The sequence below is a fragment of the Chenopodium album genome, chromosome 21, assembly GCF_948465745.1.
Source record: "Chenopodium album chromosome 21, dcCheAlbu1.1, whole genome shotgun sequence".
Classification (NCBI taxonomy): Eukaryota; Viridiplantae; Streptophyta; class Magnoliopsida; order Caryophyllales; family Amaranthaceae; genus Chenopodium; species Chenopodium album.
In genome coordinates, this window is record NC_137854.1 from 29,987,474 (window position 1) to 30,131,652 (window position 144,179).

The 144,179-nt window shown below is 35.9% G+C and overlaps 7 protein-coding genes across 8 annotated transcripts in view; 4 read left to right on the forward strand and 3 right to left on the reverse strand.

The window, feature by feature from the left end:
- Window positions 1-2,608, reverse strand: part of LOC145601107 (histone-lysine N-methyltransferase, H3 lysine-9 specific SUVH4-like) — a 13,468-nt gene extending 10,860 nt beyond the window's left edge. Inside the window, exons 1-4 of one of the 2 annotated variants that reach the window (XM_081657049.1) lie at window positions 2,227-2,608; window positions 1,441-1,902; window positions 1,264-1,308; window positions 1,118-1,177 (exon numbers count right to left, since the gene is read on the reverse strand). In XM_081657049.1, coding sequence (XP_081513175.1) covers window positions 1,118-1,177; window positions 1,264-1,308; window positions 1,441-1,893 — 558 coding nt within the window. In that variant the 5' untranslated portion in view covers window positions 1,894-1,902; window positions 2,227-2,608. Of the gene's footprint in view, window positions 1-1,117; window positions 1,178-1,263; window positions 1,309-1,440; window positions 1,903-2,187 lie in introns of both variants that reach the window. The other variant, XM_081657048.1, reaches the window with a different exon arrangement.
- An 8,926-nt stretch (window positions 2,609-11,534) lies between these two features.
- On the forward strand, window positions 11,535-18,248 carry LOC145602310 (uncharacterized). Its single transcript, XM_081658500.1, has 5 exons — window positions 11,535-11,670; window positions 13,347-13,762; window positions 15,550-15,666; window positions 15,745-15,872; window positions 17,097-18,248. The coding sequence occupies exons 2-5, from the start codon at window positions 13,421-13,423 to the stop codon at window positions 17,920-17,922; spliced, it is 1,413 nt and encodes a 470-aa protein (XP_081514626.1). The 5' UTR covers window positions 11,535-11,670; window positions 13,347-13,420; the 3' UTR covers window positions 17,923-18,248.
- Window positions 18,249-19,225: 977 nt separating this feature from the next.
- On the reverse strand, window positions 19,226-23,811 carry LOC145601840 (N-alpha-acetyltransferase MAK3-like). The gene is made up of 4 exons (XM_081657918.1): window positions 23,531-23,811; window positions 23,111-23,231; window positions 21,090-21,145; window positions 19,226-19,591 (listed from the first exon to the last, which is right to left on the reverse strand). The coding sequence occupies exons 1-4, from the start codon at window positions 23,717-23,719 to the stop codon at window positions 19,355-19,357; spliced, it is 603 nt and encodes a 200-aa protein (XP_081514044.1). The 5' UTR covers window positions 23,720-23,811; the 3' UTR covers window positions 19,226-19,354.
- An 18,673-nt stretch (window positions 23,812-42,484) lies between these two features.
- On the forward strand, window positions 42,485-45,628 carry LOC145600227 (cytochrome b-c1 complex subunit Rieske-4, mitochondrial-like). The gene is made up of 2 exons (XM_081656138.1): window positions 42,485-42,826; window positions 44,741-45,628. The coding sequence occupies exons 1-2, from the start codon at window positions 42,667-42,669 to the stop codon at window positions 45,382-45,384; spliced, it is 804 nt and encodes a 267-aa protein (XP_081512264.1). The 5' UTR covers window positions 42,485-42,666; the 3' UTR covers window positions 45,385-45,628.
- LOC145600226 (protein COFACTOR ASSEMBLY OF COMPLEX C SUBUNIT B CCB1, chloroplastic-like) lies at window positions 45,613-47,794 on the reverse strand. The gene is made up of 4 exons (XM_081656137.1): window positions 47,351-47,794; window positions 46,925-47,049; window positions 46,587-46,739; window positions 45,613-46,106 (listed from the first exon to the last, which is right to left on the reverse strand). The coding sequence occupies exons 1-4, from the start codon at window positions 47,693-47,695 to the stop codon at window positions 45,920-45,922; spliced, it is 810 nt and encodes a 269-aa protein (XP_081512263.1). The 5' UTR covers window positions 47,696-47,794; the 3' UTR covers window positions 45,613-45,919.
- Window positions 47,795-50,948: 3,154 nt separating this feature from the next.
- LOC145601853 (uncharacterized) lies at window positions 50,949-69,052 on the forward strand. The gene is made up of 15 exons (XM_081657931.1): window positions 50,949-51,451; window positions 52,584-52,678; window positions 52,764-52,877; window positions 53,028-53,132; window positions 53,255-53,326; window positions 54,759-54,871; window positions 57,211-57,345; window positions 64,889-64,957; window positions 65,474-65,561; window positions 65,663-65,734; window positions 65,836-65,933; window positions 68,013-68,130; window positions 68,209-68,268; window positions 68,372-68,482; window positions 68,710-69,052. Exons 1-15 carry the CDS (start codon window positions 51,316-51,318, stop codon window positions 68,815-68,817), a joined length of 1,494 nt encoding a protein of 497 aa, XP_081514057.1. The 5' UTR covers window positions 50,949-51,315; the 3' UTR covers window positions 68,818-69,052.
- Window positions 69,053-72,195: 3,143 nt separating this feature from the next.
- Window positions 72,196-89,142, forward strand: LOC145602510 (uncharacterized). Its single transcript, XM_081658703.1, has 15 exons — window positions 72,196-72,289; window positions 72,660-72,754; window positions 72,853-72,966; window positions 76,866-76,970; window positions 77,335-77,406; window positions 79,040-79,152; window positions 81,978-82,124; window positions 84,095-84,163; window positions 84,473-84,557; window positions 84,657-84,728; window positions 84,991-85,091; window positions 85,969-86,086; window positions 86,289-86,348; window positions 86,463-86,573; window positions 88,656-89,142. Exons 1-15 carry the CDS (start codon window positions 72,196-72,198, stop codon window positions 88,758-88,760), a joined length of 1,461 nt encoding a protein of 486 aa, XP_081514829.1. The 3' UTR covers window positions 88,761-89,142.
- Window positions 89,143-144,179: the final 55,037 nt, after the last annotated feature.

Here is a 144,179-nt window from a genome sequence, read left to right on the forward strand (position 1 = left end):
GAAGAGTAGCACAGTAAAAATTATATTGATAGTTCAGAAGATCATTTAGAACTCTTAATTCTAGTAGCAGGTTTGAGACAAACTGTTTTCAATAGAGGAAGTAGAAAATATTTCTCATAAAATTTATGTTCTCCACAATCTTCAGTATACCTATTTTGAAACAGTGGCATATCCAGAATCTAAGTTCAGAATATGCACAATCATGTGAACAATAACCCAAACCCGCCTTCATTATCCTGTACTCCGTATTTATTCTACATAACTACTTCCTTATCAGGTAGTATTTCCACACTTGGATCATTAAAAGGAAAGCCAATTATTGCCCAAAATTATATTCTTTAAAAGTTGATCTACAAACATAGATGTACAAACCCGTTGAAGAACGAAATAGCAATAGTTGTTACAAAAATCTAACAATATCATTAATAAGGAAATAAGTAAAGGGAAAGAAGGAGTTGCATATGGGTTAACTAGATTCAAACTCAAGATTACAAAAACCCCACCAATCACTCTAAAGACACTCATTTATCAGCAAGCTGCACTCACTTATTAACCCAAATTTCCCTTCAACTTGATTTATATAAGCAACCAGAATATGCAAGTGCATAGCCTTGGTGTTGACTGAATCCATTAATGTTTCGAAATGGACATGTATTACTATACAGGATACATAGGCATTTAGGATAGCATGCTGACATCAACTATATTTTCTATTTAAATGGGCAAATACAAAGCTTTTTTTCTTATTAAAGTTCTCACATACCCAAGATAATAATTCAAAAGAACACATAATTGCTAAACCACAACAAGGAAGCCTTTCGATGCCAAAATCAGCATTGCCAGCAAAATGACAGCTATAAAAATGTCACTTCTATATAACCCTATAAAGCCCCAACTCTGAACAATATACAAACAAGCAGAAACATTGACACACCTTCCTTTTACTTCACCATTACTATATAATAGCTAGAGAAAGATATATAGTACTTGTTTAAGTCATAAATAGATTACACAACATCAGGTGATTATAAGTGCAACTATGCTGTTAACTGTTAAGAGAAGATAAAAGAAATATTGAGGTAACACAACAACTTTGTCTTTATCAAATAAATCTTACCTTGGTAATTGCCTTAAGATCTGGACGTTTATGAGGTACTCTTCTGTCCTCGACACCCTTCTGATAACCCAAAAAAACATCAAAATCAGAAATATATATTACAAATAATAATGGAAAAAAAATGAACGTGAAGAAGTGACATCAACCTTCTTCTTTTCAGCTTCAAACAGCTTACATCTATTCTCCTCTTCCTACAATAAAAATAAACAACAACAATCACATACTTAAAATGCTAAAACAATAACGCCTTAATCCCATAAGTGGGGTCGGAAAACAGTACCACAATTTATTCACAAAAATACTTAAACATAAAACACACGCACCTGAATAAGATGCAGGTAATAATTGTTGAAAATTCTAAGAGTCTCCTTAACTTTGTAATGATCACTCTTCTCCACTTCAACTCCATTACCATCCTTTTGAACCTCCTCTAACTTCAACCCCAAATCCATCAACCCATTCCCCGGCTCGACATCGCGGCCAATCATACCCCTCATGATCTCCATCTCTGTTCCCTCATTCTCCCTTATCACTGCCGGCACCTTCGCCGACTTCCGACCACCACTACTCCGCTGATTCTTCCTCTTCTTAATCGGACTAACTTCCTCAATTTTCGCCAAAATTTTCTCATTGTACGACACTCGCTTTCCACGTGTCCTGTCACTTTTCCTCCTCCCATCATCCACCTTCTTCTCTTCCACTTCCACCTTCTTCTCCATCATCTCCACCTTCTTCTCTATCACCTCCACATTCTTCTCTACCTCCATTTCCGCCATTACAGTAACCTGTAATCAACAACAGTTTCAACAAAATTTGAGAAAAAATCAACATCATCTTAAAATCATAAAAAAAAACTCGCAATACATGAATCGATTACACAACAATTTCAAATAACAAAATGAAAAAATTCCAGCAACGTCAACAACAATACAACAGAATTCATGCAAAATGCAGTCATCAAAACAACAACAAAATCACAAAAATGAAAAACAAAAATATCAAAACCTGAAGAACTACATCAACATCAAACATTTATTCACAGAAAAATTAAAATTGAAACTGATTCTTACAAATTGCTGTAAAAGCAGGAAAAATGACGAGATTGTTACAAAAAGTAAGAAATGATTTAGGGTTTGATGAAGAATCGGAGAAAGTTAGGGGAAAAAAAGAGGAGAGAGAAAGGTAGGCGAAGAAGCAGAGGAAGAAAGAGAGAGAGAGTATGGAAAAGAGTGAAGAAGAGAGAGAGAAGTTGAAGAGGCGCGGAATTTTGAAGGAATTGCGAAAATTTGGCAAAACTGAAAACTCCCTCTTTTTATTTTGTTTATGTCTGAAATATTGCGCCTTCTTTCTACTTTCTACTTTCTACTTTCTACTTTCTCTCTCTATAATTTTGTTTTCTCTCTCTAAAAAATGTAAAAATAATAATGGATTGATTTTGTTGGTGATGTAGTGAAGTTGGGAAAGGAAGGTGGAGGAGTGCAGGTGGCAGAAACAGTGTATTTGTTTCTCTCTCTAAAATATTATTACTAGCAGTGTAAGAAGAGGAGAGAGAGAATGAGGAGGTTATTTTTATTACAGGGATCGAGGAAAAAGTGGGGTCGGATGGATGGATGGATGCTGCTTTGGTGTAAAAGCTGCGTTTTTTTAAAATTTCATAATATTGCGTTTTTGGTTTTTCTACTCCAGTTTCCACCCACTTCTTTTCATTTTTTTGGTTTTCCCCTTTTTTTTTTTTTAAATGTAAATATAATATAATATTCCCTTAGTCATTTACTGTGTTTTTTATTATTTATGCGAGTAAAAATTATGAAACTTGATACTCCCTCCGTCCCTAAATTACATTCCTCCTTTCTATTTTTGGTATTCCAAAATTACATTCCTCCTTTCTATTTTTGGTAAGTATTTTTTAGTAAATCAACTCTCTTTTTCTGTTTTACATTTAATGCTTTCTCACTCATCCCTACCTAATCTCACTCATAATCTTTGTGCCAAATTACAATGAATATGATTGGTTAAAAATTTTCAATTAGGAGCATGTGATTGGTCCCTTTTTTTTGCAAAGGATTGATGACATGTCATGAGTAATAACTAATCTATCTTTGTACTTCCCATTGCATTATCTAATTATTGTTATTTGTCTTATTCTTCCCTCCTTAATTCCCGTGTAAATTTCCAAACAAGAATGTAATTTAGGGACGGAGGGAGTATTAATAAAATATACTCCGTACTTGAATACAATGAATTGATTCTAACAACATTTGAATATATATTCACTTATAGATTAACGAGAATTCATAATTAAAGTTTTAAAAGTTTGACTCATACTCCAAATATTTCGAGAAAATATAAGTTTATCTCATTAACAAGTTCATGGTCAAAGTTTTTTGTTGTATATTGGTCTCATAACCAAAATGTCATGATAATTAGATAAAATGACAAAAATGTAAATAAATCAACAACTTTTTTGTCATAAGTGGGTCCCATTGTTTTTCATTTACTACCTACGTTACATATTAGTTGCAACTTTGGGCAATATTTGTGAGAGATAAAATATTCCAAAGTTGCAACTAATATGTAACAGAGGTAGTATTTACCAAATATTATGCTGACTAGACAAAATTGTTGATTTGTTATATTTTTGGCATTGATAAACAAAAATTTGTTTACCAAAGAGATAAATTGATACTTTCTCGTATATTTGTAATGGGGCAAGAAATAAATGACAGAGGGAGAATTATTCATATACTCTCACGGTATTTTTAAAAGTTTAACATTTTGACTGGCACATAATTTTTGGCTACTTAATTGCCCTGTTGCTAAATTTTCGGTCAAAATTTAATTACTTTGACTTTGAATTCCCGTTAATATATAAAAGACTATATAGTTATGTGAGAACTTTTTGAATTCATCTTATTTTAAAGTATCAAATTTTTTAAATTTTTACACGTATAGATTTAGAGATATGTATACTTAAAAACACATCTTGAATACTAAGTAAAGTCAAAAGGGACAAAATATTAAAATCGAAAGGAGTAGGAGGTAAGTTGGAGTTGGAGTTGGAGTATTAAAATTGTAAATAAATTAGTGGGGTTAATAATTTAGTGAAATAAAAATAAATCTAAAAGGAAAGAAATAATTGTTTTTTTTTAAATGATAGTGGGTTTCAATGTGAAATTGGGGACCACGAGCGGAAAAAGAAAAAGGGGGGTTGTATACACTTTTAAAAAAACCTGCATATGGTAAGTGTAAAAACTTTAATAAATAAATAAATAAATTAGTATTCCTTTTGTCTTTTAATATTTGCGTCATTTTGAAAATAGGAATATTTGCATTGGGTGTAGGTAAATATTTTTGTAAATAAGAATAATTGCGTTTGGAGTATGTGAAAAAAAATTCATAGATAGGAATAGTTGCATTAGAAGTAGGTAAATATTTTTGAATTAAGAATAGTTGCATTAGAAGTAGGTAAATATTTTTGAATTAAGAATAGTTGCATTAGAAGTAGGTAAATATTTTTGAATTAAGAATAGTTGCATTAGGAGTAGGTAAATAATTTTGTAAATAGAAATAGCTATATTGGGAGTATGCAAATATTTTAATAAAACAATCTACGTAACCATTAAAGGAGAATGTAAAACAGCAAACGCAACCTTCTTTCAGAAAACGGAGGAAGTATTACATAATACTCTCTCCGCTCTTAAGAGAATGTCACACTTACCCTTTTAACGATCACGTTTCAAATGTTTTTATTTTCAATACAAGTGCATAATTAATTACTTTCCCTCACGTACATTATTATATTCATTGTAATCCCCCTTTTTAGTATCGGAAGAATTTGTTACTACATGTGCCTATTTGTAACAAAATTATTTTTCGATAGTAAAATTGCTATTAGTATCGGAACGTATTTGATACTACAATCTCATTTGTATTGGATTAAAAAAAATTCCAACACAATAATGAAGTTTAATACTTAGTTTGTGTAAAAAGCCCAAGTGTCAAAAAACAATTATCCGATACAATTGGCTTTTAAAGTATCACAAATATTTTCTGATACAAAATTTTCTGATACTAAAAACCCGTTTTAGTAGTGCTTTAATGACATAATTGTAGGAGTTTATAGGTACTACGCAGCGGAAATAAACATGAATCATATTCATACTGTACCTAATCTAAGGATCTAATGCATAACACATAAAGAACAAATAATTGTACCTTTGAAGCGTGATTCCACGTGCGATCGAGCAAGAACAATGGGAGATAAAGAACCCCAAGCGTGATTCCTCTACTTGGTCCACGGGCACAAGTTAAACCTCCACTAATGCTAGTTAGTTGCAATTGAAACCTTCAATTGACCTTCTATGGAGAAGAGCGAGCAACGAACCACCATGAACCACCACGAACACCACATGCGCCACCTAGGGTGGCTGGCCGTACGGACGAGGGGAGGAGAGAGATAGCCGTGAGTTAGAGAGAGGATTAGGGTTTTAGCTTAGGATTGGTTGCCTTGATGTCAAAATTCACAGTGTGTGAATTATGACTGCTTACTACAAACCCTAGGCATGGATCTTATTTATAGATCACATCTCTAAATAAGAGCCCATGTCAAAAGCCCAAAACCCTTATCCAAAACACACTACTCTAGCCCAACACTCTACATGGTATGTCATAATCTCATGAGGCCCATTAATGGGTCTCTTACTTGTTTAACCCAATACCCTTGTTGTGTGACCTCATAGGATCCATTCTATAAGGCTTTGGGCTATTTAACTAACCCAAAGATCAATTATCATATCTAGCACCAGATATTGACGACCCTATAGAATGAACTTATTATCTCCATAATAGTGATCCTTGATATATCTAGTAATTGCACTTATCGAAGACATAATTCTTTCAATAATACTCATTTTCTAGAAATCTTTTTTAATAGATTAACATAAGCAATCTGTATACTTTGCATTCATTGTTTATTAAAATAAATATAATGTTTTGGTTGGGTGGTTTGTATTCACATGGATTATGTCAACTAAACATATGTAATTAAAGTTTCATTCTGATTTTAATTGCAACATCATTCCCCAACACCATTAATGCCTCAATAGTTGATATGGAGTAGTAATGACAAAAGATCATCATTTTCCACCAATTTATTTTCCTTTATAACCATGTAAAACCACCAAATTTGACCTTCTTTTGGGAATGGAAAGAGTAGCATTTATTTATTTTCTGATAATTAAATTATACTCCCCCTATTTTTGTTACAATCACAACACTTTTCTTTTACAATCGTTTCATAATAATTGCAACAATTTCTTTTACGTTTGTTTCATAATAATTGGTATTTTGTACTTTTCTTTTAAGTGCATTATTTCTCCTAGACACATATGTCAATGCAAATAATACGTACTCTTAGGCAAAATATAATTGTGAGTGTTAAACAGAGAGAGAAAGATAGAAATACATGTGATGAGGAGAGAGGTGAAGAGAAATAATTATTTTTAAAATGGAAAGAAAACACATGTGATGGGGAAATATACAAATTAAAGAGAGATGATGATTTAAAAAGAAAAGAAAACATTTGTTGTGCGTAGTGTGTAGAAACCATTCTTTGTTAATGTTGCACATAATATGATATAGATAGTATTAAATTATCAATTAGTCAATTATTGTTAAAGATATGAGATATGATCAATGTCAAAAAAATGCAGTCTGTTTGATATATTTTCCTTATTGATCATATTACTAGGAGAATAATATATTTAAGATTACTTATGTTAAGATATTTTCAGAATATATATTTTTATGATTTATGGTTATGGTTGTTAAGATATATTAGTCATAATATATCTTTAGTCTTTGTAAATAATTTTGTTACCTAGTTTATAGCCTAGAATTTTTTGTATTTAGGTATTGCCTATTTAGAAGCATAATTAGTGTGTTATGATAAGTCTTATATCTTGTAGTTCCTTCGTTTTTGTTTAGTTGCTACAGTTCATTTTTTTCATGGTCTCCTAGACAAAGTTTAAGGGGGAGTGAAAGAGATAAAAATAAAAGGGGGCCATGTGAGTAGGAGAGAGATAGAAAGAAAGAAATGTCATGTAATACCCTACTTCGTATTATTTTAATACTCTATCTATATACTCCTTCTATCTTTTTATTTGCATCACTTTTCTTATTGGGGTGTTTTTTTAAAAACATCACTTCTATTTTGGGTAACTTTATACTATATTTTATCATTTTTCTCTCTTACTTTAAACCCCACTCAACTTATTTTATCATCTATCTTTCTTCCATGGTCCCCACTAAAATAATAAATATATATATCCTCTCTCACATACTTTCTCTTTTATGGTTGTATGGAATATTTCAAGCACTATAACCCAAGCTTAACCCCACTGTGATCATACACTAAAGTATGGTAGCGTCCAAAGGGAAAGAAAAGAGAGCAAAAGAGTCGCCAACAAGTTTTAGGAACTTGTAAACCCAAAACGATCCAGGAGATCGTCAACTCCATAAGGTCAGGAGCCAAATAGGGTTCGGGGATGAGGGTACGAATCCAATCTACAAAAGAAAGGACCCGCCCTATAAAAATAGGCCTCTATTTTGTTCTGCTCGTATTCATGTGCGCTTTCTGACTAACATGCAAACATTATATTAATCCTAAACCTGTTTATCTATGTTGGTTGAATATTAATGCACAAATAAAACTATTATTGGCGATCACTTGTATTAAAATCACATAAGCCTAAACTAAATTATTAATTATCTTATTAAGCGTGATTTCAAATACAAATTCCCTTTAAACAAGCATAAAAGTTGTGATCAAGCAATAACAATAAAATAAATATTAAACAACATAATAATAATAATAATATAATCATAATCATAATAATAATAAAAATCATGAATCACCTAGCCAAGTTCAAAGTTGCCTTTCGCCCTAGACGTGAAAGGTTGATACTTTCTGAGGGTTTGGTTCCAAATCCAGTCTAAACTTTTTAACTCTTTCTTTTAATTCTTTGATTTAATTATTTGATTTAATATATCATTGAAGTTTACTAACGCGTGTATTTTGTTATTAGAAAGAGGTACGAGGCTTCGAAGTAAGTAATTAGCTTACTCCCTTTTTATATTTCAATGTAGAAAGTATGTTTAGATTTGATTAATTCATTGTATCATGTTATGATGTTTTATTGCTTTTGAGTATCATGTTTAGGGTGCCTTTTATTCTTTCTAATATCATGTTAGCATGTTAGCATCATGTTAGGCTTAAAGCTTTGATCTTTGATGTTTAGTGACATAGCATGTTAGCATCATGTCAGGCTTAAAGCTTTGATCTTTGATGTTTAGTGACATGTTAAAGTTTGTTATTAATTTTGTCAGTATCATGCCTAGGATCTTGCTATTGTTATTAAGCTTTATTCATGATGATTATGATTATTATTATTGTTATTATGATTATGTTGCTTGATATATATTATTGTTATTGCTTGATCACGCCTTTTATGCATATTTAAAGGGAATTTATACTTGAAATCACGCCTAGTAAGATAATTAATACTTTCGTTTAGGCTAATATGATTTTAATTCAAGTGATCGTCAATAATAGTTTTATTTGTGGATTAATATTCAACCAACATAGATTAAACAGATTAGGGTTAACATAATGATTGCATGTTAGTCAGAAAGCACACATGAATACGAGTAGAATAAAGTAGAGGCCTATTATGGGGCGGGTTCAATCTCTTTTAGATTGGATTCGTACCCTCATCCCCGAACACCAGTCTTGGTTCTAGACCTATTGGAGTTGACGATCTCCTGGATCATTAAGGGTTGTAACCTTTAATTTACCTCGTGAACGGTTTACAAGTTCTTAAAACTTGTTGGCGACTCTTTTGCTCTTGTTTCCTTCCCTTTAGACGCCACCATACTTAAGTGTATGATCACAGTGGGGTTCAAGTTTGGGGTAATGCTTGAAATATTCCCTACACTTATTTATTTTGAAATTAACGTTTGCATGTAGTGCTAGTTTAAAAGTAATGTGAGAGAAGAAAATCATTATAAATTATATTAAAAGGGGGTTAGTTCGAGGTAGGGGGTGCATAAATGAAATTCAAACATAGTATATTATGTTTTACTATTATATTCTACAAATTAATTATTAAGTTCTATTATCGTATTTTTTACACATGAACATGCAATTTTTTAAAATGAAACTTCAGAAGAATAAATCACAATTTTATTTTGTCTTAAATTATAGGAATTAGAATATTTATCCTTCTACTAATAATGAACACAAAGTCAGACTAAAAGGAACATGTATAATAAAAACTAGTCGAAATTAGGCAAATAACATTTTTAATTAACAAAATAATAATATTTATTGATAATTGATTCCATAAATCAAATTGATAATTTTTTCTATAATTCATTAATTACAATTTTAATGATATTATTCCTTCTACAAAAAAGCATGAATTTTATCTAAAATATACATTTACGATAGGTTAAATTTACTTACCAAAAATTTGTCGAATAATAGTTTTAATTAATGAAATATATTTAAATACTTCATAATTAATGTTTTAATTCCAAAATCAAATGATAATATGTCTTCAAAATTAGTAATTACACTTTTAATATTAATCCTTCCACAAATGAACATGAAGTTCATCTAAAATGAATATTTACAACAGATTAAATTTACTAGTCGAAATTCACCAAATAACAGTTTAATTCACAAATAAGTAATTTTAAAATTGGTAACTAGTGTTTCAATTCCAGCTACCCTATATTCAAACACAATAATGTAACCGCATTTAATAATCTTGTGGATTAAATTTGAAAAATTATTTTAAAAAACAACCAAATTACCTCCAATTAACTAACATGAATCACATAAATTCTATATTATAAAAAAGAGTAATGCTTTATGTAGGGCTACAAATGAGCATGAAATATATTTCCTTATTTGGTGTTAATTTAGGAATGCAAGACAAAATCACTCGCAAATCAGTGTAATTGATGAAGATATTTCAGTAATACTTTACTCTTTTAGCGTCTTATACATATACATATATACACATATGTATGTGTGTGTGTATATTATATATATATATACCATCAAACTCATCACAAATCACTAAAGAATAACAAACAAAATGTAGATATATATATTCAATTGCCAAAAGAAAAAAAAAAGAAGAAGAAAGAAAAAGAAAAAAGATAAACTTAGGGTTTGTACTTTTCTTTGAAAAATGAACAAATCAACTTACAATTTGATTTTACGTCTTTCTATTGGAGAAATTCCTTGCATGTGTATGATTTCATCTCTTATATTAGATAATGTGTTTGCTTTTTGTAGAGAATTCGAGCTTTTTGGTGAATAATTTTGATTAGAGATAAAATGAAAAGAGAGTATTTTGATTTAAGGAGAGAAAATTTAGCACTTCTAGGGGGGTTGTAGCGGCTATTACGTTTCAGTGTGAAAAGTGGATAGTGGGGGTATAAGTAGTACTTATATAGAATTAAAAGTGTTACACTCATTGGTTACAACTTACAAGTGGGTTTTTGTGCGTAAGTCTGTAGGTGTAATAAGCACAATGTGGTTGTTAGATAGTATAAGGCAAGATTAGTTGCACAAGATATTTCACAAAGGCTAAGAGTCGATTATACAAAATCTATTTACCTGTTTAGTACTCCATATCTCATTCAAGATGTATTTTATTCACCTACTTTCTGCTTATCTGAACTTACTTGAACATATCAGAACTTATTAAACCTTATTAAAACAAAAATTATTAGTTGTAATTCGAATTTAAAAAAACCCATACCAACATAACTTTTCTTGAACTAATATTATCTGAACTACTACTTTTTACTCTCCCCATTTCATAATAATCACAACACTTTGATTAGCACAGATATCAATGTACAACTTTAACCATTAATATTTGTTATTATATTTTAATAAAAAGTACTGTATAAGAAATAATATGATGAAAATATACTTTAAAGACCAATCCAAAATATTTCACATGATAACATATGTGTTTTTTTTTTATTTTTTATATATTAATAAAATGTATGATAAAAAAAAAAAAAGCATTGTGGCGATTATTATAAAACAAATAGAGTACAAAACTATATTTCTTTAGTGAAAATAAGGTAAAAGAAAAATATATCTTAATGAATCACAAGTTGCAATTTGTCCAAAGCGTGAGGGGAAAGGCTACACATACAATGGTTGTATGTGGTGGCCAACTTACAAACGTTGTTGACAAAAATTAATTGGTTTGCATTTTGGGCTCACTTTACCAATCTTGTTTATCCTTATCTTTTCCGTATTATTTTTTCCCTCCTTTTTTACGTGGCATACGTACAATAACCATAGCCCACAATCCCACGTGCAATACCATTGTATGTGTAGCGTCACTCAAGAAGAGCTAAGCCAGCAAGTGCATTACCGTGCGTGCACTCTCTTCCATCATTCTTTCTTTCTGGAAAAAAAAAAATCGAAATCAACGTCTCTACTTCAATAATTCTCACTGGTATTTCCCCATTTTTGTTCTTTACTTTCTCATGCAATTTCCATTTGTTTTGTAACTTTAATTTCTTTAAATTAATTAATTTTTTCTGCCCATTTAACTTTAATTACTTTTACTACGCAATTCATAACTTGTACTAAATTCTAGGGTTTGTAGCTCATCGTTTTCCCCCAAATTTCCTAGATTGTTGTTTCTAATTGATGTTTGTAGATTTCTAAGGAAATTTATACTCGACATTTCATAGAATATCCATAATATCTGAATTTAAAGTGATTACCTTATTGGACTTGCTATTAATGTTATTATGTTACATGGACTGTCATTTTGCTCCAATTCTTTGAGTTTCCCATGTAAGATATTCGACATTTTCAAATGGGTATTGGTTCTTTGTGCACATTATGTAGTTTATAGGCAAAATGATGTTGCACAGCTTGATATAGTAATGGGTATTGATTTATTGTTCGTTGGCCGGTTAATTGTAAGTTCTTGGTTTGTTTGTTTGTGGATTGTTTGAGTGTTATACAATACGTATTATTTGATCTCTTACGAAGTATTACATCGTACTCCCTCCGTCCCTAAATTACATTCCTCTTTCTCTCAATTATGTGAGGAATTAATGCTAGAAAGAGGAATGTAATTTATGGACGGAGGGTGTATTTCTTTTGAATTGTGTAAAGTTTCTAATATCTTGGGTAAACTTGCTACTCCCTATTATTTGTGAATTGTTATGAAATAGGACCTTTTGGGACTTTGAATTTGATTAAGGAAACAATGCAAAGCTAAATGAGAAAGCAATTAAAAGAACAAAATAAAATACACAAGATTTATATTGGTTCACTCAAATGAGCTACATCCACTTTGGGGAGATTGGAGCTTGTATTACTCTTCAATGGAGGAAGAATTACTATGGAGAAAGATGGTGTTCTTGGTGAGCTAAGTTTAGGTCTATGTCTCACTTGTGTTTCTCTCTCATCCTCTATAAAGACAAAACAAGAGTATATATAGTGCAAGAAGATCAACGGTCAAGATTACATCCCGAGCAAAAAGAAATCGAACCAAACCTACTCTAGAAATCAAAATAGCATCACTTCTGCCTTAAAACAAGGTTCGACCGAACCTCAGTCGAACTCCCCCTGCTCGGACAGCACTTCTTAAAACAGTCATAACTCCCTCTATTCTTCACCAAATCGAGTTTATGACTTGTCGTTGGAAAGCTCTTGAGACGAGCTACACCTCCAACTTGAATCATCTCAATATCACTTCTAGATCTTGAAATATGCTCATTTGAAGTCAGCCCTTTCCATGCTTCTTTGCTTAAAGCTCCAAACACCATAATACTAAAGCATATATCAACATGGAGCATTCAAGGCACACATATAAGATGAATCGATTGAATTTTTAAGTCTTACAAGCATTTCTGTGATAATTATGTGTCATGTAATAATTTTGTATAGTTCTGTGAATTTATATTACAATCTACTTTTTTTTTTTTTTTTTTGAAGCAACAATCTACTTTACAAATTTGCTATTGTTTCGTGTTTCCATGTGAGTTAGGGAAAGTGTGCTTGACAGCTTGACACCCTTGTTCATTATGTGAAGTGTATGAGTTAATCATATTATAAAATCTGACTGCCTTCTTTCCTCTGGATGTCCCAACCTTCCTAATGTTTCCTTTACAGCTTTGCCTGTATCGTTTCCAGAGGGTAAAAGCTGAACTAAGTCTTTTTTCGATAAAGAAGATAGTAGCTAAAGAATGCAGCTGGATAGTCTTGAGGATGTTTCTGCAACTTCTCAACATGTTGTTTCAGATAATACTAATTCATCTGACAAGGAACAGAATGCTAAAGCTGATGTTGAACATCAGATTGCTGGATACATATTCATGTGCAATGCTGCAACAAAATCAGATTGCTTCATCTACCGGGTTTTCGGTCTTCCAGCTTCAAGGAAGAAGTTTGTAGAGAAAATTAAACCCAATACTAAGTTGTTCTTGTTTGACGTTGATGTAAGGCTTCTTTATGGACTTTATTCTGCCACTTCAAGTGGAATGATGGCATTAGAGCCATGTGCTTTTGGGGGGAAATTTCCTGCACAGGTATTAAATAGCTTCATCTTTATTGCTTTTTTTTAAAAAAAATTTATTTATTATTTTTTTTATTATTATTTATTATTTTTTATTTTGTATTTTAATGATATTGGGATTTTATTGCCTATACAAATTTCGTTAGTGCATTCCAGCCTCCAGCGTAGGTTTATTTGTGTTTAAAACCACGTGTGCGGGTATTGTATAGACAATAGGATAGACATAATTTACAAAAATACGACAAATGAACCTTGTTAAGCATTCCTTATAGGAATTTCTAATTGTGCGTTAGATTTCTGATCTGGATCATCTGGTGGCCTAACATTATTTGCACTGTAAGCTCTATATGTATATGTATAAGAGTAGAAGAATTCCATGTATCAATTGCCTATTATTGTAGGATTAGTTAACTGAGTAAAATCTTGGATCACAACAGAAGAAGAGAGGGAATTTGATTCATTGCATTTGAAAATCTGTATGAACACAAGATAGTGTTGAATTATCTGGATTTTTTTTTGAAGTGGGGAGAGGGGGGGGGGGGGGGGGACACTGGGGGTTCATTTTGTTCTGCCATCGAGTATTTATATATTGACTCATGTAAGAAATTTATTTAAGGTTTCCGTAGATCTAGTCAGCCCCTGGCTTTAAGTATGCATTTCAACTTAGAAATCTATACTTATCTCATTCTTTTTGGATGGAAAGAGAATATTTTGGCAATTTGAGAACAGGCACTGCTGTGGTGATTGTATATTTCCGTAATTGGCTAGGTAATGAACCTTGAGGGAATATGTGCACCTTGTCTTGATCTGGTTTCCATGTGTGTATTCACTATTTGGTGCCAATGGTTAAGGGCTGGTTGATCTATTGCCTCATTTAGTGAAGTCAATCAATCAATTAAAGCCTTAATCCCATAATTGGGGTCGGCTACATGAACCAAAAGTGATTATTCCGTATAGTTATTCACACCTCCTCCATCCCTTATGATCAAATACCTCATTCCCATGCAAATCCATTTGCTTTGTATCCTTCCTAAATCCTTCCGACCAAGTCATTTTCAGTCTTCCTCTACCTCGTTTGAACTCTTCATGATCCCACTCTTCCACTATTCATACCGGTGCACTCTGGGTTCTTCGTTCTACATGCCCAAACTAACACGGATGATTTTCCCTTAGTTTGTCTGCAATATCTCATTTGGTGAAGTGCTACTTCAAATGCAAGTGCTTGGTTTAGCTCTCAAAAGGGGTATGATTGGGCGGTCATTTTAGCATTGGCTCTTAAAGTTATTTTTAAAAGGTTATACTTGATGGTGGATCACAAGGCTTGCTGCAAAACGGGTGCCTGTGATCAGAGCCAAGCAATTAGGGTGGATTTTTTTGCTGTTCTGTGATCAGAGCCAAGTAATTAGGGTAGATTTCTTGTTGTTCATGGATTTGCTTCTCTGCAATTGTCTGAAAGAAGTAATGAACAAAAGGAAGAGCATTAAGTGGCTTTTGACAGCCATAGTTTGATATATATTGTGCTAGCTGTAAACAAGCTCTAGTAAATTGCCAATGCAAGGAGTTCTGTAGAAGATGATTTTTTATATCAATTCTAATGTTATGAATCCGAGCAAATTTCTGTCAAAGTTGTCAACCTAATCAAAGCTGTTATTAGTTCAGAGAGCTATTGGACTAATCTAAGCTCACTTTGGCTAAATTTTTAATTTTAGTTTCTGATTCTTGTGATCATGTGCTGCATGCTCTGTATTTTACGTCTTACATTCTTTATGGCTGTCATTAATACCTCTAAAACTTTGATAGGTTAAGTTCTCAATTGCTAGGGAATGTTTGCCTTTGCCAGAGGTGGCTTTCAAAGATGTTATCAAAGAAAACTACTACAGCAAATTCAAATTCAAGCAAGAGCTTAATCATGAGCAAGTAAGTCTTTTGCTAAGATATCATTTGTTCACATTACAATGATATAGCTTTGACTTGGGTCATGTGATTGGACTATAGGTGAATAAACTGGTTTCACTATTACGGCCGATTACTGTGTCATCACCACAGAGGCCATCTCTAGAATTTTTGGATGGTGTGAGAACTGTGTATCAAAAGTACGTGGGACCAAGCCTGCAAGTTACCAGGTTTCTTTTCTCATAACCAGTACTTTTATCTATGGGAGGCCTCACAAATAGTAGATGTCTATTTTTTATTTTTACATTTTATTAACTTACCTAAAGTAGGTTAGAATGTTAGATAGATTTTGCTACCTTTTTATTTATTTATTTATTTTAAAATTTGAAATAGATATTTTGACTGAATAAAGGCCCTATTTGGTAATTAGCTGGTAGGGGTGGTAGCTAGTCAATGTAACTGGTACGGAGTATTAATTAGTTTTAACTAGCTGGTTTCATTAGATGCTTTTACTAACTCTTTATACCATCTAATTCACCAAACACCAAAATTGATTTTGCAAGAATTGTTCAAACAACTCTTATAAAAGCTTAGTTGAGCAGCTTACAGATCAACTTATTGAAATCCAAAAAGCTTTTTAAATCATTTAATTTTCTAACACAAAATAAGTTCTTTAAACCACTTAATTTTTATTCCAATGAAAAAATTGATTTTGTGGTCAAACCATCTAATTGCTTCCAAGAAGCTGAAACTTCATCAATCATCCTTTATAAAATGACCTAAAGTTGTTTTAAAAGCCTACAGTACTTTAACATATTAACTTGTACAATATAGAGATGGAGGAGGAAGATTTATGTCGATGACTACACAGAATAATCAAATTTGGTTCATGTTAGCCGACCCCACTTATGAGATTAAGGCTTTGATTGATTGATTGATTATCGATTACTTGGTATTAAAAATATATAATCTCTATTCCTCTGTCCCCATGTAAAACTCCCATCGGCTCCTACCATTCTTTCTTTGTCTGCGTGTTGAGTGCCATTCTAGTCCTCTACTCCTTTCTAGTAGCCGACTGAGTTACTTCGTTTCTCTAATCTCTACATAGTCTTGCCCCTATTAATTTCTCCGCTAATTTTGTTTTTAATTCTTAGACTGAACCATACTGTCATTTTTTTTTATTCATATTTCTTAAATACTCAGCATTGAACAAATGGGAGTCGTTAATTTTGATTACAGATGCCCATAATGATTTTCATGCTGATGCATTTGTAATAGTTCTAGCCATCTTTGTTTATTTGCAATGATTTGGAAAGTGGGCTATCTTGTTGGAATGTACCCAGATGAAAATGCGGCATATCTTCTGAAAATGTAGTGTTTATTGTTTGTTTTTGATGCTTTGGTCAATTTTACTATTGCTAATGTGCTATCTCATGGTTGTGCTTTATTGACAGGCATACGAACATGGACCATGAAAGAAGTGTCCCAGGAGTTCCACAAGCTGCCTATGCCAATAGTTATGGCCAAAACCCAGTGTCTCACTGCACCATATCTCCAGTATCACCTGCTGTGGCACCCTCTTCTACTTTACCCTCATCCTTACGAGCTTCTCAATGGGTTGCTATTGCTGCTGAATCCCTGCATGCAGAAGACCGAAATTCCAGTCTCACCCTAATCCCAAGCAATGCACCTGCTGTCAGCCCTGCCGCCCATGCACACATGTCATACAATGATTCTAATGACAGAGTAGTAGGCTATGGATATCAAAATCTAGCTTACAATGGTTCTCATCAAGCATCATCTGTGACCAGTGATCGAGAAGTCAACAATAGGCCCATCCATTCATATGATATGCACCCCCATTACATGAGTAGCCATTATACTCAAAATCAAGGTGATTCAGCTATACCTCGTACATGGGCATCAGGAAGCAGTGGTGTGAGTGTTGATAATGAACATATGTTTCACAACAGAAGTAACCATCCAGCCTCCATAAGTTACAGCAATTATCATACTCCGGTTGATCCTTCTTTGCCTCAACGACAATCATCAGTAAGTGGTGGAGTGGCTGCTAGAAATCCATACCTGCATTTCAATGACGCAAACTCTGAAACTTTGTCTGCGTATGGAAATCAAGGTTTCTACAACTCCCACCAAACAGTTGTTCCAGCTGTTCAGCAGGCCATTAACGTCCCTGCACATGCATCTGAAATGCACCGAGCCTATAGGGCTACTGCACCTCATGGCTATGTGAATCCAAACTACTATAGCTCAATTTAGAGTTCCAGCCTTGCCTGGACAGGTGCTGACCTAACAGCTGGCTTTGCGTTGCAGTTCCGAGGATATTCTGACTTAGTATATGTTGATAGAGATTGCAGAGATTGTGTATAATTGATATTCGCTAATGTGAATAAAAGTGTATGCGGTTCTATGCTGACAGAAGTTTTGGATAAAAACAATTGACAGAATTGCTGGCTTGACTTTTGTTGCTCAAGCATTTAGTTTTTAGTTGAAGTGAGTTGAGATATGTTGTAGTCAAATATAGTTTTAATACCTGGTTTTCATTTTAAAACCCTATATTCAGCGATTGTGGACTTTTATACTGCTGTGTAATATCTACTCATTGCATAAATTTTGAATACTTATATATACTCTGTTACACGACTTCTGTGCACGTATGATCTGCAAACTGGTGCAAGTGCTATGCAACCGGTGATGGGCTTCAGCAATATGTACAAGGATCCCAGCGGTTGATTGATGCAGGAGCTTATAAGTTTATCCGAGTATGTAGCAATACATATCATATCAGAAGCTTATAAGTTTATTGACCTGCCCATATGACAAAGATCTCAAAGTTAGACAAGTTTTGCTGCTGGTGTTTGATGTACCAATGGTAGATGTGGTTGCTCTATAATTGATAGGGTCGACTCCTTATAAATAGTTAGAAAACCTGAATGTGTTTTCACGAAATGCATCCCAAGTCCTAACCAATTGAGAGAAATGGTGACTAGTATTGATAAAGTCAGGTTCTTCCATCTCTTTCTTCATTTTCTGATCTAACTACCGACCACCCGAAATTTTAGTAATTGCCTGCAAGCTGCCAACCTTGTAATTTTGCAATTGCTATTCCCTGTAATATGCCCTTTTCCCCTGTAATATTATTTGAATTCCCCTGTAATATTATATGAATTCCCCTGTAATATTATACGAATTCTTATTCCCTGTGGTGATCAATTTAACAGCATTGCTGTGAATCATTGGTTTGTCAATGAAAGGATTACTCTTAAAGAACAATGGAAGCATTGGACAGGTTGATTCGATGATATTGTGGAAGAAGTTAAGTTGAGATTTCTTACCAAAAAACTGTGGAATACAAATGTATCTGAAAATGACAAGGACAGATTACAGACACATAAAAGGATAAACTTCCTAACAAGGGGGATATCCATTTCAACCAAAGTAAAGTTGCCTGTTTCTAATTGGCAGGGCTGCATCGGAGCTATTCTCTCACAGGAAAACATTCAGGTTTAAAAGAAATTGGAAAGAATCAACCATGCAGTTGCCTTTACTTTACGCAGAGAGGGAAAAATAATAATTTCTGATGAAATTAATTCAATTGGGATACATATAATTTCTTTTACTAAATAAATTATGATACTAGAAGCCTAATGTAGAATATTGTAGATTTGTAGATACCCTTTTCAACTATTGATCAAAATTTAGAGCAATTAGTGCTACAACCTTCAATTGGGATTTGATAATCATGCTCATCTTTGTAAGCCAATGTCTGCAAGGATGGTTGTAATTCTGGACGGGGAAACAGCAGTTTGAGTCGAAAAGCATCAACCCCATTCAAGTAGTATCTGAAAAGCCTTTTCGCTCTAATAAACCCAAGTCCGCCATATAATGCAAGAGCTCCTTTATTTGTAACTTCAGCCTCCAAAGTTACCTTCAAAATTTTATACAAATAATCATCAACTAGAAGTATCTTGGCAAGAGGCATAAATAACTTGGGAGACTTCTAAAGCAGAAATGCTAATATCAAATTTTCTATATCAGTCATCTCCAGCCCTAAGGGCCTAACATTGTAAAAATTAATACTCCCTCCATCCCCTTTTGATAGTCCCTTATGGGCATTATTCACGGGAATTAATAAACACAAATAAGAATAATAAAAGTACATTGAAAAAGTAAATTGACATTGGATATGTAAAAAAGTAGAGAGAGAAAGTAATAAAAGTACATGGGAAAACAAAATATACATGGGAAATTTAAATTTGCACAAGTATTGTTGCAAATTGAAGGGAATTTTGGTAAAAAAATTAATGTTAATAGTTGTTGGAAAAAGCAAATGGGGTGAACATTTTGGGACTAAAATTTGCCCATAAGGGACTATCAAAAGGGGACGGAGGGAGTATAACATTAAAACCTGGATCTTCATGTTTGTTATAATCAAATGCATAATACTTCAATGCCAATCTTGATTGCTTATTTAAAGTGAGGAATTCACAAGACCCAGTAATTACCAACGTAGCAAACTATTTCAGCGTCAAACCGTAAGGACAGAATGCATCAGTGGTTGAGGAAGGCTTGAAATGAAGAGCATGCAGCAAAAACAACAGCAACCGCCACAACAGCCCAATATAGGGTTTGTCATCTGAGGTTCGTTCCAAGAAGATGACTGGTCTATCCTAATTTTTTTATACTGCATCAACTATCAACATTGACTAGCTTCAACTAACTATCAAGGTGGTAAAAATAAAAACGGGTATTTTAGGAAACAAACATGAAGCTGAATTTTACAAAGCAGCCAGGATGCAACTCTGGGAATAAACAAAACATATTCCCTGAGAACCCCTTTTTCTTCTTGGTCTAAAACTGGCAGGGGTTCCCTGGTTTTTGTTTTTTTTTTTTCTCTGAATGCCGATGTTTGGCAGATATTTAATAAGCATGTAAGTAAAAAATATTTACAAGCAGGAAGCAAAATTCCAGCCCCAAAACAGAGAGAACAAGGTATAACAGCCACTACAGCTTTAAAGCATGACATCAAAAGCTAACAAAGTGGAGAAACATTGGTTGACAGAGGTACATATTGGCCCACCTCAAAGATGATCTACCAACACAAAAAATTAGTGGCAAATGCATTACTCATAAATCATGACTTAGTTTAGGTGGATGAAACAGAGCAGAGGGAGTTTAGGTGGATGAAACAGAGCAGAGGGCTTAATCCCTGGCCCTAATCCTAGCCTTATTTTGGGCTGTAAGATCTGATACAATCATACAAGATTCCAGAAATATGCCCAGAAGATCTTGACTAGTATTATAATTTCCCACCAAGTAAAACAAAGAGTACAATTAAGTGCTGGTTCAATTTAGCATTTGTTGGTTACACGTTCATGAGCCAGAGTAGAGAATGTTAATGCTGCAAATGAGAAATGATGTATTACCTCGTCACAACCAGATTCCATCATCACCTTGATTGATCTCGTAACTAGGTCAGTGGCTGTCAAACCAAATGATAAAATTACAATTAGTAGAAAAAGATCTTGATGCGTATACACACAAAAAATGAGTATTGGGTTTTCAACAACGACTACATCTAACATTTTCAAAATTCATTTAAGGGAAGGAGCCTGAAAATGGTAGCACAAATTTTAGTCCCACAGTCAAGTTGGAAGGTAGCAAGATAGTTGCTTGTCATGCTACCCTCATTCATGAAAACCTACGTTTGTTAAAAATGCAGTATTCTTCAACAAATAATACATTCATGCCTGACATGTCTTTCAATCACTATAATAAAATGAAAGACAAACATATCCAAAAGTTGTAAGACAATGTAACTCTTTTACACCCTAAACGTAGTGCCTAAAGAAATTCCAGATAAATTCATAGCCAGCCATCTTAAAGATACAATAATAGAATTTCACCAATATGACATTAACTTCTCTTTGGGTAATCATTAAAGACATCCCTACACAAGCTCCTCAGAAATTACAAAGGCATATTCTCCAAAATTCGTACACAGGTTCCTCGGACACAAATCTGTAAAACAGCATGCCATGGACCCAAGTCAACCATTGTTGGTGTATACGAGGTGCGAGAAAGGGTGGCAGCAGCAAGCATAGGGAAGGCATTCCTTTGCAACAGGACAAATTAATTAAGAAGAATTGAAGCAAGAAGGGCAACCAACTTTAGCAATGTTTATTTAGAGCAACTCCAATGGTTGTAGCTAGGGACTTGCTTGCAATTTCAATAATTCCCTAGCTACTAGCTTGACCATTGGAGCTAGAAAACTCAATTAGCTTGGCTAAGCAAATTAGCTTTGCCAAGCTAATTTGCTTGGGAATTAAACTTGACAAAATAAATTGCTCATTGCACCAATTAAGCTCATTCCTCTTTCCATGTATTTTCTATCCAACAACTACTATTAAGCTAATAGCTAGCCATTGGAGCAAAAAGTAGCTAAAATGATAATTAGCTTAAAAGCTTATGTGGCATGGCAAGCTAATTGTCACATTAGCTTGTCATTGGAGTTGATCTTATGGTTTTTCTAAATTAGTAAAGTAGTCACATGTACTCTCCCTAAGGTACCACTAGTATAAGTATTGTAGTATGAACTTGAAGGAAATCATCCAGAAATTTGTGATAAAACACTAAAGAGTTGCAACCTAAAGTTGCTAGGAGATTGGCAACTGTATCCCTGTTTTCGTATTAATCAATTGGTTGCCAACCTTCCACTTCCTTAATTGCTAGTTAATTACATTATAATTCGCTAGTCTATCACACAGCATTACTAATCCACATTTCAACAATATGATATTTATCTAAGCTTAATTTTTTGCTACACCAATACCCTCAAATGGCATGATGTGGAGGGAAATGGAAGGGGAAATTTTCCAATAAATTCTCTTTGGTTTGGCAACAGTCTACAGCATACAAATCATAATAAAAATCCCAGCACCAAGATTGTTATATTGCATAAAGAGGCTACATCCTTGTTCATGATCCAACACATGACATAAAGATTCACCACACATTCAACAAAAACAGAGTTGCATCAATTAAACTCAATTATGAGCAGTTCCCACTTGGCATTTACCCCTATTGCAATGTTTACAAATAATCAAAAGTTTCTACTTAAAGATACCTTCCCTAGCTTTGTTTCTGTCAATTTCCAATGAACCCTTAAAGTGTCATACTAACCTAAGAGTTCTAACTTTAAACTTTTACGGAAGCATGATTGTCAACTCTTGCCAAATTCAATATACTTTCAACCATCCAGACTCAATTTGAAATTTCAAGGTATTACAATAACTTTGTTCAATATCAATGTCAAAGCCTCTACCCCGATAAGATGAGGTCGGCTGCATGAGCCAAATACTATCGACAAAGAACCTCTTCCTACATTCAAAATCAAATAATGCAATAAAATTCAACATATAATTAAACAAGAACTAAATAAAAATACCAATGCCTTTGCCTCTGTAAGCTTTGATGACAACAAGCATAGCAATGTAGCCTCTAAAAGTATGACGATGTTCCCCCATTTTACACACCACTGTTCCCACACATCTTCCTCTATGAAACGCCTACAAATTCACAACCCACAAAAAATATGAAAAAATAAGCAACACCCACAACAAAATTTCAATTTCTAAGAAACATCCACAAAAAATAATCAAATTCTAAGCAACACCCACAAAAATTCATCAAGTTCTAAGCAACACTCACATAAAATAAGCAAATTCTAATCAACACCCACATAAATTAATCAAATTCTAAACAGCACCCACAAATTACAATCAAATTCTAAGCAACACACACAAAAATTAAAGGAAAAAAAATAAAAAAGAATTGATAAATAAAGAAAGGGGAAAAGGAGACAAACGAGAAAGCAGAGCTGAGGCCAAAGGTAGACGAAGTAGCGATAAGTGAAGATGGAGTAAGGTTCGCTGAGTTCTTGATCAACAAGGTGCATGATTAGAGGAAGATGATGTTCACCACCATAGTTTATGTATTCAATTTCTGATGGATCGAATTCTGCCTTTTCTACTTCTTCTTCGATTGATTTTTCCATTCTCTCTCCTCCGATGCTGCCGCCGGTACCTCGTTACCGGGGGAACACCTATTTTTGGGTTTGCTTTGGTCAGACAACAGTCCCACGGCTTTTATTTTGTTTTACAAATTTTTTTTCTTCTTTTTGTACTAGTAACTTTTAGGGTGGGGTCCGATAGCGCGGACTACGGAGTAAGTCCGGGATGACAATTCAATTTAAGGGTCAGTTCTCATATGTTCAAATTCAGTTCAATTCAGCTCAGCTCTGCTCAGCTCAATTCAGTTCATTTCAGCTCAATTTAGCTTTTAATTTCCTTCTTTTTATAAAATATTCAGTTCAGTCAATGAGATTAGACCCTAAATCCATAAATCCAATTTTGATTGCACCCGATGAATCCTTTTTTTTTTTTTTTTTTTAATTGACAAGAAGAAAAAGGATTTCATTAATGAAAGATAGCCAAACGGCACTTACAAACCATTCTTAGGAAATCTAAAATTTCAACAAAAGTACAAATCACCTTAGAATTAGTTACATCGCATATTCGATTAATGATTGCCTTAATAAAAAAACTTCATCCAAAGCCAATACAATCTGTGAGTTAGTACTAATTCGGCTTGAGATCCACGGATGAGTAGTTGTTTGGGTGAAAAAACTCATATGACCTTCTTTCGGAGACGATGAAACCCTAAATCTTCAAACTTTAGCTCACGAACAAACAAAGAAAATAACCCTAATTGAATAAACACCATCATAAAGATGGGATCCATTTATTGAAAGCAATTAAAAAGTTTTTTGGGGCTTACCACCGGTAAAAACTCATATGAGCTTCTAGATACTTTCGGAGACGATGAGTCCACTTGAAGGTTAAAAATTCCAACCAAATAATATTTAAAACGTATCCAACTATAACATATCAATTTCGAATAATAATCAAATTGTATTTGAATTATAATCCAGGTTAGATTTACATCCGAAATTCAACTCATACCCGACTCAAATAGTATTGCTCACAATTTTTAAATAGATAACTCTAATCTCACTATTTCAGCATGATATATAAGTTAGATCTTTTTTATCAATGAATTTTGATAATCTAGTGATTGAATTGTATATAATAGCTATAGTTGCTCATTGACAAATTGCTAACTCTCATGATAAGTCAGATATTTCTCATTTCTTCCCAAGTTTCCCTACTCACCACATTCCTCTATCCTCCCGTTAGTGAAGCATTGATCTTCACGTTACTCGCTGAACCCCATCACCACCACCACCATCAATCTTCTTGTTTGCTCGTCAAAACCCATCCCCGCCACACCACCGATCCTCTCGTTTACTCGCCGAAACCCATCATCACCACCATTGATGTTCTTCCGGCATGGAGGACATAGTCACCCCTACCCTTTAGGGTTGATCATTCCCTAAATTTCACCCTTTTTCATAGGTTGTCATTTAATTTAATGGAATAGCCGCCAAAGATGATGAAGTTGGTGGAAGCATCGGTGGAAAGGTGGGTGGAGATTAGAGAAGGCATAGTGAGGAAAAAACAATGGTAAAGAAAGCTTTAATGGTGAGAAACAACGGTGAGAAAGCATCAATAGTGGAAGTGTGTCGATGGAACATCCACCTTAACACATTAGACCAGCACTGTAGGTAGGGCACTAAAATAACAAAAATTTGATGTGTACATTTCATTGTTCCTTTAATTTATGAATTTTCTAATACATAAACAAAAAATGTTTATGAAAAAGATCAATGGGGGTTCCTCCCTATTTCACTGGTAATAAGCCTTTGAAAGTTCCGAGTCTTAACTTATGCTTTAAGAAATGAATATTTTTTGATAAAAACGTTTGAATAATGAATATAGTAGCTGCATTTTATGTTATCTTATATATTTGAATGTAATTATACTCGATCACCTGATATTGCTATATATCTATAGTAATACAAACCACTCATGCAACATGTCACCTCAATATTTCTTTTCTTTATTCCTTTCTAGCATACAAAAAAAAAAAAAAAAAAAAGAGGCTACCCTTAACTTAGTTCAACATGTATTAATGTTGTTTAGTTTAGTCCCCCACTTAATTTCCTCCACATGTATATTCAATTCCCACATCTTCCTTTCCTTTCTTTTTTTTTTTTGAAACCACGCTGCGAATATCATTAGAGAAGATCAATTTCCGCCAAAGTGATCAAGCTTTGGGGAAAAGGACCGAGAGAAACAAGTTCATTACAACCTCTAGTGTCCCACCATGCAACATGATGAGCTAGAGTATTACCCGCGCGCTTAATATGAGAAAAACGAAAATAATTAAACAACGATGCTAAGCTAGAAATATCATTATATAGCAAGAAAATAGGAGAGAAACCCTTGGCCTTTGATTTAATTGCATTAACCACCATCACAACATCTGACTCGAGGTGAACATCTGTGAAACACAACCTTCTCGCAAGCTGCAAGCCAAATCTACAAGCAACAGCTTCAGCAGCACCCACGTCCCACCCTGTACCCACCTAACGGACAACAGCAGTAAAAAGCAGATCCTGCTCACTTCTGATCTAATAACCACACCTAAGCCTGTTTTTGTGCCCATATGAGCATCATAATTCACCTTCACCATCCCAACATTTGGACAAGACCAAGAGCTAGGAGCACGACACACATTAATAGCAGCCCTTTGTGTCACTTTAGATGCATACTCATTACTCTCTCTAATGAAATTCATCCACCCTCTTTCCACCTCAACAGCATTAAACGGTTCTTGCTAAAAGATTCCTTTATTTCTAAAACACCACGCAGCCCACGCAAGAGTTGCCATGGACAATAGGTAGGGGTGTTCAAAAAAACCCGACCCGATTTCCCGATGACCCGGTAAATACCCGACGGAAAATTTAGGTGAAAAAACTGTTTTTTTGGGTCGGGTACCTGTAGACACCTAAAAATATAATGTCTCCCCAAAACCAAACCCGATGATGAACAACCTTTCACCGCCATTATTGGTCGGGTTAAGTATTTAATCTTAGAGTGCTTAAGTCCATATTTCAATTTCATAAACCAACCCAATTCCTAACCATTTCACCAAACTATAACTTATTTTCCTCATTTCGTGCCTTTAAACCCAAAATAATTCATTTCGTGTCCATTAAAATCATTCATTTCGTGTCCTTCTTATAAAAACGTTTAGACCAGTTTGTTTTGGTCCATAATCTTGGTCCAATGATTAAATATTTGGATGGGGCTTTAAAAGATCTTTCCAACGATGTATTATAAGCCCAAATCCGAGTTATAACGAATAAGTTATGGCCAAAATACTAACCTGAGTCTAAATTGAGCCTAAGCCCACCTTACCTACGACCCAATGATCATGTGGAGGGTCCAAAGGATTTAATCCCACTCCTAATCCAATTAAGATTAATTGGAAGCTTATATAAGTTTCTAAAAGATCATAATTATCCTTTTTGAAAAGATAAGATTAAAAAGTTTGAAATAGAATAAAACTCCTCTAGTAATTTAATTCAAATTGAAAGACGTTCAAAGATTGACAGATATTATTTTCGTTCCTCACTGTTTTTATCTGATTCTTATATGGTTGGATATCTCTTGAAATTATCTTTCCAATGATATATTATAATATTAATTTCGAGCTATAACGAAAAAGATATAAAAGAAATACGAAACTCTATCCAAAACTGACACCGTCCCACTATTTCGGCCATATCTTTTATTCTACAAAATATTTTAATCTGATTCTAATTGGGTTAGAAAGTAGACTTCAAGAGCTTTCCAACGACATCTTATTCATCTTATTCCGATTTCTGGATCAAAAGATATGATAAAAACAAAAACCGCAAAAACTGCTGTCTATCGCAAGAGTTTTATCCGATTCGAATTCTTATCTTTTCTTGATTCGACCCCTCTTTTTTTCCCTATGAATAGAGGTCATATCTCTCCTTTTTCAATCATCAACAAGCTTGATCACTAAATCATTCTCTCTTCCTCTCTTCTACACCAAAAATCATCCTCTCTCCCTACACCAAAAATCATTCTCTTGCTCTAGCGTAAACTCTAGCCACCCTATTCTCTCATTTTATATCCCTTAAGCACTCTAAGGAGTCCATACAAACCAAGACGTGAAAGGTAGAAATAATTGAGGGTTTGGACCAAATCAACTCTATTTTTTATTTAATTTAATTTCCATTTGATTTATTTTTTATTGAAGTTACTAACAGTTTATTCATGATGTAGCAATTCAAGGAAACGCGGAAAGTGAGTAATTAATCACTTAATTACTTATTTTATTTCTTATTGCTAATATCATGATTAGGATTATTATTTGATTTGACTAACGCTATTATTGTTATATTGCTTTCAATATTAATGTTTGTTCTATTATTTATTTATGATCACCATATTGCATGTTTAAAGGGAATATGTAATTGAAAATCACGCCTAATAAGATAATTTGGACAACCGGTTTAGGTTCCTTTAATCTTTTTATTAAATCAAGTGATCACGATATTTTAGAATTATATGTTGCATTAATATTAAACCAATTTAGCATAATATAGTTTGGAGCGAATTGAATTTTGTTTGCATGCCTTTGAGATCGCAGGAATACTTTTCATAATAAGAATCGAGTAGAGGCCAATACGGGCGAATGTGACTCCATGACTCACTTCATACCATCATCCCCGATCCTCTTTTCGTGGTTCCGAACCATATGGAGTTAGTAATCTCATGGATTATGAATGGGGTGTAACCTTCACGGGTCAATCGTTGTTGCCTTTCGTTGTCCCTTAATTGTGGTTGCCTTTAATGATCCGTGAACGGTTTACAAGTTCCTTAAAAACTTGTTGGCGGCTCCCTACTTTCCTTGTCCCTAATCGTGTCCCTAATCGTATATGTCAATTCCCACTTCCTATGAGTGCCAAGCATATTCACAACATGCTTACGTAGGCGCACTTCGAACGACGCCTACAGTACCCGACCCGGGAAAAGTGCCTTCTATCCGGGTCGGGACATGGGGCGCATCTTTTCATTTTCGGGTACCCGATTAAAAATAAATAAATTCGCTCCTAAGTCCTAAGCTAGTAAGCCCAGCCTATACCAATATTGAGAGGAAATTAGGGTTCTCTATTTCACAATCTTCCTCTCTCTCTCTCCGCCGCTCATTTCCTTTCTCTCTCCTATCTTGCTGTTCCTCTCTCTCCCTCTCTTCTTGCCTCTCTCTCTCCTATCTTGCTGTTCCTCTCTCTCTCTCTCTCTCTTCTTGCCTCTCTCTTCCTAGTTCCTACCTTCTTCTTCCTTGAGTTTTTTTAATGGTTTGTTCACAATTTTTTTAAAGGTTTGATTGAACCGCCTTTAATTCGGAATTTCACAATTAATTAGCTTGAATTGCTGCGTTTTGGAGAAGAAATCAAGGAAAAATTCACCGTTTCGAACACATCCTTAACAGGTTTCGATTTCTTATTGACTTTTTCGAACATAAACACTCGAAGCTTCGGAGAAGCTGAGCGAAAAATCGAAATCGGGTTTGAGGTTTCGACTTAATTTTTGGCTTAGATTCCTAGCAGAACAGGTTTTACAGAGAATAGGTTTTTTTTTTCTTTTTTTTGTTGTTGTAACAGTTAGCCACTAGAAATCTGGAATTTTTACAAAAAAAAAACAAATGCAACAGGTTATTGTTGGAAGGTTTTTGCTGTGTAATACTTCTTATTTTCTACTTTGAACTCTAGTATTTGGCTCTCTGCTTGTGGTGATGAGATTACCTTCATCAATTTTCATTGTAATACTTTCGATCTAAGGATAATTTGTTTTTTCACCAAATGCCCTTGAACTTTTCAAAAATTCACCAAATACCCTTAAGTTTTTCAAAATTCACAAAATACCACTAATATGTTAATATTCACACCGTGACCTTAAAATATCCTTGACGTTAAAGTTCCGTTAAAAATACAATTTAATTCACCAAATGCCCTATTTTTGTTAAATATTTACACAAAATACCCTTACTTTTGGAGGTACAACGTCTAATTTGAAATTTAAGGAAATTAACCGTTAGTTTTGAATCTCACTCTTTTTTTGCAAAAATACTCGATACATAGCATCCCTATTATTTGCTTAACCACAAATATTTTAACACCATGAGTTATCAATCTAAAATCTAAATCATCATCCTCAATGTATGAGTACTTTTGTGTAAGAGTTGCAAACATCCTTACACAAAAGTAAATCATCCTCCTCAATGTATGAATTATCAATCTTGAGGAGGATGATTTAGATTGAAAACTCATGATATTAAAAATTAGTGGTTAAGCAAATAAGAGGGATGCTTTGTATCCTGTATTTATGCAAAAAAAGGTTGAGAATCAAAACTAACGGCTAGTTTTCTTAAATTTCAAACTAGATGTTGTACTTCTAAAAATAAGGGTATTTTGTGTAATTATTTAATAAAGTTAGGGCATTTGGTGAATTAAATTTTGATGCTAACGGAACTTTAACGTCAAGGATATTTTGAGGTCACGGTATTGATTAGTAAAACTTCAGTGGTATTTGGTGAATTTTGAAAAACTTGAGGGTATTTTGTGAATTTTTGAAAAGTTCAAGGACATTTGGTGAAAAAACCGTTTATTTTATTTTATTGTTTTTGAAGCAATAATCTTTTAATATATCTATCGTCCTATTTTGTGTTAGAAAAAAAAAATTAAAAAAGTTATTGAAAAAAAAGAGATTTGGGTACCCTATGTCCCGACCCGAATAATTCGGGTACCCGGACCCGGGTACCCGAATTATTCGTGTCGGGACATGGGAAAAATTAACAAGTACCCGAAAGTCCGGGTACCCAGGTATTCGGGTACCCGAAAACCCGAGTACCCGGATTTGAACACCCTAACAACATGTCATCCCTTGATATATTCTTTGAGCACCACACTAACCTCTCTGCAAAGCTACTGCCAGGGGCAGCATTAACCTGATCATAAAGGGGGCTAGCAGCCCAGATGTCGATTGCCGCCTTGCATTCAAATGTGGTGTGAAGTATGGTTTCCTCAAGAGCTTGGCAGATACTACACGTTTTCTCAGCTACAATATGATGATAAAAGAGTCGTTCCTTGACATCAAGGAATCCTTTACACGCTCTCCACAAGAAGTGCTTCAATTTTGGGGGACATATTAGAGACCATATGAGCTTCCACACATCATCCAAGTCAGTTTCCTTCTCATTCAAAACTCTTATACATAACCAGTAACCTGACTTCACTGTGTACGCCCCGTCCTTTGAAGGCCACTAATACATTTTATCGAGAGGGGGGGTGGGAGGCAGCTTGGAGACATGGGAATCGAGAGGATCTTGGCAGCATCATCATCACAGAAGTTGTTTGATATTATATAAAGGTCCCACTCCCCACAGTATAGTCGATCAGATCACAGACCCTTAACCCCAAGTCACTTGTAGCGCACAGAGTAAGCACAATTGCAGAAGAGTTTCCGAGCAACCAAGCCTCACTCCAAACATTAATGGCACTTCCATTCCCCACTCTCCATTTAAGGCCCTCAAGCAACAATCCTCTAGCACCCCACATACTCCTCCAAGTGTAGCTTGGGACATAGCCACATGCAGCCTCGAGAACTTCACTTTTTTTTTTGAAATATTTAGCTTTTATAATTGAGTGAATAAGAGTTCCTGGATTATGGTGTAGTCTCCACACTTGTTTCACCAACAAAGGTTGGTTAAAATATTTTAGATCCCTAAACCCCAAACCACCAAGAGCTTTGGGGCAGCACAAGAGCTCCCATCGTTGCCAATGCATTTTGGTTGTAGTCTCCGTAGATCCCCACCAAAATCTTGCAAGCATAGCATGAATTTCATCAAGAAGTTTAAAATTGCTCATCATATAAGTTGGGATAGCCTGAGCCACCGCTTTAATAAGCACCTCCTTTCTAGTTTTTCCTTCCAACTCTGCAATTTTTTCCATAATCTTTCCTTTAATCCTGCATGCAAAAATTGCTTTTTTCGACCTCCCAATATAGTTGGCAACCCAAGGTATTTTTCATGCCTTTCAACTTCCCTAACTCCCAAAATGCTGATAATTTCCTGTCTCCTACTCGAGCATACCTTTTTGCTGAAAACAACTTCAGTCTTGCATAAATTGACATTTTGACCCGAAACTCTCTCATATTTGCTGATAATATCAGCTATAGCCGAGCATTCTTGCACATTTGCTCTAGCAAAAAGAATACTATCATCTGCAAAGAATAAGTGAGACACCCTGTAGACACCTAAAAATGTCTCCCCAAAACCAAACCCGATAATGAGCAACCTTTCACCGCCACTATTGGTCGGGTTCAGTATTTAATCCTGAGAGTGCTTAAAAATCATATTTAATTAAATTCATATTTTAAAACAGTCCATGGATTAGTCTTGAGTTTTGGTAAAAGCATAGTTTTAATTTCAGCCCAAAACCTCTTTCTCTTTTTATTGTTTTATTATTTTTGGCCCAAACCTTTCTTTTTACTTATTTTCTTATTTTAGCCCAATATTAATAAATCAGAAAATGGCCCGAAATTATCAATTGGCACTTAAATTGCTGAATGTAATTAGGGTTAAAAATGTATTTAGACGGAAAAGTGGGCTGGAAATTCCCGCGCCACGGCAGGAATCTATTGCGTCACGGGAAACACTCCCGTCTGACGGTGAGAATTCCCGTGACACGTGAAGGTTGCTGTGACACGGGAATTTCTGTGACCTTTCCGCGTAAACCCTAACGCGTTTTCTTCCCCCGTTTGCTAAAAACATCCCGCGTCACACAAAAATTGCATCGTGTCACGGGAATCATTCCCATCTGACGGTGGAACTTTTCGTATCACGGCACAGTTTACCGTGTCACGAGATACTTTTTTAGGGTTTTTTTTTTTTTTTTTTTATCTTTTTAGGGTTCCGTGTGTTCCCTCAACACATTTTTTCTATAAATACCCCCTCATTTCTGATGTACGGGGCATCAATTAACTCTCTCATTTTCTCTTCTATGCTCTAGCCTAAACACTTGCCTACCCTTCTCTCTTTCAAAATACCTTCCTTAAGCACTCCAAGGAGTCCGTACTTTACCCGAGGTTCTATCCTTAAACCACGGCGTGAAAGGTAGAACTGTTTGAGGGTTTGGCCCCAAACCAATTATATTCTATTTTAATTTAATTTAATTCCATTTTAGTTATTGTTTTACTAATTTTCTTTGAAGTTACTAACGCGTTTATTATTTTTATAGTAGCAAGCAAACAAAATCAAAGTAAGGAATCATGTTCCTTTTATTTCTATTATTTTTCTAACGATTTTTATATTGTTGGATTTATTGCTATATTGCTTCCAATATTAATGTTTTATTCTATTGTTATTATGATCACCATACTGCATGTTAAAGGGAATATTTAATTGAAAATCACGCCTAATAAGATAATTTGGACAACCGGTTTAGGTTCCTTTAATCTTGTTATTTAATCAAGTGATCACTAATATTTTAGAATTATATGTTGCATTAATATTCAACCAATTTAGCTTAATAATAGTTTGGAGCAAATTGAATATTTTGTTTGCATGCCTTTGAGATCGCAGGAATACTTTTCACTATAAGAATCGAATAGAGGCCAATGCGGGCGAATGTGACTCCATGACTCACTTCGTACCATCATCCCCGATCCTCCTTTCGTGGTTCCGAACCATATGGAAATAGTAATCTCATGGATTATGAATGGGGTGTAACCTTCATGAGTCAATCGTTGTTGCCTTTCGTTGTCCCTTTTCGTGGTTGCCTTAAATGATCCGTGAACGGTTTACAAGTTCCTTAAAAACTTGTTGGCGGCTCCCTACTTTCCTTGTCCCTAATCGTGTCCCTAATCGTATATGTCAATTCCCACTTCCTATGAGTGCCAAGCATATTCACAACATGATTTTAAGTAGGCGCACTTCAAACGACGCCTACACACCCTAGGAGCATTTCTGCAAATTCTAGCACCATGAATCAAATTACAATTGGCCACCTTTGAAATCAAAATCAAAAAAGCATCCGAACATAACAGAAATAAGTACGGAGAAATTGGATCACCCTAGCATAATCCTCTAGAGGGAACCATAGACCCCGAAATGTGCCCATTAATCTTAAAAGCGAAGGAAACGCTTTTAAGACAACACATTATACGATGAACCCAATTATTCGAGAACCCCAATTTAATTATTACCTGCTCCAAAAAGATCCACTCCACCCTATCATATGCCTTGCTCATATCAAGTTTTAGAGCAACATTCTCATCCTTCCCTTCACCACCTCTCTTTATAGCATGAAAAATTTCAAAAGCCACAATAACATTATCAGTAATGAGTCTCTGCTGAACAAAAGCACTCTGATTTGGAGAAATAATATCTCCGAGGAAATTTTTTAATTTATTCGCTAGCACCTTAGAGATGATTTTATAAATAACATTGCAACAACTAATCGGCCTAAATTCCAAAATTAGAGCAGGTTTGTCATATTTCGGAATAAGCACAATGCAAGTGTTATATAATATCAACTAAATCCACATTCCCATTCCACCAACTTTGGACATAATCTGACCCAACAACATGCCAAAATTTCTGAAAAAATAAAGCGTGCATACCGTCAGGGCCCAGAGCTTTGTGTGGATGCATTTGGAACATTATAATGCCTGTTTTACTTCTTCCCCCGTTGGTTCTCTCTCCAGGATTGAGTTCATCTCTGCTGTTACCAATGTGTCAAGTCCCTTCATAGCACCTTGAAAACCAGTGGGCGAGCTCGTTGCAAAGAGCTTAGAGAAGTAAGCCGCAATCAATTTCTCAATGTCTACTTTTTTATTCTTCCAAATCCCATTGTCGTCAAAGAGACCCGAAATTTTATTTCGAGCTTTGCGTTGACTAGCCCTGTGATGAAAATATTTTGTATTTTTATCCCAATCACGCAACTCATTTGCACGAGCACGAGCAAACCAATATGACTTTTCAAGTAAATATAGAGAATCGAGCTCTACCGAAAGGGAATGACATTTATGCTCCATCCATTGCACCCTCCTTAAGAGCCTTAAGTGCCTTCTCTGCCTTCTTGATCTTTTTTTCTATAGAGCCATAAGTCAACGCTGCCCAATTTGCTAACCTCTCACCACAAAAATCAATTCTTTGCCGCAAGCCCAAACCGCCCGAATCTGACTAAGCCCCACTCACAATTTCGCCACACCCCTCATTTGACAACCAGAAATTTTCAAACTTAAATGCCGAGCTCCACCATCATCATCGTGTCTCATCTCAGTTGATAAAACAATTGGTGCGTGGTCAGGTTTTAAAATTGGTTAGTGACGGACCTCAACATTGGGGAATAAAGTTGTAACACCCTAGAAATTCCTTTACTTTAAAAGTACCTATTTTACTCTTTAAAATAAGATTTCGGAATATCTAAGACATTACTGCCACCGTGAGAACGACTAAGACAATTATCAAAGACACATAGCGGAAGATTTAAATTAAAACCATTCAAAATGAGTCAACTTAAAAGTCAACCAAACAAAAATAAAGTTAAAACCAAAGTCAAACGAAGTCAAATAAAATCAACCTACAACTTGGAACCATTGAAGGCCCTTATCAAAACCAATTAAATTACGAAAACCTTTGCGTTAGTCTCATAAGCATAACATAATATAATATTTGAAAGCAATAAATCACATCTCAACTAATAGAAACTAGCATGATTCGCTCTTCACTCACGCCCCATCATGAATATGCTTCAACACCTGAAAAGATTATCTCCACTTGCCCCCACTACTCTCCATTAAAATGGATCATCGTAGGGCCAAGATAAAGACATAGCCAGACACTAAAAACACACACAATCAGCAAAGCTGAGTACATAAGCATATTTAAACACACTAACATGCAACTCCTAGCACCGCACATGTTGCCCTTGATATTTTGATGATAACACAAGTCAAACAAGGAATTTGATAAATGTTGTGAGTCTTGCAGTTTGTATATAAGTCATAGGATTCACTAAAGCTAAGGGAAACAAAGAGCTAAAAGTCCAAGAGATCAGCTGAAGAGTTCCTGGAAAGGAACTGGAGCTTCGGAGTAGAAGCTAAGGAAAGAAGACTCGGAGAAGAGACTTCTAAGAGAAGCATAAAGTCTGAAGTATTTTTCTATTTTAGATTTTATGTAAGTGAAAATTAATTAGGATTAATTCCCAGTGGAATACGTTTGAAAAAGATAACTATTGACTTGCTAAAAAATAGGAGAATTTGTTTGAAATAATCTTTCACTGATTTTATCTTTTAAACGCTAAGTTATTTTCTGAAAAATATATCATTGCAAAACTGATCTCCTAAACTTGTGCTACTGGTTGTTTTGATTAAGTCCTCCCCACTAACAAAGATACTGCTTCCTTAAGTAATAAACGTTCCCTGGTTTTTAGGACACGATTTAGAACTTTGGAAGTGGTATTGAGTAGTGGAGAGGATATGAAACGAAGGTGGTGCAAGTGGTGGAGATTATGGCGTTTTCTCCAAGCAACATTCTTCTATAAATATAACTTCACCCTTGCTCAAATACTTTTATCCATCTTTTGTTTAAAGAGTCAAGTGTCGCATTCCACTAAGTGTTTTTCTTAATTACTTTCATTAGAGTTTGTCATTGAGTTGTAATTTGGGAATTGGGAGTTTGAGTGAACTCTTAGAGAAGTTTGTTAAGAAAGAGAGAGAAGAGAATAGAGAAGAGAAGAGTAGCAAGTAGTGGGACTTGCTGCTGGGAACTTCGAGTTCATAGAGGAACTTGAAGATTGATTCTTTAGCTTGTAATAGGTTGTTTGCCCTATTATAGTGGAGAATCTTTCCTAAAATCCCAAGTGGTCGTGGTTTTTCCTCTTGTTAGGGCCAAGAGGTTTTCCACGTAAAATCTCTCTGTGTTCACTTTAAGTTCCTTTAGCTTAATAAGTTTTCAATTCCGCAAAAATTAGCTCAATTCTCTTAAACTACAATTCACCCCCCCTCTTGTAGTATTCTTCTAAAGTAACAACACATACTTACCTCATTGCACCTGTTTACAAGCACACACAACAAACAACAAGACTCTTTAACTGGACACTAAATAATTCATTTATCATTGATTACGCATCGAACGGGTTTCCACCTAAACCTTCCTCAATAAATTGAGGTTCACTGACACGGGAGCTAATCGTGCCAGCACACCTATGCCACACATTGGTGGCGGAATTCCAGCGCATAATAATAAAAAGGAATATACAGCGTCCTGTACTCCATTAGAAGTTATGGTTAAATATAAAACCCCATAACTCCCCCCATTGTTCATACTCAAGGTATATACGTTCCAAGAGTTTTGGTGGATAATCTCTTTCACTTTACGTTATTTACAGATTATTAAACTTGGTGATGACTCCCAAAGCATAATAATTCAATCAATAATAATTATTCAATCAAACAAACCTACCAATTTAATTCTTGAATAATTAGTGACCACATATAATTTAATGTTGAACCCTTTTCAAATCTACCTCAGTGTCAAAGACACCTTAAACTCATAAAGTGCCAACAATCCTATCCCTCGGTGTTAAAAACACCTTAAGTGCACAAAGGCACCAACATACTATTTATTCCTTGTGTACATAGACACTTATATAGCTCCTTCCTCATGCTTAATGCATCACTAAAAATTATATGGACTGTAATAAAATTCCTTTTCAATATTCCAAACCAAATTAAACAATTAATTTAATTAAACATGCTCTTTATCATGCCACAAATAAATATGTAGTCCATACACTCATGCCAAAATATAATTTCCAATCCATAAATCATCACAAATAATTCATGCTTCACCATTCAATCACCAACACCAATAATTCACAATTTAATACATAAACCTTAGCATGATACTACTTGTAATTGATTGAAACCAAACCTAGCATGATTCTACATCATCAAAATATGCTAAGCACGCGAACGTACCTCAATTAAGCCCATAAAGTGGCCGAAAATACTACAACAATTTCCAAATCAAGTCTCCTACATAAAGGGACAATAATACTAAATTAATTACCCTTGTATACACAATTTCCAGCAACTTAAACTCACTTTAAATCATTTAAAATAATCTGAAAATTATTTAAAAACCCCTAATTAAACTCCTTTTTAATAGGTAATCACACCCTTTTATTAAAATCACAATTATACTACTTTAAATAAAATTCCAGCATTTTAAACTAATCAAAAACCGCTTTAAAACTTCATCAAAGTACATCCTCATACTTAAATTATCCATAGAAAAATTAAATTATCTCTTACCCTTTAAACTCAAGGATAAAATTTTAAAAAAAATTCGTTAAAAACCAAAAACTGTCCGAAAATCATACTTAGAGGCTAAATTTGGCCACGAGAGGGTGGTGATCACTACCAAAGGTGGTGATGACTACCAAAGGTAGTGAGGCTTTCTTAAAACGTTGTTTCCACATGGAAAACACTACTTTTTTGTCAAAATCGGATGAGTTTAGAACCTGATCGAGATTAAAACGAGATTATTATTAACGAACGGGAATCTAAAAATTAAAATACGAATCTACGTGCTCAAAATAATCTGGAAATTAAGTTAAACTAATTAGTAGTTATAATCACCAAAATTTCAAAACATCATTACTATAAAAGCCCTAAATCAATTGTTCATAAAAACCCTAAAAATCAAGTCTTTAATAATTTTAAAACCCTAACTCATAATACTTTGTAAAATCTGAAATTAAACCTCTTTAATCATTAAAACACAATTATAAAACATATTAATCATATACTAATAATTAAAATCAAAATCCCAAAACATACTACTTAGAAATAAATTAAAACAAGAGGAGAGAGAAGGGGGGCCACCGTGGGTGTTTGGGCCGGTGGCTAGACCGGCGGCTGGGGTGATGTGGGTTGTCGGAAATTGGTCGGTCGGCGGTAGCAAGGTGGGCGGTTCGGTGGCAGCGACCCCACGCACGACAGGGAGTTCCTGCGTGAAACCAAGGAAAGAAAGGAAAAAAGAAAAAGGAAAAGAAAAGAAAAGAAAAAGAAAAGAAAAAGGAAAAATTATTTACCTTGACCATTTGACCTTTTGGGTGGCAAAATTTTGGGGATAAATGGAGTATTTATAGGGTAGTGTAGGTTAGGGTAGGTTTTGGGCTTATAAAAATAATAAACTTAGATGATAAAAGAGTTGGCCCAAATATAAAAATAGGATGGTTGGGTTTATAATGAAGATGGACTACATTTTGATTAAATACTTATTGGCCTAAATATAAATACTTGCTTTATAAATAATCCAATAATTAAAATAGTTTGACCCAAAATATATTTTATAAATAAATAAATAATTTATAAAATACATTAAAAATACGGGGTATTACAAAAGTACACCACCCCTCATCCACAAGAAACCGATCAAGCCACTCCCTAACAAAAGTTGTCATTGAATCTCCTCTTTCCCATGTAAAAGTACTCCCTTTATAGCCAAGGTCACGAAGTGCACACATATCAATCGCTTCCCGAACGCATCCATAAGTCTCTCACTCCTTTGAACACCACCTTCCTTTTCGGACAAGCTCAAAATTTCATTGAAGTCACCAAACATAACACATGAGAGGCCGTTAAGGCCTTTGAGTTGTGTCATAACGGACTAAGTGTGATGTTTATTTGCTTATTCCGGCCACCCATAAATGCCAATTGCCCTCCAAGTAGGTTTATTATTAGCATCCAACACATTAGCAAATATATGATGAATAGAGTAAGAGACGATTTCCACATTAACATTTTTCCACCACAACCCTATACCACCAGATTTCCCTCAACCACTAAAGTAAACACCATTCGTATAACCACAACGATTTTTTTTTTATTTTATTTAGAATTTTTTCATCAATCATATAATCTCCATTACAAAGACAATATTTGGCTTTTCCCTCCAACACGTATCTTGGAGGCCCCTAACTGCACGCGGGTTGCCAAGCCACGATAGCCCCTACACCTTTTAATTTTTTACTACTATCCCCCAACCCCATTACAACCATCATACACCATACCCAACCCCTCACTCTTTCTTTTTATACCAGAAAAAATAGTACTATTGTCATACATAGTGGTATCATCATTGTTACGTTGAGTGGTACGGTCCACTCTCTTCCAAGAACTCAGCATTGTCTTTGGAGATGGCTCCACATGGCAGAAGGATTATTGACATGTTCAGAAAGACTATCAGCATCCTTATCAGCTTCACCTAGAGTACTAGCAGAAGTCGGCAATGGCTTGGGTCTTAGCACCTGTTTCTTGCTAAGTGGGTCAGTCATTATCATCAATGATGCTTCTCTTCCCCGAGGTGACTCGGTATTCTCGCAATGTGGTGAGTTACACATCAACTTTTAGGCAACACTTGGTGGACCGAGGCGGATTGCTTGTGGATCATTGTACATAGCACTACGCCCTCCTTTGTTATGCGAAAGGTTCTCCACCCACTTTCTTTCTTTCTCACGGTCAGCAATATCAAGTTTAGAGCGTTGTAATGGAGAGGCGGTGAGAAAAGGACCGTATTGAAAGACAACACAACCTTCATCATCTTAAATCACAACATGGGTGCATTCTTTGTCATTAATTCCTAGCCTTCCACAGTAGTAGCAGAAATCCCCCCAAACGTTCATATTTGAACCCAACCCACTTCCTAGCTTCACCACCCATGGCAATTTTCATACCTCTTCGTAGAGGTTTGTCAACATCAATCTAAACCTTAATTCTCAAGAACTTTTCCCACCCTAAAGGATCCGAGTCATTGAACTCGATGAATCCACCCATACAGTCCCTAATTTCTTTAGCAAATCTTGCATTATGTCTACCAAAAGGAACATCAAGTACCCTAACCCAAAACAAGGAGAATTGGAAGGATACTTCCGATGCCTGTGCATCGCCATTCAGATCTTGCAGCAGAAGAATTTGGTTGTCAAAAGCCCAGGCCTACCCTCCAATACCCTCATCTTGTCAGCTTCATCAAAAAATTGAAACACGAATAAATTTGTTTCGATCATACGTATAGCGATATTATTAGTTAATCGCCATAAATTCTTCAAAACCCTCTTCATTGCTTCGACATTGAAGGGCTTTTTCGTGAGCAGTTTGTCAATCATAGATAAAGCAATTCGAGATTTAGAAATTTTATCATCTGGTTCTTCATATTCATCACCATAAACCTTATCTTTGTCTTCCGTCAACCGGAGTTTCTCCCAATCATTCACAAGTTCATCAGCCATACTTTCCTCCAAGGACACCAACGTAGGAAAACAAAATAGAAACAGAGAATTCGATTGAAATTAAGCAGAATCAATAATGAAATTGTGGGAAAAACGAACGAAATAGGCAAACCCTAGCAGAGACAAAACGAACCCTACTCGAGGGCTTCTTCCTTTCATTTCCTTTATAAACTACTTGTATATGTTTTCCAATTAAATCATATTAATAAAAATAAAAAAAATAATTATATGCCTATAAACAATCCGTGCATTGCACATGCCAAAAAACTAATTATAGTAGAATTATCGAGGTCATGTAAAATTGTGTAAATTTTATTTAAGGCACTTTGCATACCTAAATAAAAAAAATAAAAAAAAAGTTGGTAAATTTGCATTTACAATAAAAACATGCAAAAATGTATACAACTTTCTCCCATTTATATTTACTTGACAAATTAAACATTCCTAAATGGAAATGTCATATTATTTGACATATACTATAATTGGTAAGATTTTAGTAGAGATATTTTTTAAATTACCCTTATAATGCATGCAGGGATAACAAATGAAGGTGATAAGGTAAATCATGAGAAATACGAAACACCTCGTGTATTGTATTTTCTAGAAAAATCAAAAGTTTTCATTGAAGAACCACAGTCAAACGATAATAGAGAAGCTAGACTTCAATGGGGAGTTGAATATGGCAGATGTCTCCAATATAGGAGGATGTAACCCTTTCCATTAAGGGTTAATCATACCCTTCTTTTCACCATTTTCGATCAAGGTTTTCGTTTCGCCGCCGAAAACATGGTGGTGAAAGTGGTGTTCATGAGCTACTACAATGGAGGAGCTATACAAAAAGAAGAAAATGTAGTATGAAGAAGTTGGAGGAGGAAGAAGATGGAGTACGAATTGAAGAAGAAGAAGAAACGAAAAGGACAAATAAAAGAAGTACCAAAAAAATATTAAAAAAATCATGCAATTTCACTTATTTACAAAAATACCATTTTGAGAAACACCCCATGTTTCTCATGTTTAGAAACTAGCACCAACTACAATTTCTCTTTCCTCATCACTGGCCGTGCAACCATCTCCCCTGCCCCACCTTTGACACCCCCTTCTCAGCCCTAGCAATCCCCTCCCTTTCTCCCGCATCAAAACAATGCAATGACGCGTGACACTCTGGACCACTCTTAACGCATTTTTGGATGGAAATTGTTAAGTGGTGGTAAAATCATTTTTTAAAACTATTTTATGGTACTCCGTATTAATATAATTTTTTTAATTTTATTTATAGTGTTGAAATATATTTTGATGTGTTTTTAGGGTGTTTAAACATCAAAATTTTCTATAAATAGAGTATTATTAATTAAAATTGTAAGCAGGTCCTCTACGCAATTACCTCCACTCAAGGAAATCCCCAAGGGCCTAATATATAACCCAAACAATCCCTTAAAATCCCAATAATATCAACATTGACCACCTCCCAATTCCCAAACTTTCGCAAGTTCTAGTACTCTTTTTCCTAGTGTTGTATATTTAGTTTACAATCTCCCATTTCTTTTCCTCTTTGATTTTCTCTCTCCTCCTTCGTACGCACCTCGTCCACCACCCAACCCTTCATTTTCTCTCACCGTCAAAGGCGGAAAATCCGAATCCTCTCGAAGATGTTGAGGGTGGCGGCAAGGCGCCTCTCTTCTCTCTCCTCTTCTTCATGGCGTCCCGCCGCTTCCTCCTCTGTCGTCTCCAAATCCCCTCTTTCTCGCGACGACCAGGAGTCCAGATCTACCCCTTTGTTCTTACCCCATTATTATACCCACCTTCGAGGTTAGGGGCTTCTTCTGATTTGAATATGTTTAAGAATTTTTTGATTTGGTTGAGTTTTTGTTGTTTTTGTTTTGAAATTAGGGTTTTGTTTGATTGGGCTTGTTTTGATTCTGCTGATGATGATTTTGTTGCTGGGATTTGAAAATGATCTCGAAAAGTTGCGATCTTTGGTTGTTTTTAGTTGGATTTGTTGTGGGTATGCTTTGAATTTGTATATATTTGAACCTTTTTTGCTTAATTATTCGGCGATTTGATGAAGGATAATCGAATATATGTTACTTGTTTGTTGTGGTTGAATTCTGAATCAAATTAGGCTAGGTTTCAGGAGAGGTGAAGTTATCTGGATTTGCGTTATTCCCAATTTAATAGGAGCCCTGACCTGGAGCTGGGAGTTTAGATGCCGGCGATTGGGTGTATTGAACTTACCGGAATCGAGTTTTTATATTCGGGCATATTTTAGGGGAATGGAGAGTTGGAGATGGGATGATTAACTTCTATTATTTGGGAGCGATGTTATTTTGTGTGGGCATACTATCCTGTTGATTGCTGATATGATTGTGGTATCATCAGGAAAATGAAAATCGGGATCGAAATCCATGGTTTAATAAGCTTCATGGGTGGATATTTAATAGGAGGAACTGTTACTTTAAGCAGTTGGCAATTATAGGTTTTTGATGTGGAACAATTTTTCTTAGGGAATTTGTTATTCCTGAATGATTTGTTGGGATGTGCCTTTATATTTTGCAATATTCATTTCAACAGTTTATTAGTTGCAAACTTGCAACTAAATTGCGCAGTACTATGCTAAACCTTGTAAAACTACATATATCACACAATCGGTTTCTGCACATTTATGCAGTGTTGAGACTTGAGGCTTTGGGGATATTTTCTGTGAAATGACAAAACATATTTAAACATAGATTGTTTCTGAGGTAGTGAGGTCTGTCTTTAAATATTTAGTCAACCACAAATTAAAATTTCTTCTCAAAAAGCATCAAGGAATCAAATCAAAGAGATATTCCAGGAGTTGCTTTTTTCAATATCTTGTAGGAATATCAGTATTTACAGAAAATCATCTTAGTCTCTCAGGTAAAGAAGAACTTGCAGTTGTATACTTGTATCCTGTTGAACTGCAGTTCTATATTTTTGCCTCCTTTGATGTCTATTTATTGGAAAAGATGGGTAGCCAACTCATAAAACTGAGGAAGAAACTGTAAATCTTCCCAAATTGCACATAGATGATCCATGTGGGAGGTTGTTTTGTCTTACTAATATCAGTTAATCTTATTGCAATGCAATTGATGACAATAGGACTTATAGGAGAATTGGGGATATTTTGAAGGCCTGATAGCCTTGGGGGAGAGGCCTTTTTGCTTTCCTATTGTTACTGGCTTTTTAACTGATGTGATTCAACATTTATCTTTTTTTGCTTTGGTGCTTGATGAATGCTGTCCATCCTTTTGGTTGGTATTTATTATTGGTGATTCATTTATATTAGTATTAATTTTCTTATCCGGAAAGTTACATGATGTTAATGGTTCAGTGTTAGTATTATTAGTACATGTAATATAGGTGTTTTCTTCTAGTAATGGTCTTTGTGAATGATATGTGAGTTTATTTTTGATTGTGAATGTAGAGCACCATGTCCTGCTGCATCTGGTTTTGCAATGTGCTTCATGTTTGTAGTAGTGTATGCTTTTCTCTTGCATTTTCATTTGATAATGTACAAATAGCATTTCATAAGGTTTGTTATATTTTTGTCTGCTAGCTGATTCAAGGATTATTACGTTATTCTGGAGCCACCTACTGGTCTTTTGTAGTTGTGGCCATAGAATTTTGTGCTTGGTACACTAACTGCCATTTTTTTTTTAGTGTTGAAACATTAATCTTTTGGACTTTGATGGTTGAACGCAGGATTTGCTACTGAGAATCTCGTCCCAAAAGCTGAACATGGCATGATCCCTGATGTTCCAGCTACTGTGGCTGCTATTAAGAATCCCTCATCAAAAATCACCTATGATGAATACAACCATGAACGATATCCTCCTGGTGATCCCAGCAAGAGAGCATTTGCTTATTTTGTTCTCACTGGTGGAAGATTCGTCTATGCTTCACTTGTCCGCCTGCTTGTCCTTAAGTTTGTGCTGAGTATGTCTGCCAGTAAGGATGTCCTTGCTCTGGCATCACTTGAGGTTGATCTGTCAAGCATTGAGCCAGGCACTACTGTGACTGTGAAGTGGCGTGGAAAGCCTGTCTTCATCAGGCGTCGAACTGATGACGACGTCAAGCTGGCTAACAGTGTTGATCTTGGTTCCCTTCGTGACCCACAGAAGGATGAAGAAAGAGTTAAGAACCCTGAATGGCTTATTGTGATTGGTGTCTGCACTCATTTGGGTTGCATTCCTTTGCCAAATGCTGGAGACTATGGTGGATGGTTTTGTCCTTGCCATGGTTCTCACTATGACATATCTGGTAGAATTCGGAAGGGTCCTGCACCTTATAATCTCGAGGTACCAACTTACTCTTTCTTGGAAGACAACAAATTGCTAATTGGTTGAGGAGTGAGATGGTGAAAGCCACTTAAGCCACAGGGATGATGGCGATATCTAGAATTCTTTTTTGGTTTTCCTTTAGCTATAAAACTTGGATATCAGATATTTTCTGAGACATTTCCAGATAAATTTATTTTGCTATAAGCATGCCAAAAAATGCTTGTGTAATTTTGAGTTTGTAACTTTAACTGGTTGAGTTGATGTTGTCATTATTAAGAAATAATCTGCTGGGCATCTTGCTTAGTATAAATTTTTGCTGGTAGTTTCAACATCCTGCTTACAATACATTCAACTCGTGTTGTTATATTTTTTTCACTGTTAAGCGAAATTTGATTGTAAAGATTTGAACTTTAGATGCTTGTGGCTCTGTAGATTTCTAGAAGTATTTACATCTCAGCAAAGAACTCTATTTGCCTTACAAAATGCTCTCAAGACAGATCAAGGGAATGATATTTTCTTGATCAAATTTAACATTTTTACTATAGTATCTAATAGTAGCCGTGAAAAGAATCTGCGGAGGGTTCTGCTTGATCTGGTGTGACTATCTTTCCAAAATGCCCTTGACATAGACCATGCCTTTTTCATTCAGCTGTAGCTCCTTCCTCATTTGCTCTACTTGCTGATCATCTCCTTGAACTATGACGTCGGACAGTGTCCCATCCTCTCCTACAACCATTTTGATCTTGATCTGTTCCTTTCTCGCAGCACGCTGCCAGTAATATAATCCACTGTACAGGCAGGAAATTACAAGTCCGTTAATGCACTAGATCAGAGCCATATAAATCATTGAAACTTCAGGATTTGGTCATTCTGGTGCCATTGAGGCATGTTAGGGAGAAGCTAATGATTGTAGTTAAAAATTTGTACCCTGCTCACTTGAACAAATTCAGGATTTCCCTTTCGAAATAACTCTCTTATTGCCAATCGAGTTAGAAACATCCAAAATGCCACTATGTGACCGTGTGTGTTCCTCCCTTTGTCTCACTAAAATTGTCATGTATTCTAGAGTATGATTGACTCACTGTGTTTGCCACAATTATTTCTCCCCCAAAATCCCAAATAACTCTCGCATATAGACATATAGTTCTGGATGGATGAGTTATACGAAGTATAATCAGTAATCACTATGGTAAATGTACCATGCTAGGCCAAACTTTGGTTGGTAATTGAACGACATTATTTACAATATTAAGAGTTTGAAGACTTACGCCAAAGGACTAAGGGCAGTGATCAAAAACCAATTGTTGCCCACATCCAGAAACGTAATCGTAAGCACTAGAGCCACACTTGCTAGGCTTATGCAGGTGCAGAATGTCAGCAATGCTGCTTGCCCCCTACTCGGTACCATCATCCCTTCAAATCTGCACACACCCAAGCCAATACTTTGTCATTAAGAAAAAAAATTATCTCTTAATACATCTATTCCGAAATAAAAGTCACATTGTTATTACTTCGACATGCTATTAACCCGAATAAAGGAGGACACATAATTAAACAATGCTGGAAATGTGGGAAAATGTAGTCCACGAAAATAGAAGCAACTTACGTAATAGTCTCTCCTCTATCGGTCACCGCAAAATTGTTACGAGTGAAGTAAGATAAGATTTCTCCTGCAACCTGATTTGGTGCCTTTTTATTCTCATCCGCTTGTACATATGTCTTTTTTACAATCTATAATTTCACAACAAAAATTTACTAATCAACCAAATGAAATGTTAAAAAAAAAAAAAAAAATCAATTACTGGAGTAAGAAAATCAATAGAATTTCAGCAAATTTAAATGTCGGAGAGTCACAAAAAGCAATGATGATAATGATAAGTGATAATGGGTACTGGCCGTACTTTCCTTTAAAAGTAAATCGACTAAGCTAGTTAACATTCATTTTATGAATAATGGGTATTGCCCTTTTAAAGTTAATCGACTAAGCTAGTTAGCATCCACTCAATTACGAGAATTGAAGCTAAAACAGTACCTTAGATTTAACAGAGCGTTTGATGAGAGACCAAAGGCCAGGAACAGAGATAACAAAGAGACCCAGAGAAGTATAATAGCTAGCAACAGAATACCCAACACCTTCTGCAATTACAAACAAAGAAGATGGATTTTCATGAAAATGATTGGCTAAATCAGATGCTATTTCAATTTCTTGAAGGGAGGCAGAAACTGCAATCTTTACTGCCCTTTTCGGCTTCGAAATGGGTGGAAATTGCTGTTGTTGGGTATGATAGGAGAGAGAAAATTCTCTGGTTTTGTTGTAATTGGAAATTGAAGAGCAAGATGATAGTGGATGAGAAGGAGAGAAGAGGTTGGCTGCCATTTTTGTGTAGTGTTGAGGATTGTGAGGGGATAAGACAATGAACAATGTCAAATGCTACAATGGAAGAACTTGGAATGTTGAAGGTTTTGTTGTTAGAAATTGGTATTTTGTTTAAAAGATGAGCACCACAAGCTTTGAATCATGGCCATTGAATTGGTATACATTAATACATGTTAAAATCTAAACCATACACTAGTTCTAGGTAATGAATGACAAAAGGTTACTCCTTCGTTACTTATTAAAAGGTCACATATCTGATTTGGATGGTTTTAGACAGAGGTGAAAGTTATGTGAAGTATGGTTTAAAGTGAAAATCCAAACGCAATGATTTATCATAGTTACTTAGTTTTCAATTTGAATCTGGTTTTGATAGTTGGCACAAAAATGGTAAATACAAGCCCGACACGACATAAGAGGCATGTCGATGAGCCATGTATTGTATCATTTTATTAAAACTTAAGATTAGATATAGTTGTGGAATTGGTATCAGAGTCAAAGTATGTGTCACCTAAACCTCAAGTTATCTATCACTCATTAGTGCAAACTCGAAACCTTCAAGAAATTAGCAAATATTTGAGGATTCACGGCTTATTGAAAAGCCAAGATTTTAAGTTTTATATATATATATATATATATATATATATATATATATATATATATATATATATATATATATATATATATATATATATATATATATCAAAGATATATATATATATCAAAGATTGTATACTATTTCCATGACCATACCAACCAGCCAATTATTGGGATGGAATACAACTAATCCATAAGCTCTTAAGTTTTTTGCTTTAAATTTTAGAATGTGGATTAAATGATGTAACACATTTTTACAAATTAGGGAACTTTCTTGAAGATAAGAAAGTTAAATTAGCTTCACAATATATGTTCGTGAGCCTTTTTTTTTTTTCCTTTTTTTTGGGTGTTATACTCGGTTCACCCTTTAGGCTAATCAGGATTCGAGGATCAGTTTTGGGTGGTTAGCTTCCAGTCTCCTCCCAATTATTGTTGCAGTTGATCGAACACGGATCCCCCCTACCAAGTGTAGTCCCAATCACCACTACACTAACAACCAATTGGTACCTAAAAATTTGATTGGTAATACTTATTTGGAGGAGTCAATGCATACTAATTGAACAAACCTCATAATTGTTTTATTTGGGAGGAGTCAATCCATACTAATTGGACTAATCCCCACCCCAAAGTGTCTCTAGTGGGGTTTGATCCCACAACCTCTTGGTTGTGAGATGCAAACTTGACCACTAGACCAAGCTATGCTTGGTGGACTAACCTCATAATTGGCTTGGGTATAAAGTTAAAAGATGAATGATACAATAGATAGGAGAAAGATTTTTGGATCACTCGTCCACTTCAAGCACATCCTTTACTCCATACAAAGTATTTAATTTAGAGTATCGGTTCACTAATGAGATATATATAAGAGATTTGACCGCATTTTATAGCCATTCATACTTCGAAGCTCTAATATCAAACCTTGATATTATTTGAAGCCTAAGGCTAAGTAAGAGAATCAAACCTAGTGATTAAAGGCTCGGTTCATTGAGTTGCAAGGGTCTAAATCTTGAGACCCATGGGGAAGGCCACAAAATTTTGAGGCCCAAAGATAAGAGCTCAAGAGCCAACCCAAAGTCACAAGTATACTTGCCTGATTGAGTTAGCTCCCACGAATACCGACATCATGCACTTCGCATTCAGGCTCCATAGGGTGACCTTAGGCTTGGTTGGACGTAGATTTCTGGTGTTTGTTTGTTGCCCTTGTAATTTATGGGTTATGATTACTAAACCCAATTAACTTTGATTTATTACGTTTTTCTCGATTCCACATTTTTACTTATTAGTTTTTAAGCATTCTACTTTACTCTTGTTTAACATTTAAGCTTTAATTAATTGCAATTAAAAATTTCTGTAAATTCTCAGTATTTTATTTGTGTCACATAATTACCCAAATTGCCCAAGTATAATAGTGGGTTTAGTTTAAGAAAATAATTCAACCTGCTCGCGACCTTTTCGAGTCGAGCTTAGCATGACTCGTGTATCGTCTCGTTTAGTCTTGAGTCAAATTCGAACTAGAGCTGAGCCGTGCCGAGTCGAGCTTTGACCGAGCCGAGCTCGAATAGTTCATGAGCAATATCAGCTCAATATCAAAAGCTTGTCAAATTCGTTCCATGGTTAATATCAATTCAAGAGAGCATATTAACCTAATTAATTGCATTGTGGATTGTGAAGATTGATTAATTATCCCAAAATATTTATATTTTTGGTGAACCTATACCCTATACCTTAGACCTTACATTATTGATGTAGGGCCTGTTCACTTCAGCTTAATTTCAATTAGTTTAGTTCAGTTCCTAGTTTCCTTCTCTCATAAAATATTCAGTTCAGTTCAGCTCCAATCAGTTCAGTTCATTTTATTTTTATAAATGTGAACAAAACCTAAATCATTCTTCGTGATTAATATTGTTACGTATAATCTTACATTAGCATTCGACCCCAATAGGCTAGGTTTGATTGATAATTATGAGTAGGAGTGAAAGTATTTCCCTACTTGTCTAGTACTATACCCTACTTCTCTTACTACTTGTTAGAGGACATTATGATAACTTTTGATTAGGTGATACGATTTTAACTTGACCTTTTATTAATAAATATTTTATAATTTTATAATAATTCATAATTAAATTATTGATGGTTATCTTAATGACAATAAAAATTAAAGTGACATATCACGATAAAGGGAATATTGTGATTGAATAGTCCAACAAGTATTTTTACTCCACACCACCATTATCAACAACTAATTTAAAAGCTAATCTATGCATGCTAATAATCAATCGCTTCAAGCTACCTCATCTGCTTTTGTTACTCCTTTAAGCTACTCGCTATTGCTACCAATTGGCTGTTGGTGTAGTGGTGATTGAGACTACACTTGATAGGGAGGACATGTGTTCGACCCCCCGCAACAACAATTAGGAAGAGACTGAAACCTAACCACCCAAAACTGATCCCTAATCCGAATTAGCCCAAAGGGTGAAGCGGATAAAAAAAAAAAAAAAAAAAATAAAAAAAGCTACTCGCTATTGCTATTCTTTACCATTTTACCAACAAGACCCGCTATTTTAATGTTCCCATGTTGCATATTGACCAAGGTCATGAAGCTACCTAATGACAAAAGTTATAGCAACCGTTACATCACACCTTAAGACAGTTAAGATTCATGAATGTTCTATTCAATCAAATATTCAATTTCATGTGACTTCATCTTCCTCCAATGATCAATCCCACCAAAGAAACAGTATCATATCATAACTGACATGAAAATATCCGCAATTTGCTAAAATTTTCATCGCCGGCAACAGAGAGAGTGTGAAACACTGATACATAACAGTATCTTTGCCCGACACACAATGACACAAACCCTTTTCTTTTTTGTCTGGGAATAATTTCTTTCTTTGCCAACCTCATTTTTTGTCTTTTCAAGTTTCCTTTTTTATTCTCAATAATCATTCAAACTCCTTTGTTTTTCTTTCTCTTTGTTTCCCAAAAAAATCCCACAAAAAAAACCCATTTTGGTTTGATTCTAAATGGCTATGGCAAATACTAGCGAGAGCGAGAAGACGGGGAAGGAGAAGAAGAACAAAGAAGTAATTCGATTGGAGCGTGAATCTGTAATTCCTATTTTGAAACCTAAATTGGTTATGTCTTTGGCTAATCTTATTGGTAATTTTTGCTCCTTAACTTTTTATTAATTTGGTTAATTTTATAGAACTGTTACTGGATTGATTTATCTTGTTTATTTAAATATTTCAAATAGTTTTTCAAAAATATTTCCTTTCTGGGTTATATTTTTGCAAAATTGAAATGGGTTTCTTTGCCATTGTCATATTGTTGGAAATTTTAAGCTGTTAGTTGAATTAAGGTTAGCTCAATTTTTTGTTGTAGTACATATTTCTGTTTTTGGTATTGTATGTTTTTGTGAAATTAGAAATGGGCTGCTTGATTTCGACGAATCATCTTTTTTATGAGATAGATTTTGAGTTGAAGCTTAGTTTGGGGTTTACTCATTTGGTTTCATTGCTATTTGAATTGGGTTGAAGTAATCTTTTATTGCACAATTTTGCTCTCTTGGGTCATGCTTATTTTTAGGAAATGTTAAATGGGTTTTTTTGTTTTTTGACATTGTGATGCGTGTTCCTTAGACAAAAGGTTGTGTTTAAGCTTCTTGGTTTAATTCATATGGTTTCACTGTTATTTGAATTTGGGGCAAAATGAATTTTGTTGTACAATGTTCTCTTTTGGATTATGTTAGATTGTGCATTCTTGCAAAATTTGAAATGGGCTCCTTGCTTTGACAATATATGGAAGGTTTCTAAGTTAGGTGTGTTTAAGCTTCTTGGGTCAGCAAATTTTTTGTTATGTGTTTCAAGTTGGGTTAGCAATCTTAGCACATTTGGATACATTATTATTTCAAATTCTGTGGGTTGTGGCCTGCAGTTTTTTTGGGATAAAGTGATGCAAGCTTTTCAATTTTTCAAGTATATATAAGTAGCAAGATTCGTAGAAATTGTCTCAATTGAATTTGGTTCAAATTCTAATTTGTGAGGCATAAGTCTATGTATCTTAATGGTACCTACTATCTGGGAGTAGGGCAAGATTACTGATATTGTCAGTTGAGTCTTGACGATTTTTTTTTTTCGTTTTTTATTTGAGTCTTGACATTAATTGGAACAGTTTTTATGTGTTTTTATGATGTATAGTTACATGTTTTTGTATCCTTGAAAGTCTTTTAAACTTTATTTTATATATTGATTCTGGTGTGATATGCTTTAATCTGTTCAACAATATCTTGCAGAACATAGTTCCGACAGAGCAGAGTTTTTGAAGTTTTGTAAGAGAGTTGAGTATACCATTCGGGCCTGGTATCTCTTACAGTTTGAAGATTTGATGGTATTTTTTCTTTAAGTAATTTTTTGTTTCTATTGAATGCCTTGTTTTTTTTTCATCATTGAAGTCATGTGTGTGATTGCTACAGCAATTATATGCCCTCTTTGACCCTGTTAATGGAGCTCAAAAGCTGGAGCAACAGCATCTATCTCCTGAAGAAATTGACATTCTTGAAGAAAATTTCCTGAGCTACATGATTCAGGTGATGTGTGGTTTACTTGTTTCTGGTGACCATTTATGATGGCAGGTGTTTGGTTTTTTGCAGCTAACCATTATATTGAATGAAAAAGTATAAAGTTTGGTGGCAATTTGCAATTCTTCTGTAGTGTTTGATTTGCTGTATTTCTACCAGGTTATGGATAAAAGTAATTTCAAGATTGTGAGTGATGAAGAGTTTGAAGTTGCCCAAACTGGCCAGTATCTTTTAAATCTTCCTATCTCCGTGGATGAAAAGAAGGTTCCTTTCCAGTTCTTTATTTTTGGTGTTTGTGCTAATGACTTTTTATTTCACATTTGTTAAGCTTTAACTTCTGTGCTGTCCTTTCCACTGGCATGTATTTGTTGCTGTGTTGAATTTAGCTTGACAAAAAGCTTTTGAAGAGGTACTGGTCGAAGCATCCCCAAGAAAATCTTCCGGAATTCGTTGATAAGGTAAAAACTGTAACATTAAAATTTGGTTAAGTGGTTGTTTGGTTGGCAATGGATAATGGAGGAATTGGAATTTCACTTTTCTTTTAGATCTTCCATCCTAGTAAAATTCAACTGTTTGATTTTGCACACATATTAAGAATCATCACATGGACTTTTTTACGTGTAAGACCAAAAGTCTCCCCCTTTAGTTTTAAATTTATTGGCTGTATAGGTTGTTTCAGGGCTTTAGGTGTGGATAAACGTTGTCTCCCTGTAGTTAATGTTTGTTGTGGGTTGGTAACATTGAAGTAGGGAGGGTGGGGTTATTGTTTCTCTTATGTATTTATATGAATATTATTTTTTTTTTTTCTTCTGGATGATTTTATTAAGATAAAATATGTACCAACTCTGATTCAGGTGTTTCTGGTCTTAAGATTGATTTTAGTAGTTCTTTTGTCTATTATCTTGAGCTTAACCTGGGTTACTTTTCCTGGCTATCTTCGTTGGCAGGAATACATGAAGTTTGGTTTACTGTCTTTGTATTAAGGAAATGTTTTTAATATACCTTGGTATTTAAAATATACCAGTGTATATGTTATACAAATTTATCTACAACCGCTAAAACTGATGAACATAAAATTTCTTTAATATCTTTATAACATTTTTTTGAAAAGTTAACATCATCATAACTCACATGCGCTGAAATATGAGCTTTTAGAAAGTCTGATCGGTGTGTGTTGGGCTCTTAGATGTTATAGGCTTTTTGATTCTGAAAGGGAAATTTTGAATGTATTTGATTTCATTGTTGAGACTTGGGAGGAGAAAACATATATATATATATATATATATATATATATACATATATATATATATATATATATACATATATATACATATATACATATATATATATATATATATATATATATATATATATATATATATATACATATATATACATATATATATATATATATATATATATATATACATATATATATATACATATATATATATATATATATATATATATATATATATATGTATATATATATATATATATATATATATATTTGCGGGTAGAGCCCGTAGAGGTGTTTGGAGTCTATTAAGCTTCTTGGTGGTATGTGACAAATGCGCCTTTTCCAATTTAATGCTTTCTGTCGTCCATTACTATTGGCTTACACTACAATTTTTTTTTGAGGATGCCTTGTCCTCGTATTTTGTACCGTGGCTCTTTGTTTTTATACATCTCTTAAATAGCTTTATTGTTGCTTGGGGGTGGGTATATCGAAGATAGATGGCTGTACACTTGTACAGTGAGTGAATTATATCAGCATTTGAGATTTGTTTTTCATGTCTTATATTATTGAAAAAAGTTTACCTTTTTCCTTTGGTTGTCTTGGCTTTGATGCTTATATTTATATATCATTTTATTTTTGCCTCTTCTCAGTATGTAATATTTCGACGTGGCATTGGTGTTGACCGCACTACTGACTATTTTTTCATGGAGAAAGTGGATATGATCATTTCACGCATATGGGCAAAGCTTTTGAGAGTGACTGGGTGAGTAATAGCCTGACACTATATTTTCAGCTGCAATGTTAAGATTCTAAGAACTTGTATCTTGTCACAACTACTACTTCTAGAGTTGTTTAGTGACAAAAACATAGTTTGCATATTGATTGGGGTGAAATGGTATCTGGCTATCTACGACTTGCTGCAATAATTAGAAGGATCAGGCACAGAACTTCTACAAATTTGGTACATATGATTAAAAAAGTATGATGCTAATAGTCCAGGGAAAATAGATACGTGACATTGAGCTACCAGGTTTTTTTTTTTATTTTTCTATTGTTATTATTTATTTTAAAAGTTAGACCGTGTATAAATTGACTACTATATTCAAGTTTATAAAATTTTGGCAAGCGGAGTTGATAAAGGGTTGTTTTCGAAATTATTCTTAAAATTCTACACAAAGTGCTTGTTTACTTTCTTTGGAACTGTTATAGATTCCAACTTTTTTAATTGTAGTGAGAACCTGTTCTAGCATTTTATCTTTATTGAAATAAATACTATCAGAAGAAAATTACGAGGAATCTGCATAAGTATATGTTGTGTAGACCTATCGTGTGCTCTTTATAACTATAATAACCAGGTTTGTTATTTTGGTGAATCTTGTTTACACTTTTGTGTTGTAAAGATTTCCTTAGAAATTAACTGTTAGATTGATTGACAGATAATGCTGTGTTACTAATATATCAGCCTAGTATGACAATTAGTAATGACAAAGCTGTGAGTGGATTGAGTTCTAACATTGGATAAAAGCAGAGATTTGTTCTTTATAAATATATGTAGAAAACAGGGGAATAATCTTGGAGCTGATGATGCTCTGTAAAGGGATGATTGGATTAAGGTGAAGCTGTGAAGGGGCAAAGGGCAGTATAATTGGGGGGGAGGAGGAGGGGGGGGGGGGGGGGGGTTGGAATTTTTTTTATATGGATATAATCATAGCTTAGATGCAAATTTGCAGCATACAAAGTGTATAGAAAGTAACGAGTTGAGAGTTTGGCTCAAATAGCTATAATTAACAAGGTCATTTGGGCTTTCTTGATGTTTCTTTAGTATTTTCTTAATTCTAATGCTAATAAAGATTGGGAAATACCCACAAACTCAATCAGTTTCATTGAAATTTAAATCATTCAATTCAGAGAAATCCTAACAATTACATCTAATCTATAAGCAAAATTTAGGGGATATAAAATAATTTTTTCTGAAACATAAACTAAGTACTCCCTCCGTGTTTTAACATTTGCGTCACTTTAACCGTTAATATATTAATTGCCTATTAGTAAAATTGTAAAAAAAATTAATCATGTAAATAGACATGGTAACTAATCCAATGATATATTAGGAGAGTATGTGAATAGTGTATAATTCAAAGTGATGCAAATATTTAAAAACAGAGGGAGTAATTTACTAAACTAAGTAAAAAGATAAATATTAACGCCTATTCGTACTATGCCAATTATAGTTGCTATAGGAAAAAGATGATGAAATATGTCCTTGGGCCCATGATCCACTACCAAAAGACTTCATACAAAGGCTTATATGGTACGGTGAAATATATTTTTTATTAGACATATATGTGCTCAAGCTATTAGTTCTTCACTATGTATTTACTACATTATAATTAATATGGGAAGATATTGTTTTTGCCTTTTAGGTTGTTATATTCTATTAGACTATGTGCTGGGTGCAAGATTGTGGGTTTAGAAATTATAGACAACGAGGAAATTATCCTAATATTGGACACGAGTGCAGGGACATGCCTGAGTGGAACATATTCCTATTTTTAAAAGACTTTTTGCATGAATTCTGCCGTAGAAATACATGTACACACATTAATTTAGGCTGTCTTGATTGCTAATTCTTGTTGAAATGCATATCTGAAGCCTATTTGTGTGCACATAATGCAATTAGTCTTCTTTTCCATATATTTCTACATTTCTTCTATGATTATGTGGTTCAAGATGATTGAATTGTATGAGTGAACATTGAAGTACGGTAAGAATTCATTATACCTCGTTGAGTGTCAAGTGTCTGACATGTATATGGAAGACTAATTGAAGAGCCAAAGTGACGTAGCTCAGAGAAATGATCAATAATTATTGTCAAATGGCCCAAGGGGAAGGTCAAGCTTTCCAAAATTCTTGTATATCAGCTTAGGACACTTGAGGGTAGAATGTAATCCCAAGAATAAATAAAGTGGTACTTGGTCTTAAGGGTCTGTGAAGATAATATGGTGTTTTTTCCATTGTTTTTATCATTCTCATCTTTCTCGCATCTCATGATGGTTATGATGCATTGTAACTTCATATGTTTCTGGGACTGTATTTTTCCAGGATACAAAGACTTCGGTCCATGTTCTCAAAGCCACGTCAGCCTTCTATTAAAGATAGAAAGAAAGATGATGAATATGAGTCTGATCAAGATGATCTCTATGTTGAGCGGATCAGAATCCAGAATTTGGAATTCAGGTTTGATATCTGAATAACCCTGAGTCTCCATATATGTGCTATGTCCATTGCAGTAGGCAGTACAGTTTTAAAGTAACTATATTTCATAATCTCTGCATTATCTGACTTTTTCTCAATGGAAGCAGAATCTGTGGAATATTTTGCACACGACTTGCTAATTATTCCAGAGTGTATGCTATTGTATATTGTACGTTATGGTGTATGCATTAAGCTGCATGGTGTGTTTCAAAAAGTTATAAAGAACTGTATGCGTAGCCGGTAGGATACCATGGAGTGACAGTGACACTATAGGACGACTATTATACCCTTGAGCTATCAAGTAATACTATCTATAGAGTATAATATCAAGAAAAGCCAAGTAATGTTTTGACGCAAAATATGATTCCAGGTATATAAAAGCCTCAAAATTTAAATTTGAAGCTTTGCAAAGAGAATGTTGCAGTCACTGATAGACTATAATAAGAAGTTGATCAAAGAAAATGATAAAATGTGAAAAAGAAGAATATTATTGATATTCTGAATGAATACAAGTAATAGTATTAAAGGAGTATTTATAGAGCTAAACCTGGCCACATAGACCTTACAACAACTGATTATAACTGAACAAAGGCCAACTGAAGTAACAAAATTCAGTTACAGGCTTACAGCAGTATATCTTATCAGGGAAGCAATGCCCTCAACTTTTTGGGTTTCTTTTCTTTTTTATTTTTGATTTTTTTTAAAAAAATTATTTATTAAGGGTCTGTTTGTTTCACTTTTTTGGGTATCTAATTTATTAAGGGTGTCCTAAGCACCTAATATAAATTCAGTTACAAATTCAGGCACGTGCTTGGCACGTGATCCTTTTTTTGCCTAGTGTAGAAAATCTTTATATCAAATGCATATTAAAGTCGGTCCCTTTCAAGCCTATATGAAAGGTCTTGTTGCTTGTTTCTGCCGCCACTCCTGACTCCTTTCCCGTATGGGATTGTTTATAGTGGATTGCCTAAAGTTAGGAAAGTTAATTTTATTTTTTTCCTTTCTTTTGTCTTCTTTTTACAACCTTCCGAATCATTGTGAATTCCCCCCAAATAGCTTAAAACTCCATCAACCCCTTCCACTCAATAAGCACTTCAACTTTTGAAATGTTTTCCTTGTATTTTTCTCTCAGTAATTTCACATCTCTACCATTTTTGAGATTTGATGGGATTGACCGGGTGATTACCGATTTCCTTACAAAGTTAAGATACATAGAAGACCGGGTGGATCTTACATGTCGAGGGTATTGGGTAACTCAGGCTTAAACGCCACGACTCTATCTTTTGCAAGACAGTTTAGGTCCATAGAATCTTACTCTACTTTCTTAGCTTATATGGCCTTTTTTGCTAATGACCTCGTCTATGTAAGAAGATCTTATCCCCTACTTCGGAATTCTTTTCCCTTCGCATCTTGTTTGCATTTTGTTTGATCATGGTTGTGCTTTTAATAGAGAGATGTGTCTTGTGTGAAATCTCTCTCTTGTAGCCACTCTTCCTAAGAGTTAACTGAAATATGCCCTCCCCCAAGTTTGATAAACTTTGTTGGGTGTCATTTCTACGCAACTCCGAAGAGAGTCAATTTAAAGGAGTTTCGCGGAGTCGTGTAGTTAGAATGTTTTGCCCATGTCAATCATTTTGCAGGTTTCTCAATTCCAACACCATATAATAGTCTCAAGGTCTTGTTCACCATCTTGCTTATGAAGGTTCAGCCATGATTTGATCTCTTTAACAAGATTACCACTCCTAAAAGAGTATTGAAAATTTGAAAGTATGTTTCAGCCTAATATACTGAGAAAAGTTCGATGGCTTGTCAAGTACCATAAAATAGTGTCCATTCCTTTTGGCGAAGGTAAGTCCATAACAATGTCATCCGAAATTGACATAGATATTGGTAAAGATCGTATTAACCTAGATGGACTCTGCTGTAAATCTGCAATTGTTTACACTGCTGTCAATCCCACACTGTTGCACATACTTTGCCCCATCCCTTCGCATCCCATCTCTTGCCATCTTCAAATTTGTGTGTTTTTATCGGTCACGAGTCTGGGGATAAAGGACATGATTTAGGCAAACCAACCCTCCCCTGTATAGTATTTTATCATCACTAAACTTTCATTGACTTCCTGAGTAGCTCATCTGTCTCATTTTCCTCCTTTAATTCCTTCCCTTTAACTCCTCAAATTGTGATTAGGTCCCTACTCTACCTCTGCCAAACTTGTTTTGGACAGAGAATATGCTGCTATGTTGAAAGACACATTTATTTTGAATTTTTTAGTTCAATCCAATTAACTAACACACACCTTCCATAACAAATCTGATCTCACGTGTTAAGTGATGAATCTCATACTTTGTCGGTTGGTTCTTACAACAAAGTGACTTCCCATTAAATAATATTTTCATCTCATGACTGCGAGACATATGACCAAATCTTTTCAATAATTTGACATCTCTTTTGCTCTCGGGCCTAGATCTTATTGTAATAGGCTATAGGCTAATTGGACATAAAAATGTCCCTAGACCATAGCCCGAAAAGAAAGTTTTTGCCACAAATTCCTTTTCAGACTCCAGCATGGAGAGTATAAGAGCAAAGACCATTACTTCCTTTAGCTTATGAAAGGCCTTGGTGGCTCTATTTGTCCATCTAAAATTTCTTTCCGTAATTGCATAGTTAGGAGGTGAGCAATTTGGGTGAATTCTTGGCATCTTACAACTCCTTCAAATTTTTCGGAATTGTCCACTCCACCATCACCCTTTCTCTAGTTAACCGCCACACCCTTGTTGGATATTATATGCCCCAGATACTCCTCCTTCGACATCCCCGTGCATAATTTTTCAGGTTTTCATCTAGCTAACTAAGTGCTCAATATGTTACTTCCTGTCAACTATGTTATCCAATCTATCATTGAATTATTAAAGTACACATTATGTTAAGAAATGTATACAGTTTGTAAGAAATTAGGTTACTTGCATGTTTGTGGGTATCACAAATTGTAGTTTTCTTCACGAGTGCCGAAGATGGGTTTATGCGTGTACTCCTGACCAAAATTTGATGCCACACCTTCTAGGGTTGGGCACGAATCGGATATTCAATTCAAAATGGATTTCAAATTGGATGTCTGATTTCCGAAAATTGCAAATTTGATATCCAAATCTGATATAATTTTCAAATCGGATATAGAGGAATACTATCAAATTTTTCAATTTTTGTTTATAGTTTTTTAGAGAAATTGTAAATAATAGAAAAAAAAAAAATATTTGGAGCAATTTGAAATATTTCGAATATTTTTTAGATATTGGATATCTGTTATTCGTAATTTGAAAATTGATATCCAAAAAATATCCGAAAATAAACTCCGATAGGGATTATCGCTTAGGATTTTGCTCTGCCGTGCCGGCGTCTTCAAGTGTGATTAGGTTAGCACCGTTATCTCATGAAGCTTAGCAAAAATATCATTTGTTAATTTGTAGGATACCTTTTCTTTGGTTAAGGCATGATATTAACATGGAATCTCTAGTAATTTTTTATTTTTTATTTTTATAACAATAATAGCATATGGATAGAAAATGGGCTCACTAATGGTTTAATGATCCCATCCCGATATTGGGGGTAATGGTATGATTGTACTCTCATTGTTGTCGTGCCTTGGTCCTTTTTTGGTGAGTTTAATTACCCTTGTAAAACTCCCAATCGGATTTTGGGTAACTGTCCTCCCTTTTGTATGACCCTTGTTTCTTTTTCTCCTTTCAGCTTAGTTGTGCTTCATTCCCCCCCTTTTTTTTCCTAGAGGGAAATTTGAGATCTCATGAGTGCAGTGATATCTTGCAAGGAGATACTTAACCAAATTATTTTCGGGAACCAAGTATGATATTGGTGTTGCTTAGCTAGAGTTGTAAAAAATCTCTCATACCTACCCAAATACCTTTTCCTCAATCGAACGAGTACTCTATTGCACACCCTTTTTCCCATGAATCGCCTCCCCATTCCTCGATGAAACTTTGTACTTGCTGGAATTCGTCACAGGAATTGATGACTCTTCTAGTGTATCCTTGCAAATAAAATTATGCATGGCTCATGGATCTACCATGGTTACATTCTCTGAGTAATGATTGCCATCTAGTTTAATACTCCCTTCGATCCTAATTAAATGCCTTTGACCGGTGCTTTTGTCAACGTGAAACTTTCACTAATAATATCATTAATCATAAAAAACTATCAATCCATCGAGTAAAGCCTTAGTCCCAAGGTGGGGTCGACTACATGAACTAAAATAATTATTCCGTGTAATCATCCACAACAATCTTCCTCCATTCCCTGGGATCAAATACCTCATTCTCATGCAAATATATATGCTTCATATCCTACCTAACTTTTATCAACCAAGTAATTTTCTGTCTTCCTTTACCTCGTTCAATCTCTCCATGATCCCATGCTTCCACTCTTCGTACCACTCCGGGTCTCCGTCTTACATGCCCAAACCAACATACACGCTTTTCCTGTAGTTTTTCAGGAATGATTTCATTTTTAATTCTATATCTCAGAGTGTTTCCGCACATCTAGCATAATATGCGCATTTCCATAACCTCCATCTTTTTAATGTGCTCTTTCTTAGAAGCTCAATATTTTGTACCATTAAGCAACACTGTTCTTATGGTAGTCTTATAGAATTTCCCCTTCAATTGTAAAGGAATGCTTCAATCACATAACACTCACTACATCATTGCTTGTCCCCCTATGTGAACCAAAGCGTCATACCAAATATTTAGTCTTATTCCGACTTAGCTTAAACCCTCTAGATTCCATCCTTTGCCTCCATTGCTCCAATTTGCCCATCTTTAGTTTCATCGACTAAAATGATATCATACACAAGCAACCTATATTATGGGACCTCATCTTAAACTGGCCTAATTACTTCATCTAGAACCGTTGCAAAAAAAGGGCTTAGCGCATATTCTTGATGCAATCCAATTTTAATAGGGAAATCTTCCGTTAACCCACCACATGTCCTCACACTTGTTAATACAAAATCCCAATACATTTGTCTTAACCAAATCCCCGTACCTTCGTGGGATACCTTTTTTCAACATTGCCCAACAAAGTACCTCTCTTGGCATCCTGTTATATGTGTTTTCTGAATCAATAAACACCATATGGAGGTCTTTCTTTTGCCTATAAAACTCCATCATTTGTCTTATCAAATGGATTGCTTCTATAGTACATCTGTATCTTAAATGCTTGTTTATGCCCTCAACCTATGTCTATCACCCTTTCCCCCAACTTCATAGTGTGGCTCATCAACTTGATCTCGCAATAGTTAGCTTCTCCTTTGTTTTTATACACTAGAGGAAGGTGCCTTCCTCTAATCTTGCGGGATCCTTGTAGCCCTCCATATCTTGTTAAAGAGATCTATTAACTGATCAATACCAACCTTAACCAAACACTTCGACACCTCTACCCGTACACCATCAGGACCAACCGCTTTCGTAGGCTTCATCTTGTTTAGTGCAGTGTCTTTGATATCCTCATCTTATATAAACAATTTGGTTCTTATCTTTAACACATTTTACCATGCCAATGTCCTTCCTCGCCATCTTTTAAATGACCTTTTCTCTCTCCTTAGAGTTCAACTTTTTATAAACCTTCTTATAAGCCTTTTCTTTCACTTGGCGCCATAGAATAAGAGAGTATGTGTGGGGTCAACAAGTCAAAAGTAAAAGAACCACCAAATATTTGCCACATGTCTTCCACTACCATTAATTTTCACCTACCCCCACTCACTCATTCTCATCTGTCTTCCCCTTTCTCAATTTCAATTTTGATCGTGTAGTTGCAGCAAGCTACAACAATGGTGTTTTAGATGGAAAATTCACAAACTCGCGAATTCAAGCTATTTCACGGGCGTTACAGATGTGTATCGTCCGATACGGCCGAGGTTGCGGCGGAAACGGCCGAGATTGCGGCGATTTATAAAAGCCCGTTACAAAACGGGAAATCTCGTAACGGTGCCTTCAAAATCCGTTACAACTCGGCCGATTCGCGACGTAACGGCCGAGTTTTTATTCAATGCTTGGCGCATAACTGCCTTTGCCTTACTCTTAGGCTCATTATACGCTACAAAGGTTACGTTACTTCTGCATTCCACCGCGAAGTATCTTTTTGCACGACTGCACCAAACTGCTCCTCTTGATTCCCTAAGACCTCTTTGGCCACTCTCAAGAAACAATTCTTCATTCGTAACCAAGGCACGTTTGGATCCACCTCTCCATTCCAATACGCCTAAAAATCTTAGCACATCCACCTCTCCATTCCAATACGCCTAAAAATCTTAGCATTTGTGCCCCTTAGAGTCCATAATCTTATCCTTGGCTCCCATTGTCTCCCCTTTTTTCTTCACCTTCTCTTTCAATCATATACTTATAATCAAAAGCCAATGGGTGACCCTGACCTTGCATTTTATGCAACTTTGTCTATCCGTGCTAAGGAATAGGATGTCTATTTGAGTTGCATTTGCTCAGCTTCGGAAAGTTATCAAGTGGTAATCCCGCTTCTTAAACCAAGTATTAGCAAAAATTAAATCATATGATTGGGCAAAATCCTTCTTAAACCAAGTATTAGCAAAAATTAAATCATATGATTGGGCAAAATCCATTGAGTATAAATTATTAAAAAAAAAAATAAAAAAAATGATATTCGAAATGTATGCATTGAGATGCTTTTAACTGGTGCCCATATGACTTTATATTTCATCCTATCTATAAAGCACAACCGGAGGTCAAAGTGGTGTATGTGAAATTGTGAATAGTACAAAACTCAAAGTGGGACATTTATTTTGTAAACGAAGGTACTTCATAGTAACACACTCAATTGACGAATTACTGGGATGTTGATCACTTAACTAAATACTGATGGGGCCTCAATTTACATACTTACAGTTAATCTAGCTTGAGCTTTTGTTTGATTTTTTACTATTACTATATATAAAAGGGGTTTTCACCTTTTTCAAACCTTATCCTGGCAACAATTACTATATATAAAAGGGGTTTTTCACCTTTTTCAAACCTTATCCTGGGCAACTTCTGACATACCTGACATCAAGTGAATAGACCTTGGACTTGGCTGCTTGAATTGTGAGAGAAGGGAAGGTAGGATGGAAGAGTTTTTTAGATTGTAAGAATTTTTTCTGCTTTTGTTGGGGGAAGACACCTTTACTTTTTAGCTTGGAATGGAGATTCCTTTATTTTTGGAGTAACATCCTAGCTGGCCATTTTCATGCAGAGATCTTTTTGTTGTTTTTTCTTTTCAGTTCCAACTTCCAACTACTCTTACTGAGGATTTTAACAGCATTTTTGTGGATTTCTTTTATGAGTTTGAATATAGAGAGTAACAGACATTAGTGAATCTTGTTTTAAGTCGATTTTGTGCCTCTATGAAATTTGATGCAAAATAGAATGTTGATGCTTCATCATACCTCTCTTGTTTTTTATGTATATAACTATTGGACAGTGTCTTACATTGCTTTTTCCATCAGTATGCGCAATCTGCTGAGCAAGATTACCATCCAGGAACCTACTTTTGATAGAATGATTGTTGTTTACAGGTATCAGCTTCTTGAGCTCATGTTTTCTGTTTTATTTTGTTATATTTTGGATATTTTTATTGGCAGTGGAATTAGTTACCAGCACTTATCTCTGTCATATACTTCATATAGTTTATCAGTAGCAAAACTGATGCTAATTAGTACCATTGTCCAGCATGTGATATACCTTTAATTGTTGAATGGCGCCTACGTGATAAGGTATTTAGAGGTTCAATGATTAAATAGCACTCCAGATTATCTCACACGTTATGTTTGACTGAAGAACTGTATTTATCACTGCTTTGGTTCTGTAGTCAGTTTTGGTTCTCATATTTAAAAAATTTCCTTCATTGGAAGAACAGAAAGCAGTGTGTAATTCCAACAAAAATAATGCTCTCCGTGCAGTGTCTTGCTTGTCAAATTGTTTTATATTGATGCATGATTCCATTAAACAATACTTGTTCATATCTTGGGAAGTTGAGATTGAACTTTCTGGATATTATTTACAAATAGCTAATAGCTTGTTTGATTTGATAGGAAAGCAAGTCCCAAGGGAAAATCTGACCGAGGGATATATGTGAAACATTTTAAAAATATTCCAATGGCCGACATGGAAATTGTTCTTGTAAGAGTTTCTTATTATAGCTGTGTGAAGCTTTTATAATTATACTTCCTATAAGTCACCTTTGAATCTTGTTCATGTGTATGTGTTTTTTTTATTAAAAGCCGGAGAAGAAGAATCCAAGTCTTACGCCAATGGACTGGGTCAAGTTTCTTGGAACTGCAATTGTTGGGCTGGTTAGTTTTTAAAATTAAGAATCCTGATGGCTTGATTCTTGTAATTCTTGTAATCTTTTACTCACCATTTTAATCTTTTCTTGAGTTGTCTATTATTTCAGGTTGCTATTGTAAGTTCACTTGAGATCAAGGCTGATCCTTGGGTTATCATAGCCGTCCTTTCCACATTAGTTGGTTATTGTGCAAAGACATATTTTGCGTATGTATTGTCATGATTTCACCTCTCTTTCCCTTTTGCTTGGATATTGCTGGAATTTTTTCTTTAATCCAGCTTGAAGATCATGTACAGGCTTTTATGCTACAAATATCATATTATATTGCATTCCAAAACCTTAACAAATACACTCAAATAACTACAGTATAGAGAGGGAAAGGTTGATTGTTTAACTTTAATTAGCAAGACTTGCTTACAAAGCTATTAGCTTGAGGCTACAGATTTCCAAGATAGTGACCCACCCCCCTCCCTCCCTCTCACCCAAAAAAAAGGGGTTTCAGTTACCCTTTCTCTGCTGTACACACCATGGTCACCTTGACAACAATACCACTTTGCTCAGCCACCATAACAACCACTCACCATCCAAACTTTCCACTAAAATCACCTATTGTTTAACATTCCAACTTCTCACCATCATCGCCTTACCAACTACCACAAAACCACCTACCCTCCACATAATCCACACAACCACCATGCATAACAAAATAAACTGCTTCAAACTGTACTCATAACCCACCAAAATACCCCCCCCCCCACCACCTTAATTTCCATGAAATCAGCCAACACCTACCTTAAAAATCCACCACCCACACAAAAATCCACCCAACCACGAAAGTAATCAAGACTGAGGATGAGAAATACCTCTTTTATTAATAATCATGGCTTTAAATTGTCAAATTCGACCATGGAAACTCCGGATCTCAAGTTTTATAGCCAAATTTGGCAATTAAAACCTTAGTGATTGGCAACATAGGAGCAACAGGTTGGCACATGTTGGCGGCAGGTCACTGGTGGGCTACGAGCAGTGGGAAGTTATTGAAAGGGAAGGATAAGCAGGTGTGGTAAGCAGAGGGTGGCAGTGGCGGAGGTTGTAGAACGGAGAGATGGTTGAGCAGTGGTAAGCAAAGGGAGAGATGGAGTTTAAATATGTCAACCTGAAAACCTTCAATCAAATTTCATCTCCTTTCCCTTTCTTAATTTTATTCTGTTTACCCCTTGCAAACCAAATACCCCCTAATTTTTCTTATGTTACCCCTGTTCTGGACTCTAGGCAGTTTGAATTGAAGTTCAAAGATACACTAAATACATCCCTCCTTTTTCTCTCTTAATCTATATGGAGCTGACATTGTCCTCCTAAACGTGCCATCTTAGCCTGTTTGATAGTTGCTCAACAATTGCTTATCAACCATTAGTGCGATTATCCTGTTTTACTCTTTCCTCGTCTCCTTTTCCCCCCAGAATCATTACCGTCTACCATAGAAAGGTTGCCAGTACATCACTTACCACACCTTCATGATTCCAGCCCCCTTACACTTTATTTATCCTCCGTTTCATCTTTGTTCTCAATAAGTTACAAGGTTGCCAGTACATTACTGATCACACCATCACATTTCCATGCACAAACACACGTTACTTTTCTTGTAACTTGTGTGCTTCTTTCATTCTATGCCATTTTTTCTGGATCATCGGTGATTGCAAACCCCATTATTCTTGGTATGCTCTACAAATTTGACAAGATTCATATGCTTGCAAATTGTTAGGAGTTGTCGACTTGTCATAGTACCTCTGATTTCTGATATCCGGACTGGGATTAGAAGTGAAAACTTAACTATCAGCTTATCTAAGCAAGAGGATTCAGGGATGAAATATTTATTTACCATTTAAAATTTTAATGTTTCAAAATCAAGAATACAAACTAATCAGTTTATGACATTTAGGGGTGGTTTTATCTTTGTTGTGTCTAAGATCACTTTTTCTTCTAGGACTCTTTGTCCAAATCTTACCCTCTTGCTTATAGGTGTTTCCTAAGCTGGTTTATTTTATTTTATTTTATTTTTTTTAAAATGTAGCTTGTTTGAAAGAATGACATGAGAAAAGGAGGAGTGGGTGAGGGGGGGGGGGGTGTTTGGTTTTCTATAATCCTCTTGAAGTGCTGGCCTTCTGAGTAGAAACCCTACTTATCGTGTATGTATGGTTATTAAGTCATATTAAGTATCTAAAATCATGCATGATTCTGATGTTTCAATGCAAAAATTTGATGTTTATTTATGGTCCTTAATTCAGCTTTCAGCAAAACATGGCTATGTATCAGAATTTAGTAACTCAGTCAATGTATGACAAACAACTCGACAGTGGAAAGGGAACTCTTCTTCACTTATGTGATGACGTGATTCAACAAGAAGTAAGCCTTTGCATCCTTTATCTTTGATGGTTCTGCTAACTGCAGTTTCTGACTACGTCTTGCACTCTTGTTCTGCAGGTCAAGGAAGTAATTCTCTCGTTTTTTATACTGATGGAACAGGGTAAATGTACACGAGAGGTAATCCAGTACTCCAAATGAAACTTGACCTCTGTAATCGCGTTGTAGTTTGCTTCTGTCTTTTTTAACAACTAATCTTTTGAAAATTAATGACTTGCTTTAGGACCTTGATCTACACTGTGAAGAATTAATCAAGGAAGAGTTTAATCAGAGCTGCAACTTCGATGTAGATGATGCAGTTCAGAAGCTAGAAAAGTTGGGTGTTGTTTCTAGGGTGAGATTCCTTTCCCACCTTCATTAGTCGGTGTCTTTTCTGATCAAGCTTCAGAGATCTTGTTCTGGTTTAACTGTTTAAGCCTCTCCTGCATTGTATTTATAATTGAATAGCTGAGTTGTTTTGTCAAATTTTGTATAAATCATCTATAAAATAATCTATGTCAAAACTTTCTTTTCAACTCGAAGCTTCCTTATTCTAATGCGTTTTAAGGTTTGAACTACCAGGATTCAATTGGCAGGCATTTTGCTGTGAGCCTTAAGCGAGCTAATGAGATAATCGGGACAACTACAGAGGAGCTTGTTTTGAAGGCGAGACAAACTGGCCTTCAGTAATTCTTGATGATCTTTTTGCAAGGGTAGGACTTATACACTGTCTTTAATGGTTCGATTGAAATGTAAATACAGTAGGGAAGATTGCGTGCACTGCCTTTTTGCCCCTTTGTATGTAACCTAGGTGAAACTGTAATTCATTTATTGGTGTTCTTATGAATAACTATGCTCTATGCAGTACATAATCCACAAATGTGCCGCAGGCATCCTTCTCTGGACCTGGCAAAAATTTGCTGAATATTGTAGAGTGGTATTGTCCCTTTGTTGCACTTGTAATTTTTTTTTTTTCAAAGAAGTAAACCATTTCAAAATGCAAATTATTAGCTTGACACAAAACTGTGGAGGTTACGATTATACTCCCTCCGTTTCATAATGATGTTCCTGTTTCGCAAATCGATGCAAAATTTGACCCATCTTTGACCGCAAATATCTTTAATCTCACACTAGCAAAAATTATAAAAGTTAGATATTAATAATCTACTCACCAAGACGAATCAAACTAGATCCCACATGACTATATTTGCTCTTATAGATTAAGAGAAATTTAGAAGATTATCTCTTTCTTAAAAAAGTCAAAGATTCAAAATAGGAACATCATTGTGGAACGGAGGGAGTATAATATATATATATAGGAGGTTACGATTATATAATATATATATATATATATATATATATATATATAATAATAATAATAATAATAATAATAATAATAATAATAATAATAATAATAATAATAATAATAATAATAATAATAATAATAATAAATATATTATATATATGGAGATGCAACTTCGCGTCAGGGCTACGATTCGATATCTCGTGCTTTGAGGAGGTTTAGCTGGGCTTAGAGATTGCTGGGAAATTTAAACGGATTTTTCATCATATGCCCCTAAGTTTTTCTTTTATTCACCATATACCCTTGAACTTTTTTAGATTCATCATATACCCTCAAGTTTCCACAAATATACACCATATACCCTTGATGACTAATGATTGTTAATTTTGTCAATCATTAAAGTTAATTATGAACTGAAACCATCCTAAATACATTCTCCTACCCCCGAAACCACCCACATTCCTTTTTTCCACCACCAAAACCACCTAAATTTCCTTTTCTCATCCTCAAAATCAATCATACGAATATGGTTATAGAGATTTGGAGTCATTTCGGGGGCTGAATAAAGGAGAGGAAGTGGTTTTGGGGATGAGGGGGAGAGATCTAAGGTGGTTTCGAGGTATAATTAACCAAATTCCACTCATCTTGTTTTCATTAGGGGTATATAGTGAATTTTTGTAACAACTTAGGTGTATATGGTGAATTTGAAAAATTTCATGGGCATATGGTGAATAAACAAAAAACTCAAGGGTATGTGGTGAAAAGAATGTAATTTAGGGACGAAGGGAGTACACATTTTTAAGCATGGAAAGCCTTAATGGGTGGCATCCAATCTTTGGATAGTGGTGGGATTGACACTTTTTGGATGATTTAAGGAGAATTTAGCGTATTTATGAATGCTTATTATGTAGATAATTGGCTTTCATGAATGAGAGCTAGAAATTCTTTTTTGGATTTCGACACCTTGGTCATTTTTTTTTTCTATGCTATATAATACAGGGTTAGGTTATGATAGAATCTGTAGTTATCAATTAGGAGAGTTTTCTTTGTTAACTCGAATCAACTAGGAGAGATTAGGATATTTTTTGTGAGCTATTACAACTAAAAATTGATGATACTCTCAAGAATATTGATGATCAAAGTTTACTTGTAATTTAAATAAAATTTTCTCAAAAAAGATGGCGAATTATTAAAGGTGTGGTGGGGTCAAAAGCACTTCAAAGCAGCTTGACAAAGATCTGTTTTGTGACATAAAGTTTGCATATATAAGAGCTAACGGCAAGCTACTGTAATACGGAGTACTAAGAAATGCATGTGTAGTTGCTCATGTTGAATACAAAAACATACGAAGTATCTATTATTTCGAAAGGCAAAAAGGCCATTGCATAGATAAACAATAATATTAAAATAACATAATCATACAGTAAAAGTGTTAAAGCAAAAAAGGGTACAAAATTTAGTTAATGCCATTTACGTAGGAAAAACTCGTATATATTCTTATAAACATCCATAGAATATTAAGGGATGGTTATATACATCCGGGTGAATTGTACACCCATAAGTGCTTTGTTATTATTTTGATGATTTGTTTTTATGTAATCATCAAATGAAGGTTAGTTGGGTGTACGATATGCCCGGGTGTATATAACAAATTTTTAGGGGTAAGTAAAATAGCAAATTTAAGTGTAGTGTAAGGGATATACATGTAATTGACTGTGCACTTCTCTGTTAATGAAAGTAAATGAAGTTAAATTAACAACCGTGAGCAATTGTCATATTCCTTCACCATTAAACCCATCCACCATTGTTGAAGACCTTCCATAAACATTAATTAAAAAAAAAAATTAAAAAAAAAATAAATAAAAAAAAAAAAAAATTCAATGAGCAACAAAGGTACCATTGTTTAGACCTTTTCTCCATGACAAACACCTACCCTGAAAGGTTAGCAATTCCTAAATATCCATAATTTCCTTTGAATTTGGCGGCAAAGTTGTCTTTGAGACTTTACAATGGAGAGAACCTACGTTTGGGACTCTTCAATGTTTCGCAAGTAAACAAGGCTGATCTTGGTTACTCTCCACTACGGCTAATTTTTGATGATTTATGTAATCTAGCTAAAACTTTTCATGCTTTTAAGCTTTCTCACGTACTTAGAGTAGGAATACGCCTGCTCATCATGGGACACGCACACACATAATTGTTCGAAACTTGTATGTCTTAACTCTTTCCCACAAGGTCTTCTGGATCGACTTAGCGGAACTTGACATGAAATAAAATCCCTGCTAACGTCCCCTCAAAAAAAAAAAAAAACCTATTACATACCTAACTGTGCATGAGATGTATAAATCACACGACATAATTGAAATAAATTATTTTCGTAATGATTGCTTCAAAATCCTACACACACAAATTTTCACATAAAATTCGAAGTACTTGGATTTCATACATTTTATAACAAGTAAGCCATTCAAAATTCTAAATAGAGAAATACAATGGTTTTGACAATTTGTTATTGTTGTAGACTTGATTGACATAACACATATATCACCCACTTTATCTCCTAATATTACTCTTTACCCCTCAATTTTACATCACACCTTGGCACCCATGAACCATCTCTCTCTCTCTCTTTGTGCCTGATTTTGTTTTCTTTTGCACTTTTTTCCCCTTTAATTCTTTCACATTTCTAAGGAAATTGTTGTGAATGTGGGTTCTAATAATTGCACAAATTTTGGTTAAACGTCATTACTTTGAAATTTGAAGAAATGGGAAAGAAGAAGGAAATCATTCAATTAGATCGAGAGTCTGTAATTCCTGTTATCAAACCCAAGTTGATTGATGGTCTAACGCAACACATTGGTAATGTTATTGTTTTTAATATGATTTTTCATTTTGTAGTTACTTTCTTGTTGGATTTATTTTAAAATAACAAGAATTATGTATCTTTTCAAAAGAAAACTATACTTTGTGGTGGAGTTATGCTGAAAATATAATGATTTTTGTAAGTTTAGTTTATGTTAGACTTAGACATGTCACATGTTGACAATTTAAGTTGCTTCATTTAATGTTGTGATTTTGATTTTTTTGTAAAACATAGGTTGTAGGGTTAATTTTCCACTTTTTCCATGATTATAAAATTATCCTAGTTAAATATATTGCAAAAGAGTAATTATTTTGTTAAATAATAGCTAGTGATGATGCATAATATATCTTTCATATGTTTTGGCAGAAAGTAGGGAAGAAAAGGAGGAATTTTTAACATTTTGTAAGAGAGTTGAATACACAATTCGAGCTTGGTATCTTGTACAATTTGAAGAGATGATGGTAATTTTATGGCTTAATGCAATTAAGTTACATATAATTCTTATTTAAGATAATTTTGGTTGAAAATCCTGATGAATCTATTTTGGATGTAATCTTAGCAACTATTTACCCTTTTTGAACCTGTTGTTGGAGCTCGTAAATTAGAAGAGCGTAATCTTTCCGAAGACAAAATTGATGAACTTGAGCAAAAGTTTCTTGTTCTTTTATTTCAGGTACCATCTTACTAATTACTGATATTTTCCTTATCTACTAAATTCATGCACTTGAATTGTGAAATTTTCCCATGGAGGCGGATGCACAATGCTCCGCGCATCCGTTTTTTTTTTTAAAAAAAAGGCGGAATGAACATTTAGCTGTTCAGTAATGAACATATAGTTGTTTTGTAAAGAACATATAGCTATTTTTATTTTTAAGAAAAAAACATCCAACTTTATGTTTTATATATAAATATAAAGAACATTCGTAATATTAATAAAGAATATGGTAATTAGAGGTGATCAACTTTGGTCTGGCTCGTCCCGATCCGTCCCAAAAATAGGACGGATTTTGGCAAGCCTAAAAATGCATTTAAGGTTAAAAATCCAAACTCGGCCCGAATAGAACCTTAAAAGCCCACTACATTTCCCGGGTTAAATTTGGGCACGAGATATTATGTTAAGGCGTGGCCTCGCCTAACCCGAATTTTTGATCACCTCTAATGATAATATAATGTAATGAACATTATTTTTATTCAACCACCATAATCTAAAGACAAGATTAAAAGAACATTTTAAAATAAACAATTAACAATATGTCACAAATAAAAGTACATTGTATTGACATCTAAAGAACATGAAGATAAAGAACATTATTTAACATCATGTTACGTTCTTTACAATTAAATAACATGTCTATTTCACTTTAATTGATTGTTCTTTATATTTATACACAAATGTTCTTAACAATTCTATAACATGATATTTTAAATTTAAACTATTTACATTTCTATACAATGTTCTTTCCGTTTTTTTTTTATTATTGGAAAGGATACACCATGTGGATCGTGAATCCACATGCAGGAACCGTGCATTGCTTGAATTGTGAAAAATTAATAATGTGTCTATGTAGCAAGTTTTTTTTATTTTTTTTTTTATTTTTTATCAGAATGCCAAAAATTTCATTAAGTAAAAGTCATACAACATCTAAATTAGACATTCGACGTTAACAAATACATAAGATATTGAATCAAATAAAATTTTCCTTCATAAACACTACGATCGTTTAGTAGATCTTGCACCGTGGAACATCTTACATCTCCCGCTGACATCGCTAGAAAATATAGCCTTATTTGAGAGAAAATCTAACGATCTTTTGTAGCCGTGAGGATGTTTTCCTTTTAATTTATCTGTTTGAATTCGAAAACTTGATAACTTTTTCACCAACGAAATAATTTCACGACAATCCATTTGATCTAATATCATGGATTCAAAACTAAGTAATTTCTCCCCCGAAAAGAGGAAATAAACCTTATCTTTTGAAGGAGGTCGAAACACCCTTATCTTTTGAAGGAGATAGGAAAATCTTTCTTCTGAGGGAGAAAAGTTCCTCCTAAAAGGAAGAAGCATTATCATAAAACCTAAAAAAACTTTAAATAAACAAGGATTGGGATTTCTACCAGTCAAAACCGATAAAAGCCACTTCAAAATTCAACAATGGAGGCTAGGGTTTTGGAAAGAGTTGGAGGAAACAGGAGAGTCTATGTAGCAAGTTTAATTTGCTAAAAGAGAGACTTTATCGATCACAAATATAACGGATTGCACAAAGGCCTTATTTACAACATTAAAAGAAATTAAGTTACATATGCAATGGTTAAAATTGTTAGCAACATTTTTATCTTAAACTATTTGTTGTGCCTCCAAATGAGTTAAATAAGGAAGAATTGAACAAAAAACATAAAAAATAATGATAGAAAATTTACTTTTATTATTTTATTTTAAAGATCTAGAAGTGCACAGTTATTATTATTCCTCAAACTTTTCTTTTGATAAAAGCACATGCTTGATGAGCAAAAGAACATAACATTATATTTAATTTTTTTTTAAAAAATCATTTCTACTCATGTTCATTAAATGCCATTTGAAAATTGAGTAATTTCATTAAAAATGAGTAGTTTGTCCCATTTTATTATTATTATTATTATTATTATTATTATTATTATTATTATTATTATGTTTCATAAATATTTTAATATGTATTTTTTATATATATAAATTTAGAGCCTCTTCAGCTGAACTAAACTGATTGGAGCTTATCTGAACTGAACTATACTGAACTGAACTGATTGGAGCTGAACTACACTGAATTGGACTGAACTGAGTAGTGCTGAAATGAATACTTTAAATAGTTCAGTTTAGTTCAGCTCAAATAAGTTAAGTTAAGTTAAGTTAAGTTAAGTTTAGCTCAGTTCAGTAAATCAGAGCTTGGTTCACCTTATTTTTTTTATCTAATCTGATCTGCTCTGGTTTGATCTGGTCTGGTCTGATCTGGTCTGATTTGATTGTCTAATTTGACCAAACGTTGACCTTATGTACTGTAATCTATAAGAAAAAATATACTATCTCCGTTTCATAAAATAACAAAACGGAAACTACACATTATGTGCAACAAACTAAAAGTTACCTCTTTTAGTAAATTTTTTTTTGTGTTAAATTACCACCATACCCTTACTAAAGTTTACTTAGCTTCAATAAACAACATATTAACTCTTTAACCCAAATTAATTTATCCCTAATTAAAACCCTAACTCACATTCTCTCTCCTCCCTCACAACCATATCCACCACCAACACCACCAATTTTTCTCTCTCCTCCCTCTCAACCACCACCAGCACCATCCCTATCCTCTTTTCTCTCTCTTCTCTCACCGCACCACCACCACTCAGATCCACCGCACCACCACCACCACTCACATCCACCGCACCGTCTTTTCTATCTCTTCTCTCGTGGTTAGGGCGCAATTTAGATCATGGTGGCGATATGGGGTTGCGATTCTTGACGGTGGTGAGGTAGGGTTTCAATTTGATGATGGTGGTGAGGTAGGTCGAGTTTCAATTACCCTCGATTGTCGCGCGACCCTCGCACTCGTGACAGTCACCGATTTCTCCAACTCCAGTTCGCCGCTGCTTTCACCATTTTCAAAGTTGTCGTCGTACGATTTGGTTGGATTTGGGGGTCGTGTGATTGGGTTGGATTTAGGGGTCTGCGATTTGGTTGCGTTTTGGTGGTCGACGATTTGGTTGGGTGGGTTCGTTGGTGGTGGTAAGTGGGGGTTTTGGTTCTTTAGTGGTGAGTTGGGGTTTTGGTTCGTTGGTGGTTGGGTGGGTTTTTAGTGGTGGTGCGAGTTGGTTGGATGGTTTTGATGGTGGTGGTGCGAGTTGATTAGTGGTGGTGCGAGTTGATTAGTGGTGGTGGTGGGACTTCGTTCGTTGGTGGTCTGGTTTTGATGGTGGCGGTGTGAGTTGGCTGGCTGGGTTTTGGGTGGTTGTGGTGGAGTTGTTTTCTCTCTCATCTAATTAATCACATGCCCTTTTGTTTTCTAATCTTTGCTTAAGAAATTTTGCCTTGGGAATTGTGCAAGCCCCTTTGTTGCAGATTTTATGAAACGGAGGTAGTATATATCAAGTGGGATCTTGTTAGATTCGTGATAATGTGTAATTTATTAATATGTAATTTTCATAATTTTTCTCATCACGAAATTAAAGATATTTAGCGATTAAAGCCGCACATAAAATGATGTTCTGATCTGACTGATTTGAACTTATTTTTTATAATATAAATAAAAATAAGGTGAACTAAACAAGGCCTAAGTCACTTTATTTTTGTAATTTTAAATATACAAATTTTTAATGAAAAATTGTAACACTAAAAATAATTGTACACACTTATATCAAGTAGATGCCGGTTCCTTTCCTCAAAAAAAAAAAAAAAAAAAAAAGTAGATGCCGGTTCCTAAACAATTGACTGCTTTCAACCCAAGCTTTTTTTTTTTTTTTTTTTAATCTTTTTATTGGAAAGAAAAACTAAAATTACACTCCTTTTCTGACAGCGTGCATTTTCTACTTTTGTCTTTCAAGATGATGAACAAAAGCAATTTTAAGATAGTAACAAATCAAGAGATAGAAGTTGCTGCATCTGGGAAATATTGTCTAAATCTTCCAATCAAGGTCGATGATACTAAGGTATGTCATGCTTCATGTTCTCATTATTATTCATAGATCTTTTTCCGTTATATTGTTTAAGAACAGTTGAAATTACATTATTAGATGCATATGAAATATAATTTTGACATTTTGTTATTCATATCCTAGTTGCATAAAATAATATGTAGCATTGAATTTATTTTACAAGGATGATATGTAAATTATATTAAAATATTCGATCAATTCCACAAATTTACAAAAGGCTTAACTATTTTTGTAAGCCAAGTATGATGATTAGTTTGATTGATTTCTTCTATTCATTTTTCAATATTTTGTTTTTTATTATTTATTTTATTTAACCAATTGATCATAATATTTACATAATTTTCAATTATATATGTAGCTTGATTCAACACTTCTAAGGAGATATTTTACCAAGCATCGTCAAGATCACCTTCCTTACTTTGCCGACCAGGTACATGTCATAAACGACTTTTCCCTCTTAATTGTGAACTTTCTAATTTATTGGATAATTATCCCTTTCACGTTTTGGTTTGTTATTATTTGGAGTGGAGGATGAGCTTATACTACCTCCGTTACATATTAGTTGCAACTTTGGGCAATATTTGTGAGTGATAAAATATTCCAAAGTTGCAACTAATATGTAATGGAGGTTGTATGTTATTTTCTCATAGTAAATGATTGAATATAGCTAGGAAGGTCCTCAATTTTCATTTCTTTTATGTGTCCTACACATGTAGACCTGCCAATCCTTACCCGACCTGAACGTCCCGACCCGACCACGAATGTCTTGACCTGCAACCCGAAATCATTGACCCGAAAATGACTCGACCCTGAACGAACCCAACCCGAACCGAAATGGAGTTGACCCGAATGTGACCCAATGCTCAAAATGACCCGACCCGAATGATCCATCCCGAAATTAACCCAAACTTGACCAGACCCGAATCTCGAATCGACCAGACCCGATTTTGACCTGAATTGACCCGACCCAAAGTGACATGACCCAAAATGACTTAGGGTGAAATGGTTAATTACTTAGTTTAGGACTCTTTCTTTCCTAATAAGTAACAGCTACTCACTTTTTTTTTTTTTTTTTTATTAGTATTTTTTATTTTCACAATACTACTTTAATATTCTAACTATTTTTTGTAAGTGAATTTATTTTGGTGAGCCGACACAAACTTGGCTCGACCCGACCTGTCCCAACCCTAATTGACTCAATCCGAAATTGACCCGAAAATTGGTCCTAAAAATTGACCCAACCTGAACTGACTCGACCCAAAATGACTCGACCCGAACTGAACTTGACCCGACCCGAACTACTGACTCGAATATGGCCCAAATCGATCCGACTCGACCCATACCCAACCCGAATATTTGCTGACCCGATCTGACTCGACCCAAACCCAACCCGAATATTTGCCGACCCCAAATTGACCCGAACGACCCGTTTGCCAGGGATATGCATAGGTCAATCCTTCTTTAAAACGATCATGTGTACTATTAAAGGATGTATGCATTGTACTTACAAAAATAGATTGAAAAAGATGCTTGTTGTTCTCATGATGCTTTCATTTTGTATAAGAGGGAGAATAAAAATTATTGCATGGGTTGGCATAGTGTGACAATAATAATTTGACAAAGGGAACTTGTTATGTATGACTTGGTTTTTTTCACCTAGTGTTAGGGGTGTTTCTAACTTGATTATAAAAAATAAATAACCATTAATTTGTTCAAAATAATAATGTAAATCAATAGATTTCATTTGACTTTAAGAGGTGTTTGGATAGCCTAGGCTAAAAGGAAAGACATCAGAAAAGATATTCCTATTGTAAATAAAAGGTAGAGTTACATATAAGTTAGGCCATGTTCTCTTACGTTGAAATTCAATTCTGCTCAGCTACTAATTTCCTTCTCTTAACAAATATTCATTTCAGCTCAGCTGAATTTAGTCAATGAGAACAGGCTAAATGACATGTAAATTTTAATGCTTCATATCATGATGTCTAATTTCCTATAGATTGTAATGAGTAGAATTTTTGTTACCTTTTGGAAAATCATTTAGTTCAATCAACTTAATGCAGTATATAATTTTTCGGCGTGGTTTTGGATTGGATCAAATGACAGCGTACTTTATTCAATGGAAAATCGATGCCCTTATTTCACGTATTGTGCAAGGCTTCTTAAGATTGACTGGGTAAGTCAAGTTATTAATAAATGAATTATTATTGTTGAATTAAATTTTCTACCTCATTCTCATCTAACTTGAGCATGTAAGTATAAGTTGAAGTAAATTATTTTTCTAATAATAAGAAATTAATTAAATAAAATAAGGTGCGAGTTATAAGGGCTATATTGATGATAAGTAGCTAGACCTGATTATATAGACCTTGCCTAATATACCCAAATCAATCTAAATTTAAATTAGATGACATAAACTAATTTAAATCATGTTCATATAGGAAATTTCGATGGCCCAAAACTAACCCAACATGAATAAACCAAACTAACTTTTGATTTAACTTGCTAAAATTTATTTGTTTTCTATAATAAGCTAAACTTTTGATTAGTTCATAACTAATATGACTTGAACGGAGTCATCGCCATACAAAAGTCTCCACAATTGAATATGACCTATATTTAAATAGACATGACTTGAAATGTAAGTCTCTTTATCCAATTATATATGAGTGAAACATCTCATTTTGCACCTTATTTTTCTATTGTAGTGTTCAACATCTTCTTTTTACTTTTCCTCCTCAAAATTTAACTAACCCTAATGCTTAACACCCCCCCCCCCCCCACACACACACACATCTCTCTTCTCTAATGTGCAAACCCTATATCTCAAGAAGCTTCACAATAAACTTTGAATCTAGTCCTTTGTTAATCTAGGGAATAATTGAAGTCGAATTAGGCGAGGTTAAAATCCTTTGTTAAATATACAAATTTATTTATTAATGTCAATTTATTGGTTTTCATTTTATAATTATCAAATAACAAATGTATAATCTTGATTTTTAATTGTAGCATGTCATCACCACACAAACTGTTGAAGAGTTATAACTGTGGACACATAAAAAAACCAAGAAATTAAATAAAGCCTAAGGCCTGCAATTGATGCACCCTTTTCATATACATATGCACATATACATATACATATGCACATGTATACATATATACATATACATATGCACATATATACATGTACATACACATATGTATATATACAATATACAATATACACATACATATACATATATATATATACACATATACACACATATATATATATATATATATATATATATATATATATATATATATATATATATATATATATATATATATATATATATATATATATATATATATATATATATATATATATATATATAAAGAAAAAAAAGGTGGTTTTTAAAGGTCATGTGTTGGGCATGCGGCTTTTAGTGGCTAGAAAAATAAAATTCAATAACCATAATCCGATTAGGAAAAATTGACAAAAATAATCCCAACTTTGCTTTATCCGCCCAAAATTATCCCAACTTTGGATTATTTTTTAATAATCCGAACTTTGATATGAATTTACTTTCAACGGTCCCAAGTGACCCATTACCTATTGAGATGGTAATTTTTTTTTTTTAAAAAATGTAATTTACACATGTCACAGCATTATTGATAAAAAATATGTTATTAGTACTAATTTTTTTGAGGTAGATCATTAGTATTAATTAACAATTAACTAATTATTTTAAACGTAACTATTTAAAAAATAAATTTTAAGAAAAACCACCACCAGCCACCCTCCCTACCCTTCACCACCGCCGTCATCCGCCCCAACTCAGCCTTTCCTTAGATTGTTCCTATCGGCGTCCCATTTCCCCGCTGCAACCCCAACCCTCCCTTTTCCCGCAAACGCATTTTGCAACCAATTAATCCCCACTCACAAGTTGCAAATTAAACCCCTTTTGCAACCACGAAATCGGAAAAAGGGTGGAAGTTTGGGTAACTCAGGGTCGCGGCTCGCAAGAAGGGTGAGGGTTTGCAATCTTCGCAGTTAGGGTTGATGTAGTTGGCAAGGGTAAGGGTTTTGAATGGGTTCTATGGTTGGTGAAATGGATTCGAGGTAGAAAAAGGGTGTCGAAAAAGATGGTAATGTAGCCGGTGCGGGAAGGAGACCGGTGAGGGTGGAGGTGGACTGGGCCGCTAGACGGTGGCATAGGCTGGGCGACCTGGCTGGCTGAACGGTGGCATGGGCTGGGTGGGTAAGGTCGTAAGGTGGTTTACTGGTGAGTTTTTGTTTTCAGTTTTCTGTTTTTTTAAAAATTAAAAACCAAAAACAGGAAACAGAAAAAAGGTGTTTCCACTTTTCTGTTGCCAGTTTTCAATATTATCATGATTTTAATAAGTCTAAATAATTTTTGATTCATTATGTGACATATATAATATACTTTTAAAAAACAAAAAACCAAAAAACAAAAAACCACAGCGATGCCAAACGAACCCTAAGTTAATTAATTTGTTTATTTTTTTAAAAAAAATTCTTTTTTTGTTGTTTTATTTTTAATTTTTTTACCAATCATATGCTTACACGTGTCAAATAACTTATTATAACAAGTTAAATAACCGGTTGAGACCGTTAGAAGCAAATCAATATCAAAGTACGGATTATTAAAAAATAATCCAAAGTTGGGATTATTTTGAGCGAATGAGGCAAAGTTGGGATTATTCTTGTCAATTTTTCCATCCGATTAAAGGTACCTCTTTACAACCTAATTGGGGTATAGGATTCTTTCTTACCACTTTTTTTGTATATATATATTTGTTATTTTTATAAGGACCTTTATCACAAATTTGACCACCTAAAAGGACCTTTATGATAAAATTTCCTACTATTAATTAGGTACCTCCTCGCTATGCTTTGTTGTTTGTTGTTTTACTTTTATTTAGCATAATGCTTATTTGCATTATTCTATCAACATTTCAAGCATGTTACGCTATTTTTGAGTGTTTATGGCGCAGTCTGAAAAAGTTCTTCTCAAGAAAGAGACGAATAAGGCACATGAGAAATCAAGAAAGACAAGAAGAATCTGATGATGATGACGATGATGATGGCGATGAACACGACCTATTTATTGAAAGGATCCGTATTCAAAATATGAATCTCAGGTAAATATATAGAAAATTTGCCGTGAATAAATGTAACCTTTCAGCCGTATTCCATAAATAGAACAACCTTTCGTTATTTCAAAATATTACCACCTTTCACATGGTTCTTCTATACACGGAACGTGACATCATGTTGGTAATATCAGTGACAAGTGTCACAATATCATTGGTTAAATTTTTTTTAACAAATTTGATTTTATAAAATTTTTAAAAGAATAAAAAAAAAGGTTAATTTTTTTTAAAAAAAACAAAAAAAGAAAAAAAAACTAAAACCCTACCCAGCCTCCTCCCCCTTTCACCAAAAATCACTACCCCCACTAGACCACCCTTGTCCCCCCCCCTTCGTCCTAATGTCCGACTCCCCCTTCCCTTCCCCATTTTCAGGGCCCCCATCCCGAATGCAACCTCCCCGAAACCCTAACCTATCGGAAACAACAAAGCCACCTCCCCAAAACCCTAATCAATCAGAAATTATGGTTGCATGAAAGGGAGGGGGGAGGAAAGTGGAAAGGGAAGAGGGATGAAGTCGGAAAGGGGAAGGGGAGGGAGGTCCGAAATTAGAAAGGGGAAGGGGAAGGGTGGCTGAAATTGGAAAAGGGGAAGGGGAATCGGAAAAGGGGAAGGGGAAGGGGAAGGGAGAGGGTAGAAAATGAAAAAGGAAAGGGGACGGGGGCCGAAATTGGAAAGGGAAAAGAGAGGGGTGGCCGAAAACGGAAAGGGGTAGGGGAGGGTGGTTTTCAATGGGCGGTGGTCTTGTGGGGGAGGTGGTATGATTTGGTGGAGTTGGAGGTTGGCTGACGCGATGTGAGGGGTCTGGAGTCTCGACCGAAGGTTGGTTAGGGGGAAAGGGTGGTGGCTAGAGGGAGGGGTTTTTTCAAAAAAAAATTTTTGGTTTTTTTTTAATAAAAATTGAAGTTATCTAATTTTTTTTTAATTCAAAGTCATTGTTATTAAAGAAAAATGTTTTTAAAAAATCTTGACCAATCAAAATGTGACACGTGTCAATTGTAACCTGTAAAACGAAAGGTTGTCTATTTATGGAAGTTTCGAGTCTGAGGGACTATTGCCGTAGAATCTATTAATAGCATTCAAGGTTAAACATGACTCTTGACTCGGCTGAAAGCAAGGTTGTATTATTCACGGCACATTTTCCAAACGTATGTACTCTCTTATTTATTTTTTACTTACAATACATTAGTAAATTATATTCTTTTCACTAACAAACTACAAAAGTTTATTGCATACAAGCAAGTAATATCCATGCTTTTATTTTTATCCTATAATGCATATACTTTGGGAAGTTTTTTTTACTAATTAATTTAGTACTATTAATTGCAACTTTTTTTTTTGACGGGAAAAAAAAAAAATTAAGTTGAATTATAATTGCAACTATTAATTGCAACTTGATCAAGAGACTTGTCAAAATTTGACAATCCTCTTGGTCAATGTTTCAAAAAAAACAAAAACAAAAAAAGGATGGGGAGGGGGGGGGGGGGTGTGGGGGGAGAATTATATTCAAAAAATAATCTTGCATCTTGATTCCATGCTTATGTAAGAAAAGTATTTGTGCAGCTAACTTTGTGTGCATTATAACTTAAGTTACTAAAATCTAAATAGACAAGTAAATGTTTATTTCACTATATTTTTTTTTTTGGTGAAAATGTTTATTTCACTATATAAACAATGTCAACGACAAATTGATAGCAAATATTACTAGCTAGGACGGCTAATAAGATGGTGAATTATATGTTTTGATAACATCATTACTCCGTAATTATTATTTGCCTCTTTATTATTTTAGACTAGTAGTGATGAAGCTAAATAATGTAATATTGTTCTTATATTGATATTGATGTTATATTCAATAATCTTTTAAATATTGGTTACATACTTTACCTTATTGCTTACAGCTAACTTCTTTCATATCGCATATTTGCTGTATTGAGTTTTTAACTTCTTCTTTTACTCAGCATTTGCAACTTACTTAGTGAAACAACAATTCAAGAGCCAACCTTTGAGAAGATTATTATAGTATATCGGTAATTTTCTCTAGATTCTTATTATATTTTAACTTACATTTTAATCAAAGGTATAAATTGTGATTGGATGCTTTTTATGTACAATGACTTGTTAGAGCAAGTTTGTTTTTCTCTATTATTATGGATATAATTGTGGTCAAACCAATTAATTAAATATCAAATTAAAAGGATATACTACCTCTGTTTCATATTATTTGCAACAATTAGACATACTTTATAATCTTATGACATGATCGATTTTAACAATTAAAAACCTATTTATAAACTACAAATAATATTTTCTTTGACATCTTATATGAAACCTAGCAGTTTGCGTTCGGATGAGGAAGATAGTAGAGCAATATATGTAAAGCACTTCAAACACATTCCCATGGCTGATATGGAAATAGTTCTTGTATGAATCTCTCTCTTTCTCTTAAGCACTTCCTCTTCATGTAAATAATATCATATATTATTTTTGTTACATGTCTTGATGATTGCATTTTTTTCGTAGCCTGAAAAGAAAAATCCTGGATTAACTCCATTTGACTGGGTTAAATTCCTTGTTTCAGCTGCTATTGGACTAGTAAGTACTCCTTAACTTTAAAGTAAATTTAAAATTGCCACAAATGGTTTTGGTGATTGAAGCTTATGATTTAAAATTATTAATTTAAATATATACTCCCTCTGTCCCTAAATTACATTTCTATTTCTCTCTTTTATGTAAAGAATAATTGTCGGAAGTGGGAATGTAACTTAGGGACGTGGGAGTATTAAGTAAAGTTTATTATGGTGTATGTACTACGATAAAAAGCTGCTCACCCAAACAAAATATGTTATAATCACAGGTGACAGTTATAACTCAACTATGCAAGTCAAAAGCTAATATAAAAGTGTTGGCTCCTATATGCTCTGCAGTGATTGGATATTGTGCTAAGATATACTTCACGTTAAGTGCTTCTTTTTCAAAATTTTAATGGACTACATTTCACTTCAATAATTGTCATTCTTAATATGATACTCCCTCTTATCCTTTTTGTTCTTATTTGAAATTTACTCTCAATATAAAAACATACAAAACATAGTCATGTTGGGCCAATCTTATTTGATTTATCTCTATAAATAATTTAAGGAAATTTTGCATTAAACCACCTTTTATAACCCTTTAATTGCAGGAAACCACCTTATAAAATTTTTTTCGCAAAAACACACTTTAATCGTAAAATTTTTTGCAATCACACACCTTATTCCGGAAAATACCCATTGACCTTGTATTTCGGGGTTGACTCGACCATGAGACGCCCTAAAACCGCTGACCCTCCCTTTTCCCCAGCCACCTTAATATTCAATTGTTATATGTTTAGTAATGTAAAATTATACTCCCTCCGTCCCAAAAAGAACGACCCATTTGGGTTGATTACGCGGATATTAAGGAAGTTAAGTAAAAAGAAGTAAAAGTGTATTGGAAAGATAAATTTACATGTGGTTTGTAAAAAATTAGAGAGACAAAGTAATAAAATAACATGGAAAATCAAATTTTTATATGGAGAAGCTAATTTTGCACAAATATTGTTGCAAATTTATGGGTGTTTTAATACAAATGGGTCATTCTTTTTGGGACAAAGTTTTGGCCAAATGGGTCGTTCTTTTTGGGACGGAGGGAGTAGATGTTTATGGTCAAAGTATAGTGTATTGACAAACGAGTACAGTCAAAATAGGAAGAACATTTAGTATAAGAGGGAGTAATAGTTAAAACTTTTGCATTGTGGTTTATTAAACATAGTCTACAAACATTATAAAATGCATGGAATTTGGCATAATTACAGGTTTCAAAAAAATTTGAAAGATTATCAGAGTTTAATCACGAGATCAATGTATGACAAACAATTGGATAGCGGAAGAGGCACTCTACTTCACCTATGTGATGATGTGATTCAACAAGAAGTATGTTATTATTCTAAATGATAATTTATAATTATCTATTTTTTTTGTATATTATCTGTATGTAATGTAATTATAATTGTAGCTTGAACAACTAACATTTGAATATTGTACAAGTTCATTAGCATCAAATAGATTATTTTAGTAAAATTCTTATCCAACCTTTATATAGATGTTTAATTTAAATGCTATGATGTTTGTATAGGTAAAAGAGGTGATTGTTGCATTCTTTGTGTTAATGAATTATGGAAAGTTTACTAGCCAGGTAATAATAATTTATTAGTTTATATTTTTCCATATATTTTTAGAATAATTTGTACAAGATTACTCTGATATGTTGGTAAACTATCCATATGACACTGGTATGTTATATTAACAGGATCTTGACCGAAAGTGTGAGGAGATAATATCAAGTAAATTTAACGAGAATTGTAATTTTGACGTAGATGATGCTATTCACAAGTTAGAGAAATTGGGCATTGTTAATAAGGTGAATTTCATCTCTTCCCTTGCTATTCTGTATATTTATATTATTAATAAGTCTTTAAATCCCTAGGTATCAAAGATCTAAACGTTATGAAATATAAACATAATAACAATAACCAACCATTTTAGGCTTATTCTAGGACTTCAAGCAAAGTTGTAAGTCAGTAAGTTTTAGTCTAGTTTATAACTTTCTTAAGTCTTACCCCGATCTTGTTGTGCTTGATTATATGTTTTAAGGGACTTAACTAGAATAGAAGAGTTGAAAAAATAAATCGTCATAAAATGAGTGAATATGTAAACAAATAACCTTTTTCACTCCTAGAAGACCATACAAAAAAGCCCTCACTAAACATAAATACAATTTTTAAAATATTAAAGAATTTATGCAACCATAATATGACATGACCCGGAGAAACACTTAATAGGATAAAATCTATACTAATATATTAAAAAGGCGTTTATAAAAACGTCAATGTGCCACGTAAACTCCTCCAAATTACACCATCAGCGGCGGATCCACGTTGATGCCCGGCGGATCTAAATTACACTAAAATGAATATAAAAAAAATCATACTCCATGTGTGTTTAAGTAAATGAAATGTTTTGACTTTTTGCAAAATTTATCTAATTCTATTTGACTAATGTTTGTGATTTATGCATAAGAATAAATTTAGTCATGTGGGTACTTATTGGAATCGTCTGAAAGAAAAATTTAATAATATTCAATTGTTATAATTTTTACTATTAAAGATATTTTGAGTCAAAGTTTTATATTAGCATACGTGCACAAGAAAAAATTTACACAAAATTAAGTTTTCCATATAAATTCATGAGAAACTTTAATTTGACGTATACAAAATTTTAAATAAGTAGGTGGAACCGTGGAAAGTTCATATAGTATAATCGATATCGAGAATATAAATTATTTGTAAAAAAAATAACCTTGTCAGTATAAATGTTTAAATTTAATTGTTAATTATTATATGACCACACAACGCATTATACCCAGCGTAGTTTATTTGGCTGATTATATTATGTTACGTTCCAACAACGTTATATTGTTTTTTTTTTTAATTGTCAAGTGCTACCTCTGGTTAGAATTCCTGGATCTGCCAATGTACGCCATGTCACTTTACAAACATTTCATGACGTCATGTCACTTCACAACCGCGAACCACTTATAACAAAATTGACTTTTCAACCATCTAAACCAATTACGTAGTATTAAGCATGTTACAAAAATGAAAAAAGAAATAGATATAACTATAAACCACATATTTAATTATTTTTTTAAAATACACACATTCATTCAAAGAGAAAAAATAAAAAGACATGTAGGTGTTGTACGTACATTGCTATTATTTCATTTCTGTTTATAATTGACAATGACAATTTCAAAATACACTATCCTTATAAAAAAAACTTCAATTGCACAATTGCAAAATACTAAAAAAAAAATTAAATTAAATTTTAAAAAAATTACTCTCATCGTGCAATTACAAAAGTAGCAACCCGGGACAACGACTGGGCTACTCACTAGTTGAATTATTTAAGATATTTTGTATTAAGCTAAATTCAATAGTATTATATGATTTCCCTTTTTTTTTTAATTTTTAATTTTTATTTTATTTTAGAATCACTTAATAGGATAGTTATATTTTCTTCGTTTTTTTAGTTGATATTGTTTAATTTGACACTATTCACACAACACGCTTTGATTCTATTTTGGGGTTTATATATACGATAAGCATATTCATGTAGATCTTGTTTGAATTGTTTCAATGTATACTTTATTAATATCCACTTTTTATAATTTTACAATGTTGATAATTAGAGATATAAATCGTTAAAAACATGCGTTGACATAGAAAAGTATCCACTCAAGAAATAGAGGAGGTATTCAATAGTACTATAAATATTAACTGCTCATGTTCCCCAAATTATCTATCTACATATATAAACAAAAAAAAAAAAAAAAAAAAAAAAAAAAAAAAAAAAAACCATTCGATTGAATTTATGTCAATTTTTTTCAAACACCATTTGAATTTTGAGGTTACCTAAGCCTATTTTAAATTATTTAACACAGGATAAAATTGAACGATATTCATCAGTAGATGTGAAGAAGGCTAATGACATTATTGGCACTACAACTGAGGAAATTGTGACAAATGCAAGTCAAAGTGAGCGATGAAGAAAATGGTTCTTTTTACTTGGATAAAAAGAATAAAAGCAACCATGCAGCAAAGATATACCTACTACCTTGGCGTCAATCTTCAAGCAAGTTTCATCAAGTAGCTTCTCATGATCATTGACAACAAGGATAAAGTAGATCCTCATTAGTGTTGTTGGAATTGTAGAATTACATTGGTATATATGTATTTTTACGGAAAAGGCTACACATACAATGTTTATATGTGGTGGCCCACAAACAGCCCCTTGTTGACAACATTTTGATTAGTTTGCATTTTGGGGTTCACTTTCCCCATCTTGTTTCCCCCTATTTTATCCTTCTCATTTTTTTAATCCATTTTGAAGTGGCATACATACAATGATACGGTACTGATTTACAACCATTATTATATGTGTAGCATCACTTATATTTTATAAAGCACCAAATGAAATGCAAAGAATCGATGGTGATTTACATATATTGTGTTGTAGCCCTTGTAGGTAAAAGCCTCAAAGCTTGGATAAACGTCTAGATACGTTTTGCTTAAAAGTAAAACACCCACATACATTTGTTTACAAACGGCTTGAAAAGACGATTAAATACATTGTACCTTGACTTTTGACCCAAATTTACTCCAAAAATCATGCCTTGATTGATTGCTTCCTATTCTTAGCTCGTCTAATTTTTCTATATAAATGAGGCATGTTTCTCTTTGGATTCATCCAGAAAAATTACTACACTATACATACAATGTTTAGTTTTTTCACTTTCTCTTGATTTGGGTTACAATTGTTACTCTAACCAGTCTTTCAGAGTGCACACAATATACCAGTGATGTGCTAATCTTAGAGGACATTGGTATTCCACATCACAACAATTCATAATCTTCTCATTTGTTTCAAGTAAGATCGTCCCTTTTATTTAATTATGTTTGTGTGTGTTTCTCCTAGCGTGTTTAATTTAAAAGATGAGTTATCTGTTGGTTATTATGGCTTCGAAACATTTTATCCATGATATATTTAATATATATTGAATCTTTGGATTAGAAAAATTAAAAATTCTAGGCTGGTAGTGTTTTAATTGGGATCCGATAACCCGAGAGCCCGAGTCCAAGATCCGTGATGCTGCTATTGTCCAGATGAGAACCTACACAGAGAACAAAGATTAGCTAACCCCAGGGTGATACGGGTGATCCGTGCCATTTATGGCACCTTTAGGCTATGTTTTCTTTATATTTCTATGCTCATTTTTAGTCGTTTGTGTCGTGTTTATAGAGAATAATGCTCGATTGGGTTATTTTGTGTTAGTTTAGAGAAATGCATGCTTCTAATGGTTTTCTTATCATTTTATTCATTTCTCGGCTATTTCTCTCGCTTCTCCGTTTCTTTGTGTTGTTTGTAGGTACGTCGCGGGCTATATGCATGGAAATTGAAAATAGCACCCACTAGCATCAATGTGCACTTTTCGGAATTGAATTTGAGTTTGAAACAAAGGAAAACAAAGGATTGCAAAGTTTCAAATATGACCTTTGTGCATTGTTTCAGCCATATCTTAAGTTCTACAAATCGGAATGATGTGATTCAAGTTGGGTTGGAAACTAGACTTAAAGAGCTTTCCAATGATAGGTCGCACGCCCTCATACGATTCTTAGATCGGAAGTTACAGCCTTCTGAAGTTGGCCCAGGAAAACTGCCGCGGGCGCGGGCTACAGTACCCGCGGGCGCGGGGTTGCTGCTGCTCCAAAACTGCCGTATTTGGGCAGTAAGCACCCGCGGTTGTCCCGAGGGCTCCCCGCGGGCGCGGGCTTGGGCCGCGGGCGCGGGCTTGGGCCGCGGGCGCGGCTATCGGGGTGTCCGTTCTTCTCCGCGGGCGCGGCCGATTTCTCCGCGGGCGCGGGTTTCTGGGTCTTTTACGATTTTATGCTTCTTTTCTCCTTTTGTTTATATAGTTTTTGGTTTTCTTATTCTTCATTCATGTAATTCCTTAGTTTTAGCTTAGTTTTCTCTCTTTTAGGTTGAGAGCTTCTCTCTCTAGATTAGGCTATTTTAGGAGTAGTTTTAGAGAGAGAAAGTGAGAGATTTCAATGGTGATTGAGAGATTGAAGATGCAAGTGTGACAATTGTGTTTGAGATTTTCTCTATTATCAATGAGCATTTCTAAACTTTATCTCATTTAATTGCTTTGTTTAATTTGATGTTTGTTTGGTTTGATTTTAATATTTGATGTTTGATTAGAGTAATTGTTCTTGATATTTTGTTAATTCTTGTTCTCTATAGTTGATAGTAGATTTGATCATGTTTCTTGAGTAGTTTACTTGCTAGGGTTTGGGTAAACATGTGTGATTGATGGATTGAGATTGATTTAGGAATTTGAGTAGTTCTTGTGTTGTGATTAAATTGATTCATAGAGGTTTGCATGTTTCATAAGTTTGATTGGAGTAGCTAACCATGATTGCTAGCATTGATTGCATGATTGAATAGATTGACATGACCACTTGATATCGATTTGATCATAATTAGTTGAGTATTTGATTATGTTTCTTCATATTGTTTAGCACTAGAGAAATCTATGTTAGAGAGTGTGAGGATGATTAATTGAATGCCCCTAATTGCTCCTACTATTTGTCTTTGCATTGCTTGGGTTGCTTGACTCCCTAATTAGCTTGGGTATCATGAATGCATGTTGATCCCCATTCCCTAGTGTTTCATCTGTTTGATTCTTGATTTAGAAAGTAGAATAGCGTTAACTTTCACCGTGGACTTCGACCTAGCTTAGGCGTTAATTAGAAATACTTGAACATAACCGTTCCTAGTGGTTCGACCCTTGACTTACCTCTATACTTGTATTTAGGTAGTTGAGTGATTATAAATTTGTTTGACCGTAGGGAGGATTAGTTCAACGACATAGTTTTCCCCACGTCAACGGGGAAAACCACTCCGATGATAAAGTTAAAAAGTGTTTAAGAAGAAAAAAAAAAGAAGGTTAGATGATATGAAGAGAGAGAAAGTAGAGAGAGAGAGAGTATGTAATAAATGCTAACCTTAACTATGAGGTTAAACTTGATATTTATAACACTACTTAATGACAGGTGGCCACATGGCATGAGTTCTTGCCAAGTGTCAAGCTGCTACTGCCACGTGCTAAATACCGATAAGCCGATATGTCTGCTTTATGTAAAGATACCGGCATATTTTATAGCTGTTGTGGATCCATACCCGTACTTATCAACATGTCGGTCCGTTTTCCATATCTCCTCATACAACTAGCCCACCCAAATGCGGACGTTAGATTGGAAATCAATGTTCTCACTTTGGATGATACGCAATCGTGTCATAACTTTGTGTTTCTTGCACTCAGTCTTGCACTTTTCTGTACTTGTGAAATTTAATATTTAGGATGACTTCTTGAAAAATTATTTGTTACATTTGTTATAAATTTTGTTGGTTGTATATCTGTAATCTTTAACGTGTTGGCCGTTAGAAAATTAAGATGGAAAAAACTCCGTTTTCCCCCCAAGTGACCTTGTGTGTCGACAGCAGACAAGGTCTACTTAGAAAAATAATTGGGAGCGAAAAAACTCCGTTTTTCCCCCAAGTGACCTTATGTGCCGACAGCAGACAAGGTCTACTTCAAAATAACTAGGAGCGAAAAAACTCTGTTTTCCCCACCAAGTGACCTTGTGTGCCGACATCAGACAATGTCTACTCAGCCAAACAATTGAGAGCGAAAAAACTCCGTTTTCCCCCCAAGTGACCTTGTATGCTGACAGCAGACAATGTCTACTTAACAATATAATTGGGAGCGAAAAAACTCCTTTTTCCCCTCCAAGTGACCTTGTGTGCTGACAGCAAACAACGACTACTTAACAAAATAAGGGGGAGCGAAAAAACTCCATTCCCCCCCATTGACCTTGTGTACCAACAATAGACAAGGTCTACTTAACAAAATAACTGGGAGCGAAAAAACTCCGTTTCCCCCCGGGGACCTTTTGTGACGACAGCAAAGATCTACTAAAAAAATAACTGGGAGCGAAAAACATCGTTCCCCCCCCCCCCAAGTGACGTTGTGTGCCGACAACAGACAAGGTCTACTTATTTAGATTTGTTAGAAGTTTTGTAGTCATTGCGTATATCTACTTTAGGCTGATATTGATGTATATTTACTTTAGGCGGAAATTTTGCTAAACGTGGAACACGTGTCGCAAATCCATCGCGTGCTTTTTTGAAACCTTTTTAATTCTTGTCCATTAGATTTCTGAACCGCCTTTCTTTTCAACTATCTCTTCACCAGCTTATTCAAACGAAATTTTCTTCATTTTCACTTGTTTTCATCTCATTTTGAATTCAATCGGTTTTTTTTCATCTCTTCGTCTCATTTTCAGTTTGTTATTACTCCGTCGCATTTTAGCCGCTTTTGCTTTCGTGCGCTGCTTCATATTGCGGGAAAAGTCGCTTACGTTAATATCCTTCTCTGGTTTTTCTTGTAGGTATTTGCGAACCCTATTTTGCATGTTTTTAGTTTACGTAATTTTTGGGTTATTTGATTTTGTAAATGTATGAGAATAACATCGAAGAGGAATTGCCTAGTCTTAGTACAGTTTAATCCTATCTTTTCAAAAAGGATAATTAAGATATTTTAGAAACTTATGGAAGCTTCTAATTAATCCTAATTGGATTAGGAGTGGGATTTAAGTCTTTGGACCCTCAATATGATCATTGGGTCGTAGGTAAGGTGGGCTTAGGTTCGATTTAGACTCAGTTTAGTATTTTAGCTATAACTTATTCGTTATAACTTTGATTTGGGCCTATACTATATTGTCGGAAAGATCTTTTCAAACCCCATAATATTAAATCATTAGACCCATATTATGGACCAAAATAAACTGGTCTAAACGTTTTATAAAAAGGACATGAAATGAATGATTTTAATGGACACGAAATGAATTATTTTGGGTTTAAAGGCACGAAAAGAAGAAAACAAGTTATGGTTTGGTAAAATGGGTTAGGAATTGGGTTGGTTTATGAAAATTATTGGGGATGAACATGGATTTAAGCACTCTAAAAATTACATACTCAACCCGACCAATAATGTCGGTGAAAGGTTGTTCATCATCAGGTTTGGATTTGGGGAGACATTTTTAGGTGTATACAGAAGCCTCCACTTTGACTAAGTTTGTAGAAACGTCAGTTTCGAAAACGATAGTCAAAGTAGTCGATAGAGATGGAGAATGATTTAAGACGATCTGTGATCCTAAATCACTCTATATATACGTCAATACCTGCAGGAGAATGTTAGTTCCATAGATAAAAGAGTACAAGTATAGAATGCATATCTGACACCAGCGTATTGGTGACAAATGAGTTTGGTAGCTTCCTTTGCTTGAAGGAATCAACCGGATGATACTTTCCATGCTTGAGGAAAGTCGACAGATGATGTTGGCACTTTTCTATGCTTGAAGAAATCCACCGGTTGAGATACTTTCCATGCTTGAGGAAAGTCGATCGATGACAATTTTCCATGCTTGAGGAAAAACTTGTCTGATGATGAAATTGCAAGTCTCTGTGTATCTAGATCCTTGCGTCGTGAATCGTCTTCGCTTGGGAGATGATCACTAAAATAATGAGGGTTCACTTGTATAGGGAATATTTCAAGCACTATAACCCCAAGATTGAACCCCACTATGATCATACACTAAAGTATGGTGGCGTTTCAAAGGGAAGAAAAAGAGAGCAAAAGAGTCGCCAACAAGTTTTAGGAACTTGTAAACCCAAAAACGATCCAGGAGATCGTCAACTCCATAAGGTCAAGAACCAAATAGGGTTCGGGGATGAGGGTACGAATCTAATCTACAAAAGAAAGGATCCGCCCTATAAAATAGGCCTCTACTTTGTTCTACTCGTATTCATGTGCGCTTTTTGACTAACATGCAAACATTATATTAATCCTAACCTGTTTATCTATGTTGGTTGAATATCGATGCACAAATAAATCTATTATTGGTGATCACTTGAATTAAAATCATATTAGCCTAAACCAAATTATTAATTATCTTATTAAGCGTGATTTCAAGTACAAATTGTCTTTAACAAGCATAAAAGGCGTGATTATGCAATAACAATAATATATAGCATATCAAGCAACATAATAATAATAATTATAACAACGACCATAGCATAATCGATCATAATAACAATATCATAATCATGTTAATAAAGCTTAAATATAATAGCAAGATCCTAGGCATGATACTAACAAGATTAATAACAAATCCTAGCATGTCACTAAACATTAAAGATCAAAGCTTTATACCTAACAGGGTACTAACCTGATATTAGAAATAATAAGAGCAACCTAAACATGATACTAGAATGCAAATACATTCTAACATGATACTAGGAATTAATAAAATTAAACATGCTTTCTACATTGTGAAAGAGAGTAATAAGATTACATACTTTGAAGCCTCGTACCTCTTTCTAATAACAAAATACACAAGTTAGTAAACTTCAATGAAAATAATAAATAATTAAAGGAATTAAATCAAAATCAAATTAAATAAAGTTTAAACTAGATTTGGACCAAACCCTTAGAAAAGTATAAACCTTGCACGTCTAGGGCGAAAGCAACTTCGAACTTGGCTAGGTGTGTCTAAATCTTGTGTATGCGGAAAATTGTTTGTAAAAAAGGTAGTTTAGAAAGAGAGAGAGAAAGAAAGCATATATTGCTCAAGAGAGCATAGAGAGAATTGGGTGATTGGGTGATTGTGAATGAATGAAAACAGAGTTTTGGGACCCTATTTATAAGGAAAATAGTCCGGAAAAGTATAGAATTTGATTAGGAATAAAACTACACGTTGTCGCCAGAAATACACGTTGTCGCGAAGCGACAGTCTTGTCGTTTGGCGACAGTCTGACTTGCACGCGCTTTTCCACGCGGAATCCGATCTTTAAACAAATTGATCTACGGAATCCGTACAGAAGATAAAACTTTTTTTAAAAAATAATAATATAATAATAATATTTTATTCCAAATAAAAATCCATCTTAAAATAATTATTAAATCTAATAATATTATAATTAAAAAGAAACCTTCTAAAAACTTCTAGAAATTTATAATTAATTCTAATAATTTTAGGAATAATAATTAACATTGGGCCCTCCTCTAGATTATTGGGCCGTATGTAAATAATTAACCGGGCACAGTTAGTATTTTTGCCATAATTTCCTCAATATTCATCGGAATTGGGCTTATAATATATCGTTGGAAAGGTCTTTTTGAGCCCCATCCAACTACACCATTATTGGACCTTTGTTATGGACCAAACTAAACTAGTTTGGCTATTTTTAATAAATAGAGTTGTTTTCAAAAACAGAGAGAAGAGAATTTTAAATAAAACTAAATCGCAACACTTGACTTTTCCACACTTTCACCTCATTCGATTATAGTTCGACGTGAAAGGCATTCATCAATGGGTTTGGTTTTGGGGCCGGGAGACACAAATAGGTGTCTACAGCTTGTCCCCGAACGTGGGCTGTAGTTGCTTCGCTTGTCCCCGAACGTGGGCTGTAGATGGTCCGCTTGTCCCCGGACGTGGGTTGTAGATGGTCCGCTTGTCCCCGGACGTGGACTGTAGATGGTCCGCTTGTCCCTGGACGTGGGCTGTAAATGGTCCGCTTGTCCTCGGACGTGGGCTGTAAATGGTCCGCTTGTCCCCGGATGTGGGATGTAGATGGTTCTCTTGTCCCTGAATGTGGGCTTTAGATGAGACCTGCAAAATAAAATTTGCCAAGGGACTCTTATAGAAGGGACTCGTATAGACTATGATTGACTTGACCAATTGACTTGACCAATGACTTGACCAAGCATGACATGACATGTGTATGACTTATGATTTTGTGTATATGTGTATTGAGTGAGTGTGTGCACAGACACAAGCAACGGAAAATGAAAAAGAAAAAAATTTCTGTCATTTTCGTCATGAGATGAGTGGAGGGTACCGACTTTCTTCCGAAAAAGAGAGACGTGAAAAAAAGTTTTGTTTTTAAACTTTCCTCGATGAGAAAATTTGGAAAAAGTTTTTGAACTTCCCCAAAAGAAAAATATGAAAAAGGAAAAGAAGTTTAAAACTTTCTCGTGGAGCAAAGCGAAATGAATCGCATGGATTTTCTTCTTGTCAGATTGAACTGCTCGTCTTGAGTATAATGTATGCATGATGTATGTTCTTAGGCCAGGAGGCTAAGGACAATTACATCATGTGACATGATAAATGAATTGACTTGGGTCATGGAGCTAAGCATCATATATGGTGTAAAGAAACGATCTTGAATGTCTCTTAAGTCTGGAAGCTAAGCACGTATATAGATGAAGTGATTGATGTGTATTGCATAATGAATGTTGCTTAGGTCAAAGCGCTAAGCACGATATGATTTGTATTATTACAGATCTTTGATAAATATCGCTTAAGTTATGAAGCTAAGCACAGCAAGCGATGCGTGAAATAAGGAATATTGCTCAAGTCAGGAAGCTAAGCAAGTATACCATGAATGTTTTATTGAAACAAGATTTCATGATAAGCGGTTCCTAAAGGAAGGATGATATGGCTAGGTATGTGTGAGTGAAGTGTGTGAGAGTGATACTAAGGCTGGCTGTAAAGGCTATGGTGATAGAAATAGATGAGAGAAGAGTCGAGATGGTGACTCTTTTAGGCTGGGTAGGCTAACTGATGTGGGTTCAAGCCCCCAAGTCTAGCTCTATATGGGTAGGGTTAAGAATGGGATATTCTTTGACTCAATCATGCATAGATATGAATATGAATGTGGCCGCACCTCAATGTGAGGTTGCCTACGTTTCCGTTAGGAATCAGGCCGAACGTAGCTCTAACCAAACTTTGCACAAGTGTTTGTACACCTCAAAGAGGTCTTTCGAGGGTTGTAAACTAGTTAAGCTTATAGGTGAAGAATAAAGGGTGAAAGGCTCAAGACTCAAGAGAATCCCCTTGCATGTGTCATTGTGTATTTGAAAATTTTTGAATTCACAAGTTTTAGTTTTCAATGTTTTTTTGAATCAATGTAGGCAATCTCAGATCATGCGGTCCATCACTCACTTAGCATTCATGTTTCTCAGGCACGGTACCAAGCACTCGATGGGAGACACAATTTGAGACGTGTTCATATCAAGGGCATTGGAACACTTGCCTTTAGACATTGTTTTTTATTTACATTTTTTTGTTGAACTTGCTTTCTGAATTTCACACCAATTGCACACCTTCCCATCCCACGGTTAGGTGAATGTGGGTTGAATATAAAGGTCAATCATTGGACGAGGCTTAAAGTGGTTGATGAAGAAATGGATGTGATTGAAAATGGTTTAAAGGAAATGACATGGTTGAAAAGGTGCCTCAAATCATTGGTGGTGTACCTTGTGTTTAGTTCGGTGGTTTTATTTATTTATTTATGTTTTTTTTTTTCTTTTTTTTTGCGAATGACATGATCGAATGCAAAAGAAAGAAATGCTTATTGATGGAACATGGCATATAGACATAAGGATAAGGAGAACCTATGCTAGACTTATTAGGGAAAAAAGGTTGGAACGAAAGAAGAAAAAAAAACATGAAATCTTGTATGGAAACTTGTCTTATGCTTCGTCCTCATGGATGCTTATGAATTATTTGTTATTGCCAAGAGGGACAACAATTTTGTTATTGTTGATGCTTTGATTGGAAGAAAAGAAGGAAGGAATGACGTTCCCCTTATTCTTCCAACTCTTGCATGGTGATTCTTGAACTCGTGTACTATGGAACAAAATGAGCTCACTTAATGCATTGACTCAATACTCAGATTGGAAAGGAAGAGTGTATGAACAAATTTTCAAAACCAATGTGAAATACTCCACTCATTCCTACGGCGGAAAACGATGCATGCATGGTCCTAGTATACGATCATAAACAATATAGTGCATTACTCGAAGACAAAGTATGTGCAACGACTCAACATGTATGATTAGGTGAGTTTATAAGACTCGTTGTATGATTGCATGACTAGACATGAGGATGTTGTGAAAAACATAGGACCTAAGGACCAAATAGCATGAAAGACTAAAAGACAAACTAACTTGATTAATTTTGTCCAATTTTAATGTTTATGCTTGTAGGCGTCGTTCGAAGCGCGCCTACGTAAGCATGGTGTGAATATGCTTGGCACTCATAGGAAGTGGGAATTGACATATACGATTAGGGACACGATTAGGGACAAGGAAAGTAGGGAGCCGCCAACAAGTTTTTTAAGGAACTTGTAAACCGTTCACGGATCATAAAAGGCAACCACGATTAAGGGACAACGAAGGCAACAACGATTGACCCGTGAAGGTTACACCCCATTCATAATCCATGAGATTACTAACTCCATATGGTTCGGAACCACGAAAGGAGAATCGGGGATGATGGTACGAAGTGAGTCATGGAGTCACATTCGCCCGTATTGGCCTCTACTCGATTCTTATTATGAAAAGTATTCCTGTGATCTCAAAGGCATACAAACAAATATTCAATTTGCTCCAAACTATTATTAAGCTAAATTGGTTGAATATTAATGCAACACATAATTCTAATTATTAGTGATCACTTGATTAAACAACAAGATTAAAAAGGAACCTAAACCGCTTGTCCAAATTATCTTATTAATCGTGATTTTCAATTACATATTCCCTTAAAACATGCAATATGGTGATCATAAATAATAATAATAGAATCAACATTAATATTGGAAGCAATATAGCAATAATTCCAACAATATAAAATCGTTAGAAAAATAATAGAAATAAAAGGAACATGATTCCTTACTTTGATTTTGCTTGCTTGCTACTATAAAAACAATAAACGCGTTAGTAACTTCAAGGAAAATAAATAAACAACGATTAAAATGAAGTTAAATTAAAGTAAATGAGAATTGATTTGGGGCCAAACCCTCAAACAGTTCTACCTTTCACACCGTGGCTTAAGGACAGAACCTCGGGTAAAGTACAGACTCCTGGGAGTGCTTAGGGAAGGTATTTTGAAAGAGAAGGGTAGGCTAGTGTTTAGGCTAGAGCATAGGAGGGAAAAATGAGAGATTATTCGATGCCCCGTACATCAGAAATGAGGGGTTATTTATAGGGAAAATGTGCTGAGGGAGCACACGGAACCCTAAAATGACAGAAACCCTAAAACTGTATCCCGTGACACGGCAAAGTGTACCGTGACACGGTACATAATACCGTCAGACGGGAGATATTCCCGTGACACGGTGCTCTTTTACGTGACGCGGGATAATTTTTAACACACGGGAAAAGAAAACGCGTTAGGGTTTACGCGGAAAGGACACACACTGTACCCGTGTCACATCAGGCCTCCCGTGACACGGGACATTCTGCCGTCAGACGGTAATGTTCCCCGTGGCGCGGGATAATTTGCCGTGACACGGGACAGTTTTGTCCTTTTCCGTCTAAATTTAAATTTAACCCTAATTTTAATCAGCATTTTTAGGTGCCGATTGATAATTTCGGGCCATTTTTCTGATTTATTAAAATCGGGCTAAAAATAAATAATTAAAAGGTTTGAAATAAAAGGTTTGGGCCAAAATTAAAACTATGCTTTTACCAAACATCAAGACTGATCCACGGGTTATTCAAAAAATACGAATTTAATTAAATATGAACAGCACTCTCGGGATTAAATACTAAACCCGTCCAATAGTGGCAGTGAAAGGTTGTTCATCATCGGGTTTGGTTTCGGGGAGACATTTTTAGGTGTCTACAGAAGCCCCCACTTTGACTGAGTTTGTAGAAACGTCAGTTTCGAAAACGATAGTCAAAGTATTCAAGTGGGACGGAGAATGATTTAAGACGTTCTGCGATCTCAAATCACTCTGTATACGCCGATACCTGCAGAAAAATGTTAGTTCCACAGATAAAAGAGTAAAGGGATAGAATGCGTATCTGACACCAGTGTATCGGTGACAAATGAGTTTGGAAGCTTCCTATGCTTGAAGGAATCAACCGAATCATGTTTCGCTGAAATGATTTCCATGCCTGAGGAAAGCTGACTGATGAATTTGGTAGTTTTCTATGCTTGAAGAAATCTACCGGATGACATTTTCCATGCTTGAGGAAAATCGACAGATGATTTTGGCGGTTTTCTATGCTTGAAGAAATCCACCGATAATGTTTTCCATGCTTGAGGAAAACCGACAAATGAATACTTTCCATGCTTGAGGAAAGCCGATGAATGAATACTTTCCATGCTTGAGGAAAGCCGATGAATGAATACTTTCCATGCTTGAGGAAAGTCGATGAGATGAATGAAATTGCAAGTCTCTGTGTATCGAGGATCTTGCGCCATGAAATGATGGTGGTTCGATTGTCCCCGAACGTGGGCTGTAGTTGGTTCGCTTGTCCCCGAACGTGGACTGTAGTTGGTCCGCTTGTCCCCGGACGTGGGCTGTAGATGGTCCGCTTGTCTCCGGACGTGGGCTGTGGATGGTCCGCTTGTCCCCGGACGTGGGCTGTGGATGGTCCGCTTGTCCCCGGACGTGGGCTGTGGATGGTCCGCTTGTCCCCGGACGTGGGCTGTGGATGGTCCGCTTGTCCCCGGACGTGGGCTGTGGATGGTCCGCTTGTCCCCGGACGTGGGCTGTAATTGACACCTGCAAAATAAAATTTGCCAAGGGACTCGTATAGACCATGATTGACTCGACCAACTGACTTGACCAAGTTTGACTTGACATGACATGTGTATGACTTTTGATTGTGTGTGTGTGTGTGTATATGTATGATTTGAGTGTGTGTGCAGACACAAGCAAACTAAGATGCAAAAGCAAAAATTTTCCGTCATTTTTGTCATGAGTGGAGGGTACCGACTTTCTCCCGAAAAAGAAAGACATGAAAAAGATTTTATTTTCGAACTTCCTTCGATGAGAAAATTTTGAAAAAGTTTTTGAACTTCCCCAAAAGAAAATAATGAAAAAGGGAAAAGAAGTTTAAAACTTCCTCGTTGAGCATAGAGAAATGAATTGCGTGGATTTTCTTCTAGTCGTCTTGAAGATAATGTATGCATGATACATGTTCTTAGGCCAGGAGGCTAAGGACAATTACATCATGTGACACGATAGATGAATTAACTTAGGTCATGGAGCTAAGCATCATATATGGTGTAAGAAACGATCTTGAACGTCACTTAGGTCTAGAAGCTAAGCACGTATATAATTATTGCATAATGAACGTTGCTTAAGTCAAGGAGCTAAGCACGATATGCTTTGTATGATTAAAAATCACTGATATATAAATGTTGCTCAGCATATTATGCGATGCATGAAACAATGAATATTGCTCAGGTCAGGAACCTAAGCAAGTATACAATGTTGTCTTGAAAGATGATGACATGCAAAATGTTGAAACAAGATTTCATGATAAAGGGGTCTTAAAGGGAAGGATGATATGGCTATGTATGTGTGAGTGAAGTGTGTGAAAGTGATACTAAGGTTGGCTGCAGGGGTTGTGGTGATAGAAATAGATGTGAGAAGAGTCAAAGATGATGACTCTCTTTAGGCTGGGTAAACTAAGTAATGTGGGTTCAAGCCCCCAGGTCTAGCTCTAAATGGGTAGGGATAAGCATTGGATATTCTTTGACTCAATCATGCATAGATATGAATATGAATGTGGCCGGACCTCAATGCGAGGTTGCCTACGTATCCGTTAGGAATCAGGCCGAACGTAGCTCTAACCGAACCTTGCACAAGTGTATGTACACCTCAAAGAGGTCTTTCAAGGGTTTTAATGTGGTTAAGTTGATGGTTTAAGGAAGAAAGGGATAAAAGGCTCAAGACCCGAGAGAAACCCCCCCGAGATGTGAAATTGTGTATTTGAGAACTTTGAATTTGCAAGTTTTATTTTTCACATATTTTTTGCTTTGAAATTCTTTTCTTTCTCTTCCTTTTTTTTTCATTCTTTTGAATCAATGTAGGCAATCTCAGATCATGCGGTTCATCACTCACTTAGCATTCATGTTTCTCAGGCACGGTACCAAGCACTCGATGAGAGACGCAATTTGAGACGTGTTCATATCGAAGACATTGGAACACTTGCCTTTAGACATTGTTTTTTTTTTTATTTTATTTTATTTTATTTATTTTATTTTTTATTATTTGAACTTGCTTTCTTACTGTTACACAAATTGCACATCTTTCCATCCCTGGGTTAAGTGAATGTGGGTTGAATAAATAAGGTCAATCGTTAGACGAGGCTCAAAGTGGTTGACGAAGAAATGGAATGAGTGTTTGAAAATGTTTTAAAAGAATGAAAGGGTTGCAAAGGTGCCTCAAATCATGGGTGTACCTTGTGTTTAGTTCGGCAATTTTTCTTTTTTTTTTTTTAAATGAGAATTGCTATGATCAAGATATAAAGAAATAATGCTCATTTTATTGATGGAAATGGTGAATAAGATAACAAAATATCAAATTATAGAAAAAGGGAATCTAAACACTAAAGTTAGGATGGGAAAACTATGCTAGACTTAAAAGGGCGGAAAGAAAAAAAATCATGAAATCTAGCACGAGGAGCTCGTCGCGCGCTTTGTCTTCATTGCCGCTTGTCACTTTTTACCACCTGGAGGGACTGGAAGTTTGTTGGCATCAACAAGATCCTGAATAGCATCCTTTAAATTCCAGCATTGTTCGGTAGAGTGACCCCTTCCTTGATGGAACTTGCAATGGGCATTGGGGTTCCATTTGGCGCTCCTTTCTTCAGGTTTGGGCTCTGGAAATGGCCCAATAGGTGTGATCAAGCCTTGTCCGTAAAGGCGATCAAAGGCCGCATCGTAAGTCATTCCTAAAGGAGTGTAGGTTCTTCTTTTCTTGGGCAATGGAGCATCAAGAGCTAATACTTCGTTGAGATCAACTTGGTTTATATTGTTGGTAGTATTTTCCTGCTTAGAAGACGAAGAAGAAGGAAGGTCGTTCTTCTTGTTTTTCCAAGTGTTGTTATTGTTACTACCAGCAGTCTTTATTAGTTCGTCCTCGATATTGATGCCAATGTCATATACAGCTTCAAAAGTGTTCAACGGAAGAAATTTGAGATGTTGCTTGTACTTGTGAGTCAGATTTTGGATGAAGAGGCGAATCATCTCTTTTTCTTTGGGAGGATCTACCAAGAGTGCAGCTGTTTCCCTCCACCTATTCAGGTAAGCAGTGAAGCCTTCATTCTCTTTCTGTTTGAGAATTGAGAGTTCACGTTCAGAAGTTTTACTTTGAATGTTACACTTGTAACGGTTCATAAAACTGTCGGTGACATCTTGCCAAGTCGCAGTACATTTGGCATCTAGGGAATAAAACCATTGTTGGCAAGCATGTTCTAAGGAGAGAGGGAACACCGTAGGGAAGAGTGTTACGTCCAATCCCTTCAGAGCCATGGTTGCAGAAAAAGCCTTCAAATGAAACATAGGGTTATCAGTAGGTTTGAACTTGGGAATGTCAGCGGTGGAAAACTTCTCAGGAATCATATCCCTTATATTCAGAGAAGTGGCAGGTTGCTCTACATAGGTAAACTCTTCAGAGATCTTACTCATCTGTTCTCTGATCTTGTCTATTGCAGCTACAGTGGCATTGCTTTGATTGTTTTGCTCTACTGTGAGAACCCTGGTAGTGAGTGCTTCCATCATAGTAGACAACCTTTCGATGGCCTGGTTCATGTTCTCCATATCTTCCTTAGTGGCCATTGGTTGAAAATAAATGGGAGATGGATTCTGTGGGGATGCTTGTGGTATTTTTCTTGTACGCCTCTTAGGTATAAGAGGTTGGTGAGGTAGCGACTCAAACCGTAACAGTCTTCCCCTGCTTCTTGACCAAGTGCTGTGAAATGAAATAAAATCACTTAATTGTTTGACTCATTGCTCAAGATAGGGAAGGAAGGAAAAAGACATTTGAAAACAGGTGAGAAAACTCCACTCATTTTTTATTATGACGGAAAAAGGGTGCATGAACCTAATATACGATCATAAACGACATGGTGCATGACTCAAGTCGGAACATAAAGAAAGTGCGTGGACTATTATTGACTCGTGAGTGACTAAGTGATGTTATAAGACTCGTGGTATGATCGTATGGCTAGACATGTGAACAGTAACCAAGATGACTGATGCGAGGACACGGAAAACTTGACTGACGGCTTTTTTTTTAAAAAAAAACCACCATGACACGGTATACATTCCCGTGCCACGGTACGGTACCCCGTCAGACGGTGTACTGTACCGTGACACAGTAAATTTTTTTTTTTTTTTTTTTTTTTTTTTTTTTTTTTTTTTTTTTTGAAAAACCCACCGTGACACGGTACAAATTCCCGTGCCACGGTACGGTACCCCGTCAGACGGTGTACTGTACCGTGACACGGTAAATTTTTTTTTTTTTTTTTTTTTTTTTTTTTTTTTTTTTGAAAAATCCACCGTCTCTCGATCGGCATTCTCCGAATAAGGTGAGGATACCATCCGACGACACAAAAACAAGACTTCCCTAAAATACGGTCAAAAAGTGGTGCACGATTTAAAAGTGTGTGATCACTACATGTAGTGATAGACGCGTGTTTTGACCGTATAGCTAGACATGACACCAAACTGGACACATAGACCACATATGCACACAGAACCAAAAAAAAAAAGATAGACGGTACATTTTCCTGGGCACCGTGTCACGGTGCTGTCTTTCGTGACACGGTACAGTCCACCGTCAGACGGTAGTAAGAACCGTGTCACGGCACTGTTCACCGTGTCACGGCAAACTTGCTGTGACGCGGTGCTCAGTTCCAGGCCTTTTTGTGACATTTTTCCAGATTTTAATTGATTTTATAGTCCGTTCTAATTACTAAGTGGAAATAAAAACCCTCGGTCATAGATTAATCCAAAAACAAAATGAACAAACACATGTGGGTTAGTATCAAATAAACCACGTAGCATTTAGTCACGATGATGCAAGCCTATGGTCAAGTTCTCAACCTAAAGTCAAGTTCTACGTTCGACTATGGTCAAGCTTTGGGTGTCAAAAAGGTACCATGGTTAAGAGTTTGGACGCGTTAGCAAGGCAGCCTCCCTTGAGGGTGTATGCCAACGGGCGGCTCCGCGAGTTCGTGATGAAATCGAACTCGACTCCATGGTTTGGGTGGATTTAATAACTCGGATGAACCCTTATTGCCATGAGCGTTTTTGGGCTGATAGAGCTTAAATCCCCCGGGGCTAAGACGTATGTAGAACACATACGGTTTTTCAGAAAAATTGAAGGAAGTCAACTGTGAGAAGAGAAAATAAGCCACCGGGCTGATTTTAGGACTGCCGTGACACGGCAAAATTTCCCGTGTCACGGTACAGTGCACCGTCAGATGGTACCTTGTACCGTGACACGGCAGACTCTGCCGTGACACGGCAGTCAGAAAATCTGACTGGTGCCCTATTTTTCTTCGTACGCAATCGAGTTATTCAATTTTTCCTACGGGACAGATCCAAATTCGACGTTAAAACGTCGATGCTTATGCAAAAATGCCAACTTAATCACAGGAATATTTTTCAAGAATCTTTCAAGTCTCATCCACTCATCTCGATTAAATACCGATCACTCAAATCGATAAATAACCGAGAATCCTCCCCAGTGGAGTCGCCAAATTGTAGGCGTCGTTCGAAGCGCGCCTACGTAAGCATGGTGTGAATATGCTTGGCACTCATAGGAAGTGGGAATTGACATATACGATTAGGGACACGATTAGGGACAAGGAAAGTAGGGAGCCGCCAACAAGTTTTTTAAGGAACTTGTAAACCGTTCACGGATCATAAAAGGCAACCACGATTAAGGGACAACGAAGGCAACAACGATTGACCCGTGAAGGTTACACCCCATTCATAATCCATGAGATTACTAACTCCATATGGTTCGGAACCACGAAAGGAGAATCGGGGATGATGGTACGAAGTGAGTCATGGAGTCACATTCGCCCGTATTGGCCTCTACTCGATTCTTATTATGAAAAGTATTCCTGTGATCTCAAAGGCATACAAACAAATATTCAATTTGCTCCAAACTATTATTAAGCTAAATTGGTTGAATATTAATGCAACACATAATTCTAATTATTAGTGATCACTTGATTAAACAACAAGATTAAAAAGGAACCTAAACCGCTTGTCCAAATTATCTTATTAATCGTGATTTTCAATTACATATTCCCTTAAAACATGCAATATGGTGATCATAAATAATAATAATAGAATCAACATTAATATTGGAAGCAATATAGCAATAATTCCAACAATATAAAATCGTTAGAAAAATAATAGAAATAAAAGGAACATGATTCCTTACTTTGATTTTGCTTGCTTGCTACTATAAAAACAATAAACGCGTTAGTAACTTCAAGGAAAATAAATAAACAACGATTAAAATGAAGTTAAATTAAAGTAAATGAGAATTGATTTGGGGCCAAACCCTCAAACAGTTCTACCTTTCACACCGTGGCTTAAGGACAGAACCTCGGGTAAAGTACAGACTCCTGGGAGTGCTTAGGGAAGGTATTTTGAAAGAGAAGGGTAGGCTAGTGTTTAGGCTAGAGCATAGGAGGGAAAAATGAGAGATTATTCGATGCCCCGTACATCAGAAATGAGGGGTTATTTATAGGGAAAATGTGCTGAGGGAGCACACGGAACCCTAAAATGACAGAAACCCTAAAACTGTATCCCGTGACACGGCAAAGTGTACCGTGACACGGTACATAATACCGTCAGACGGGAGATATTCCCGTGACACGGTGCTCTTTTACGTGACGCGGGATAATTTTTAACACACGGGAAAAGAAAACGCGTTAGGGTTTACGCGGAAAGGACACACACTGTACCCGTGTCACATCAGGCCTCCCGTGACACGGGACATTCTGCCGTCAGACGGTAATGTTCCCTGTGGCGCGGGATAATTTGCCGTGACACGGGACAGTTTTGTCCTTTTCCGTCTAAATTTAAATTTAACCCTAATTTTAATCAGCATTTTTAGGTGCCGATTGATAATTTCAGGCCATTTTTCTGATTTATTAAAATCGGGCTAAAAATAAATAATTAAAAGGTTTGAAATAAAAGGTTTGGGCCAAAATTAAAACTATGCTTTTACCAAACATCAAGACTGATCCACGGGTTATTCAAAAAATACGAATTTAATTAAATATGAACAGCACTCTCGGGATTAAATACTAAACCCGTCCAATAGTGGCAGTGAAAGGTTGTTCATCATCGGGTTTGGTTTCGGGGAGACATTTTTAGGTGTCTACAATGCTATTTACTAGGCAAAAATGGTCCATGGCAATCGTTAGTCATAAATAAGATCAACCACAATCAACGACAACGAACACATGTTAAGGTTATCACAAAAAATCACAAGAAATTAGAAAGACGAGTGGAATTATAGAAGAGTTAGGACTCCTAGGTATAGATAAATAAATATCTATAATGCTATGTTATACGAGTTGACACCGATTAAAGGAGTTGGCTAAGACTAGCTAAGACACGAAATGAAAAAATAAAAATAAAGGGTTGCACACTAAAAAGACACCTAAACTGGACATGCTGTAGTGTATCAATTTTACCTTTTGTTCTGTAACTCTGATTGTGGCAAAACCAACGCCAAATAAATGATAAAACTCGGGGCTACAGATCCATAGGTGGCACGACACGTAACTCTTTCTAGAACTCCGGCTATGACCAAAACAAGTTGACTCTTATGCAGAATACAGGAATAAAAATCTAGGTTGACTCAAAATAAATAAAAAAAACTATGACTCGACTCTAATTAAAAAAAAAAGAAGGTTTGATAAGAGAAAAAAAAGAAGAAAAAATAAAATAAAAATATGCACACATAAGCACATTGTCACGAATGATGCAATGAAGTTTGCAACGTAAAGTCAAGATCTATGTTCCACTATGGTCAAGCTTATTTGGGTGTCATAGGGTACCATGGTTGAGAGTTTAGACGCTTTAGCAAAGAAGTCTCCCTTGAGGGTGTATGCCAACGGGCGGCTCTGCGAGTTCGTGATGAAATTGAACTCGACTCCATGGTTTGGGTGGAACTAAAAATACGGATGAACCCTTATTGTCATGAACGTTTTTGGGTTGATAGAGCTTAAATCCCCTGAGCTAGCCACATACGTAGAACACGTACTATTGTGGCAAAATAAGTAAGCTAAAATGCATACGCATATGTGACAATGCCAATTAAATCGCAGGAATATAATTCAAGAATCTTTCAAATCTCATTCACTCATCTCAATTAAATACCGATCCCTCAAATCGATAAATAACCAAGAATCCTCCCCAGTGGAGTCGCCAAATTGTAGGCGTCGTTTGAAGTGCGCCTACGTAAAAACATGTGTGAATATGTTTGGCACTCATAAGAAGTGGGAATGGACATTACGATTAGGGACAACGATTAGGGACAAAGCAAAGTAGGGAGCCGCCAACAAGTATTTAAGGAACTTGTAAACCGTTCACGAATCATAAAAGGCAACAACGAAAAAGGACAACGAAAGGCTACAACGATTGACCCGTGAATGTTACACCCCATTCATAATCCATGAGATTACTAACTCCATATGGTTCGGAACCACGAAAAAAGGATCGGGGATGATGGTACAAAGTGAGTCATGGAGTCATATTCACTCGTATTGCCCTCTACTCGATTATTATTCTGAAAAGTATTCTTGTGATCTCAAAGGCATGCAAACAAAGATTCAATTTACTCCAAACTATTATTATACAAAATTGGTTGAATATTAATGCAACATATAATTCTAATATATTATGACCACTTCAATTAATAACAAGATTAAAGAGGAACCTAAACCGATCATCCAAGTTATCTTATTAAGTGTTATACTGGCAACAAGAATAATAATAAGAGTAATGAAGTGATTAATTACTCACTTTCCGCGTTTCCTTGAATTGCTATATCATGAATAAACTGTTAGTAACTTTGATAAAAATAAATCAAATTGAAATTAAATTAAATAAAAAGTAGAGTTAATTATACCTTTCACGCCTTGGTTAAAGGACGGAACCTCAGGTTAAATATGGACTCTTTGGAGTGCTTAAGTGAAGAATAATGTTTAAGAATATAGGTTTAAGGTTTAGGATATGAGAGAGAGAGAGAGAGAAAAAAAAAAGAATGATTTTTGGTGTAAAAGAGAGGAAGAGATAATATTTGGTGATCAACCTTGTTGATGATTAAAAAAGGGTGATATGACCTCTATTTACAGGGAAAAAAGAGGGTCAAAGAATCAAGAAAAGATCGAGTTCGAATCGGAATAAAACTCTTGCGATAAACACCAATTTTTGCCGTTTTGTTTTTATCATATCTTTTGATCCATAAATCAGAATAAGATAAATAAGATATCTTTGGAAAGCTCTTGAAGTCGAATTTCTAACCCAATTAGAATCAGATTAAAATATTCTATAGAACAAAAGATATGGCTGAAATAGTGGGACGGTGTCAGTTTTGGATAGAGTTTCGTATTTCATTCATATCTTTTTCGTTATAGCTTGGAATTAATATTATAATATATTATTGGAAAGATAATTTCAAGGGCTATCCAACCATATAAGATTTAGATAACAATTATAAAGCACGAAAATAAAATCTGACTATCTTTGAACGTCTTTCAATTTGAATAGAATTAGGACATTCAAAAAGAAAAGTTTTATTCAATTTCAAGTGCTTTAATCTTATCTTTTAAAAAAGGATAATCAAGATATTTTAGAAACTTATAGAAGTTTCTAATTAATCCTAATTGGATTAGGAGTGGAATTTAAGCCTTTGGACCCTCCACATGATCATTAGGTCATAGGTAAGGTGGGCTTAGGTTCGATTTAGACTCAGTTTAGTATTTTGGCCATAACTTATTCGTTATAACTCCAATTTGGGCTTATAATAAATCGTCGAAAAGATCTTTTCAAGCCCCATCCAAATATTATGGACCAAAATAAACTGGTTTAAACGTTTTATAAAAAGGGCACGAAATGAATGATTTTAATGGACACGAAATGAATTATTTTGGGTTTAAAGGCATGAAAAGAGGAAAATAAGTTATGCTTTGGTGAAATGGTTTAGGAATTGGGTTGGTTTATGAAATGTATTGGGAATGAACATGGATTAAAGTACTCTAAAGATTACATACTCAACCCAACCAATAATGGCGGTGAAAGGTTGTTCATCATCGGGTTTAGATTTGGGGAGACATTTTTAGGTGTCTACACCAACATAGCTTTCTTCACGTTATCCTTGGTGAAGTAAGGTTTATGTTTTCTTGACTCCTTGGATTGCTCCTTGCCTTTTTTCTTTCCTTTATCACCATCATGTACTGGACAATCTTTAATAAAATGTTCTTTAGACCCACACTTGAAACAAGTTGTGTTTCTGGAACTTGTGTACTTCTTGTTCCTATCAAACTTCTTGTTGTTCATCATCCTTTTAAATCTTCTTACTAGCATTGCCATCTCTTCCTCATCAACTTTTGATTCCTCTGAATCTTGAGCCTTAAGAGCAAGACTCTTGTTCTTGGAATTTTCAGTGTTGGAACTCAGGTGAAGTTCATGAGTCATCTATGATCCAGCTAGCTGTTCCATGTTGAACTTGGTGAAGTCCGTAGCTTCCTGCATGGCATGCAATAACTTTGGATCTCCAGCATTCATCTTGTGGTAGGCTCCTTAAGATCTTCCTTGCCTATTCATCAATAGGAATGTGCCTGCCAAGGGAGTTCAGTTCATTAATAATATCATTGAATCTAGTAAACATTTCCTCTATGGTTTTCTTAGATTGCATTTCAAACCTTTCATATCTAGACATCAATAAATCAATTTAGAACATTTTACCTCATTTGTACCTTAATGAGTTACCTCTAGTAGATCCCAAATATGTTTAGCAGACTTACATCCCATGATACAATTATGTTTATGAGGTCCAAGTCCACAATGCAAATACTTTATAACTAAAGCATTTAACTCAAGTTTTGATAGTCTTATTTATCATAATAAGAAATAAGTTTATGAACTACCTCATGTTTTTCATTGGTTGCGGTTATTTCAAAATCACCAGATTCAATTACACGCCAAACCTGGTAATTTTCAGCCTTGATAAAAATCTTCATCCTATTTTTCCAGTAGGTATAGAACTTACCATTGAACAGAGGTGGACGTTGGGTAGAGTACCCTTCTGCAAGTTTCTCCTTGTAATTCATCTCTCTAGGAACTTACTCAACAAAGTTATCTGCTTACACGTGGGAACTTGGCTCTGATACCAATTGTTAGTTGAGACGAATACTAGAAGAGGGGGGGTGAATTGTATGTGAGTTCCTAGTGACTATTTTTGCGGAATATAAACAGAATAAAATAGGAACTTGCAATGCACACACGATTTTACGAGAAAACCTTCAAGGGCCCAACTGGAGGTAAAACCTCGACCCTACCTTAGGGATTTCAAACACAAACCACTTCACTATAATATGGCAAACACCAAGTTACTCACAAGTTCCCAAATGAACTTGCTATCCAGTAGGACCTTATCTTACCCAATCCAAGTCCCTCACTTAGATTCACTCGTACTCCCAAAGAACAATTCGTCACAGCTTTACACTAGAAGCTCTCTCAACTGTATGCAATGTATATAAAACACACTCACCCAAATAACCCAACCAAATACAAGTAATAACACCTAGTATATGATAGAAAAGCTATACACGAAACCCGAAACTAATATGACAAGGTTATATGCTTGTCAAACTTACACAATTAAAGCTATGTGATTTCTCCACGCATAAACTCACAAAAACCTAATGAAATGAGATCGCTACTATTTATACAAGTATCACTCATATAGCAAGTAGGTTTTCCAAAAGATAAAGATGTAAAATTTCCTTATCTCAAAACACGGTTTTAAGTAAATCATTTTAGAGAAAATATTTTTCTGAAAATAAGATAAAAAAGGTTATGTTAATGCTTTTTAACAAACTGATTTTAAGAAATAAAACCTTTTAGAAAATCAACAAACTGATTTTAAGAAATAAAACCTTTTAGAAAATCTTTTCTTAAAATCTATCTTTTATCTTTTCCCTTTTAATTAATTGCCGAGCTAACTTGTCACGCTTCTAATAAGTCTCATGCATAACCTACTTAACATATTTAACAATAAATCTTAAAGATAAAATCTTAACTAAACCATATTGTTGTGCCACGCTTCTATACAGGTAGTTAACTAGGGCTTCACGTAGACTAAGTTCCTCTAGAAACTTACTGTACTCATTCGCAGACCAGGCTGACACCTCAGCTTGCTGTCTTCAAGTTCTTGTTGGGGAACGTTCCTGTTAGGGAACTAAGTTCTTGTTAGAGCACTTTTCTTCTTCTCTGTTTAACTTTCTCTTGAAATGCTTCTTCACGTCTTCTTAGCTTAAGCTACTCTTCCATCACCAAAATCTATTTCACCTGTACTAATCAAACATCACTTATAAACCTTTATTAGTTGAGTTTGCTTTAGTTTAAGTTCCTCATCATCAAAACCTTTAAGCATCAACATTATTACATTCGAAACAGAAGGATTATACAACGGCCAGTTGAACAAGTTGGGCGAACTTTTAATTCAACTAGTTTTACGGATTGGGAGATGCATGGGTTGTTTATTTAATTCCATATAAACTTTTGATCTATGCGCCAAATTTAATTAAGAACATATTATTGATACATACAAATAATAAAGTTTTTTTAAGAGGTGTGCATCTGTTTTGATTTTGGATATCTTGAAGTACGATACCATTGATTTTTGTAAGAGCGCGATATATATTATCGAAATTTTTACCATACATATAACATTTAAAAATAAGGAAATTCTCTTTGGTACTCACAAGAATTTCAAACTTTTTTATTTTGTAACAACAATAATTCTAATTATCTTCAGTAATCATTAATAATTAGTATAAATTAACCATAAGATTAACAATATATTTTAATTATTAAAAGCCTATCTAGGGTTATTAATTTTATTTTTTTAACAACAAAATTATTTTAAAAATAACTTTTTTGTAAAAATACCACCACTCCATCCCCACCAGCACAACCACCCGTATCCTCCACGTTCCCTTGCCCCCCGACACCGACACACCCAAACCCACTTGGCACCGACGCCACGCTGAACCACCCTGCCGCGTCTCCATTCCCATAACACCACCCTTCTCCTTCCCCAAAATAGATGCGACCCAATTGTGACTTTCCATCACACTAATCACCGGTAACCTCTGTATATATCTATCTACTAGATGAATTCCATTCGTTGAGTGCTACAATGTACTTCATCCGTTTCTTTTTACTTGCAACACAGTACAACCTTGTGGCACGTGTTTTGAGGTCGGGTTTATATAATGTAAACGGATAAATTATTCATTATAATTTTTACAAATGATCGTTAACCCTATTTTGATCTTCGTGTAAAAATTTTATTAATAAAATTGCTCATTTACCCTTACTAATCATCTCCTAAAATTGCGTGATTAATAGGTGTGTTGCAAGTAATAGAAAACATAGGAAGTATACAATTTCCCCTATTTTTTTCATTTATAAATTAAATTTGTAAATTGCCACTACAATTCCTCTTTTTATTCCATTATATCTTTTCATTATCATGTAAGATTGTTCACTATTTCAAATTCGATCTACTTAAATTCATGAAACCTAGAATATTTAAACCCAATTTCTGTAGTTTTTATGTTCATAGCTAAGAAACTTTAGAGACGCAACAAAGGAGGGGATTCAACACAGTGACATCAATGGCGTCAGAGGGGATTGAGAATGCCGACCCTGGGGAGGCAAGACAAGGGGGTTTGCGGGCGCGTGGATGGTGGGGTGGCTGGGCAAGTAGATATGGAGTGGTGGGGTTTTTTTTTTAATTATTTTTAAAAAAAAACTATATCTGTACTTCTATACTTATATATTAAAAAGCGTTTCTAAATTCGTTTATGTGACACATAATTCCCCTCTCATAGCATTGTGCCACATCATCACCTAATGTCATGTCATTACCAATGAGTAAATCATTTCAACTATTATTAAAAAGCTCTATAACACCCCAATAATTCTCCCTTTTTCAAACCACTTACCTTTTATAAAATAGTGGAGAACCATTGACATGTTACCGCCACGTGTTAAAATGTTAAGGCTTTATCAAAGTATCGCAGCGGAAAAATCAAACTTAAGTATTTAAAATAACACAATTTAGGAAACGAATAAGTCAAAGCTTACAAATTGGAACCATATAAGGCCCTTATTTAAAACCAAACCAATTTTAAAAATCCAAAACATAAACGAAATAGCAAAGCATAAATAAGTTCAACACAAGAATCGAATACTCTCAATCACACCAATCCCTTGACAATGCATTTGTCAAATCCCTTAACTTCACATCATCAAGCTAACCTGTGCATACTGCTCCCCAATAATACAAGTGTAATAATTGGATCATCACAGGGTCATTGAAAGGCGAAGGCCATGACCAAAAGAAAGCACACAAAAGCACGCAATCAGCAAAGCTGAGTACATACAAGCTACAACATACCAAACCTAGCATGTTCAATTAATTAAAGTAAATAACATACAATGTGCATCCAATAATCAAGACTCCACACTTAAACAATTCAATTGACTCAACATACTTACTAACTAATTCCAAACACTTGACTCTCTATATTTAATTTAATTAATTTAATTTGGAGTAAGCAATAGACCAGGTTGTCCAATCCACCAAATCATTTTGGTCCCAAATGACCATTTGAAATAAAAGTTTAGCGCGATGCAAGAATGGGCGCGACTCCATTCTCACAAAGTTAGTCTAGGATCCCATCTAACTTTCATTATAAAATAAAATGTAAATACCAACAAAGAAGAGGACATGTTGATCAAACAAGCCTCGAAAAGCCACGGGCTACCACCGTGTACCCCAACCCATAATTGTCAATACTCTAGAAGTGCACGCTTTCCAGAGTTTTATTGCTCATTTATGTTTCACTTTACGTGATTACAATTTTAATTAATAGCCGACTCAATCAAGAAGACCATACATAACAATCAAACATCAATTTATTTTTAATCTTATTTAGGACAATGGTGATCACATCACAAATTGACCTTTAATTCTATTAAACTTCCAAATTATCCAAAATTGTTGAACATAGTCAACTCACCTAGCCATTTCGGCTTAATCCACCTTTACTCAACATACTAACAAGTTATGATCGAGTAATAAATAAATAATAATAACCTTGTGGAATAATTAATAAATTCATTCCACTTAAATCATTCAATTCCAATCCTTTAATAATCCAAATGTGGTTAACAAACCAATTCAATAAAATTATGCTTGTATCAACATTCCATACAAACATTTTATCCAATATAACTCAACATGTTTGCATCCGTAATTCCATACAAACATAATCAATTCACCAAAACATGTTTCATAAACATAAGCACATGAATTAAATCAATGTGTAACCAAACAATTTCCATTCAAGTGTTCCCTAATCATGAAACTAAGTTCTTTCCTTTTGGTACCTAAACATGATACTACTTATAACGAAGTAGACATGTACGTACCTCGTACAAACAATCCTTCGAGCCACTTTTAATCACTTAAAATTCTCCTAGGGAATAATCACTTCCTAGAAAACAACCAACAATTAATATTACTATCCCAAGTAATTTCCAACAATATAATATGATGAAAAACTTATTAAAATAAAAAAAATATTTATATGCTTAATTAACTTTAAACATAATTAATTTTATTAATCAAACTCAAGGATAAAGTTTTAAGCATAAAAAACTTCGTTAAAAAATGAAAAACTGTCCGAAAATCATATTTAGAGGCAGAATTTGGCCACGATAGGGTGGTGCTCACTACCACAAGTAGTGAGTCTTTCTTAAAACATCGTTTCCACATGGAAAACACTACTTTTTTGTCAAAATCGGATGAGTTCAGAACCTGATCGGGATTAAAACGGAATTAATATTAACGAACCGAAATCTAAACATTAAAACACGAATTTACGTGTTCAAAATAATCTGGAAACTAATTAGTAGTATAATCACCAAAATTTCAAAACATCATTACTATAAAAGCCCTAAATCAATTGTTCTTAAAAACCCTAAAATCATGATTTTCAATAATTAAAAACCCTAGGTTATTAAATTTACAAAATCTGAAAATTATAACACTTATAAAATCTGAAATTATAAAGTTTAATCGTCAAAATACAATTTGATACTAATTAAATTGATTTCAAACAATAAAATTAAAACCCATAATCAATAATTATAATTACACAAATTAATAAAACAAAAGAGAAAGGAAATAAGACTAACCTTTTGTGTGGGGAAATTTGGGGATGTATGGGGTATTTATAAGAAAGAGAGTGTTGTAGGGTTAGTTTTAAGGTTGGGCCTCATAAAATTAATGGGCCAATTAAGAAAGGAAAGTAGGTTTGGTTTGTTTGTTGGACATAAATTATTGAAGAAAGGTTCATAAAAAGTTCAATCAACCCCAAAAATAATTTGAAACTTTTAAAATTAAATCCGAAAAAATACAATAAATATTATGAATAAAATATAATTTCATTAATAATATAATTAAAAATACGGGGGATTACAATCTCACTATAAGAAAAAGAGGAATTAGCAACAGCAATTTGCGACTACCCTAATTTTTAGTCACAAAAAATATTTTTGCGACTGAAAAAAAGACCAGTCACCAATTTTGCAACTAATTTTGCACCTGTTGCTACGCAGTCGCTAATTTGCGATTGAATTTTGCGACTACTATAATATTCAGTCGCTAAAATTATATTTGCGACTGTTAGAGATGAGTGGTCGCAAAAAATATATATTTGCGACTGTCAGAGAGGAGTAGTCGCAAAAAATATATTTGCGACTGTAAGAGACGAGTGGTCGCTAAATTTTGCGACTCATTTTGCAATAGTTGCACTGTTGTCACTAAAGTGCAACGTTCTTATAATTTTTGCGACTATAAATTATACTTGCTGGGGATAATGATTTTCTAACTTTTTAATTTAAAAAATTTGCAACTAATATTGCAACTAAATCGATAGTATAAAAAATTAATAAAAACAAACCCTTAATATGATGAGGAGTTGCCAACAAAACAAAAACTAACTTAATCACTTACACCTCCATTAAAAAAAATAAATGAATACTCCCTCCGTCCCCTTTTAATAGTCCCTTATGGGCAAATTTAAGTCCCAAAATGCTCACCCCATTTGCTTTTTCCAACAATTATTAATATTAATTTTTTACCAAAATTCCCTCCAATTTGCAACAATACTTGTGCAAATTTAAATTTCTCATGTAAATTTTGTTTTTCCATGTATTTTTATTACTTTCTCTCTCTACTTTTTTGCACACCCAATGTCAATTTACTTTTTCAATGTACTTTTACTATTCTTATTTGTGTTTATTAATTCCCGTGAAAAATTCTCATAAGGGGCTATCAAAAAGGGACGGAGGGAGTATAAAAAAAACTCAATCACTAAAAGCCTTAAGTAATTTTTTCTTCAATAGTTCTATATAGTACAGAAACTCTTCCTCCTTTCACCAAAAAAAAAAAAAACAGAAACTCTTCCTTCTAAAAAAAAAAGCACGCAAAAGGCAATTTTCAGAGATTAAAGAATTCAACCCTCACTGTCGCTCCTCATCTGCCTCCACTGCTTGCCTGCGCCACCACATCTCCTCCAGAGTAAGTTCAAATGCTCGACGTCCCTTCTATCTTTCGTTTATTGTAATTCGCCAACTACAAATTTTAGGGTTATCATTGAATTTTTTGTCCAATTATTGATTTCAATTTGGTTTCCATGCTGTAATTTAAGTAAATTAATGAAAAATCATTCGAAATTGATTGAGTTGCTAAAATCCCTAATTATTTTCAATGTAAAAATCCTAATTCTGGTTATTTTGAACCCTATATTTTCTGAAGAAGGGGGTTTCGTTGCTTAGAGTGTAATTCTAATTGGGTAATTAATGGTTGGAGGGTATTGAGGTTCGTCCGAACTCCATTGAATTCTTGTTTTACACTGAATTCTTGTTATGCTTTGAATTCTGGTTTTGCTCTGACTTCATTCTATTTTTGAGGCTAACTTGCTGCTGGCTGATTGTTATGACAATAATTGTGGCTGGTTTTGCTCTGACTTCATTCTATTTCAAATCGTTCATATTTAGACATGAGCAAGTCAGTTTTAGAGCGTTTCACTTCGTTAGTTCCTTCATGAGTTACTTGAAGTAAATCCCAAATTTCTTAAGCATTTTTACAACCCATCACACGATTGTGTTCATGGGGTCCAAGACCACAATGAAGTAATTTAACAGCAAGTGCATTAATTTCCATTTTTTCAAAATCTTCCTTATCAAACTCAGACATAGGTTTAGGTACTACCTCATTTTCACTGTTGGTTTTGGTAATTTCGAAATCACCAACTTCGATAACTCTCCAAACCTGGTAGTTGTCAGCTTTGATAAAGATCTCCATCCTGTTCTTCCAATAGGTGTAGAATTTCCCATTGAACATAGGAGGACGCTGCGTAGAGTAACCTTCTTCCAGTTTCTCGTGATTGTTCATCTTGATTCCAGGAACTTAACTCGTCAGGGTTTCCTGATTTCTTCGAGGAACCTGCTCTGATACCAATTGTTGACTCGAATGAACAATACAAGAGGGGGGGTGAATTGTATTGTGGAGGAACTAGGGTAATTTTTGCAGAAATCTACAAGAAACTTAAACAAAAACTTTAAAGTGCAAGAGAGATTTTACGTGGAAAACTTATTGGCCATAATCAAGAAGAAAAACCACGACCACAAGGGATTTTAAACACAACTCTTAATAATAATAGGGCAAACAACCTATTACAAATTAAGACTCTAACCTTAACGAACTTAAGTTCCCCCTCAACTGATCCCTCAATCAGTTGAGCTCTCAAATCTCTCTCTTTCTCCTTGCTTCACTCAAAGCAAACTAAACACTCTAGAGTTTACCCAAACTCTACCCCAATACAACTCAGATTAAAACTCTAAGATGCTAAGTACAAAGACACTCAAGGACTTAAGTGGATTTTGACTCTTTTCGAAAAGCTTAGAAGATTGTAATGCTCAAGTGTACTTTTCAAAACAGAAAACTAATTCTATTTATACTATGAGGAAATCAGTTGAAAGCTTCCACGTTTGCCTTAACTTCCACTTAACCACAACTTCCATAAAATTAGGAAGTGCAGTTTCGTGGAGGCTTGGGCAGCAAGCAGAAGATAATGTTTTACTGCTTCCTTCAAAATCTCAACCTCCTTGACTAAGTAAAAGAACCGTTAAAAGAGTTTCAAAAGAGATTTTACCAAGTCAGATTTTCCAAAACAATAGGATAAAGTTAAAACAGAAAATCTTTAAAATAAATAGAATAAAAGATAATTTTCCGAAAATAAAATAGAATCATTTTTAAACAAGGAAAATAAAATCTTTAAATACTGAAATTTAATCCACTTAAAATCCTATAAGAAATCAAAGTACTTAACATATGTACAAGAAGCCTAAAATAAATATTAACATTACAATAGACTCCTTGGAATCTTGAAGCTTCGACTCTGGAGCTTCAGTTCCTTACACAAGGAACTCGGCTTCTGATTATCTTCTATGCTTATCCACAGCTCGTCCTTAGATCTTGTTCCTTGCTCCATTCTGACTCTAGAATCTCGTTGCATATAAGAACCTGTCAAGTACATCAAAGCTAGTGGACAAAAGTTAAAGCTCTTATGGGTTTGCTTAGGTTCCTTGAGTCATCATCAAAACTTAAGAACAACAATAATATTCCCCCTTTTTGATGAATGACAAACCTAAGCAAACTCATAAAATAAAGATAATCAGAATAAAAACTTAGAATAAAATGAAACTTAAAATAAAATGAACTAGAAAAATTATAAGGAACTGAAGAAAAATTTTTATACCTTCTTAGATGGATGGAGAGCTTGTCAACAATTGAGTTTGCCTTCTTTTCCCCCTTTTGGCGTTCATCAAAATTAATGCACACAAATATACACATCTAAACACAGCACCATTGTAATGGTTTGTGTCCAAAGCATAGAACAAAGCACATATAGGCAGAAATAGTATGCAAATAGTCATAAAGAAAACATGCAACATCCATATAAACAAACTAGTGTTCCTCCAGAACATCCAAAAATGAACAAAATACCCTGTTTAAGTGTTTACAGACCAAAAGAAGCAAAATAAGACAAAGTTCAATCCAGACCAAGTTCAAAAGTCAAATAGAGTAGGAAACAGGACAGAAAGAAAATAGGATTATGCTTCAGGGGCAGTGGACTGGTGCTCTTCTCCTGCATCTTCAATAGGCACCTCTTCAAGCACCAAGTCTTCCAGCTTCTTCAAAATGTCAGCCTGACCTTGAGAAATGCTTGAAGTATTTTGCTGAACTGCTGATGTGAGCTCAGTTGAGGCCTTTGCCAATTCAGAAACCATCCTCTCCAGAGTCTCAATTCTTTGAACTAAAGCAGCTTGAGAATCCACCAACTTTTGCACTGTACCCTTGAGATTCTTCATTTCCAAAGCAGCGCTGACTGAGCTGAATCCTGCAAAGCCTACACTTTCTCTTGCAGGAACAGACTGACTTTCTCCAGTCTCTTGCACAAAAGTGCCCTGTTCCCCCTGAACTAGTACTTTCTCCTCACTTAGATCAACAAAAGTAGGAGCTCCAACCTTCATTTTTGGCTTAACAGCCAATCTTGTGCTCTTTCTTTTCCCTACAACTGGAGTACTACTTTTCTTTTCCTTCTTCTCAGAACCAGAACCTTCTTCTTTTTCTTTCATTTTTCCTTTCTTCTCTCCCTCTTCCTCACTGTCCTCTCCTTCCAGCCACTTATCCAATTCCTCATCCTCAATCATGACCTTCACCTCCTCCTTGGCTTTTGTTTGTTTTGGGATGAACTGGGTGACACCATCAACAACCTGTATGTTTCTGCTTTCAAGGGTTCTAGGTTGGACAAAGTGATTTGTTTGGAGTTTGAGGCTTTCACAGTTCTCTACAGAAATCCCAAAACTCTCTATGAGAGTTATAATCAAATTTGCATAGCCAACTTTCAAATGATTTGAGAGGCAGTGAGTAAGGTGTTTTATCATGATGGACGGGAAATTGATTTGAATTTTGTTTTCAAGACAATACATAAGCACAACATCTAGATGGTTTGCCTCATGCCTATGCTGGGTTCTAGGGACAATGGCTTGATGGACAAATATGAATAACAGCTTTTGGATAGGAGAAAACAGATTATGGTTAGTTTGAACTTTAGACATCTTCCCACCAATAGATTCCACAATATCTTTGATAGACACATCACCAACACCAATATCAGTAGCTCCTTTAAAGTATTCATCAAACCCCTCATTCGGAGTTCCAAATATAGCAGTCAAATAATCAGCATCAAAACTAATTTTCTTGTTTTTGACTCTAGAAACACACAAACCATCAACATTCTTGAAATTTGCACAGAATTCTTTCAAAGGAGCATGAGCAAGCACATTATTATAACTTTCACTAAACAATTGAATCCAATTTTTAGCTTCTAAAATCTCAAGAAGTTCAGTATACTTACAGACTTCACACCAGTTTAAATTGATGCAAAAACCATGAATGAAGCGATCAGAGCTTGATTCGATTCTCTTGATAGAGGGGGGTTTTCTAGCAGAATCCGTTCTCCCATCTCTACCCATTCTCGTTCCTCTGGTTCCTCTTCTTCCAGCTTGCGTTTCTTCGATTCACTCCGATCTCCAGGTAAGTTCTTTGGCTTTTCAGGGGTTACTTTGGGTTGAGTTTCTTGCTCGATGTCCATGGGTGAGTCCTTTTGTGAGGTAAATTGGGTTTTAGGTGAAATATCCATGGGAGAGTAAGATGAATCGTTGAAATGCAGTATGTATTTTACGGAGTGAGGAGGTGAAGAACAGTGATTAGGGTTTGGTGAGTTTGGCTTCATTTTATAGTGGAGGTAATTTCTAGGAAAATGGGAGACGGTGGAAGGGTGTGGAAGGTTAATTGAATAGGGTATGTGTCGTTTGAAGAAGAATAGAAAGATTACTTTTCACTTGGTCAGGTTAAGGAGTGAGATTCAATTAATGTGATTTGACATGAAGGGTCTTGATTAAATAGAGAAGTTTTGATCAGAAACTTTGAATTTAATTTCGAAAAGACTAGGGTATTTTGATTTGAAGATAGATTTGAATTTTAAAAGAAAAGCTTGAGAGTAATTCAAAATAAGATTTTTCAGAAGATAGAAATTAATTAACTGACTAGCTAATTAATTCAAGAAAAGATAGAACGAAATCTTATGACAATATTAGGAGGAACTTGAAACAAAACAACATAGTTTGTTAGTAATACAGATAAGCACGTGCAATTTGATTTTTTCACATACAGCCACAATCCCATATGCAATGCCATACATTCTAATACTCAGGACTATGTTTTCACATATACACTTTGTGTGAGATATATATAATGCATGCACAATTGATTTTTACCTTGGGGAAATTTGAGGTCTTCTAACTCAATTGTATCATACCAAGTTCCATGCGCATCTTTTCAAATTTGTCCCTGCTTAAAGGCTAAGTAAGAATGTTAGCAATTTGATTTTCAGTCTCACAAAAATCTAATTTAATTAAGCCTTTTTCCACATTATCCTTAAGAAAATGATGCCTTATGTGAATATGCTTTACACGAGAATGATGAACTGGATCTTTTGAAATGCATATGGCACTAGTATTATCACAATAGATAGGAATGCAATTATACTTCATACCATAGTCCCTTAGTTGTTGTTTTATCCAGAGTACTTGAGAGCAACATGCAGCAGCTGCCACATATTCAGCTTCAGCAGTTGACAAGGCCACTGTGTTCTGTTTCTTGGATCCCCAAGAAACTAGACATGGCCGAAGAAACTGAATCATTCCCGAAGTACTTTTTCTGTTCACCAGATCCCCTGCATAGTCAGCATCTGCAAAACCTTTTAAATCAAAAGTATCACTTCTAGGATAAAAGAGACAAAGATGATCAGTTCCTTTGAGATATCGTAGGATCCTTTTCACTGCTGTAAGATGTGACTCTTTAGGATTAGATTGAAATCTTGCACATAAGCCAACACTAAATGCAATGTCGGGTCTGCTAGCAGTTAAGTATAAAAGAGATCCAATCATAACTCTGTATCTAGTTTGATCTACACTAGTTCCTTGTAGATCTTCATCTAACCTTGTGCCTGTTCCCATAGGTGTATGGTTGGTCTTTGCTTGGTCAAGATTGTATTTCTTCAGTAGTTCCTTGACATACTTTTGTTGGTGAATTGCAATACCTCTTTCTGTTTGTTTGATTTGTAGTCCAAGAAAGAAGTTGAGTTCCCCCATCATGCTCATCTCAAATTCACTGCTCATTAGCTCAGCAAAGTACTTGCACAAGTTTTCGTTAGTTGCTCCAAAAATAATATCATCAACATATATTTGAACAACTAGTAGGTCAGTTCCTTCAGATTTTAAAAACAAAGTTTTATCTACTTTTCCTCTTTTAAAATCATTTTGAAGAAGGAACTTGGAGAGCCTTTCATACCAAGCTCTAGGTGCTTGTTTCAGCCCATAAAGAGCTATATCAAGCTTAAAGACATGATTAGGAAATTGGGGATTTTCAACACCAGGAGGTTGTTCTACGTATACCTCTTCTTCAAGAAAACCATTTAGAAAAGCACATTTAACATCCATTTGATACAGTTTGAAACCCATAAAAGAAGCAAAAGCAATTAATATTCTAATAGCTTCTAATCTAGCAACAGGAGCAAAAGTTTCTTCGAAATCAATACCTTCCTGCTGATTGTAGCCCTTCACAACAAGTCTGGCCTTGTTTCTTACAATTGTTCCATTTTCATCCAACTTGTTCCTGAATACCCACTTGAGCCCTATAACCTTTTTGTGTTCCGGTTTCTCTTCAAGATGCTAGACCTTGTTCCTTTCAAACTCATTGAGTTCATCTTGCATGGCGATTATCCAGTCAGCATCCTTCAGAGCTTCTTCATGATTTCTTGGCTCAATTATGGATAAAAAGGCTTGGAAGGCACAAAAGTTCCTCATCTGTGATCTGGTCCGAGTTCCTCTACCAATATCACTTATAATAAGATCTGTTGGATGAGAGCCTTGATATTTGATTGGCTTTGGATGAAACTCTCTAGCAGGAACTCCAATTTGAGGCACTTCTTCTTCGGTTTCTTCTGCGTTTTCCTCGTTGCCTGTTTCTCCATGATCTTGTTCCTCCGAGGTTTCTTGATCAGGAACTTCAGCATTTTCTTGATGTTCTTGCTCAGGTTCCTCTCTAACTTCCTTGGTTTGCTTGGAGGATTCTTCCTCTTCTTCCCTGTCTCTAATCATTCCAATTTCATAATCATTAATGTCTTGTTCCTGTACATTCATAAACATGTTAGATTCATCAAATATCACATGAATGCTTTCTTCTACACACAATGTATTTTTATTGTAAACTCTGTAAGCCTTGCTATTTGATGCATAGCCAAGGAACACAGCTTCATCACTTCTTTCATCAAATTTTTCTATGTTCCTTTTTCCATTATTATGGACAAAGCACCTGCATCCAAAAGCTCGAAAGTGAGAAATATTGGGTTTTTTGCCCTTAAACAGTTCATAAGGAGTCTTATTGATGATTGGTCTCATCATAACTCTATTGATAATATAACAAGCAGTATTGATAGCTTCAGCCCAGAAGTTCCTTGGAAGACCACTTGCTATGAGCATAGTTCTTGCCATGTCTTCTAGAGTCCTGTTCTTCCTTTCGACAACTCCATTCTGTTGAGGAGTTCTTGGGGCTGAAAAGTTATGATCCATGCCATTTTCTTTGCAAAAGTCATCGAATCTTGAATTCTCAAACTCTGTTCCATGATCTGAACGAATATGGATAATTTGATTTTCACTTGACTTTTGAACTCCTTTGGCAAATGACACAAATTCATCAAAAGTTTCATCCTTGCTAGACAGAAAAATCACCCAAGTAAATCTAGAAAAATCATCAATTATGACTAAGACATATTTCTTTCCACTTCTACTTTGAACACGCATGGGGCCACACAAATCCATATGGATTAGCTCCAATGGCTTTGTGGTGCTTACCATGTTTTTGCTTTTGAAAGAAGACCTGACTTGCTTGCCTCTCACACATGCATCACTGTAGGCGTCGTTTGAAGCGCGCCTACGTAGAAGCATGTGTAAATATGCTTGGCACTCATAGGAAGTGGGAATTGACATAACGATTAGGGACAACGATTAGGGACAAATAAAGTAGGGAGCCGCCAACAAGTTTTTAAGGAACTTGTAAACCGTTCACGGATCATTAAAGGCAACCACGATTAAGGGACAACGAAGGCAACAACGATTGACCCGTGAAGGTTACACCCCATTCATAATCCATGAGATTACTAACTCCATATGGTTCGGAACCACGAAAGGAGGATCGGGGATGATGGTACGAAGTGAGTCATGGAGTCACATTCGCCCGTATTGGCCTCTACTCGATTCTTATATTGAAAATTATTCCTGTGATCTCAAAGGCATACAAACAAAATATTCAATTCGCTCCAAACTATTATTATGCTAAATTGGTTTAATATTAATGCAACATATAATTCTAGAATATTGGTGATCACTTCGATTTAACAACAAGATTAAAAGGAACCTAAACCGGTTGTCCAAATTATCTTATTAGGCGTTATATTCACTTACATATTCCTTTTAAACATGCAATACGGTGATCATAATAAACAATAGAATAAACATTAATATTGGAAGCAATATAGCAATAATTCCAACAATAAAACCGTTAGAATAATAATAGAAATAAAAGGAACATGATTCCTTACTTTGATTTTGCTTGCTTGCTACTATAAAAACAATAAACGCGTTAGTAACTTCAAGGAAAATAAATAAACAATAATTAAAAAGAAATTAAATTAAAGTAAATGAGAATTGATTTGGGGCCAAACCCTCAAACAGTTCTACCTTTCACACCGTGGCTTAAGGACAGAACCTCGGGTAAAGTATGGACTCCTTGGAGTGCTTAAGGAAGGTATCTTGAAAGAGAGAAAGGTAGGCTAGTGTTTAGGCTAGAGCATAGGAGAGAAAAATGAGAGATTATTCGATGCCCCGTACATCAGAAATGAGGGGTTATTTATAGGGAAAATGTGCTGAAGGAGCACACGGAACCCTAAAATGACAGAAACCCTAAAACTGTATCCCGTGACACGGCAAAGTGTACCGTGACACGGTACAAAGTACCGTCAGACGGGAGATATTCCCGTGACACGGTGTACGTTTATGTGACGCGGGATAATTTTTAACACACGGGAAAAGAAAACGCGTTAGGGTTTACGCGGAAAGGACACACTGTGTCCCGTGTCACATCAGGCCTCCCGTGACACGGGAGAATGTCCCGTCAGACGGGAATGTTTCCCGTGGCGCGGGATCCAGTGCCGTGACACGGGACATTTTTGTCCTTTTCCGTCTAAATTTAAATTTAACCCTAATTTTATTCAGCATTTTTAGGTGCCGATTGATAATTTCGGGCCTTTTTTCTGATTTATTAAAATCGGGCTAAAATAAAAAGGTTTGAAACAAAAGGTTTGGGCCAAAATTAAAACTATGCTTTTACCAAACATCAAGACTGATCCATGAGTTATTCAAAAATACTGATTTAATTAAACATGAATATAATTTTAAGCACTCTCGGGATTAAATACTAAACCCGACCAATAGTGGCAGTGAAAGGTTGTTCATCATCGGTCTTGGTTTTGGGGAGACATTTTTAGGTGTCTACAGAAGCCCCCACTTTGACTGAGTTTGCAGAAACATAAGTTTCGAAAACGATAGTCAAAGTAGTCGATAGGGACGGAGAATGATTTAAGACGTTCTGCGATCCTAAATCACTCTGTATACGCCGATACCTGCAGAAAAATATTAGTTCCACAGATAAAAGAGTAAAGGGAGAGAATACGTATCTGACACCAGTGTATCGGTGACAAATGAATTCGGCAGCTTCCTATGCTTGAAGGAATTCACCGGATTATGTTTCGCTGAAATGCTTTCCATGTCTGAGGAAAGCCGACTGATGAATTTGGTAGCTTTCTATGCTTGAAGAAATCTACCGGAGAACATTTTCCATGCTTGAGGAAAATCGACAGATGATTTTGGCAGGTTTCTGTGCTTGAAGAAACCCACCGATAATGTTTTCCATGCTTGAGGAAAACCGACAGATAAATACTTTCCATGCTTGAGGAAAGTCGATAAATGAGTACTTTCCACGCTTGAGGAAAGCCGATGATTGAATACTTTCCATGCTTGAGGAAAGTCGATGATTGAATACTTTCCGTGCTTGAGGAAAGTCGATGTGATGAATAAAATAATCGTTGACTCCTTCGTGTTGAAAGGTAGCAACGACCGACAATTTTCCATGCTTGAGGAAAAACTTGTCTATTAAAATTACAAGTCTCTGTGTATCGAGAATCTTGGGCTGAAATAATTTACCTTCAAGTCGACTTTTCGACCATATTAGGTATATTAAAAAAATATCGAAGAATTGACTTTGACGCTTGCTAGGGGTAAAATAGTAATTTTGTCCCCTTTGAATATCAATTAGATCCTTCGCGCTTTTTCTGTGAGAAAATAATTGTCCAAAAACCTCGGAAAAAACGTTCAAACCGATCAAGAGGGTAGGAATATTCGCTGACGCTTTGAAAAACGTGCAGGTGTGACGTGCAGAGTCACCGTGTCACGTGGCATCATGCCGTGACACGGGAAGAATTCCCGTCAGACGGGAAAGATAGCCCGTGACACGGGGCATCTTTTGACTTGAATCAGTCCACTGACGCGAATTTGCATGCATTTATCCAGCAAATCTCTACGCGACACGTCAGCTCTTATCCATTTGGCTTTAACGGTACACTTTTGGCTTTAAATTCAACTTTCCGCTTCACCATTTCGCCATTTTCATTCCTCACTCCCCATTTTATTTTTGCTGCTCATACTTCTCATTTTCGTCCTCACAAAATTCCCGAGCCTCGTTTAAAATCGCCGGTGCACATCCACGGTCACCGTGACACGGTTAAGGGAGCCGTTTGACGGTGGTTCCCCCTTTTTTTTTTTTTCTTCTGCTGCGTCGTACTGCTGCTGTGTTGCTGCCTGTGCCCTGCTGCTGCCGCCGGAGATCCGCCGTCGGCATTTCTTCACCGCCAGCAGCCCAATATTCCCGTGACACGGTTCACAGCCACCGTGTCACGGTGTTTGTTTCCCGAGCCGCGGTGAGCTAGGCTTTTCCGGAGCTTTTTCGAGTCCTTGCTGCTCCAAATTCACTCCATTTTTTGCTATATTCCTCGTATTCGAACCTCCATCAAGGATCTATGTAAGTTCCTTTGATTTTTGCCTCGAATTTCAAATGAGTAATTTCATGGAAAAAACCCTTAAAAATCAATTTGGGGATTTTTGATTTTGAGTTTTTATGTTGAAATTTTTGTCATGAATTTACTTGTATATGTATGTGTATGCTTTTGTGAGAAATTGGAGACAAAACTTGCATGATTTGGTGGAGAATTGATTAAAACACCATTTTTGAGTACTACTTCTTGTGAAACGTTGTTCTTGTTACTATGTTGTTTCTTTGCACTTGAAATGATGAAATATTGATGGTAGATCTTGTAAAATATGGCATGATGTGTTGATCTATTGTTTTTGTGCAATTTCGAAACATATTTTTGTGTATGTACTATATTGTCGTGGAGAACATAGTATCATGCGGCTAGGAGAACTGTAGTATTAGTTTGTCATGGAGAAACTTAATACTAATTTTTAGCCTTGAGGTAAAATTTAACGTATAATAGAAAATGTGGCCGAGATAATTGGAAATAAACAACTAAATAACTTAGGAAATGATGCTAAGCCTTTAGATTTTTATTTTTGAAATAGCATGCCTAGACGACGAGATTGCGATCTCTCCACACGTGGCCGGCGTCAGGCTTTTCGGGAGGATACTCCCACAGTTCCCGAGGGTGCAGAGGACGACGCCCTAGACACCGAGCCGTGCGCTTCTACGAGTAGAGGTAGATGGGTTCCGCCTCCCTGGACGCCTGATCAGTTGGTTTTCTGTCGTGAGAACCACGTTTCTCACCGTCCCCTGGCCGGCATAGTCGATGGCACGCTTCGCCTGAAAGGAATGGTGTCCTTCGAACAAGTGTACTATTCCGTTAGCGGGTTCAGAATTATTAGAAAGCTAATATATTCAGTAAGGTCAAGTGATCGGAATGCCTGGGTGGAGGCCGCTTCCGATCAGTAATATTAATGGATAATTAATGTTACAGCTTAATCTTGACTGAACCCTTCGGGTCACACCCAAGCATTCAACAAACCGAATCGACGAATTAATTCGGAAGGAATTAATGAGTCAACCGAGTAATATTTATTTAGACGTCGGAAATTCGAGCTTAGAGCGTCGAAACCGAGCGTCGGAAGTCGAGTCGAAAAATAGTGAAAGACGAGACGAGAAATAGTAATAAATCAACAAAAGACCAAAATACCCCTAGCATCGGAATGCCCTAGCAAACCGAGTGCTAAGGGCGTATGGCCTAGCATGGTGGCTAGCATGCGCACCGAGCCGAGCCTAGGCTGGCTGGTGCGTGCTAGCGCACCCATGCTAGGCGCGCCAGCCCGCAACTGCTAGCAGCAGCATGGCTGGCTGCCTAGCAGTGCTGGCCGAGGCACAAGGCCAGCAGCAGCAGCCCGCACAAGCATGCGGGGCGTGCTGCCCAGCAGCAGCAGCAGCCCGCATGCAAGTGCGGGGCTTGCTGGGCTTGCTGTGCGTAGGCTGCCACGGACAGCACCACATGGCAGCCCACCTTGGCTGCCTTGGTGCCCAAGGGTGGGTGCCATGTGGCTTGTGGTCCTTGAGTGTGTGGGGAGTGTGTTGGCCGGCTATGGGAGAGGGAGTGGGGAGCAAGTTTGGTCCCCCCCTTCTCCAAATGGTCCTCACCTAACCACTCACATGTGCTTGCCACTTGTTGATTTATTACTAGCTTGATTATTAATTTTATTTTAGCTTTAAAATAAAATGGAAAAATCAAAGTATCCCACATTGATGGGAGAGCAAATGATACTCCCATCATTTCCTATAAATACCCATGTATGGGCATTGGGAATGATGCTTGAGTAAGAGTTGAAAAAGGCATCACAATTAGTGAAAACCTTTGAACTCAATATTATTACTCGGGTTTTGTTGGTCGGGTCTTGCTAACTCCAAGACATTGGACCTAGTCGGTTTTGTTGGTGCGGGTGGACTTCGTTGGAGGTCTCCGTGCGAGCGGGACTTGAAGCTTTCAAGTAAGAGCTCATTTAGAGCGAAGCACGCGTCAAAGGTAATTAGCTTAACTTAATCTTGTGATTAATTTAATTATGTTCATGGTTTTATTTATTGCGAGTGCGATCTTGGTTTTGGGTTTATTTCCGCGGTGAGTCGGACTCACCAAACCCCAACAGCGGTATCGGAGCCTCGCTCGTTTATTTTAAATTCATGATATTTTCAAGGTGTTATTATGGCTTATTTTTCTGGTTTTGAGTTGCTAATTATATTATGGCTTGTTTGGCATCATTTTTGGTTTTCAGTTTCCTGTTTTTTTGAAAACTAAAAACCAAAAACAGGAAACAAGAAAAAGGTGTTTCCACTTTTTTGTTGTCAGTTTTCAAAATTATCATGATTTTAATAAGTCTAAATGTTTTTTAATCCATTATGTAACATATGTAATATACTTTTAAAAAACAAAAAACCAAAAAACTGAAAACCACAACGATGCCAAACGGACCCTTAGTAACTCGTTTTTCCTATTTTTTACCTCGTATTTGAGCTATCTTCAGCCCCGAACTCAGATTTCGACCCAAAAATAGTGAATTTTGGGTGGAAAACGTGTTCTGGAAATGGTTTTACCCTTTTAGGGCTCGGTTTTTAGCCAAAAAACGACCAGAAATGCATTTTTCGAGGGATTTTTCGTTTTGACGAAAAATTTTAAGTCTTTCTAACCTTGAAAATTGGTTGCATATTTATGGTGGTTATGTAAATGGTTCTTTCCTTATTTTATATGCAATTTTAGACCACTTTAAGCATGATTACTTGGTAGTAATTGGTGCTTGAAAGTTTGGTTTTATTTTTCACATAATATCAAATTAATTGCATTGAGTGTGAAATAGTTGTTCTTTGATGCTTCCAAGTATTAAAGATTCAATCTTTACTTATGATAAGTGATTGAAACTTTGAGTTACTAAATTCCATGAATTTTGGTTAAACTTTGTTGATTTAATCATTTTTAGTTGATTGGAATCATAAAGTTTAAAACTTGTGATAGAAATTGGTTTATCTTCATATTGGAAGATATAATTTTTCATGAAGTCACAAGTATTAAAGTTGGAGTCTTTATTGAACTTATGTTCATTTTTCCAACTCCCTTTTATTTTGTCAAAATCTCAAGATTAATTTAAAGTGATTAAATTAATAGTGAGAAATGCCCTAATTATTTTTGTTACACCAAGTTAGACCAATTTTATTAAAGAATGATTCTTGGTAATAAATTTGGTTAATTGCTTTGGATGAATTATTTAAGTTGGACTTGTTATTTTTCATTTTTCCTCAAAAATTGATTCTAAAATTAATTTAGAATTGATTTATAATGTCACACGCAAAATTCGATAATTTTCAAAGCATTAGCACGCAACACGAGGCCTAAGAGCCCCGAGCTAGCTCTCGGCCAGCTGGGCTGCTCACGCAACCCATATGTGGCTGCCGAGGCTGCTGGGTGCCTCGTGCTTAGGTGCGTGGTGCTGTGTGTGCGAGGAATGGTGTGGGCTGCTGCTCACTGCCAGCCACACCCCGCACCAGCCAGCAACGAGCAGCAGCATGGCGCAGCAGCAGCATAGTGCTGTGCGCGCTGTGCTTGCTGCCACGCTTGGCTTGGCTGGGCGTGGCGTGTGCGAGCACAAGCAGCCCATGGGCATGCTTGGTGTTGCGGGGTGCCAATGGTTATGCTACGAGCTTGTTGTACGGTATGTACGATTCAATAATTAGCATAATAACCCCGGGTTATTAAGTCGATGCTATTTTAAAGTTAATTTTAGCATTGCTTAATATATATTAATAAGGGTATTTTTGGGTTCCAAGTCTTAGTGCTAGGCACTTAGACATTATGGAATACGTAATTTTGCTTAACTTGTCGTTTTAATTATTTTAATTATTTTGTTTATTTAATTAAAATTTTGGAGGCTAGGCCTCGGGTTTATGAGCGACATTTGCAAAATTGATTTTGACAAATATTTGGGTTCACCGACTTAATTAATTGGATTAGTTAAGTTTGGATGCGGAATTTAGTGGGAGCTATCTTAGTCATTACCTTAACCGGTTAAAACAACTTTGACTAGTTTAATTAGGCGTGTTAATTGAATTAACCACCTAGATTAATCACTAGTTCGTGCGCGGTTTTATGCATTGTTACTTGTTTGATCGTTGTAAAATACATGGGCCATTCACAGATAGTGAATGGATGAATGGAATGTAAAATTCTCTCACAGGTTTTATGAAATGGCAACTAGTGGGGCCCGATTAGGATAGAAAATACGGACTGTGATCCGTGATGTATTTTTGTAAATCTAAATACGGTCTGCGAACCGTTGAGTATTTTTGTACCTTAATATTTAGATTAGTCCTAATCGTAGACACTAGCAATTATATTTTTTGGTCAAGTCTTGAAGACGGGGTTCTTAGAAGACGAAGCCATTAAGTTGCAAAAGAAGACCTTTTGAAGACTTGAAGATCTCAAGGGGTCATGCTAGTTGCCAAATGCATCTCTATTTATGTTTTCGATATATATTTATGTTTATATATATATGAATTATATGTTAGATGCATGGTTAGGATTTCGAATGTTGAGATGATTAATTAAGTTCACTTAAATCAACCAACATAGAAACCCTAGGTCCCTTAAAATTGAGTAAAACTTGCCATTCCAAAACACACTTACCAACCGAACGAGGGTAGTGGTGGGCTACGCCAAAGCGAGGCATCACTACTTCTCCAAGGAACGTAAGGCATACTAGGTATGCAAGTGGTTTTGGTTATACTCAACGATATGAGTGATGGAGTCCTAACATGTCGTGGCAAAGTGAATAAATTGTTTAGAGAGCATGGGATGCGACGATTTATTCAACCAAGAGTGGCTTGGAGCCATTAGCAAAGCGTTGCTTACCTTAGGAGATTGAGTGTTAAGACAAGCCAAAGCATGCTTAACCACTCTTTGTTTCTTTGGATCTTGGAATCGACTTATTCTCACCAAAATTGGGGACAATCTTTAATGTGTGAATAAGACGTTTTAAATAAGTTTGATTAAAATGCATGATTTCAATCTTATTTAAGTATAATGAATGGTTTTTCATTTTAAATTCTTTCAATTGTAGAATCATGTCTTCAACTAATAACATCGACCTTATGCTCCCGGAATTGCCCGAAAAGTTGCCAATCTCTCTGAACTTGGTAAACTTTAAAGAATGGGAAGAGGAACTCCGAAAGACCCTCCGAAATTTCATCACTTTCACAGACGACTATAGTAGATATGGCTATGTCTACCTCATGTCGCACAAATCTGAATCATTTGAAAAGTTCAAAGAATTTCAGAGTGAAGTTGAAAATCAGCTTGACAAGAAAATCAAAGCCCTTCGATCGGATCGAGGTGGTGAATACTTGAGCCAAGAATTCGATGACCATCTGAAAGAAAAGGGTATACCTTCAGAATTGACACCTCCAGGAACTCCACAATGGAACGGAGTATCCGAAAGGAGAAATCGGACCTTGTTAGACATGGTACGATCAACAATGGGTCTTAGTGATCTTCCTATCTCTTTCTGGGGACACGCACTTCTAACTGCGGCACTAACACTGAACCGTGCTCCATCAAAAGCTGTAGAAAAGACTCCATATGAATTATGGACGAAGAAACCTCCTAGGTTATCTTTTCTAAAGATATGGGGATGCGAAGCATATGTCAAGAAATTGATCTCTGACAAACTTCATCCCAAATCTGACAAGGTTTACTTTGTGGGCTACCTAAAAGAAACCAAAGGGTATTACTTCTACAACAAATCGGAGAACAAAGTGTTTGTTGCTCGCGATGGTGTCTTTTTGGAGAAGGAGCACCTTTCCAAAATGACAAGTGGGAGGAAAATCGAACTCGACGAAGTTCGTGAGGATGAGCAACAAAATCATAATGACAGTCAAAATGCTCAAACAGCATCTGTTGACGAAGGTCAAAATGATCAAAATGTGCAAAGTCGAACCGACAATGCAAATGCTCAATCCATTACCCTACGTAGGTCTCTGAGTCCGAGATCTCAACCTGATAGATATCTTGGTTTAGTATTAACCGAGAATCAGGACATCCTGATTATGGATGGAGATGAACCGGCAACCTACAAGCAAGCGATGGCAAGCACCGACTCTGCTAAATGGCAAGAGGCCATGAGATCTGAAATGGATTCCATGTTTGAAAATCAAGTCTGGGACTTGGTTGACTTACCCGAAGGTTATATACCGATCGGATGTAAGTGGATTTTCAAGTTAAAAACCGACAAAGATGGAAATGTATTCATTTACAAAGCTAGATTGGTGGCAAAAGGTTACAGACAAGTTCATGGTATTGATTACGATGAAACCTTTTCACCAGTTGCAATGCTTAAATCCGTTCGGATCCTCCTAGCGATTGCTGCATATTACGACTATGAAATATGGCAGATGGACGTCAAAACCGCCTTCCTTAATGGTTATTTGGAAGAAACTGTGTATATGACACAGCCTGAAGGTTTTGTCGACCAAAACAATGCTGGGAAAGTATGTAAGCTTAAGAAGTCCATTTATGGATTAAAGCAAGCAAGCAGAAGTTGGAATCTGCGTTTCGATGAAGCCATCAGTAAGTTTGGTTTTATCAAGAATCCAGATGAATCTTGTGTTTACAAGAAGGTCAGTGGGAGTGACATCGCCTTCCTAGTCTTATATGTCGATGACATATTGCTCATTGGAAACAGCATTCCGTTGTTAGAGTCTGTAAAGGCCTGGCTTGGAAAGTGCTTCTCAATGAAAGACTTGGGAGAGGCTCAGTACATACTAGGCATCAAGATCTATAGGGATAGATCGAAAAGGATGATTGGATTGAGTCAAAGTACTTATATTGATAAGGTACTTGCTCGATTTGGCATGGAGGAGGCCAAAAGAGGTCACCTGCCAATGTCACATGGCATAACCCTAAGCAAGAAGCAGTGTCCACAGACACTTGATGAGCGGGAAAGAATGAATCAGATTCCATATGCTTCGCTTATTGGATCTATCATGTATGCCATGATATGTACTAGGCCAGATGTGTCGTATGCCTTGAGTGCTACGAGCCGTTACCAATCAGACCCAGGAGAGGCGCATTGGACTGCGGCCAAAAATATCCTAAAGTACCTGAAAAGGAACAAGGATAAATTCCTGGTGTATGGTGGCACAAAGGATTTGGTTGTGGAAGGTTATACCGACGCAAGCTTCCAGACAGACAGAGACGATTTCAAATCGCAATCTGGATATGGTTCTGTCTAAATGGAGGGGCGTTTAGTTGGAAGAGCGCAAAGCAGAGTACAACTGCAGATTCTACAACTGAAGCCGAATACTTGGCAGCTGCTGAAGCAGCTAAGGAGGCTGTTTGGATTCGTAAGTTCGTTGGCGAACTTGATGTTGTACCCTCTATAAAGGGTCCAATAGCCCTCTATTGTGACAACAATGGAGCTATTGCTCAGGCCAGAGAACCTAGAGAACATCAGAAGGTCAAACATGTCAAGCGGCGATTTCACATGATTCGAGAATGGAAATCAGAGGGTGAAATCAGAATTTGCAAAGTTGGAACGGATGACAATGTAGCCGATCCACTTACTAAACCTTTGCCTCAAGTGAAGCACAACAAGCACGTTGAGGCAATGGGAATCAAGCATGTTGGAGACTGGCTTTGATTTCCTTGTTTAGTGGTTTTAGTTAATTTTGAGAAAAGTTAATGTAAGACACTAAGGAAAACCATTCATGTTTAGGAGTAATATAAAATTTCATGCAACATTTTATTACTCCATTATGCTATTTAATTGTGGTTTAGGATTAAATAATGAGTCCATTCGATTCTGAGAATATTCAAAATAGGGTATCAAGACCAGTCTTGGTAAGGAAACACCTATTAAGTGAACATTGAATATTATAATCGAAAATTATCCCTAATCAAGGTCATTTAAACGATGGACGATTAATGACCATTTGAGATTAGTGTGTAGTCTGATTTATAGCACCGTTTCATGTGCTACGAGGACATGATTGTCATAAATCATTTGCACAGGTATTGGTTTAGAACCATACTGGATCGACCTATGAGAATACTTTAAGAAATTTAAAATTTTTGTCATAAGTATACTTCTCATTATGGCTATCGGAACCTATTTCCTCGACCATGAGTAGTGGGAGTTCTCTTGTTTGAGTACTAGTTCGCTTTGATGTTGTCAAACGTCTGCCGTAATAGGGGATTATAACGGCAACACTCGGGCGGCTAGGTCCTCTCAGTAAGAGGAGCTACATTACAAGACTGGGAATGTCCCCCTAGTAAAATAGGGAAGATGTTTTTGTTGTATACAAGGCCTCTCGTAGAGCAAGACTGTAAAATGCATGGCCGTGCTCGGATGGATTTTAGAAATCATCTGTTTATTGACAGTCGGACTCGGAATCGGGAAACACTTCTGGACGTAATAAGGATGACAAGATAAATCTTACCTTATAGTTCATGAAGAGACATTAAGCGACATAGGAAAGGGCTGTACACAAAATGAGCACTTGTCCAGAAGGACAAGTGGGAGATTGAAAGGAATGGTGTCCTTCGAACAAGTGTACTATTCCGTTAGCGGGTTCAGAATTATTAGAAAGCTAATATATTCAGTAAGGTCAAGTGATCGGAATGCCTGGGTGGAGGCCGCTTCCGATCAGTAATATTAATGGATAATTAATGTTACAGCTTAATCTTGACTGAACCCTTCGGGTCACACCCAAGCATTCAACAAACCGAATCGACGAATTAATTCGGAAGGAATTAATGAGTCAACCGAGTAATATTTATTTAGACGTCGGAAATTCGAGCTTAGAGCGTCGAAACCGAGCGTCGGAAGTCGAGTCGAAAAATAGTGAAAGACGAGACGAGAAATAGTAATAAATCAACAAAAGACCAAAATACCCCTAGCATCGGAATGCCCTAGCAAACCGAGTGCTAAGGGCGTATGGCCTAGCATGGTGGCTAGCATGCGCACCGAGCCGAGCCTAGGCTGGCTGGTGCGTGCTAGCGCACCCATGCTAGGCGCGCCAGCCCGCAACTGCTAGCAGCAGCATGGCTGGCTGCCTAGCAGTGCTGGCCGAGGCACAAGGCCAGCAGCAGCAGCCCGCACAAGCATGCGGGGCGTGCTGCCCAGCAGCAGCAGCAGCCCGCATGCAAGTGCGGGGCTTGCTGGGCTTGCTGTGCGTAGGCTGCCACGGACAGCACCACATGGCAGCCCACCTTGGCTGCCTTGGTGCCCAAGGGTGGGTGCCATGTGGCTTGTGGTCCTTGAGTGTGTGGGGAGTGTGTTGGCCGGCTATGGGAGAGGGAGTGGGGAGCAAGTTTGGTCCCCCCCTTCTCCAAATGGTCCTCACCTAACCACTCACATGTGCTTGCCACTTGTTGATTTATTACTAGCTTGATTATTAATTTTATTTTAGCTTTAAAATAAAATGGAAAAATCAAAGTATCCCACATTGATGGGAGAGCAAATGATACTCCCATCATTTCCTATAAATACCCATGTATGGGCATTGGGAATGATGCTTGAGTAAGAGTTGAAAAAGGCATCACAATTAGTGAAAACCTTTGAACTCAATATTATTACTCGGGTTTTGTTGGTCGGGTCTTGCTAACTCCAAGACATTGGACCTAGTCGGTTTTGTTGGTGCGGGTGGACTTCGTTGGAGGTCTCCGTGCGAGCGGGACTTGAAGCTTTCAAGTAAGAGCTCATTTGGAGCGAAGCACGCGTCAAAGGTAATTAGCTTAACTTAATCTTGTGATTAATTTAATTATGTTCATGGTTTTATTTATTGCGAGTGCGATCTTGGTTTTGGGTTTATTTCCGCGGTGAGTCGGACTCACCAAACCCCAACATCGCCATCATGGATCCGGAGCTGGAGATCTTATTCCTCGACTGCATGACATTATCACGGGGGATCCTATTACGAATGCCTTGTGGGTTTCTGCCGGCTTAGTGGATTTCTATTCTGCGGTCGTAGGGTTTCGCAGCCCCCGGGGTTGCGGCCCGACAGTTGTGCGTGCATTGTTGGAGTATTTCTGGGATACTACCAACACTTTTCACTTTTCTTGGGGGGAGATGACAGTGACCCCTCTGGACTTCAGCATGATCACCGGTCTGCGTTTCACCGATCAGGCCGTACGACAGCTTCCTGACCTTACTTGGGGGGCAGCCGAGGTAGCGGATCTATTAGGTCCGGTTGTGCAGTATATTAGGACTCGACCGGTATCTCGAGGTGGTCCGAGGAGTGGGCGATCGGAGCTGGCTTCCGTTCTGGCCCAGGGTTTTGACATGGAGGAGACGTCTCCTGAGCAGCGGGTGCGGATCTTCATTCTGATTCTGATTTCTATGACACTTTCTCCTGATAGGAGTTCACGCGCGCTCGTCTGCTATCTCCCTTCTTTAGTTAGGATCAATGAGATTGGAGCTCTTAACTGGGCTGGCGTTGGATATGCGGATCTTCTTCTATCGTTGCGTCATGGCTCCAGGCAGCTGAATGACCAGTCCCCGGTGACTGTTTACGGCTTATGGAGAGTCGTGGAGGTAATGATTTTTCCTTCGTTTGTTTTGTTCGAATCTGTTTGATTCACGTGCTCAGATATTACCTTCTTATTGCAGCTCTGGTTCTACGAGTATTTCCCAGGGTTGGCCCCTCGTCGACGTCGTGGAGCGGTTCACGACTTTCCAGTTGGAGATAGCTGGCGTGACCGAGGCGAGTCACGAGTGGAGTCTGTCTCCACATTGCGTGGATTGTTACGCCGAGGCACTACTTCTGTTGGTGTAAGAGTTAATTTTTGCAGTCTTCCTTTCTTCATCTCGACGTCATTTTCATTATCTCATCGCAATTTTGTATGGTTTTCAGGTGGCTATTGACGTCCAGTATCGGCCTTGGGCTAGGATGACTGAACTTCCTGAGGCCCTGCAGCTTTCAGCGCGCCGTACTGTTTTTGTTGGTACTGGTCGCTTCGTTTGGTACCTTGGAGAGCGTGTCGTTCGCCAGCACAGCGATGATCGCTTCGTGGTGCCTTTGCCTCCGCCAGAGTCGATGTTGGACTCACGTTTGCTTAGGGACTTGATACATAGTGGAGAGCAGTTCACTTTCCCTTGGCAGGGTCTCGTGCACATGGGGGGTGATTACTCGCGGGACGTACTTCCCCTTTTGGCTCCTCCACCCCTTCTTCCCGAGGTATGACTTTCTTTTGTGCATTTTATCACTAGTCTCTGTTTAATAGTCGAATAACTTGATTATTCGATCGTATTTTCAGACGACTGTTCGTCCTGTGGGGAGGATTCAGATACCCCCTCAGTCTGTCCGTTACCCGGGGCCTATTGGTATTACTGAGGACCACATTGCTGACGCTCCAGAGGGTTACAGACAGGCACAGGAGTCTTTGCCTGACGTGTTTCAGCCGGTAAGCTTTTGACATGTTGTTCATCTTTTTCTAAGACCCCTTATTACTGATTTTCCTTTGCTTGTTCTCAGCCTGACCACCCGGAGATGATGGGATTCATGAAGCTGGTTGACGCCTTGAAGTATTGCATCATCAAGCTTCGGCGTGGCGCGAGTTGTCGAGGCGGTTCTAGTGACGTCCTTGAGGTACATTCACCCTTTTTATTTTTGCCATTTGTTTTATCTTGCATTTTGACATCTTTGATTATATGTCTTTTCAGGAGCGACGGAGGTCCCGATCGCGCTCGAGGCACAGAGGCTCGGACGAGGGGGAGCCTAGTCGCGGCAGACGTTCTCCACAGGTTCGTCAGCATGCTCAGCCTCAGCGAGAGATGCCGTTTTCGCAGCCGTCTCGTGAGACTCAGTGGCAACCCCCTCCGCCTTCCCAGCCTTTTCAGCATTTTCCGGGCCAGTGGCAGCAGCATTCGTTCTCGCAGCCTTCGCAGCCTCAGTTTACTCCAGTTACCACTCCTGTGGATCGGGGCCTATATTCATCTCCGTTACCAGGGGGGATACCTCCACTTGTGTCCAGCTTGTTTTCAGTTCCATTGTCTGGGACGATGCCTTCACCGACACTTCCTACTTCATGGAGTCAGTCTTCACCGTTTATCAGTTGGACGGGCCCTGCTCTGACCATGTCTTCTACTGGAGTTGTCGGGACTAGTCGAGACACTACTCCTCGCACTCGGATGATGGAGGGACTCTTTGGTTCTCAGCCCCCGTATACTCAGGATACACAGGTTGCAGATGATACTGAGAGTAGTTCTAGAGACTTTTGACCGAGGGTTTATATTTGTACTTGTTGGATGACACTTGACACTATCTATGTATTATGACTTACTCTGTATATTTTAGTCACACTCTTTTTATTTTATTCTATGTGTATGTTAGTGTGTGCTTGAAACTAATTGTGTGTGTTGTGTGTTTATTAACGACGCAAAAAAAAAAAAAAAAACCGTTATTTTTCGTAAGTGGAGGGTACCGACCTTCTCCCAAAAGAAAAAAAAGAAAAAAAAAACAAAAGAAACGAAAGAAAGCAAATGCTAAACAAAACAACTTTCCCAGAATAAAAAAAGAAAAATAAAAAAAAAGAGCAAGTTTCGCAACTCTCTCAAAAATAAAATAAAGAAGAGCAAATAAAAAAATAAAGCAAAGAAAATAATAAAAAAATAAAAAGGAGATAAAATAAAGGGAACTTTATTGGGAATAAAAACTCTCGGAATAAGAACGGAAGATAAACGGTAAATAAAAATATCCGGAAAAATAGGTCAAGGATAAAAAAAGCAAGCGCGTGCGCACCGTGACACGTAATAATGTACCGTGTCACGGTAAACTGTCCCGTGACACGGTTGAAATTCCCGTGTCACGGTGGGATTTCCCGTGTCACGGAGCAAACTCCCGTGACACGGGGACAATAAACTGCAGCCGTATTCTTATACGCGTGTAACTTGATAGATTTTTATACGTTCCGCTCCTTTTCGCCTATAAATACGACCAATAATTCATGATATGCATAATTACAAAATACAGAATTAAAAGAATTTTATATTTCTATAATAATGTCTCAGAATTTTGATAACATGTTGCGTGATTGGTCGTATTGAAAGGAATGGTGTCCTTCGAACAAGTGTATTATTCCGTTAGCGGGTTCAGAATTATTAGAAAGCTAATATATTCAGTAAGGTCAAGTGATCGGAATGCCTGGGTGGAGGCCGCTTCCGATCAGTAACATTAATGGATAATTAATGTTACAGCTTAATCTTGACTGAACCCTTTGGGTCACACCCAAGCATTCAATAAACCGAATCGACGAATTAATTCGGAAGGAATTAATGAGTCAACCGAGTAATATTTATTTAGACGTCGGAAATTCGAGCTTAGAGCGTCGAAACCGAGCGTCGGAAGTCGAGTCGAAAATAGTGAAAGACGAGACGAGAAATAGTAATAAATCAACAAAAGACCAAAATACCCCTAGCATCGGAATGCCCTAGCAAACCGAGTGCTAAGGGCGTATGGCCTAGCATGGTGGCTAGCATGCGCACCAAGCCGAGCCTAGGCTGGCTGGTGCGTGCTAGCGCACCCATGCTAGCATGCTAGGCACGCCAGCCTGCTGCTGCTAGGCCTAGCAATGCTGGCCGAGGCACAAGGCCAGCAGCAGCAGCCCGCACAAGCATGCGGGGCATGCTGGCCAGCAGCAGCAGCAGCCCGCATGCTTGCTGGGCTTGCTGTGCGTGGCTGCCGCACCACATGGCAGCCCACCTTGGCTGCCTTGGTGCCCAAGGGTGGGTGCCATGTGGCTTGTGGTCCTTGAGTGTGTGGGGAGTGTGTTGGCCGGCTATGGGAGAGGGAGTGGGGAGCAAGTTTGGTCCCCCCTTCTCCAAATGGTCCTCACCTAACCACTCACATGAGCTTGCCACTTGTTGATTTATTACTAGCTTGATTATTAATTTTATTTTAGCTTTAAAATAAAATGGAAAAATCAAAGTATCCCACATTGATGGGAGAGCAAATGATACTCCCATCATTTCCTATAAATACCCATGTATGGGCATTGGGAATGATGCTTGAGTAAGAGTTGAAAAAGGCATCACAATTAGTGAAAACCTTTGAACTCAATATTATTACTCGGGTTTTATTGGTCGGGTCTTGCTAACTCCAAGACATTGGACCTAGTCGGTTTTGTTGGTGCGGGTGGCCTTCGTTGGAGGTCTCCGTGCGAGCGGGACTTGAAGCTTTCAAGTAAGAGCTCATTTGGAGCGAAGCACGCGTCAAAGGTAATTAGCTTAACTTAATCTTGTGATTAATTTAATTATGTTCATGGTTTTATTTATTGCGAGTGCGTTCTTGGTTTTGGGTTTATTTCCGCGGTGAGTCGGACTCACCAAACCCTAACAGCGGTATCGGAGCCTCGCTCGTTTATTTTTAAAATCATGATATTTTCAAGGTGTTATTATGGCTTATTTTTTCTGGTTTAGAGTTGCTAATTATATTAGTAACTCGTTTTTCCTATTTTTACCTCGTATTTGAGCTATCTTCAGCCCCGAACTCAGATTTCGACCCAAAAATAGTGAATTTTGGGTGGAAAACGTGTTCTGGAAATGGTTTTTCCCTTTCTGGGCTCGGTTTTTAGCCAAAAAACGACCAGAAATGCATTTTTCGAGGGATTTTTCGTTTTGACGAAAAATTTTAATTCTTTCTAACCTTGAAAATTGGTTGCATATTTATGGTGGTTATGTATATGGTTCTTTCCTTATTTTATATGCAATTTTAGACCACTTTAAGCATGATTACTTGGTAGTAATTGGTGCTTGAAAGTTTGGTTTTATTTTTCACATAATTGCAAATTAATTGCATTGAGTGTGAAATAGTTGTTCTTTGATGCTTCCAAGTATTAAAGATTCAATCTTTACTT

Bases quoted from the DNA above. Each gene is read 5' to 3' on its own strand.
- LOC145602310 (XM_081658500.1), top strand. From the start codon at position 13,421: ATGCAGCTGGATAGTCTTGAGGATGTTTCTGCAACTTCTCAACATGTT. The intron at 13,763-15,549 runs GTATTAAATAGC...AAACTTTGATAG, and splicing joins GGGGGAAATTTCCTGCACAG to GTTAAGTTCTCAATTGCTAG. The intron at 15,667-15,744 runs GTAAGTCTTTTG...ATTGGACTATAG, and splicing joins AAGAGCTTAATCATGAGCAA to GTGAATAAACTGGTTTCACT.
- LOC145601840 (XM_081657918.1), bottom strand. From the start codon at position 23,719: ATGGAAAAATCAATCGAAGAAGAAGTAGAAAAGGCAGAATTCGATCCA. The intron at 23,232-23,530 runs GTTTGTCTCCTT...GTGAATTTGTAG, and splicing joins GGCCTCAGCTCTGCTTTCTC to GCGTTTCATAGAGGAAGATG. The intron at 21,146-23,110 runs GTATTTTTATTT...TTGGTTTGACAG, and splicing joins TTACAGAGGCAAAGGCATTG to CCACTGACCTAGTTACGAGA.
- LOC145600227 (XM_081656138.1), top strand. From the start codon at position 42,667: ATGTTGAGGGTGGCGGCAAGGCGCCTCTCTTCTCTCTCCTCTTCTTCA. The intron at 42,827-44,740 runs GTTAGGGGCTTC...GGTTGAACGCAG, and splicing joins TTATTATACCCACCTTCGAG to GATTTGCTACTGAGAATCTC.
- LOC145600226 (XM_081656137.1), bottom strand. From the start codon at position 47,695: ATGGCAGCCAACCTCTTCTCTCCTTCTCATCCACTATCATCTTGCTCT. The intron at 47,050-47,350 runs GTACTGTTTTAG...GTGAAATTATAG, and splicing joins AACGCTCTGTTAAATCTAAG to ATTGTAAAAAAGACATATGT. The intron at 46,107-46,586 runs GTAAGTCTTCAA...CTGCCTGTACAG, and splicing joins ACTGCCCTTAGTCCTTTGGC to TGGATTATATTACTGGCAGC.
- LOC145601853 (XM_081657931.1), top strand. From the start codon at position 51,316: ATGGCTATGGCAAATACTAGCGAGAGCGAGAAGACGGGGAAGGAGAAG. The intron at 57,346-64,888 runs GTTTGATATCTG...TTTTTCCATCAG, and splicing joins ATCCAGAATTTGGAATTCAG to TATGCGCAATCTGCTGAGCA. The intron at 65,562-65,662 runs GTAAGAGTTTCT...TTTTATTAAAAG, and splicing joins CCGACATGGAAATTGTTCTT to CCGGAGAAGAAGAATCCAAG.
- LOC145602510 (XM_081658703.1), top strand. From the start codon at position 72,196: ATGGGAAAGAAGAAGGAAATCATTCAATTAGATCGAGAGTCTGTAATT. The intron at 76,971-77,334 runs GTATGTCATGCT...TTATATATGTAG, and splicing joins TCAAGGTCGATGATACTAAG to CTTGATTCAACACTTCTAAG. The intron at 86,574-88,655 runs GTGAATTTCATC...TATTTAACACAG, and splicing joins AATTGGGCATTGTTAATAAG to GATAAAATTGAACGATATTC.